The sequence below is a fragment of the Molossus molossus genome, unplaced genomic scaffold (assembly GCF_014108415.1).
Source record: "Molossus molossus isolate mMolMol1 unplaced genomic scaffold, mMolMol1.p scaffold_m16_p_1, whole genome shotgun sequence".
Classification (NCBI taxonomy): Eukaryota; Metazoa; Chordata; class Mammalia; order Chiroptera; family Molossidae; genus Molossus; species Molossus molossus.
The window spans coordinates 30667159-30801344 of record NW_023425344.1 but is presented as its reverse complement, the minus strand read 5'-3'; the positions used below and the strand labels follow the sequence as shown (position 1 = coordinate 30801344).

The following is a 134186-nucleotide window of genomic DNA, read 5'->3' as shown; positions in this document are numbered from 1 at the left end:
TGAATGCTTGATGTTGTAGGTTCATAGATAAACAGTTCCCATAACCTTAAGTCAGGCTTTGTTGACACAATGCCAAAGTGGGGGGTTTAAACAAGGGGAGTTTCGGCCGGTCAATTGTTTGGTGCACTGAAGACCAAACAAGTGGTGTGACCGGCGGTATTGACGGAGTTGACCAGATGTTCCAGGATTGCATACACAGCTTCAAGGCCATTCTGACAACTATGCAATGGGCTTGTCTGTAATTTCTCTGAACTTTGAGGGTCTTTCTGTGTTCAACTGATCTTTAGAATTTGCATAAAACTTCTGTTTCTTGTTGTCACTGATAAAAATGTTTCTTCTCAACTGCGTGTGCCTGCTTCCCCCAATATTCCTGAGCTACCAGCTCTGGTTAACACCCACTTTCCCCAGTTTAATTTGTCCAGTCCCATATGTGAAATTAGTAGTGTCTTTGGAACCACTTCTTACCTATAAATGCTATCGAGATGCTAGAATCTATTTCTGAAGGCTTCAGGTTTGGACGTCAGGGGAGGCCTTTATCAGACAAATGCAGATTGCCATGTCCTTTGTAAGCAGAGGGCTGAGCGGGCATTTATTGAAGGCTGTTAATGTCATCTACCGACATGACTAAGGATTTTGAAAATCGGTTGGAAATTCATTTAAAGTTTATGAGATTTTTTTTGCCACATTTTGTCCAAGTAAAATAATAAATTATCCTTTACTGGCATCAACTATATGCACAGGCCTAGAAATAGGTCCTTCTTTAGCTTTTTCAATGATTATTAGTTTCAACCATTGAAAAGTTTAATGTTTATAGAGGTGGTCATTTGTCAGATCTGTTAAGTGGTGAGGGGGGAACTAATATTTTTATTCTATTTTGGGAAAGTTAGCTAAAATGTTGTTTTTTTGTGTGTCTTTTCTTAAAGAAATGATAAGGGCAAATGCAGTGTTGTTTATAGAAACCACAAGCCTAATATCTTAGGCTATCCAAGGAAAAAAGTACTTAAAGAGTTTCAGAGGTCTAGGAAATCAATCTTTTAAGATTGTTTGGTGACATGAAATCTCAGCCAGAAGAAAAATATCACTTTTTTGTTTGTTTATTTTTAATAGAAAAGCAAGCAAGAATTTATTGGCGCAGCAAGAACACACACAGGACAGTGAAACGAGGAAGGGCACAGAAGCAGCACCAGGCGAGCCTGGCTGGGCTGCCTGGGCTCACGGGGAAGTCGGGGAAAGGGGGCCTTAGCCAGGCCTCACCCTTGTTCCTCATTCCCACCACTGCGTTTAGGTTACTGTCACCATTGGTGTTTCATAGGCTTCACTAGGAATCGAGGATAAGATCAGAGCATCTGCAGAAAATTGCTGTCATCTCCTTTGGTAGAGGAATTGAGAGGTACATGTAGCTATTTCATAGCTGTAGAGCAAGTGGGTTCTTTTATATTGTGGGTCTTTCTGGGCCCTTCCTAAGTCATAGGAACATTGATCTAAGAGATCCTTCATTGGGTGTCGAGGGAGATACAAATTATTACAGTATATTTTACTAACTACTCTGTGCGTCCAATAACAATAGAATGGTTTCTTCAGTCAGTAACTATTCTTCTAATGTCAAATGTTTTCCCAAAATCTGGACAATACTCCAAACTTGGAAATCTACAAGTTCATGATTACTACATTCTTCTACCACCTTTAATGGCTTTTCCTCCCTTCTGTTGCTATCAGAATATGGATGGAGCATCAAATAAGATGAAACGTGTTCTCTTTTCAGAAAAGCAAACATAACATTACCTTAATTTGGATTCTGTCATTTATTATATGCTCTAGAACCTAACCTAGTACCCACTGACTACCTCCTTAGTTTTTTCATAGATTTTAATCATTTAAAAAATCTCATTTTTAAGTAAATTTATTTCCAGAAAAGATTTAAATGTATAACTTTCTTCATTCAGTGCTATGTCATTTCACAGTACAGATCTGTGTGATTTTTGACAGCTCAGATACAAACTTTTAGAAATGTAACAGAAAATGATTTTGCACATATGGTGCAAGTCTGGCTGAAGTCTGTTTAATGTGGCAACACTCAACCAACACTGCATGGCAACACATGTCAGGTAGAATGCTCAAGTCAGAATTCTAACGTGAATGTGTCTAAACAGCAGTGTGTATCATTACGATATACTTTTGTAAACATAGTGATGGCTCCTTTCAGTGGTGTAAGTACTGGATAAAAATAACTACTTTGTTTGGAATAATTAGGAAAATGTCACCCAGCTGATGAAAATGTCAGCCAATGGCATAACTCTTCTATTTGTGTTGTTTTTTAGAGAGTGAAGAATTGGTATCAGACAACATGGAGTGCAAAAATAATAATGCATCAACATTTGCCTCCTAATATGTAAAATTCAGAACTGTAACTGATATATTTACACATGAAAGCCCACTTACCCTCCACATGATATTCAAGTATAAGAAATATCAAGAGGACTGGACTTTGCTCATCCAATGACTAGCTTGGTCAGTATGGCTATTGAACACATTAAATTACCAATATCTGTGGTGAAAGTGACCAGATTAATTATTCTCGTGACCATCCATATAGCTGGCTAAGATAAAGGCTAGATTTCCACTGAATTACAATTCCCCACATTGCAATGAAAATACATCTACTAATGAGACTTGTTGAAAAACCACTTCATTCTCAGAATAATTGCACCAGTACAAGTGGTCACATGGTCTTGGCCGTGCTGGGAAACAGGCCCATCCGAAACCACTGACAACAGTAGTCGCTACAGCTGATGTTTGTTGAGTTCTTGTGCAGCAGGTACTTTGCTAAGCACTTTACAGCCACCCTCTAAGGCCATTACTGTTATCGCCATGTAAGGGATAAGGACGCTGCCCAAGGTACTCAGCTAATAAAAGTATCAGTTGGGCTTATTAAGCAGAATGACTACTTCAGTCTTCCCCATAAAGTTCTCAAAGCTCATCAACACTTTAGAATAGATTTGTTGTTTCATTTATGCCATTGAGGGAAAGTTGATATTGGTGTTATTAGAAACCACCTTTAAAGTATGTTGACGCTCAAATAGGAGCACATAACCACACATCCTCTGGGAACTGCCAAGATTTCTGCATAAGGCTTCACTTAAGAGCCTATGATGAAGAGTAGAAAGTCTTTTTTAAAAGTAGTGAATAAGTTAAAATCATTTATTTTTCAGATTTATTCTCTAGGTTCCAAGTATAAAAATGCAGGGATATAAAAGCAAAAATTCAAACTAAGTGAAGTGATATTTTGGGGGGAACTCCTAGAAGTTAGAAATAGCATCAGTTAGCCAGTGTTCCATTCACTTTTCACATTTGTTGTATCCTTAGATTGATGAGTCTGGTTTGGAAGAGAGGGTTTTAATTTTCGATGTCGCTGTGAAAACTTGTGAAGATTTTGTAGGAAATACGGTAATCTGTTGATTCTTTCCTGTAGTTGTGTCTTTAACATCTCTGGCTGTGTTTAAGTTCAAGAGCATGCCATGGCCTAGCTTGTGTGTCTTGGGAACAGGGCATGTCAAACCAAGAGATGGGTCCTGAAACTTCCACAGTCACTGGTCCAGCCTGGCCCTGCCCAGTTTAAGCATTGCCTCTATGTCTCTCCTCTGGAACTTCATGTAGCAGCCTGACATTGGGGCCAACTTGCCTTTACTCTATTTTCTATGATGAACACTTGTGGAAAACTGTGACAGATCCATTGATCCTAATATTTTTATTGTTGGAGTCTTGTTGATTCTCTATGAATCATTTCTATTTGATTGTACTGTGTAGAGTTAATACCCACTAGGGATATGTTAATAAAACTATAAATGCATAGTGTAATATAGAATAGCAAGATTTTTGTGAACAATTTATATAGAAGAGTAAGTTGTTTTTTAAGTGTTAGGCACATTTCTTTTAGGAACTTAAAACGTTGTAAGAGTTTTTTAAGCATTCAATATTTTTAATTATAAGAAGCATTTGTTACTAGAGCCAATTATTTCAGGTGTTCTAATTGGAGTATTGATTTTATTACCTCATATACCTCTAGAATGCCATATGTTCTGTTGGAGATAAAATTGCACAATAAATGTCAAGTCTCTGATGAGTGTTTTAACTTGCTTTTTTGTGTCTTCCTTCAATTCTTTTAAGACACTTTTCTGGTTTTGTTGAAAAGAGAAACCTTGTCTCTGAATGCCAATAAATGTTAAATGCCTACTACCCAAATAAAAGCTATTCAGTTTTGTCAGGGAACTGACCAAAAATCACCCAAAAAATCCATTTGATCCAGTGAATGAAAGGGACAACCATTGATCTAGGAGTGACACGGAATCCAAGATTTGCATCCAGTATTTTGTACATCCACACTTTAAACACGTGCTTCCTACTCACACCTTTCTGTGGAGAGGGGAGAAAAGCCTGCAGCTGCTACTCATGACCTTTAACAGTGAACAAATGCTCGTTGTTTATGGTTTTTAAACGGGGATCTGAATACAAAAGCAAAGTAGCTATGGCTCAGGCGGCATGATTGTGGCTTCTCATTTTCAGTGATTGCATGCATACGAATCTGACATGTCAACCCCTAAAGAACAACATTGAAGTATCATTCCACGAATTAGACTAAGTGAGCACTAAGACAAAGCACATTTTTCATTTTAGGGAAAATATAAAGATGTTTCATTTTTACACTATGATATGCAGTGTTTTAACTGGTAGTTTTGAATGAGGGCAAAAATTTAGTCCAAATAATCTGGGTTTGAATTGGGATCTCAATTAAAATTATTTTAATCTGAAGCAGTAAAAAGATTAAGTGACTTGGGTTTTTAATGTTTTGTAGCAAGACGCACAAGGTAAGGCCACAGATTTAAAAAATAAGTATTAGGAACAAACTCTGCAAGGTTGCAGGATACAAGATCAATATACAAATATCAATTGTATTTCTAGACACTAGCAATAAATAATCTGAAAATGAAATTAAAAGTTTCATTTTTAATAAGATCGGAAAGAATAAAATACTTAGGAGTAAATTTGAATAAGTGCCAGGCTTATACACTGTTAAAAGTATAACAACGTTAGAAGAATTTTTAAAAGATCTAAAAATAATGGCAAGACATCCTGTGATAATGGAATGGAAGAATTAATATTGTTAAGGTAGTACTACTCCCCCAATTGATCTGTAAGTTTATTGCAGTTCCTATCCAAATCTCCGCTGACTTCTCTGTAGAAATTGGCAGGCTGACCTAAAACTCATAAGAAAATGCAAGGAACTCAGATGGCTGACAAAAATAAATCCTTACATTTGCAGTCAGTTAATTTCTTTTTTATCCTCACCCAAGGACATTTTTTCCATTTTTTTGTTCAGATAGAGTGGGAGGGAGAGAGAGAGAGATATATCAATATGAAAGGTACACATCAAGTGGCTGCCACTCACACAACCCAACCAGGGCTGGGGACAAACTGCAACTGAGATACATGCCCATATCGGGAACCGAACCCGGGTCTCTGGACCACGGGCTGACGCTCCAGTCAGGGCAACAGTCAGTTGATTTTTAACAAGGGTACCAGAATGACTCAAAGGGGAAATAAGAGTCTTTTGAGCAAAGGGTGCTGGGACAGCAGGATGTTCACAAACAAAATAAGGAACTTGGTCCCCTACCTCACACCATGTACAAAAAATAACTCAAAGTAGAGCATAGACCTAAATGAAAGAGCTAGAGTTATAAAACTCCTAGTTAAAAAAAGAGAGAGAGAGAGTATATCGTTGTGGTCTTGGATTAGGCAGCAGTTTTTTTCAATATGACACCCAGAGGCACAAGCGATAAAAGGAAACAACAGATAAATTAAACTTCATCAAAATAAAAATTTTTGTGCTTCAAAGTACACCACAAAAATATAATGTGCAGAATGAGAGAAAATATGAGACCGGAAGCCAGACTATAGAGAGCTTTCACAAATCGCCAAGACAAATAGCCTGATTAAAAGTGGGCAAGGAATCTGAGTATACATTTTCCAAGGAAGACGTACAGATGGCCAATAAGTACGTGAAAAGATGCTCAGCCTCATTAGTCACTAGGGACGTGCAAATCAAATACAGTGAAATACCACTTCACTAGAATGGCTAAAATGAAAAGGACACAATAACAAATGTTGAGTAGAACATGGAGAGATGGAAACTTTCGTACATTGCTGGTAGGAATGTAAACTAGCGCAGTCATTTTGAAAAACAGTTTGGCGGTTCCTTAAAGTGTTAAATACAGAGTTATCATTTGACCCAGCAATTCCACTCATAAGTATGGAACCAAGAGAATTGAAAACATGTCTACACAAAAAAGCGTACACAAATATTCATAACAGCATTATTTATAGTAATCAAGAAGTGGAAATAATCTAAATGTCCATTAGTTGATGAATGAATAGATTGTATATCCACACAATGAAATTTTATTGTTATAAAAAGGAATAAAATACTGATACATGCTACATGGATGAACCTTGAAAACTTGCTAAATGAAAGAAGCCAGAGAAAAAAAGGCCACATATTTCATGGTTCCATTTATATGAATTATCCAGAATAGTCAAAATAGGCCAATTTTAGAGAATACTGCTCAGTACACAGTTTGCATAATTGAGGAACCAAATGTATTATGACATAATCCCTTTTAAGTTGATTTCCCATTTATGCAATATATTTACGGAGCCTGATATGCCTGGCACTGTATAAGGTACCATGTCCCAAGAACCAAAGTAATAGCCAATAGCTTGGTACCTATTTGAACAAATATGACAAAAGACTTACTATAAATTACAGTTGTCCCTCGTTTATCGCGGTTAATCCTTTTCAGACTAGCGGTTGCACGTGGCGTTGAAGGATGCCTAGGGTGCTCGAATACATAGGCCTACAGTCCACACGTACAGTAATTTTAATTTTTAATTTTAATACACGGGTGTATAATTGACTCAGACAATCGAGTGCGTGCCGCACCATTTTCACTGTCTCGATCAACTTTTTAATGAATATATTTGAAAAAAATCGCGATAGAGTGAAGCCACGCGCGAAGTGGCGAGGGATGGCTATATAAGAAAATCCCAACTTCCACTGAGCAACTTATTATGCCAAATAAAGTTGTATTCAAGAACCTGTATCAGGCATAAAATGAGACAGGTAAGTACCACTGAGTGTCTATCACCAAGGCAGTTCAACTTGCACGTCTCAGCCAAAGTCCATGCCAGTTCAGGGAAAGAATTATTCATATATGATTTTGTATACTCCCAAATTCTGGTTGAGTCTTCTTTTTCTCTTCCTTCCCCCCCTCCTCCTAAAGCTGTGGTTCAGACCTCACGTAGACACCATCAGTGATACACAGTCTGTGTTCCAGCCCCTGTCAGGAAACACGGCACAGTTGATTTGAGGCGTTCAGTAACGACACTTGGTACAAAGCCGTGGGCAGGGTGGACTGAAACTACGAGGGGAGTGTAGTAGCATCCAGACCTACACTGGCAGGGTGCTGTCGTCAGCCTGAAGGGTGAGGTGAGGGACTGGTTGGTGGCACTGCGGTTAAAGAGAAAATGTGGTCTGTGGGAAGATCCTGCAGGGAGGAAGCCTGGGGAATCAATACCCTGACCTCCCTCCTCCCTGCCTCCTGATGCTCACCCTAGCTGTGAGCTGCTGGAAACCAGGGGGCAGGAGAACCCATTGATGTCCATACAGGCCAGCCCCCCTGGACATGGAAAAGGTGCAGAAGGCTAAAGAGAATATATTGGGCAAAGTTGCTCATGGAGATGAGTCAGATAGTTCAAAGGTCTCTGGTGTTACTTTGTTGACATCTAGAGAGTTGACTTCTTAATTCTTAGTAATTTGAATGTTAACATTTATTAAGTCAGTAGGTAAATGCTTTACTATCATTATTGCATTGAATCTTCTTAGTGAGCCAATGACAAACTGATGTTACCACCATCCCCCTACACACACACACACACACACACTAAAGATGAGTAAACTGATGCTTAGAGACTTGTGCCCAAGGTCAGGAGCTAGTAGTGGTGAAGTCAAGGTGCTGATCCAGGTAGGCCAGCTCCCGGTGAGAGACCCGAGTTTTAACTCCAGTAACACTAATCTTCAAAGGTAATAGCTATCAGACTTTCAAGACAGAAAAACGGTTGCAACAGTGAGGCTGATAAAACAGTAACTGCCTCTTAAAACTACCCAGCTGTGGCTGAACAAACATAATTCATCTCTCAATCTGGCCTGAGAAGACTGCTGCTCAAAATCCTGAACAAAATGTACGGATGAAGATTGGGGCAGTTCCTGGGTCCCCGGTGAGTCGTGGCTCCGACCCAGTCCACAGGGACAGACTCAGTGCTTCCGCCAAGCGGACTCTTCCCTGGTGCTGGCTTCAAGAAGCACGCTTCTGTGAGTGAACGAACGAACCAATGAGTGGATGATAAGGGGGATAAAATAGAATATCTTGGTCTTTGTACTTCTAATTGTCAATTTTTAATGTATTTTGTTCAACCATGTTTTAAAATACAACTTTAATATAAACATTCTCGTTCCATAAAAATGGTATGTACCAGATGAATTCTGACCTTTTTTTTTTTACCATCTTTACTATCAAATATCAAAACCCATCAAGCCACAAAAATATTTAAGAATATTGCTAAAATGCCTGGCCATTGTGGTTCAGCGTCGACCCATGCACCAAGAGGTCACCGGTTTGATTCCTGGTCAGGGCACATGCCCAGGTTGTGGGCCCAGTCCCCAGTGGGGGCATGCAGGAGGCAGCCAATCGATGTTCTCTCTCATTGATGTTCCTATCTCTCTCCCTCTCCTTTCCTGTCTCTAAAATCAATAAAGAAAAATATCTTTAAAAAAAGAATACTGCTAATGAAAATGAAGTATAATTAATAGTAAGCTGCATCATGGAATAGAAGCAGAGGGACCAAAAATTTAACCATAAATAAAGGTATTTTCTGGTGCTGGCCAGGTAGCTAAGGTAGGTAGAGCGTTGTCCCATTACGCTCAGGTTTCGGGTTCGATCCCTAGTCAGGGCACATACAACAATAACCAATGAATGTATAAATAATGAACAACAAAATTGATGTTCTCTCTCTCTCTCTCTCTCTCTCTCTCAAATCAATAATTACTAATTTCTATTTTCCAACAGTAGGATTTAAAACATCCCCTTTCTGAAGATTCTAGGAAGAAGCAGGCCCTGTCTAGATGCAAGGAACGGGGGTATGAAAACGTCTTCTAGTCTGCCTCTTATTTTGTGCCAATTATTTTTTTTCCTCCTTCCTGGCAACAAAAAAGCATTTCCAATTCAATTGAAAAAACATAATTGTGTTTGTGGCTTTTGTTGTGTTTTCTATTAACACTTGTTGCTAAAGAATTACCCTTTAAGTTTCTGGTGTATTTTTTGATAGACTGTTTTTTCTGCAACTACAGAAGAGGGTCAAAGCCAAAACTAGGCACATGATGTATGCAATATATGATAGCTTTAAAGTTGGTCAAGATCGAAGAATTCCCACATTTCTCTTTAAGGATACTTAATAGGGAAAATCTCATGAATCTACAGGAAAGTATAAACATTTCTTTAATGAAGAAATATGTGATCCTGGTGAAAAGTATAAAGGAAGCCATTTCTTTGAAGCATCATTAATAATTGAGAAGTTATGGATGAAAGGAATTTATAGATCTTCTAATTCAGCAAGCAGTTACCATCACTATGGAAAAGTAAGGCCCAGAAAATGCTAGTAACTTGCTCAAGTTCATGCAGCTATTAATTATCAGTGCCTAAATGAATATCAAACTAACTCAGTCCCCTAGAATCATGAGGTTTTTATAACCACTTGTCCAAATTTCCTATTGGTGTCTCCCTTTTTCCCTTGGTTGCCAGGAAACTCGATGTTAATTAGGTTCTGTCTCCACCACGCTCCCCTTAGCTCAGTTTTTTTGGTGTGCTTACTCTCTACCACCACAGACCATTTTTTTCTGTTCTTGTCTTTGCATTTATCTTTAAAAACTTAGTATAAAAGTTCTTTATTATTATAAGCTGTCTATTTTACCTGGAAGTAGGTGAAATATATTAGAATGCTTCTTGGAACATAAATGGTGTTCCAAAACTAACCTGAGAAACAAGACATCTTCACCCCTCTCTGCCACCTACTCCCCCACATCCCCACACCCACAAAAACATTTAAACCTGTTTGCTCTAAATTATGCATCTGGAGTCTGTCTTCTCCACCTTGCTGTCGCTTGCCCTCCAGGGTTCTGTCCCCTCTTTGTCTACAATGAGGGTACACATCTGAGGGGAGAGGAAAAGTGAGGATCTTGCCCAGAGGTAGGTGCCTGAGAGGCCAGGGCACCTGGTCTCCCCCTTTCTCTCTGGGGTCCCAGGTAGGAGCCCTGGAGCAGAGCAACCTCTGAACATGTATCTGTTGTCTGACCAGAGTTGGAAGAGGAAGTAATTTAAGGAGAAGCCACTATGGTTTTAAATCACGGAGGTCTCAGTGTTAACTTGTTTTACTGCAGCATAACTTCGTGTATCTTGATTCATTACAAGAGTGATTCTCTTGGGTCAAGGCCACTGTGAGAATCTTATAAAAACTAGGGATTCTCTCCTTAGATGAACATACGCTCGGGATTTCCTAGCCTAAACCAGTTTCTCTACTCAGAATCACTTTTTCCCTGACAGTCACACTGTGTTTTTTCTTATAGCACTTATTGGCTGCATTGAAAGGCTTTGGAGTAAACATACTGCTCTAAAATGTTAAAATGGCCCTGGCCGGTTTGGCTCAGTGGTTGGAGTGTTGGCCTGCGGACCAGAGAGTCCCGGGTTCGGTTCCCACTAGGGGCATGTACCAAAAAAAAAAAAAAGTTAAAATTAATTGCTCAAATTATTAGTCTAGAAAGAGGGTATTAGACAAACAGTTGAGCCTGTTCCAAAAATGAAAATTTCACTATTAAAAGAGCATTGCGTTACAATCATTATTGAGACAGCAGCTTTGCTCCCCAAAATACCCTAAACAGTAATGCATGTACTTCTCAAAATTATGCCAAGGATTAATTTGATGGTTTCTTTAATATTAAAAACTTTATGGTATACTGCCCTGGCTGGGTAGCTCAGTTGGTTAGAGTGCTGTCCCGATATGCCAAGGTTGTGGGTTTGATCCCCAATCAGGGCACAAATAATAATCAACCAATGAATGCATAAATAAGTGGAACAACAAACTGATGTTTCTCTCTCTCTCAAATCAATATAACATCTTTTTCCTTAAACTTTATGGTATACTAATAAAAATATGTATAAGGAAACATTTTTAAGGACAATTATTCCATGCTAGAAACAACCCTCCCCATTTTATCAGCCACACAAGCCTGCAGACTTCGGCCCGCACCCCACGCCCTGCTTGTTCCTGCCCCCCCCCTCCCCTTTGCCAGTCAGAAGAGCAGAGGGGACTGTTCAGGGCCTGGGCAGCGTCTGTTCAGCAAGCGGATGCGTGTTGCCTGGGTGCTGAGTGCCTTGCCATGTGCTCGGGGAGAAGACTGGAAATCTAGCCACTTAAACTTCTCTCTGAAATGCAGCTACTTTTATAAACAAGTAACCAGATAAGCATCCAGTGCTTTTGTAAAGAACCTTTAAAATCAACGTTTCTTATCTCTTCCTCTTTTGGTTTGCACCCAACAACTAACAAAAACCAATTTTAGCTCCATCTCTCTTTTGAACTATCAAAGCTAAACACACATTTTATTTTATATTTCTTTTTCCTGTAAAAAAAAGTGTTTTTTAAGTTTTATTTATTGATTTGAGAGAGTGGAAGAGACAGAGAAACATCTATTTTTGTTGTTTCACCCATTCTTTGGTTGATTTTTGTATGTGCCCTGACCAGGGATTGAACCCGAAACCTTGGCATATCAGGGTGACACTCTAACCAGTTGAGCCACCCAGCCAGGGTCTTGGTTTTAGAGTGTGTGTTGAGTGTTTAGTATATGCTAAGCACTGTGCAGGCAGTCGGTCCTGGGCCCTGCCCTTGGTCTCCAGTTTTCTATCACCAGGAAAAAAGATGGGACATGGAGTAAGAGTGTTGTGATCTTTTCAGAAAGACACTGGGGCACCTTTTACACCAGCTGCAGCTGTCACTGGGCTAGGACCAGTGGGCTTTGGTTGGAGAGAATCAGAAATAGCCCCTCCAAGAGCTGGTCTTGTTGAGACAGGAAGTGGGCTCCTCCTGGTCCCATCCCTGGCTCAGTTTCCCCCAGTTTACAATGAATGACTAGGACCAGGGTGCATCCCTTACACCCTTCAGGTCACATGGGTTACAGCTCACCTCACAGCTTTTTTTTAAATCCTCACCCAAGGATATTGTTTCTATTTATTCGCAGGTAGAGTGGGAAGGAGAGAGAGAGAGAGAGAGAGAGAGAGAAACATCCATATGATAGACACACATCAACTGGTTGCCTCCTGCACGACCCCGACCAGGGCTGGGGACAAACTGCAACCAAGGTACATACCTTTGGCCAGAATCGAACCCATGACTCTTTGGTTCGTGGCCCAATGCTCTAACCACTGAGCCAAACCGGCCAGGGCCTCACAGCTTTTTTTAAGTCGTCCACACCGACCAGCCAGTGTGGCCCAGTGGACTGAGTGTCCCATGGACTGAAAGTTCCCGGTTTGATTCCCGGTCAGGGCACGTGCCCAGGTTAAGGGCTCCATCTCCAGTAGAGGGGTCCGGAGGAGATAGATGTTTCTATCTCTCCCTTCTTCTCTAAAAAATAAAAATAAAATTTTAAATAAAATAAAATCGTCCACACCCATTTTTTTTTGTTGTTGTTGTTGTTGTTTTTTATCCTCACCCGAGGACATTTTTTCATTTTTTGTTCAGATAGAGTGGGAGGGAGAGAGAGAGAGAGAGAGAGAGAGAAGCATCGACGTGAAGGGGACACATCGAGTGGTCACCACCCACACAACCCAACCAGGGCCGGGGACAAACTGCAACCGAGGTACGTGCCCTTAGCAGGAACCGAACCTGGGTCTCTCTGGACCGCAGGCCGACGCTCTAACCGCTGAGCCAAACCGGCCAGGTCTCCACACCCATTTTTAAAGGGCCTGCCAAAAGTGAGCAGTTTTCTCCTGAAGTCCTATGGTCAAAGCCTGTGTTATTACCAAAAAAATAAAATCTTAGTTAAATCTGTATTCTTAAAATCCATCATTCTTTTAGTAGAGTGGAAAGAATGAATAACTTTCCAAATAATTGCGACAGCCCTTCCTACTCAAGAGGCTGCACTAGAAATCCCTTGTGAAAAATACATCACCTGGCGCCAAACTTGCGGAAGCTGAGAGATCGTTTTATTACTAAACTATTACCTATCGTCGGCTTCAAGCTCGAGGTTTTGTGATTGTTTCAACGTCTTCCAAGTGGTAGTAGAAGAAGATGGCTCTGCCCATTGAAATGGAGCACCGCAGTGAGTAGCCCGGGAACCCCTGGGGATCTGAAAGGGAAACAGCAGCACCGCCCTGGTGGTGATCCTCGGGGAGGCCGGGCCTGCTTCTCCTCAAATGCTCCCAGTAGGCCATCCATCCGGTCATCTCAGGTACTCTGCTGCTTTCATAGCACTGGGACAATATTATCATTATCCATGTGTGACTTTTTTGTATACAATGTGCATGCCTCATGCCCAGCTGGTGTGGCTCAGTGGTTGAGCACTGACCCAGGCACCAAGAGGTCGCTGGTTCGATTCCCGGTCAGGGCACATGCCCAGGTTGTGGGCCTGATCCCCAGTGGGGGGCATGCAGGAGGCGGCCAATCAATGTTCTCTCTCATCAATGTTTCTCTCTCTCTCTCTCTCTCCTTCTTCTTTCCTCTCTCTCTAAAATCAATAAAAAAAAATTTTTTTTAATATGTGTGCCTCATGAAATTTTTTTGCTCTTTGATGTCAGGGGACAGAATTTCTTCTCCTTTTTATAACTTTTAAAAATGTTTTAATTTTATTTTTCAGTTACAGTTTACATTCAGTATTATTTTGTATTAGTTTCAGGGGTACAGCAGAGTGGTTAGACAATCATATACTTTAGAAACTGGTCCTCCCAACATTTCCAGTACCCACCCGGCACCACACAGTTATTACAATATTGTTGACTATATTCCCTGTGCTGTGCTTTACATCCCTGCCACTATTTGTAACTACCAATGTTCACTTTACTGTATCTTACCTAACACAGAACCTGGCCTATTATATGGAGCTCCAAGATATTTTAACATGTTAGTGCACTGTGCTCATATACTTGTATATACATGGATGACAGGCACAGCAAAAACACAAGATTTGAAGAGATTTGTGGGAAATGGCTTAGGTTGTCCCCACTGGGGTCAGTGCGACACGCCATCCAGCAGTGTTTCTGGTTGCTCACACCATCTCATCCCACTCCCTCAGCTACAGAGAACCCCCTGACCCGTGAGGAACAGTGAACAGATGGGAAAACACTCAAGAAATAATTGTGTGGCTTCTCTATAATTTGAAAAGTGAGACTCTAGTTTAGTTATAAAGGCATGCAGAAATTTAAACATCAATCATATGCACAACTAATGAAGAGTAGGTTTAGTTCTTCAGATTATTCTACACATACAAATAGAATGCACACACACACACACACACACACACACACACACACACTATACTGCAATACTGTGGCATTACATAGAGTACATGGACCTTGGAAGGACATATGGAATCTGAGTTGAAATCCCAGCCCCAGTACATATTGATTGTGTCTCCTTGGGCAGGTTATTTAAAGCTTTCTGAGTCTCAGTTTCCTTATCTGTAAAATGATATTTACCTCTTTAAAGCCCTGGCCAGGTAGCTCAGTTGGTTAGCGCGTCATTCTTATATGCCAAGATTACAGGTTTGATCCCTGGTCAGGGCATATATAAGAACCAACCAATGAATGTATAAATAAGTGGAACAACAAATCGATGTTTCTCTCTATGTTGCTCTATGATTGACAATATACATCTTCAACATGCCGCAGTCTGTCTTGAAATGAAGTCCTGCCACTTCATGAGTAGTGTAAGGACCTTACAACAATGCACTCCATTTCTCCCTCCCTATCCTGTGTGCTATTGCTATCGTATATTTTAATTCTGCATTTTATGGGTTTTTAATTCAATTCCGTTTTGGTCAAAGAACGTATTTTGTGTGACTTAAATCTTTTAAACTTTAAGGACACATATTTTATGGCCAAGCATATGGTCTTTGTTGGTAAATCCACTGAGTACCCTTCAAAAGAAAGTGCACTTCTGTTTGGGGTGGAATGCACTCTCCATGTCAAACAGGTCCAGTTCGTTGATATGTTCACATCTTTTATATTCTCACTGACTTTTCAGTCTACTTCTAGTATTACTGTGAGAGGGCCGCTATGTGGATTTATCTGTTTCTTCTTTCAGTTCTATCAGTTTTTGCTTCATGTATTTTGAAGATCTGTTTTTAGATACATAAATACTTAGGATTGTTTTGACCTCTTGAAGAATTAGCCCCTTGACCTGGAAGAGTATTATCCTAAGCGAAACAAGCCAATCAGAGAAAGACAAGTATCACATGATCTCACTTATTTGTGGAATATAATGAACAAAACAAGCTGATGAATATGAACAAATGCTCAGCATCACTAATCATCAGAGAGATGCAAATTAAAACAACAATGAGATATCACCTCACACCTGTCAGAATGGCCGCCATCAACAAATCATCAAACAACAAGTGCTGGCAAGGGTGTGGAGAAAAGGGGACCCTAGTACACTGCTGGTGGGAATGCAGACTGGCGCAGCCACTATGGAAAACAATATGGTGTTACCTCAAAAAGTTAAAAATTGAACTGCAATTTAACCCAGTGATCCAACTTCTAGGAATAACCCTAAGAAGCCTGAAACCCCAATCAGAAAGAATATATGTACCCCCATGTTCATAGCAGCACTATTTACAATAGCTAAGATCTGGAAACAGCCCAAGTGTCCATTAGTAGATGAGTGGATTAAAAAAGCTGTGGTACATATACACAATGGAAAACAATGCAGCTGTAAGAAAGAAAGATCTCTTATCCTTTGAGACGACATGGAAGGACCTGGAGAGTATTATGCTAAGCTAAACAAGCCAAGCAGAGAAAGACAAATGTCACATGATCTCACTTATTTGTGGAATATAATGAACTAAACAAACTGCTGAACAAAATTAACCCAGAGACATAGAAGTGGGGTACAGACTGACAAGCCTCAGAGGATGGGGGTTTTTGGGGGGAAGAGATAAACACAGAACTTACATGCATGTGTGCATGACCAGTGAACATAGACAACAAAGCTGGGGATGGGGCAGGGATGGAAAGGGGAGGAGGGTGTCAATGGGGAGAAAATGAGAAACATCTGTAACAAAAACAAATTAATAAATAAAAAATTAAAAAAAAATTTTTTTAAATAAAGTTCTGGGGGAAAAACAAACAAACAAAAAACAAGCTGATGAACAAAATAAACCCAGAGACATAGAAGTAGGGTACAGTCGACTCAGAAGAGGGGGTTGGGAGGGAGGGAAGAGATAAACCACAAAACTTATTTATTTATTTATTTATTTGGTACATGCCCCTAGTGGGAACCGAACCCAGGACTCTCTGGTCTGCAAGCCAACACTCCAACCGCTGAGCCAAACCGGCCAGGTCTAAACTGCAGAACTTATATGCATGTATGCGTAACCATGGACATAGACAACAATGCTGGGGACAGGGTGGGGGGAGGGGATCGAGAGGAAGGTGTCAATGGGGAAAACAGGAGAAACATATGTAACAAAAATAAATTAAAAAATTAAAAAGTAAGAAAAAAGAATTAGCATTCTTTATCACTGGTAATACTTTTTATTCTGAAATCTACTTTGTCTAATGTTAATATATCTTCCAGCTTTCTTTCTTTCTTTTTTTTTTTTTTAATTTACCTAAAAAGATAGATTTGCATTTATCTGTAGGTAGAGTGGGGAGAGAGGGAGAAAGAGAAAGACACATCGACTGGTTGCAATCCACACAACCCCAGCTGGGCCTGGGATGAACCAAAACCGAGGTACATGCCCTCAGCAGGAATCGAACTTAGGACTCTCTGGTCCGCGGGCCAAGGCTCTAACCACTGAGCCAAATGGGCCAGGGCATAATTTTTTTTTCTTTATTGATTTTAGAGAGAGAAGGGAGAGGGAGAGAGAAATGGAAACATCAGTGAGAGAGAACATCGATTGGTCGTCTTCTGCATGCCCCCCACTGGGGATTGGGCCCACAACCCGGGCATGTGCCCTGACCAGGAATTGAACTGGCGACTTCTTGGTGCCTGGGTCGACACTCAACCACTAAGCCACACTGGCGGGGCCCAGTTTTCTTTTTTTATCCTCACCCAAGGACATTTTTCCATTTTTTGTTCAGATAGAGTGGGGGGGAGAGAGAGAGAGAGAGAGAGAGAAACATCGACGTGAAGGGGACACATCGAGTGGCTGCCACCCGTACGACCAACCAGGGCCAGGGACAAACTGCAACCGAGGTACATGCCCTTAGTGGGAACTGAACCCAGGTCTCTCCGGACCGCAGGCCGACGCTCCAACCGCTGAGCCAAACCAGCCAGGGGCCAGTTTTTTTTTGAGTAGTGTTGGTATGGTATAGCTCATTTCATCCTACGACACTTGGCCTATGGGAATCTTTATAATCACAGGGGATTTCTTATAGGCATCCTGTGGTCGGTCCTTGCTTTTTTATCTAATCTGACAATCTCTGCCTTTTAATTGAAGCATTTAGACCATTTTACATTTACTTAGATTAATATAGTTTACTTTAAATCTACCATATTGCTATGGGTTTTCTAGTTGTACCATTTCTTATATCTTGTTTACTCCTTTTTGCCCTGTTTTGGTTCTTATATTTTTATGATTCCATTTTATATCTTTTGTAGGCTTATAACTTGTATCTCTTCTTTTTTCTAGTGGTTGCTTTACGAGTCCATATCTTCAACTTATCACAATCCTCCTCCAAGCGTTAGCATAGCCCTGCATTACCAGACCCTATAACAGTGCGCTCTTTCTTCTCTGCTAGTTGTGCTCTTGCTGTCATACATTTCATTCCACATTTCATATCCACCACATAATAATGCAATGTATTATTTTTTGTTTTAAAAAGTAAACCATCCATTAACTTTATCTTTTTTAGTTTCATTTATTTATTTGGATATTATCAGTCTTTATTTTTTAATTGAATTTATTGGGGTGACCTTGGTTCCCAAAACCATACAGGTTTCAAGTATACATCTCAATAAACATCATCTGCACACTGCCTCGTGTACCCATCGCCCCAAGTAAAGCCTCTCTCTGTCCCCATCCCCCCCCTTGCTCACCTTCACCCAGCCCCCAGCCCCCCTTCCCTCTGGCTACCACCACACTCTTCTGTCTACGTGGTATGCATATATGTTTTATAGCTAATCCCTTAACTATTCATTAATTTTAAAATTAAGAAAACATTTTTATATTTAATCACTTATTTGAGTGCTTTTCATTCCTTTGTGCAGGTCCTGATTTCTATCTGGTTTCATTTTCCTTCTGCCTGAAGGACTTACTTTAACATTTCTTGTAGTTGAGGCCTCCTAGTAATTAACTCTTTCAGCTTTGTATGTCTGAAAAATTCTTATTTCACCTTAATTTTTGTAAGATACTGTCACTGAATATAAAATTCTAGGTTGAGCGTTTTTCTCTTCTAGCACTTTATGACATCAGTACATTTTCTTCTGGCTTGCATAGTTTCAAATGCTAAATTTCCTATTTATTTTTTTTCTTATAGAGAGAGAGTTGAGAGGAGGGAGGGAGTGGGGAGAGAGAGGGAGAGAGAAACATTGACTGATTGCCTCCTGCACACACCCTGACCAGGGCTGGGGAGCAAACCCGCAACCCAGGTACGTGCCCTTGACCAGGAATCAAACCCGAGACCCTTTGGTCCACAGGCTAACGCACTAACCACTGAGAAAAACTGGCCAGGGCTAGTTTCCTACGTTTCTTATCTAAGTATCTCTAAATATCTCTGTAGCTGTATGTCTTTCTTTAAGATTCTTTGTTGCTGTTTCAGATTTGACTGTGTTGTGCCTTGGTGTGGTTTTCTTTATTTTTATTCTGCTTGGAGTGTGTTGAACTCCTTGAATCTGTGGATTTATCTTTTTCATCATTTTGGAACAATTTTTAGTCATTTCTTCAAATATATTTTCTGTCCTCACTTCTTTACCCTCTCCTCTGGCACTCCAATGACATGCTGTAGAGAACAGAATAATGGCCCCTGAAAGATGTCCACGTGCTAACCACCAGAATCGGGAATAAGTTAGGTCACATGGCAGAAGGGACAGTAAAACAGGGAGATCATCCAAGATTATCTGGGTGGACCAGGGTAATCATAGGGGTTCTTAAAAGTGAAAGAAAGAAGCATAAGAGACAGTGAGAGTGATGCATGGAGGACCTGCCTCACTGCTGCTGGTTACAGACATGGAGGAGGCCAGGAGCCAAGAATGCAGGTGTCCTCTGGAAGCTGGAAGAGGATCCGTTCCTAAAACTCAAGAAAGAAATGCAGCCCTGTCACAACTGTGAGGCCCTAACTGAGCTTCTAGTCTTCAGAACTATAAGGTAATACATTTGTGTTGTTTCCAGCCATAAATTTGTGGTGATCTGTTAGTGTAAGACAAATACACTCGTATATTAGACTGCTGGATAGTGTCTCACAGGTCACATGGGCTCACTTTTTTACGGTCTGTGCTTTATTTTGGACAGTGTGTATTGCTTCAAGTTTATTCACCTGTCTTTCTCAGTGCCTAATCTGCTATTGATCTCATCTCATATATTTTTCTTTTCAAATATGGCATTACTTATTTCTTGAAGTTCCATCTGTTACAAATATATACATGTAAGTACATATATATATTCATTCACATCTGTCTTCATTATGTTCATATTATCAATGAAAGGAAACATCCAAACCTGTAGAGAATTTTTATGAACTTATTTGAGTCAAACTGATGACATAAGCCAGGGAGCAAGATTTAAATACTCCACAGAATAATAGTTTTTCAGTTTTTTTTAATGCATCTGAAATTAAGGAGGGAACATAAGAAAGATTACGTGAGAGTGGGAGAAAGCAAGGTGGGGATCAGTTACAGGCTAGTTAAGATTCTGTGCTCTCTTGAGGGTGATCCAGGCTTTAGAAGAAAGGATCTGGAAGGAGCATTTCAAAGGAGTGTAAACCTAGATGCACAGAAACAATGGACAGGGCTTGCTTACGGCAAAGATGAGCAGTTATATGCCTGCGACTTGACTGTCCTCTGTAACCTGAACCGTTAGGAATTTAGGATCAGATCACCCAGTGAGGTTACTTTTCATAGAACCCCTTTTCACCCCCAATGTTTTCATTTACAGTCTTGAGCAAATCTATATGTATATAGCTGTATTTAAGTTCCCCTCTGCTATTTCTTCATCTCTGCCCTTTCTAAGTCTACATCTATTGACTGCTTTTTCTCCTAGTTGGGGGTCATCTTCTCCTGCTGGGAATTATTGATTGGATGCTAAATATTGATAATTTTATATTGTGGGCTGATGGATTTTGTTGTTTTAGTTTATAAAGTATTGAATTTTGTTCTAGCATGGAATTACCTGAAGATCAGTTTGATTTTGGGGGGGTTGAATTAAGCTTTGTCAGGGTAGGTCAGAGAAGCCTTTACTCTAAGGCCAATTTAACCCACTAAGGTGTGACCCTTCCAAGGACTCTACCAAATGTTCTATGCATTATAAGGTTTCTCTCCCTCTGACTGATGGGAAAACAAACTACTCCCAGCTTTGTGTGAGCTCTGAGATTGTTAGGGCTACTAACTTCCAGTTGTTTCCCCAGTTTTGAGGAATTTCACCACATGTATGCACTGATAAGTACTTAACCAAAGACTCAAGGGAAGCTCTTTACAGATATGCAGAGTTCTCTCTCTGTGTACCTCCCTCCTCTCTTATAATATGCTCAACACATTCTATCTTCCTTGAACTCCAATTTCATCTCAAAGAGATCTCCAGGCTTTGTTTGGGTTACCTTTATCTGTGCTGCAGCCTAGAAACTGCTTGAGGCAGTAGCTGGGCAATAGTAAGAGTCACTTCTATTTGAATTACTTGAGGGATTGAGCAAAAAAGAAAAAAAGAGAGAGAATTTATCGACATGGACAAGAGTGTGGTGATTGGAGGGGGAAGAAGACATCAAGAGGATACATGGTGCTCTGGCCGGTTTGGCTCAGCGGTTAGAGCGTCTGCCTGTGGTCCAGAGAGACCCGGGTTCGGTTCCCGCTAAGGGCATGTACCTCGGTTGCAGTTTGTCCCCGGGCCCTGGTTGGTCGTGCGGGTGGCAGCCACTCAATGTGTCCCTTTCACATCGATGTTTCCCTCTCTCTCTCTTCCTCTCTCTCCCTCCCACTCTGTCTACAAAAAATGGAAAAATGTCCTCGGATGAGGATAAAAAAAAAAAAAAGAGGATACATGATGATGAAAAAAAAGAATGATAGTAATAATATTAGGTTAATCAGTCTCTTACTAGGCATGAAACAGTATAGTATGTTACATCTGATGTCTCATTTCATCCCTCTGGGGTTGGGTAATTCTGTTATCTCCATTTAACAAGTAAGAAAACTGAAGCAGTGAGTGAAGCAACTTGCCTAAGGCCACATTTGTAATAAGTAGCGGAGTCAGAATTTGAACCCAAATATACCTCCAAAGCACTAGCTATCTGACCTCAAGAATAGTGCTTTTTTTGTTGGGTAAGAATATTTAAAATGGGTCAAGATGACAAAATAATGAGACTAATTTCTTTAACCAAGAAACCAGTACTTATTTATATCTTCAGATAAGTAGTATTCTTCAAATTAACGTAATAATTATTTTGAAAGGACAGGAACTTATTTTAACCATGTTCATAGCATGATTAGGGCTCCTCCTACAAAATGAACTGATGATTTTTTTATAGTGTTCCTTTTTTCAATCCACAATAATAATAACCCAGCTTCATCAGTCTTGGATCCAATAATGTTGACTGCTTCCTAAAAATCAAATTTATTCTTCAAAGATGAAAATAGTGACACCAAACCTATGGGTCACATATACTCTAGTTAAATCCCAAGCAGGCGTTCCCAACATATCCTGAAGATGGAAGCACTGGTAGAATAAAATGATAGACTCACAGCAGATTATTTTTAAAGGAACACTTAGTTGACCTTTAATATTTATTAAAAATACTACTGACATTATTTTATGGTCATATTTTGGATACAATTCTAAATTTAGTCCTCAAAATTAATCAGGTAAAAAAAATTCTTTAATAAAAGAATTTATAGTGATCTTTCTTTAAATTGTACTACCCCAATAACGACCTACCATGTCTTTAGAGCTATATCTGTTATAAAAACTATATTCCTGTGCTAGTAGACTGCAGAGCCACACAAATAGTCTTATCCTTTATAGTTAAAGTGTGGTCGATGGGCCAGCAGCTTCAGAATTAATTACCTATGAGAATGTTAGAAATGCAGAATCTCAGCCCCATTCTAGGCTCCTGAATCAGAAAATCTGCATTTTAGCAAGATTCCCAGGTGATTTGTGCTGCAGATTAAAATTTGAGAAACACGCCCAGCTGGTGTGGCTCAGTGGTTGAGCATAGACCCATGCACCAAGAGGCTGTTGGTTTGATTCCCGGTTGGGGCACATGCTCAAATCCCCAGTGGGGGGCTTGCAGGAAGTAGCCAGTTGATGTTCTCGCTCATCAATGTTTCTCTCTCTCCCTCTCCCTTCCTCTCTCTCTCAAAATCAATACAAGAAAAATAAATAAATAAAAAATTTGAGAAACATTCTCTAGGCTGATCCCATGAAGAGACAATATAATTTACAATATCAGTGAAACAACTAATGAGGGTAAGGAAATTCTTTTCTGATAGACTAGTCAGTGGTGACTACCTTTATTAAGGAGAAAGTTAATTCTACAGTTAAGATTTAAGAATGTAAATCTTCAAGAGGACTTTAGCCAAGATTAGTTGGACCAGAGATGAGTATCAAAAATTAAGTAACTTGAGAGATTCCAAAATGGCAGCAGAGTAAATGGAAGCTACACAGACCATCTCCCAGGACCAAACTGGAATTACAACTAAAATAAAGACAACTCGTCAGGAACAAGCAACAGAAAAGCAGCTGGAGAGGACCTGTATGACCACGGAGAGAAAAAGGACACTGAATTGAACCTGGCAGAATATGCGGAGGCATTTGCAAGAGGGCGGGCTGGGAGCCCACGGACAGCAGCTGTTTTAGCTGTGAGCAGTTCCCTCAGGGTTAAAATCCCAAGCCAGCTCCACAGCACAGAGGTCTGGGACAAACCACTAAATTAGCTACAGCCACTCACCTTGGGCTCTGGCAGAGGGAGGGCAGACTGGACTGGAACAATGTGGACACTCAGGAGCTTAGAGAGCGGGGAGAGCTGGGAGGGCATTGGGAGTTTTTTGCTGAATCACCCCTCACAGGACAGTAGCCATCTTACTCAAAGAGCCCCTTCCCAGAGCCCCAGGGAGAAGCAACAGCCCCTCCCTCAGAAATTTAACTTCACCTAACTGGGCCAGAAAAATGTAAACTGAGGCTCATTAACAGCCAGCATCTGCCCCACCCACTGGAAATCATCCTACCCTGAACACCTGAGGGATTTTTTTATTCAGCTGAGGGCTACTACCCAGAGCTTATCAAGTAACTGAGACTAATAGTCTCCAGGCAAAAAGCTAGAGGATAGCTAAAATCTTTCCTGGGCTTGTAAATCTACCCAGGGAATTAAGACTTGACTGTGGTGTTTAATGTGGGTCCTCCCACACTCATCCAAACCCAGTAGAGGGAGCCACAAACAGTAGAACTCCAACACCCACAGGGAATATTTGGCAGGCTCGAAAACCCATAGAGATAGCCAAAATGGTGAAACAAAGGAACAAATCCCAAATGAAAGAACAAGAGAACTCTACTGAAGATGAGATAAATGAAGTGCAGTAAAGCAAGCTCTCAGAGGTAGAGTTCAGACTGATGATAATGAGGAAGCTCAACAGCATGAGTCAAGAGGTCAGCACCATGAGTAAAGATACAGAAACAATGAAAAACAACAAATTGGAAATGAAGAATGACATAGCAGAAATAAAGAACACATTGGAAGGAATACCAGCAGAATCAAGAAAGCTGAGGACCAGATCAGTAAATTAAAAGAGAGGGTTAAAAAAAAGCAACCAATCAGAAAACCAAAAATTAAAAAACATGAAGACAGCTTAAGAGAACGGTGGGACAACTAGCAACATAACAACATTTGCATCATAGAAGTTCCAGGAGAAGAAGAAAATGAGCAAGGGTTAGAGAATATATTTGAAGAAATAGTGACAGGAAAGTAAGAACATTTCTGACTTAGTGAAGGAAGAAGGCATTCAAGTTCAAGAAGCACAGAGAGCCCCAAGTAAGAAGAACCCAAACAGGCCAACACCAAGACACATAGTAATTAAAATGCCAAAAATTAAACACAAAGAGAGAATCCTAAAGGCAGCAAGGGAAAAGCAACAGGTTACCTACAAAGGAAACTACCATAAGGCTATCAGCTGACTTCTCATCTGAAACACTACATGCCAGAAGGGAATGACATGAAGTATTCAAGGTCATGAAAAACAAGGATCTGAATCCAAGACTACTCTACCCAGCAAGGCAATCATTCAAAATAGAAGATGAAATAAAAAGTCTCCCAGACAAAAAAAGACTAAGGGACTATATTAGCACCAAACCAGCACTGCAAGAAATGTTAAAAGGACTGCTGTAATTAGCAGAAGAAATAGGAAGAAAAATATAACCACAATAAACAAAAATGGGAATAAATCAGTACATATCAATAATAACCTTAAATGTAAATTGATTGAATGCTCTGATCAAAACACAAAGTAGCTGATTAGATAAGAAAGCATGACTCATCTATATGTTGTTTACAAGAGACCCACCTCACAACAAAAGACTCGCATAGGTTAAAAGTAAAGGAATGGAAAAAAATTTTCCAAGCTAATGGGAAGGTAAAAAAAGTTGGGGTAGCAATACTCATATCTGATAAAGTAGATTTCAAAATGAAGGCCATACCTAGAGACAAAGAAGGCCACTACATAATATTGAAATGTCTATCCAACAGGAAGATAAAACCTTGGTAAAAATATATGCACCCAATATAGGAGCACCAACATATATTAAAAATCTTCTGGAGGACTTCAAAGGAGAAATCTACAGCAATACAATCATAGCAGGGGATTTCAACACTCCACTGATATCACTGCATAGATCCTCTAGATTAAAAATTAGCAAGGAAACAAACAGAGACTCTAAACAAAGCACTAGACCGAATGGATTTAATAAATATCTACAGAGAATTACACTCCAAAACTAGAGATTTCACATTCTTCTCAAGTGCACATGGGACATTCTTGAAGATAGACCACATGTTAGGACACAAACTAAGTCTCTACAAGTTCAAGAAGATTGAAATCATATCAAGCATCTTCTCAAATCACAATGGCATGAAACCAAAAATCAATTACAACAAAAATATGCAGACATTTGAACATTTGGAGGCTAAATAGCATGTTACTAAACAATGAATGGGTTACCAAGGAGATCAAGGAAAAAATTAAAAACTTTCTAGAAACCAAAAAAAATGAACACACAACAACATGAAATTTATGGGACACTGCGAAAGCAGTCCTGAGGGGGAAGTTAATAACACTATAGGCCTACCTCAAGAAACAAGAAAATTTCTAATTGACTATCTAACCTCACAACTTAAAGAACTACAAAGCAAACAAAAAGAAAACCCTGAAGCAAGTAGAAGAAAAGAAATAGTAAAGATCAGAGCAGAAATAAATGACATAGAGACCAAAAAAAACAATTCAAAGGATCAATGAAACAAAGAGCTGGTTTTTCGAAAAGATAAACAAGATTGATGGACCCTTAGCTAGACTCACCAAGAAACAGAGAGAGAACCCAAATACACAAAATGAGAAATGAAAGAGGAGAAGTAACAACTGACACCACAGAAATACCACAGATCTTTAACAGCTACTATGAACAATTATATGGCAACAAATTCGACAGTCAAAGCGAAATGGACGGATTTCTAGAAACACACAGTCTCCCAAAACTGGACTGGGAAGAGATAGAAAACTTGAACAGACCAATAACAACTAAGGAAATGGAAGAGGTAATCAAGACTCTCCCAGCAAACAAAAGTCAAGGCCCAGATGACTTCAAGGGGGAGTTTTATCGAACATTCAAAAAAGAACTAACACCCATTCTCCTCAAACTATTTCAAAAAATTCAAGAAGAAGGAAGTCTTCCAAACTCATTTTATGAGGCCAGCATAATTCTAATTCCAAAACCAGAAAAAGACACTAAAAAAAAGAAAGAAAACTACAGGCCAATATCCCTGATGAACATAGATGCCAAAATTTTGAACAAAATACTAGCAAATCAGATCCAGCAATACATCAAAATAATTATTCACCATGACCAAGTGGGATTCATCCCAGGGATGCAAGGCTGGTACAATATTCGCAAATCAATAAATGTGATACACCACATAAACAAAATGAAAGATAAAAATCATATGATCATATCAATAGATGTTGAAAAAGCATTTGACTAAATCCAGCACCGATTTCTGATAAAAACGCTCAGCAATCTGGGAATAGAGGGATCATATCTCGACATAATAAAGGGCATATATGAAAGAACTACAGCCAACATCATACTCAATGGGCAGAAACTAAAAACATTTCCCTTAAGAACAGGAACAAGACAGGGATGTCCACTTTCGCCACTCTTATTTAACATTGTACTGGAAGTCTTAGCCACAGCAATCAGACAGGAAGAAAATATAAAAGAGATCCAAATGGGAAAGGAGGAAGTGAAACTGTCATTATTTGCAGATAACATGATATTGTACACAGAAAACCCTAAAGACTCCATCAAAAATCTATTAGACTTAATAAATGAATTTGGCAAAGTAGCAGGATACAAAATTATTGTCAAGCAATCGAAGGGATTCTTATACACCAATGATGAATTCACAGAAAGAGAAACTGAAAAAACAATCCCATTTATCATTGTGGCAAAAAAAATTAAGATACCTAGGAATAAACATAACCAAAGAAGTAAAGGACCTATTTCTAGAAAACTACAGGACATTGAAAAAAGAAATAGAGGAAGATATAAAAAAGTGGAAGTGCCCTGGCCGGTATGGCTCAGCGGTTAGAGCGTCGGCCTGTGGTCCTGAGAGACCCGGGTTCGGTTCCCGCTAAGGGCGCGTACCTTGGTTGCAGTTTGTCCCCGGCCCTGGTCGGTTGTGCGGTTGGCAGCCACTCGATGTGTCCCTTTCACATCGATGTTTCTCTCTCTCTCTCTCTGTTCCTCTCTCCACCCCCAACTCTACCTGAACAAAAAATGAAAAAATGTCCTCGGGTGAGGATAAAAAAAAAAAAGTGGAAGCACATACCTTGTTCATGGATTGGAAGAATTAACATCATTAAAATGTCCATATTGCCCTGGCGGGTTTGGCTCAGTGGTTAGAGCCTGTGGTCCCGAGAGACCTGAGTTCGGTTCCCGCTAAGGGCACGTACCTTAGTTGTAGTTTGTCCCCGGCCCTGGTTGGGTTGTGAGGGTGGCAACTACTCGATGTGTCCCTTTCAAGTGGATGTTTCTCTCTCCCTCCCATTCTATCTGAACAAAATATCAAAAAATGTCCTTGGGTGAGGGAAAAAAAGATAAAATAAAATGTCCATATTACCCAAAGCAATCTATACAGTCAATGCAATCCCCATCAAAATACCAATGACATATCTCACAGAACTAGAACAAATACTTTGAAAGTTCGTATGGAACCAAAAAAGACCTCAAATAGCCACAGCAATCTTGAAAAAGAAGGACAAAGTAGGTGGGATCACAATACCAGATTTCAGGTTATACTACAAAGTGACTGTAATCAAAACAGCCTGGTACTGGCACAATAACAGGTATATACACCAGTGGAACAGAATAGAGAACCCAGAAATGGACCCAAGGCAATATGCTTAGTTAATATTGGACAAAGGTGGCAAGAGAATACAGTGGAGTAAAGACAGCCTCTTTAATAAATGGTGTTGAGAAAATTGGACAGCTACATGGAAAAAAATGAAACTAGACCATCAACTTACACCATACACAAAAATAAACTCAAAATGGATAAAAGACTTAAATGTGACCCATGAATCCATAAAAATTCTAGAAGAAAGTGTAGGCAACAAAATTTCGGACATCATACGCAGCAGAATTTTCACTGATACATCACCTTAGGCAACAGAAACAAAGGAAAAAATGAACACATGGGACTACATCAAACTCAAAAGCTTCTGCACAGCAAAAGAAACAACCATCAAAATGGATAGGCAACCCACAGTATGAGAGAACATCATTGGCAATGATACATCAGATAAGGGGTTAATTTCCAAAATATATAGAGTACTCATACAACTCAACAAAAGACAAAGAACCCAATTAAAAAATGGGCAGAGAAGCTGAATAGACACCTCTCCAAACAGGACATACAAATGGCCAAGAGACATATGAAGAAATGCTCAACATCACTAATCATCAGAAGATGCAAATTAAAACAACAATGAGGTATCACCTCACACCTGTCAGAATGGCCGCCATCAACAAATCATCAAACAAGTGTTGGCGAGGGTGTGGAGAAAAGGGGACTCTAGTGCACTGCTGGTGGGAATGCAGACTGGTGCAGCCACTATGGAAAACAGTATGGTGCTACCTCAAAAAATTACAAATTGAATTTCCATTTGACCCAGTGATCCCGCTTCTAGGAATATACCCTAAGAAGCCTGAAACACCAATCAGAAAGAATATATGTACCCCCATGATCGTAGCAGCACTATTTACAATAGCTAAGATCTGGAAACAGCCCAAGTGTCCATCAGTAGACGATTGGATAGAAAAGCAGTGGTACATATACACAATGGAGTACTATGCAGCTGTAAGAAAGAAAGATCTCTTATCCTTTGAGACAACATGGAGGGACCTGGAAAGTATTATCCTAAGTGAAACAAGCCAAGCAGAAAAAGACAAATACCACATGATCTCACTTATATATGGAATATAATGAATATAACAGTCTGAGGAATAGGGTAGACCCAGAAACACGGAAATAGGGTACAGACCGACAACCCTCAGAAGGGGGTTGTGGGGGGTGGGAAGAGATAAACCACAGAACCTATATGCATGTATGCATAACCAATGGACATGGACAACAAAGCCGGGGACGGGGCGGGGCAGGGGGATGGGGAGGAGGGTGTCAATGGGGTAAAAAAGGAGAAACATCTGTAACAAAAATAAAAATAAAAAAAGAATATTCACCAAAAAAAAAAAAAAGAGAGAAGGGTTAAATAAAAACAATGAGATACTATGCCCTCTGAAAAAAATGTAAGAAAAATGCTGAAATGTGAAGAATCATTAAAGCAAAAATACAGTGAAAAAAACAAACATTAACTTGAAAAGATATAGGCACCCCTATGTTCATTGCATCATTATTTTCAATAGCCAGGATATGGAAACAACCTAAGTGTTCATTGCAGGATGAACAAATAAAAAAATATGATATAGAAGGAGGGGGGTCAATGGGGGGAAAAGGGAGACATTTGTAATACTTTCAACAATAAAAAAAAGTGCTACACACACACACATCCACAATAGAATATTATTCAGCCATAAAAAAGAAGGAAATCTTTCCCTGGTCGGTTTTGCTCAGCGGTTAGAGCATCGGCCCTCAGACCAAAGAGTTGTGGGTTCAATTTTGGTCAAGGGCACGTACATGGGTAGTGGTTCGTCCCCAACCCTGGTCAGGTCATGCAGGAGGCAACTAGTCTGTGTGTCTCTCTCACATCAATATTTCTCTCTCTCTCTCTCTCTCTCTCTCTCTCTCTCTCTCTCCCCCCCCCCTCTCTCCTCCCCCCTCTCTCTTCTCCCCCCTCTCTCTTTCTCCCTCCCTCCCACTCTGTCTGATGATAAATAGGAAAATATCCTCAAGTGAGGATAAAACAAAAGAAGAAGAAAATCTTGCCATTTGTGACAATATGAAAGGACCTTTGGAGGGCATTATGCTAAGTGAAATAAGTCAGAGAAAGACAAATACCATATGATCTCAAAAACAAAACAAAAGACTAGACTGTTGATGGGAATGTAAATTGGTGTAGCCACTATGGAAAACAGTATGGTTTTCTCAAACAATTGAGGTTTCTCAAACAATTAAGAATGTAACTACCATATGACCCAGCAATCCCTCTTTAGGGTATCTATCTAAAACATTTGAAAACAATTATTTGTAGAGATACAGGGGTGGGCAAAAGTAAGTTTAATACAAAAATTAATAAATAATACAAGAATAAGCTTCTGCACAGCAAAGGAAACCATCAACAAAATTAAAAGGCAACCTAGTAAGTGGGAGAAAATATTTGCATATCATATATTAATAAGGGGTTAATATTCAAAATATATAAAGAACTCATACAATTCATTAGCACAAAACAATTGAGCACATACTCACAACTGTAAACCTACTTTTGCCCACCCCTGTAGATGTGCCCGAATGTTCATTGCAGCATTATTCGCAATAGCCAGGTCACGGAAAAAACCTAGGTGTTCTTTGTGAGGTGAGTGGATCAAGAACATGTAGTGTGTCCAATAGAATACTACTCAGCCATAGAAAAGATGAAATATTGCCATTGGCAACAACATGGATGGATCTTGAAAGTATCATGCTAAGTGAAATGTCACACCGAAAAGGATAAAAACCACATGATTTCACTCATATGTGGGATATAAAACAAAAAGCAGCAAATGAACAAATAAAAGAGCCACAGACTCATAGATGCAGACAGCAGTATGGTGGGTCAGAGGGGCGGGCTGGGGGGAGGATGGAAATGGTAAATGGGATCAAATACATGGTGACAGAAGGAGACTCGGTTTCGGTGGTAAGCACACAATGGAATATAAACAACAGTATTATAAAGCTGTACACCTGAACATTTTATAATGTTAATAATCAATGTTACCCCAATAAATTTAATTTTTAAAAAACTAAGTCGATTTATGCAGAGAACAGGTTGGTGGTTGCCAGAACAGGAGAGGGTGGGGGGCAAAATGGGTGAAAAAGATCAAAGGGTACAAACCTCCAGGCACAACATAATAGGTCATGGGGATGTAATATGCAGCATGACGACTATAATTAATGTACTGTACTGCATGTTTGAAAGTTGCTAAGTGCCTTGGCTCGGTGGCTCAGTTGGTTAGAGCATCATACTGGTATACCAAGGTTGTTGGTTTGATTCCTGGTCAGGGCACATAGAATCAACCAATGAATTTATAAGTGGAACAGCACATTTCTCTCTCTCTCTAAAAAAAAAAAAAAATCAATAAATATATTTTAAAAAGGAAAATTCTAAGAGAGTGGATCTTAAAAGTTCTCATCAAGCCCAGCCAGTATGGCTCAGTGGGTTGAGCATCGTCCTATGGACTGAGAGGTCCTGGTTTGATTCCCAATCAGGGCACGTGCCTGAGTTGCGGGCTGGATCCCCAGTAGAGGCCGTGCAGGAGGTCGCCAATTGAGGTTCCTCTCTCACATTGATGTTTCTCTCTCTCCCTCCCTCTTTCTCTAAAAAATCCATAAAAACGTGTGTTTTTTTTAAAGTTCTTATCAAAAGAGAAAAAATATTATAACTATGTATGGTGTCAGACATTAACTAGACTGATTGTGATCATTGTACTATACATGCAAATATTGAATCATGAACTATATATGTTGTCTGTCCATTATACATCACCCAAATAAATTAAGTAAATATAGTATAAGAAAAATTGAATTCCTTTCATTTGAAAACACTGCCAAGCTCTGAGGGCGGTCCTGTTGCAAGGACCAGCCTGTCTTCAGGACGCGCCAGGCCTGGGCCCGGAGTCGTGCAGGTGCTGAGAGACCCCAGGGCTAACTTGCAGGGCTGGGTGGAAAAGAAGCCCCATGGATCCAGTGAAGTGGGGACAGCTGGGACATACGTTGGTTTCCTTCTGGAGGCCCAAACTTTCCGCATTCAGAATAAACGGAGACGTTCTACATCAAGTGGACACTGCCCATAACACTTTAAGCTGCTCCCATTGAGTTTAACAGTCACTCTCCTTTCCTCTCTCACTAAATCATCTAAGGCTATATCTAGAATTCAATAAGAAAAATTACAATAAAAACAGGTTTTCGAGTTTCCTCAGGTTTATTTAATATTTCTACTGAGAGTGGATAAATCACAATTCAGAACTCCAGCGAGAAATGATACCTTGAAGCTACACTTACGAGGAGACGAGTGAACTATACGGAACCACGGGAGACACCGCAGACACCATTTCAAATAGGCAGGAGACGCTTACCCACTATAACTCTCCAGATCCCGCAGAAATGGAGCCAAGTGCAAGTCCCTCGATGTGGGAAGCTGCAGACAGCCTGTGCTACCCCAATGCACGCTGCAGTTCCTGTTAGAATAGCACTGGGCTGTGCTGATTCGACATAGCTATCCACTGAAGGCAATGGCCATATTTCTGCACGTACTCTGTCCCTCTTGCCTAGAACACGCCCCTCCCCCACTCCCCGTGTGCCTGGCCTGAACGTGTTGGCAAGGGCACTTGCTGGAGGACGCTTTCCTGCCCACACTGCCTGGTCCTTAAGGTTAGTGCAAAGCCTAGTGACACAGGGCACTCAAAATAGATTTGTTGAGTGAATGTAATAAAGGCTCAGGTTTTCAATTTTGTTTCTCAGTCTTCTCTGACAAGCATATTGTTTTTACAATGACCCCCAGTGAGATCTGAGAGCGTTTCAGATTATATAAACAGAGTTCCGCACACGGCCACGTGGACTCCCAAGAGTGTATGTTCCTATTACTAGGGGTGGAAATCCCTGTGGAAAACTTTTGAAGTGTAATGATGTTAACCCCAGTTAAAAAATAAGAAACCAGCTTCTCTTCAGTCTTTTCCCTCTAAAAGTTTTGGTTCTTGCCTCCTTTTGAAAAAAGGTATTAACATTAAAATCCTAAATCCTTATTCAAGGATTCTCACACCCTAGTTTTATGACACAGTAATGTTTTTGGTGATCTCAAGATCAAAGAATTGTTCATCCTCTTTAATTAAATTTTATTTATTGGTTTTTTAGAGAGAGAGAGACAGACATCAATTTGTTGTTCTATTTATGTATTTATTGGTTTATTCTTGTATGTACCCTGATCAGAGATCAAACCCGCCACCTTGGCATATCAGGAGGACACCCTAACCAACTGAACTACCCCACCAGGGCTGTTCATCCTTTTTAATTATCTTACTACAAAGACAAGCTCACTACAGGAAATCTGTAAGTAACGAGAGAAAATAAAAAGTATCCATTTTTGAGCATTGTTAATATTGAGTGTACTTCCTTTCGGTCCTTTTTCTATGTACATAAAATTCTAATTCTTCTCAATATAATCATGCATCCTGTTCTTATTTTTCCCCTAAAGAGTCTTAAGCATTTTCTGAAGTTAACGAAACTAATATCTGTTCATAAAAATGTTTTTAGAGTGCACAATAAAAAGTAAAGGACCTCTCCCACACCAAACCCAAATGCAGCAGTAACAACTTGGAGGCAGTTATATCCTTACATTTCTTCTATTAAAAGCATTTTGTCATAGCGTTAAATATTCTGCACAAAATGCTTCCCAAAACTGCATTATATTCTACCTTATAAGTATGCCGTATTTACTTAATCATTTTCTTAAATGTTTCATACTAAAACAAGTCTATTTCCTTAGATCGTATTCCTAGAAGTAGAACGACTAGGTCAAAAGGTAGGAACATTTTCCCGACGGTCTTTTTTATCTTTATACCCATGGAGACTAGCATCACACACGAAACATTCACTTATCTAACAGATACTTACTGAATGCCAACTGTGTCCGATGCCATTCTTGGTTCTGGAGACCCAGCTCTAATGAATATTATGATGTAGCAGAGACAGGCAGAAATTAAACAAGTGAAATGATCGTATGCCAGGTGCTACGGTCAAAATCAAAGCAGGGAACATTCGGGGCGAGGAGATGGAAGTGAAGAGAGCTTGCCATTCTAAAAGGGGCAAGGAGGAAAGGCCTCACTGACGAGGCGGCTCTGCAGATGTTAAAGAAGCGCCCCGCGCAGGTGTGCGGCGGCTGAGGACCGCAGGCGGTGGGAAGGCCCTGCGCTGGGCATGCTGAGGGTGTTGAGGGCAACTGCCTGGAACAGTGAGGGAGAGGACCCTCCCACCCCAAGCTCAAATGCAGCAGTAACAGCTTGGAGGTGCTCGGTGTACGTCCTTACGTTCCTTCTACTCTAAGCATTTAAGTATTTTGCTCTAGCGTTAAATATCCTGCACACAATGCTCCATCCAAGGCAATGGAGTCGGAGAGGAGGCGGGAAACTCAGGGGGGACTGGTGAGCCTCGTCAGGACTTTGTTATTCTGTGAGATGAAAAGCCATAGGGGGGCTCTGAGAAACGAAATGACACGATCTGACATATTTCCAAAACATGACAAGCTGCTGTGTTGAACTAGAATGTGTGGGCTAGGATTTATGGGGGAACCAGTCAAGAGGCTATTTTGAAAATTCAAGCAAGATATAATGATGGCTGACATTAATAATTGAGATAATGTTAAGGTAATTGAGATGGTGATGAATGGATTCTAATTATATTGTCAGTGGACCTTGCTTGGGTATTGAATGTCCACTGTATAAGAAACGGAGATGAGCCCTGGCCAGTTTGGCTCACCGGTTGAGCGTCGGCCTGCGGACCACAGAGTCCTGGGTTCTGCCCCCGCTAGGGGCACGTAACACATTAAAAAAATGAAAGAAAGAGAGAAAGAGAGAAAGGAAAGAAAGAGAGAAAGGAAAGAAAGAGAGAAAAGAAAGAAAGAGAGAAAGAAAGAGAGAAAGAGAGAAAGAAAGAGAGAAAGAGAGAAAGAAAGAAAGAGAGAAAGAGAGAAAGAGAGAAAGAGAGAAAGAAAGGAAGGAAGGAAGGAAGGAAGGAAGGAAGGAAGGAAGGAAGGAAGGAAGGAAGGAAGGAAGGAAGGAGTTAGGCATAGGCATGGATCCAAGGTTTTGGGCAACTGAAATGATGAAAATACCATTTACCAAGAAGGAAAAGACTACCAGAGAATTTTTTGACAGTGAAGAAATTAGGGGTTTTTGCTTTTGGATATGTTGAGTTTAAGATCAGTCATCTCCCAAATCTCAGTGTTGCTCACATGGCCTTTTTTCTGTTCCATCTAATGAAGGAGGGGGCCAATGGGGGGACAAGGGGGATATCTGTAATCTTTTCAACAATAAAAAATAAACTTAAAAAATAAATAAGTGGGATTACATAAAAAAAGAATCTAATTGAAAATGGTGATAAAAACAGTAATAATAATAATATATATTTAAAGAATCTAGGTTGAAAAACAGTCCCCATTGGAACACACCATTCTCACAGAGGAAGGAAGACAGCTCTGGTGGAACAGTGCGATAGCTCTTAAAACAGCTGCTCCGACCTGGCTAAGCCACTTGCTCACATTGCATTGGCCAAAGCCTGTTGCATAGCGCAGCCTAATGTCAGTGGGAGGTACTGCATGTCATAATGGCAATGGGATCGTTATTCAACTGGGATGTATAAGATTCTTACATAAGGGCAGTGAATAATTGATAACAACCATTAATCTACCACATCAGCCAAGTGGAGATATCAAGTAGTCAACCAGATTCGAGTCTAGGGTTCAAGGTTCAGGTTTCAATAATGATTTTTTAAGTAATGATATTGAACTACTCAGTGAAAGAATGTAGACAAAAAACGGTAGCCCTGGGACACTCCAATGCTTGGAGGTAAGAGAAATGGGGAGGAACTTGCAAAAGGCACTGGGAAAGAGTGAGCAGTGAGGTAGGTGGAGGACTCAGAGAGCGGAGTCCTGGAAGCCAACAAATTCCGTGTCAGATGCTGCTAGCAGGTCAAGTAAGATGAGAAGTTAAGATCAACCACTGTATGAAGCAGTATGGAGGTCAAGGACACGGTGAGTGAAGAGATACTGACAAAAGCCTGACTGGAGTGAGCTTCTGAGAAAATGGAAGGAGAGCTGCAAGTAGAGACAACCCCTTTGAGTTAAGCAGGAAAGGAAAACAAATAAAAAAATCATTGAAGGGCTTTTTGTTTTTAAGATATGTGGATGTGTCTTGTTTTAGTCTGCTTTTCTAAGATGGGAGAAGTAACTGCATGTTTATAGAAATCCAGGAATTTTGTGAAGATCTTATACATTGTAAAACTTAAAAAGCTCAGTAAATCTGGAAAAGCAAACACAAATTAATTATCTATGGGCATTGCTCAGAATACCTCCCATTAAGTGAATTAATATTAGGATTCCAACATCTTCTATACTTGTAATAGCCTGGCCAGCACTGGCCCATAATAACCAATGGCTTGGTTCTGATCTAGGAAGGCCTCAGTGATCCCGAGAAAGCCAGGGGTCATAGCCATGAGCATTTCCTGTTCCGGTTCCTGGAGGAAGGGATGGTCCGGATTACATAACTGCCACCCTGGACCATCAGTAGTGATTCCACTTATCTGGTTGACAACACTGCATTATCTTCCTTCTTCTAGAAGGGTCCCACTGGCATCTAGTACAAAACACACAAACACACACACACACACATAGATGGTGTCCCCCGAAAAATGCATACATTTAACAGCTGATAATTCACTTAATTTTCACTCCTTTTCAGGTTTAACTGATTTGAAATAATGGGTGAAGCCAGACAAAGCTTTGAACAAAGAAAATGTATCCTCTAGACTTTTTTATGGAGATACATAAAAGATAAAGTTCACAGTCCAAAGCCGACAACAGCCGACGAATTGAGGGCAGCTGTTGAAAGAGAATGCAGACACCGAACGAAGCGATTCTGGGTGTCTGCTATTCCACTGCCTCGCTATCGGCAGTGCCTGGAGCAGAACAGACGTCAGTTTGAAAACAGGTGTTGACAAAAAAATTATCCATTTCTGTAGATACTTTTAAAATTTGAAAATAAACTGTATGTTAGTAAACATTGACTTGACAATCATTCAAATTGTGTATACGTTTTTTGGGACACCCTGTATAATCTATATGCAAAATAGTATACATATAGTAAGTGCTCAATAAATTTTGACATGGGTTGTCAATCCATACAAAAAAAGTATCATAAGAAAATTAAACCAATCTGAGTAATTCCTTAGAAATTCCAATACTATTAATATCAGACCATCTATCACCCAATCCCCTAATTTTCTAATCTCAACATGATCTGCCATAGTTCCAAGAGCAAGCTAGTCAATCTCCTTTAACAGAAGTAAACAAAACAGAGACAATAGCGTTCACATTGCAAAAAGATTTAAATCGTGATCTCCTTTAGTGTTTTTAAAAATACAGATTTTAGAATATTTAATTTACACAACTTCCAGGAACTTATTTCTTATATAAAATGTGGTAAACCTGGGTGGCTCCTCCCTTTCTCACCATGTGGGCCCACCAGCCCTCAGTTTCTTCATCATTAGATGATGGTGTGATACTGATTTAGCTTTTTGCTGGAACGACATGTAAACTAACATTAACCTTCGTAATCACATAATAAACCTGGGTAAGAATTTCTAATGACTCAAGAACACATTTTTAGGGTTGACTTGTTACTTAACATTCAGAATGTTGAATTGTGCATTTGAATGAGAGCTAAAATCAAGTTCAAATTATTTTGAAGATGAGAAATTTACTTGTTCTAAGAAACACTAGTGAGTAGCTTTGTTTTAGCCCAAGGGATAATTATATATCAATAGATTTCTAAGTACTGAGCTAGAACTTCTTTTTTTTTTATCTTTACCCGAGGACATTTTTGCATTGATCCTTCCTATAGAGTGGGAGGGAGAGATGGAGGAAAAGAGAGAAACATTGATGTGAGAGAGACACAGTGAGTGGTCGCCACCCACACGACCCCAACCGGGGCTGGGGACAAACTGCAACCAAGGTACCTGCCTTTAGCGGGAACCAAACCCGGGCCTCTCCAGACCGTGGGGCGGACGCTCTAACCGCTGAGCCAAACTGGCCAGGGCTGAGCTTGAACTTCTTACCCTTGTTTCCAACAATAAAAACTAGGCACTATTTTATTGTACATTATAAAGATGCTCTCAAATATTAAAAAGAGATAAGGATGCCTGGCCAGTGTAACTCAGTGGATTTATTTTCAGCCAGAGTGGGAGGGAGGGGAAGAAGGAAAGAGAGAAATATCGATGTGAGACACTGAGGTACGTGCCCTTGGCTGAAATCGAACCCAGAACTCTTTGGTCTGCAAGCCAACGCTCTAACTGCTGAGCCAAACCAGCCAGGGCAGGAACTGAATTTTTAATTTTCTTTAATAAATTAAAAGCAAATAGCCCCATGTCACAATTGGCTACCACATTAAAGCACAGTACTACATTATTATATCCTCTCCATATAAAACTCTCAGTGAACACAAAACTCTGAAAATTGGGTACTTCCTAAATTATAAGATCCATTAATGAATATGTATTTCACCATCTGTGTAGAACAAAGGAAATATGTATTATAAACTTCCATGTATGCATATATGTTTGTGTACATATATACATCAAGTATAAGAATACATCATCACCAGCTTGTAACATTAGTTGCCTCTGGGAAAAATAAATGGGTAACTAAGGATTAAATACAATTTTTAAATGTTTTAAAATTTTGATTGCTGATTTCCACACTTTGTTCTAAATTTCTTTCCTACATGGTTCAAGTCAATGACTGACAGTTGAACTAAATATTATCTTCTGGATATGTCTATTACTCAGCTTCTATAAAACGTCAACACCCTACCCCGATCCCATCCTGCCATCCCATCCCCAGCAGTCCAAGTTAGATCCAGCTCGTTGTTTTGACTACTGAAAATTAATTCATTTGCTTATTTTATAACAAAATGAGTATTTTGTTTTCATTTTCTGTATAGTGTTACTTCTCTTGGGCTCTTCTGCTCAGCGGAGTGATTTTTAGGGCTAGACCATCTGACTTCAAATCCTGACTGCTCCTTACCAGCTGAGTATCCTCAGATGTGTATCGAGTGTATCTCAGTTTCCTCGTCTGCAAAAATGTGAATAATAACCCCTACTTCACTGTCTCTTTGTATGGATTAAATTGATTAATGTACATAAAATGGTACCTGGTATAACTAGCTCAAATTTTAATGTTGTTAGCTATTATAATATAAACAGGTGTATGTTTACTTTAAAAACTAGTTTTAAACCTCTATAAGCCCTTAAAGACAAAGACACAATTCTGTATTGTGCTCTAGTTTATTAAAATGTAATAATATCTATCACTAAAGGGTATAACTTCTTAGATTTGTGAAATCCCCTAAAAGCAGATTAGTAACAGTTCTCTTTATACTGAAAACTGACTTTAACAGGATTGAGTTGTTATGTTCTGGTTTTGTAAAACCGGAAACTTACAATCTAACTATCATACTCAGTGAATAATAAATTCTATACAAAAACATAAACATAATTTTTTACAATTTTTATTTTCTTTATTGATATTAGAGAGAGAGAGAGGAAGGGAGAGAGAGAAAGAGAGATAGAAACATTGATGAGAGAGAACATTGATCGGCCGCCTCCCACATGCCCCCGACTGGGATTGCACCCACAACCTGGGCATGTGCCCGGACCAGGAATCGAACGCAACCTCTTGGTGCATTGGTTGATGCTCAGCCACTGAGTCACACCGGCCAGGCATAAATAAACATGATTTTTAAGGTAAAATGTATCCAATTATACAGTTTAGTTCTTAATTCATGAAATAAAGAAGGATTTATGTTTTAAAAAAAAACATTTATTTATGAAGGAAAAAAATCCCGAACTAATAAGTGAACTGCTCTTATTTACATAAGACATTTATTAAGGAAAAAAGCATCCTGAGAGACCAGGACCATCTTAATTTGCCAGTGAAATCAGACAACTGAAATACAATGTAATAGAAACAAAAATTGTCTTTTTCCATAAAACCAAGTCTAGGAATGCTAGTAAACTTAAATGCAAATATAAAGGCTGCAAGACCAATTTTCCATATAAATACCTTCCAAAGGTCCATTTCAGAGATAGGGATGAGGGACTTAGGATGAGACAACCTTTGAATCAACATTTTACCTTCAGCTCTTTGCTTCACTGACTTCTGACAGTTTGGTAAATTGGGGGGTCATCACATTTTTTTTAAATGCCAAAACTTGACAAATACAATCTGAGAAAGACAGTATAAATTCCAAATGCCTGTACCATTTTCTGTAGTTCCCAGCATTCTACCTCAAAAAGTTAGCAGCCACTTCCTTTAGATGGTGCAATTTTAGCAAAAAGCATTATCCAAATTATAGGAGAGTTAAGGTAGCACTAAAATCATATACCCCAAATTAAGTCTTATGCCATTTTGTTATTCTGGATTATGTAGGGTGTGTGTAGGATGATGTAAGCAAAGATTAACTCTTTGGGGGGGAAATTTTCCAAAATGATCCTAGCTCCCGGTTTCCTCTATATGTTCAGAAATCTTCCTCTTTGGAATTGGATACTACTGACCATCAATATGGTCCACTTAAAAATGGGTCTCCATTCCTCATCCTCCCTCCCTCCGCCATGGTCTAAAAAATGCACCACCTTACCTAGTTTGGGACCTGATTAGAGATCCATTCTCAGCCAAAGCTGAAACAAGGATACTTCGTCTCTGATGGTTCCCAGATTTCAGTTTAGTAGAGAGAGGAGTCGTGGGCCTTGACGGCTCTCTTCTCTGCCAACATTATTTTTGCAACTATTCTACTACAGAAGCTATTTTCCTTAAAAATACTGAGATTTATACGTTTAAATATTCAAATGCTATGGATCAGGACAAGACTTAAAGGAAGAAGTATTAATTTGAAAATAACAAGAAACCTGAATGAGATACTCTTAAGAGAGGCCCAAATTCCTGACTTTCAAACTCCAATTTGACTCTAGGAAAAAGGTCCAGAGATGTCATACAGTTCCTGATTCCACAGAAATATTCAAATAACTTTGCTGTATTTCTTATCAAATTTTGCTTAAATTTTAAAATATCAGTGCACAACAGCAGCACTGAAAGTAAGACAGAAGCATAAGCCTTCCATTATCATTGAAGAGCCTCTCCAATCCGATTAGAAAAGCAGAGGTACCAGGAATTGGCTTCTTTTAGGGAATCCTTAAAAAAAAAAAAAAAAGCCATTTGGAATAAATTCTGCACATCAACTTTGAGATTTTCTTTTTTTTTTAATGAGTTAAATTATTCTTGTCTAGCTAGGTGAAAAATTTCAGAGTAATTTTATTTGGAGGGGATTGGACATAATTTGGTACCTTCCCATATGGCAGTGACATGGAATAACAAATGGTAGGTGGGGAAGAGGAGGGAGGAAGAACATAAAGTACAGAGTGAATTATGAGTAAAAAAGTTTCAGAAAAAAGTATGGGAAAATAATTTGAAACCATAAGAACAGAGAACCAAATCGTGTGTGTGTGTGTGTGTGTGTGTGTGTGTGTATATATATATATAATTTTATATCTTAAAAAAATAAAACTGGAATGTTATTTCACTTAAAATGTACAGCATGCAAAATGCTCCGTAATGGTAAAAAAAAAACAAACAAAAAACCACAATGTAAATTTTCACAATTTTTAGGTAAATGACATTTCTGGATCAAAAATTATCATTATAAACACTGTAATCAAATGTTATCTTTTTGTTTCCAGCATTATAATTTGCTGTAGTTCATAAACTTCAGTCTAAGAAAGCTTTAGACACTGACCTCATACTGGTGGTTAGGTCCTTATGTCAGTCAAGCATTCACTTACCCAGCAAAGAGATCACTGAGCATGGACAATGAGTGCTACCTGAACAATTAACAGTGCATATGAGTTGTTCTGATGACTGGAGACAGAGCTGTAGTTGTACACTAAATTTTTAATTACTGAATTGTATATTTTTTCACTTTGATACCTTATGATCATTAGAAAACTACTGACCTAATGTTATAGCCATGTATTATGCTAAATACCCATATGTAACTGCAAGAAACCCATGTTGCAGACATATCACCATGATAGTATACAAAACCATGGCCACAAGCTTCTGCATCAGAGATTGACTTCTTTCCCTCTCTCTTAAAGCAAGACTTATCCCAGTTCAGATTTACATAAGTAGTGCCTATTTTAAATAAATTAAAAATAAAATGCTAACCTGTCATAAAATTATAAATATTTCTAGCCCATTTTACAGAATGTCAAAATACTTATAAATGCATTATGTCCTAGTAAATACACTTGATGGCACTGAAGCCAGTTAAAAACAAAAAAACTAGTAATTACAATGACCCATGGAAACATCTACGGTTGTTTTATATCTTTTACCATCAGAAAAATTAAGCCAAATAAGAAAAAAAGCAAAGAAGAGATAAGAAACTTGACAAAACGGCAACTACTATGACCCCAAAGGCTGTATTTAAACTCCTTTCTTTAATATTCAGTAACTAAACCAATTCTGGAATGAACATTTATGGATTACTCGGTTAGGAGAGTGTTCCTCTTAGTGCTCAGGGCAAAATTACAAGGTGTGTAGAAATAATTTCCACATTCTATAAAGAAAGACAGACTGAAACGGAGTGACTATTTAAAAACCACAAACCAAGATTTAGCCAGCATGTTTCAGATTGGCAGGTTTTGATGGAGTGAAGTCTTCAGTAGAAACAAAATAAAAAATCATAACTGTACTGATGCTGCTTATTTTACCAATGTGAAGAAAGGAAACATGATTGTAAGGTACAATATACTCTGACAGGCCAAAATGAGAAATTATGATCAACTTAAGTTGACTAAAATGTTTCCTACTAAAACATAAAAACATGATTTCCAAACTGATTCGACTTGCAATGTGTCTCTTAGAAGTAGTTTTAGTTCTGTGGATTGTTGAATTGCCCTTGACATAAAGTATTTCCTTCATCTTCAAAAAAAGGCTTCTGAATGGTGTTGACTCCCTCAGTGTGGGAGAGAAGGCTCAACAAACTTGATTCCAAGGCTCCCTCCAAAGTGATTCATTCCATCAAATCTATAATATCTCCAAATCAACGTGGCGAACTTCGGGATTTCGTTTCTGGAAGGAAAAATCATCACCATGTTATTCAGAGCAAACCAGAATCTTTTGTTTCCTTTTTATTCCTTTTGATCACCAAAGCCACTGAAAACACTTTATCAAACTATATCATAGTAGCATACTCGCAAGAGAAATTTATTGCATAAGGAAAAATCAATAGATGATTAGATCAAACACACTATAAATGATACAGCAAGTAATCTCACCAACTTGAGTTTGTCATATGTTCATTAATACAGTAATGGATTAAGACTCTATTATTATCCTAAGTGAAAGAAGCCAAGCAGAAAAAGACAAATACCACATGATCTCACTTATATACGGAATATAATGAACATAACAGTCTGAGGAATACAGTAGACCCAGACACATGGAAGTAGGGCACAGACTGACATCCCTCAGAAGAGGGGGTGGGGGGGTGGGAAGAGATAAACCACAGAATTTATATGCATGTATGCATGACCAATGGACATGGACAACTAAGCCAGGGATGGGGCGGGAGTAGGGTGGGGAGGGGGGTGCCAATGGGGTAAAAAAGGTAAAATATCTGTAACAAAAAAATAAATAAAAAAAAAGAAAAAAAAAAGAATCTATTATGTGCTAAGCATTGCCAAGCACTGAAAATATGCTCATTTCTGATAAAAAGAAAATCATTGCAAAACAGTAATCAGAAAAAAACACATTGATATTCACTTATTTTAGTAACAACCCATACAGTCTTAGACCAGGCACTGTGCCATAAAGTGGAGCTATGATTATTAAGTAAAACTCTGTTCTGGACCCTGAGGAACTCAATTTAGCCAGGGAGAAAAGTGTAGCAATAACCATCTATGAGCTTAAGCACTATAGTTAATAACAACAGTTAACATTTAATGAGTGCTTACTCTTGTGTCAAGTACTATGCCAAGTAAAGGGCTTCAGGTACATGTACTTTATTTATTTTTTATTATTTAATTAATTTATTTTTGTTACAGATGTTTCTCCTTTCCGCCCCCATTGACACCCTCCTCCCATTCCTGCCCCACCCCCCAGTATTGTTGTCTATGTCCATTGGTTATACTTATAGGCATAAGTTCTTTGGTTTATCTCCCCCCCCCCCCCTTGAAGTTTGTCAGTCTGATCCCTACTTCTATGTCTCTGGGTCTATTTTGTTCATCACCTTATTTTGTTCATTTTATTCTACAAATAAGTGAGGTCATGTGATATTTGTCTTTCTCTGATTGGCTTATTTTGCTTAGCATAATGCTCTCCAGGTCCCTCCATGTCATCTCAAAGGATAAGAGATCTTTCTTTCTTACAGCTGCATAGTATTCCACTGTGTATATATACCACAGCTTTTTTATCCACTCATCTATTGTTGGACACTTGGGCTGTTTCCAGATCTTAGCAATTGTAAATAGTGCTGCTATGAATATAGGGGTGTATATACTCTTTCTGATTGGTGTTTCAGGCTTCTTAGGGTATATTCCTAGAAGTGGGATCACTGGATCAAATGGCAGTTCAACTTGTAATTATTTTGAGAAAACACCGTATTGTTTTCCATAGTGGCTGCAGCAGTCAGCCTTCCCACCGGCAGTGTACTAGAGTCCCCTTTTCTCCACACCCTCGCCAGCACTTGCTGTTTGATGATTTGTTGATGGCAGCCATTCTGGCAGGTGTGAGGTGATATCTCATAGTCTTTTCAATTTGCATCTCTCTGATTAGTGACATTGAGCATTTTTTCATATGTCTCTTGGCCATTTGTAAGTCCTGTTTGGGGAGGTGTCTATTTAGGTCCTCTGCCCATTTTTCAATTGGGTTGTCTTCCATTTGTTGAGTTGTATGAGTACTCTATATATTTTGGAAATTAGCCCCTTATCTGATGTATTGTTGGCAATGATGTTCTCCCATACAGTGGGTTCCCTTTCCATTTTGATGGTTGTTTCTTTTGCTGTGCAGAAGCTTTTTAGTTTGATGTAGTCCCATGTGTTCATTTTTTCCTATTACTCTTGCCTTAGGCATTGTATCAGTGAAAATTCTACTGTGTGTGATGTCTGAAATTTTGTTGCCTACATTTTCTTCTAGGATTTTTATGGATTCACGGGTCACATTTAAGTCTTTTATCCATTTTGAGTTTATTCTTGTGTATGGTGTAAGTTGGTGGTCTAGTTTCATTTTTTTGCATGTAGCTGTCCAATTTTCCCAACACCATTTATTGAAGAGGCTGTCTTTACTCCACTGTATGCTCTTGCCACCTTTGTCAAATATTGAGCATAATGTCTTAGGTCAATTTCTGCATTCTCTATTCTATTCCATTGACCTATATGCCTGTTCTTATGCCAGTACCAGGCTGTTTTGACTACAATGGCTTTGCAATATAACCTGATATCCAATATTGTGGTCCCTCCTACTCTGTTCTTCTTTTTTAAGATTGCTGTGGCTATTTGGGGTCTTTTTTGGTTCCACATACACTTTTGGAGTGTTTGTTCTAGTTCTGTGAAATATGCCCTTGGTAGTTTAATGGGGGTTGCATTGAATCTATAAATTGCTCTGGGTAGTATGAACATTTTAATTATGTTAAGTCTTCCAATCCATGAACAAGGCATATGCTTCCACTTTAAAAAAATTTTTTTTTTCTTTATTGATTTCAGAGAGAGAGAAGGAGAGAAACATCGATGGGCGAGAACACTGACTGGTCGCCTCCTGCATGCTCCACACTGGGGATGGGGCCCACAACCTGGGCATGTGCCCTGACTGAGAATCAAACCAGCGACTTCTTGGTGCATGGGTTGACACTCAACCACTGAGCCACACCAGCTGGGTGCTTCCACTTTTTTATATTTTTCTCTATTTCTTTTTTCAATGTCCTGTACTTTTCTGCGAACAGGTCCTTTACTTGTTTTGTTAAGTTTATTCCTAGGTATCTTAATTTTTTTATTGCAATAATAAAAAGGATTTTTTTTTTTTTAGTTTCTCTTTCTATATATTTATTATTGGTGTATAAAAATGCCAATATTTCTGGATGCTGATTTTGTGTCCTGCTACTTTGATGAATTCATTTATTAAATCTAGCAGTTTTTTTGACGGAGTCTTTAGGGTTTTCTATGTACTATATCATGTCATCTGCGAATAATGACAGTTTAATTTCTTCCTTTCCAATTTGGATCCCTTTATTTTTTCTTCTTGTCTGAATGCTGTAACTAAGAATTCCAGTACTATGTTAAATAAGAGTAGTAAATGTGAATCTCACTGTCTTGTTCCTGTTCTTAAGGGAAATGTTTTTAGTTTTTGCCCACTGAATATGATGGCTGTAGGTTTGCAATAAATGGACTTTATTATGTTGAGATACAATACCTTAATTCCCACTTCACTGAGAGTTTTTATCAAAAATGAATGCTGGATTTTGTCAAATGCCTTCTCAGCGTCTATTGATATAATCATGATTTCTAGCTTTCATTTTGTTTATGTGGTGTATCACATTTATCGATTTAGGAATATACCAGCCTTGCATCCCTTGGGTAAATCCCTCTTGGCTGTGGTGTATAATTTTTTTAAATATATTGCTGGATTTGATTTGCTATAATTTTGTTGAGGATTTTGGCATCTATGTTCATCGGAGATATTGGTCTGCAATTTTCTTTCTTTGTAGTGTCTTTATCTGGTTTTGGGATTAGGATTATGCTGGCCTCATAAAAAAAGCTTGGAAGTCTTCCTTCCTTTTGAATTTTTTGGAATAGTTTGAGAACAGGTGATTGTTCTTCTTTGAATATTTGTGTAGCCATCCGGACCAGGGCTTTTGTTTGCTGGGATTTTATTGATTACTTCTTCTATTTCCTTAACTGTTGTTATTGGTCTGTTTAGGTTTTATGACTCTTCCAAGTTGAGTTCTGGAATAGCATATGATTTTAAGAATTTGTTCATTTCACCTAGGTTGTCGAATTTGTTGACATATAAATTGTTCATAGTATTTTCTTACAATTCTTTGTATTTCTGTGATGTCTGTTGTTTCTTCACCTCTTTCATTTTTGATACTTTTAAATCTTTCATAATAACCCAGTTATTTCCATTTTACATATGGGAAAACTTAAGTTTGAAGAAATAATCTAACCTGTCCAAAGTCACATGGCTAGTAAGTGATGGAGCCACAGAGTAGATTCAGGCCTGACTCCAGACTTTAAGATCCTAACTATTATAATATACTAAGTAATAACTCTGGCCCTGGTTGATTTTGTTCAGCAGTTAGAGCATTGGCCTGTAGACCAAAGAGTCACATGTTCGATTCCAGTAAAGGGGCACGTATCTTGGTTGTGGTTTAGTCCCCGGCCCTGGTTGGGGTCGTGCGGGAGGCAGCCAATTAATGTGTCTCTCTCATACTGATGTCTCTCCCCCCGCCCCTCTTTCTGAAGATAAATGGAAAAATATCCTCGGATGAGGATTTAAAAAAAAAAAGTAATAACTCTGGGAACAAAAATGTGAGCTATATTTCTTATGTTCATGAGATCCAGAAAGACTTCACTGAGTATATAAGTGAGGTTTGAACATGGTGTTTTCCAGATAGACAGGATGAAGAGGGTCTAGACAGATGAAACAGCATGAACAAATCAGCCTGGAAAGGCAGGCAGAAGCCAGGTTATGAAAAATCTTAAATGCTAGCTTAGGAATTTCACTTCGGCAACAAAAAAATATCTTTAAAACATGCCTACCCTGTGCCAGCCACTGAAGTATACAACATTAAACAGAAAACAAATAGTACTTGTCTTTGAAGAACTTATATCTAGTGAGGGAATACAGCTAAGCAAGCAGGCAATTATAATAGTGTGCTACTACAGAGCAAAGTAAAGGTTTTGTCCCCCCCGCCCCATGGGTACATAAAGGAAAGACACCTAACTCAATTTGGGGGGGATTAAAAGTGCAAAACAGCCCTGGCTAGTTTTGCTCAGTGGTTAAAGCCTCGGCCTGCGGTCCAGAGAGACCCGGGTTCGGTTCCCACTAAGGGCATGTACCTCGGTTGCAGTTTGTCCCCAGCCCTGGTTGGTCGTGCGAATGGCAGCCACTCGATGTGTCCCTTTAACGTCGATGCCTCTCTCTCTCTCTCTCTCTCTCTCTCTCTCTCTCTCTCTCTTTCTCTCTTCCTCTCCCTCCCTCCCACTCTATCTGAACAAAAAGTGGAAAAATGTCCTTGGGTGAGGATAAAAAAGAAAATGCAAAACGACCCTGGCCAGGTAAACCAGTTGGTAAGAGCATCATCCTGATACATCAGAACCACAGGTTTGATCCTTGGTCAGAGCACACACAAGAAACAACCAATGAATGCATAAATAAGTGGAACAAATCGATGTTTCTCTCTCTCTTTTCCTTCCTCTCTATAAAATCAATTTAAAAAATTTTTTAAGTGCAATAAAATGTAATATAATGATATCGTAAGAATGGAGAACAGACCCAGCTCGTGTGGTTCAGTGGTTGAACATTGACCTGTGCATCAAAAGGTCGCTGGTTCGATTCCTGGTCAGGGGCACATGCCCAGGTTGTGGGCCTGATCCCCAGTGAGGGGCATGCAGGAGGCGGCCAATTGATGTTTTCTCTCATCGATGTTTCTATCTCTCTCTCCCTCACCCTTCCTCGCTTTAAAATATCAATAAAGAATATATATATATATACATATATATGTATATATATATAAAAAGAGTGGAGAACAGAAGAGAATGTATAAAATAACTAATCTACACCTATCAAAGACAAAATATTTAAATCAGAAGCAGTATAAAATTTTAAGTAAAAATATAACAGTAAATATTTTTAAAAAGTGAGAGAAGTATTAAAAATGATTATCTCTGAAAAAAAGAATTAAGGATTGAGGAGGGTGAGGCAGGTGACACTGTTTCTGTTATTAGCTTGTTGGTTCTGTTTAACTTTATACACTTTGTATACTACTTGAGAAAAATTGTAAAACTAAATCAGAAAAGGAAAAAGAGATCCTCTAAAGTGATTCTGATAACCAGTCAGGATCAATAATTCCTAGCTTAAAAAGTTCTCTAGGGACACTCGCATATTACACATGTTAAAGGAATTCCGTTATAAACACAAAACCTGGAGTTTAGCAGCTAGAGCACTGTACTGAGTGTGACTGGGACTTTTCCTGAAACATGTGTTGTTGAAGTGTCCCTGGGAGTATTTTCTCTTGTATCCTAATGTAAGAGTAGCCAAGGAACCACAACATGGGGGGCACACTTTTCTTCTCAATGTTTTCTTTATCTTAAACCATGTCCTGCATATAGGACTCTTAATTCAATATGGAATTAAAAAAAGATTTCCTCAAACAGCAATGAAACTGAATTTTATTTTCCCACTCCATTCAACCCTTACCCATCCCAAAATGATTTGAAAAGTTTTAGCAGTTCATGGCAAGTTTGAAATTATTCTACCTTAAAGCACTATATAACAGATGTGTACTAAGAAAAATCTGATCTCAAGAAACCAAAATGTTATTTTACTCTGCTCTTTTAAAAATCATTTTCATAGAGAAAACTAATAAAATTCCTAAAATATAATGTGCCCAATACAAAGCAGACACACAAATAAAGATCTGATGAATGAGTGAATAAAAGAAGTAGATCAGTATCCTTAAATTATAAGGTTAAGTGCCTAACAAGTGCTGTCATGTACCTAATAGAAAATGAATAAATATTTGTTAAATAGAATTGAAAACCAATAACTGGTGTCCAACTTATAATTTTCATTCACTTATTCAACAAATGCTTATTGATCTATTATGTTCCAAGCACTGTTCAATGCAAATTGGAATATTTTACATACCACAGATTTTATTCTAACACTCATATTATGGAGAGATAAAAACCAAATTATGTAATTTATTTTGCAACGCTGCAGTCTCAAGTTAAAATGCTATAGGAGGATGCAATTAGAGAAGCAAAAGACAAAGTAAAGGGCAGAGTATTTAACTGGAACATTACTTATAAGGAAAGTGCAAATGCTATGGCATCTTCCCATTTCCAATAGAATTATTTCCTCCCAAACACAAAAAACTTCATGGCGGTATAGAGAAGGGTCTGGTCCATCAACAGATTGGAATATAGAGGTAGAACAACAACAACAAAAATCTTACAAGTTAATAGTTCAAAAAACTTCAAAATAAGAACAAGATACATTTCACATTTGTGAGACTTTATAAATTATCTTCTATCATTTTTTTATATTTTTACATAGAACTATGCAAGTTACAGAGTTTAAGCTAAAAGTACCACCAAATACCTGGATCAATGACATTACTCAACAGAGATCATTATTCTGCTGCAGAATTTCCTCACTGAGTGTGACCTTCCAAAGTAATTTAATAATTGGTAAAATTCAAACTTAGAAGGGAATCATGATAGATATGAAAAAAGGAGGGAATGTGTCAGTGTACAAAGTTTCAGTTTTCAAAGAATATCAGTTCATTTTCATGAGAAGAAAAAAATTATATTCATGCATTCTCTGTTTGGTGACTTAACTATGAAGAACTTTCATTGACTTATGCCTTCTTACCTTAGTCAGACAGAGATGCTTCCACCTGAAAATGTGGGTGGGTTAAACCTGGCTTCCTGGTTTGAAAGGCTTATTTAATTCAAAAACAATTATGAGATAGTTCAAACTATTAATGATTAAATAGTTTCTAAATAAACACAAAGTTAACTTCTTGTTTCTATTAAAGAGTAAAACTAAAATATTGAGTTTAAAACTCCATTAGTTTTCTTGAAACAGATAGAGTGGTAAAGCAGTTTATTTACTCTTGAGTCACCCTGCATAAAAATGATGATCTCACATTTGAGAACAGTGGTTCTCAAAGTGTGCTCCAAGGATCACTGGGGTTTTAAGACCCTTTTAGGGTCTGGTCCATCAAAGTGGAACTATGTTCATAATAACACTAAGACATTATTTGCCTTTTTTACTATGCTGACATTTCCTTTGATGGCACAGAAGCGATGGTGGATAAAACCACTGGCACTTTTGCAAAATTCAAGGCAAATGGTAACAAACTAACTATATTGGCAGTGATTTTGTTCCTTTACTGCCACTCAGTTTAAAAGAAAAAAAGGTAATTTCACTTTAAAATGTTCTTCATGACACAGTAAAAAGTACTGGTTTATTAAGCCTAGACTCCTGAGTACACTTTTAAAAATATTCTGTGACGAAATGAGAAGTATGTATAAAACCCTTCTGCTTCATATTGATGTCTGACGTCACAAGGAGAAGCACTTCAATGACTGCTTGAGTTATGAGCTGAATCAGAAGTTTTTAAAACATGTTTTTATTGATTTTTTAGAGAGAGAGGAAGGGAGAGACAGAAACATTGATGTGAGAGAGAAAGATCGATTGGCTGCCTCCTGCACACCCCCTACTGGGGATAGAGCCCAAAACCCAGGCATGTGCCCTGACCAGGAATCAAACTGGGCCTCTCAGTCCATGGGTGTCAACACTCAATCCACTGAGCCACACTGGCCAGGCAAGAATCAGATGCTTTTTATCTAAATACCATTTTTACTTAAAAGAATTAAAAACTATGGTTATTCAAATTTGGGTATTTGGTAGGCATCTACTAAAAAATAAACAAAATGATTTTGTTACTTCAAAGAAAACAACTAAATATATTTGTTGCTAATGATAATGCAAGCTTTCAAGTGAAAATCAGAATTTTGGAAAACTCATATCCAATACTGTGAGCCTGACAGCTTCTACTTTAAAATGTAACATTTGAAAGATGTGCATAGATTCAGTCAACCAGTTATTTTCCAAATGACCAATTCATAATACTAAAGAATCATGCATGGGTAAAAGATCCATTCAGAGTAGAAAGACAGGCCAACAGATTTTAATACAACAGTATATAGTAGAAAATTAATCATACCCAAAGAGAGGTCTGGCCTTTGCCCTTGGCTACTGGGAGGTGATCTCTACGCTTTTGGAATGTGCTGCCTGATAATCATGTCTTTGTTTATCTTAGGCCACACAGCATGTGCTCTCCTCCAGTAGGAGCTGAAGACAGTCAGCTATGAAGCCCAATAAAATCTCTGGACACTGAGGCTTAGTTGAACTTCCCTAATTGGCAATATTCCCTGCAAACTGTCAAAACATTGCTAGGAAAGTCCATGACTCTGTGGGGAGAGGACAATTGAAGCTCTTGTTGGAACTTGGACCTATGCATCTCTTCCCTTGGCTAGTTTTAATCTGTATCTTTTCAATGGAATAAACCATAACTGTAAGTTTAATAGCATTTAGTGAGTTCTGAAATTTCTGTAACTCTGCAACTGTGTTAGAAATGAGGGTGGTCTTGTGGACTGTGCCCCCTAACTTCACAAACATATAAACAGTTAATTGATATGGTTTCAGATTCCACATGGCTCAGATTCCACATGGCACCTAAGCTTTAAGAGGCTACCAGTTGTCAGGTTTTGGTCAAGAGATCACAATCATTTGAAAAGGTATAAGAATATTTATAAGGGCTCCTCCCTTCATATTCTTCAATCAAAACAACATATGGTAACAGACTGAATGCAGAAACAGATATGGGAATCCAGCTGTCTTTGATTTTTGCAAAACTATGAGAAAAAAACCACTGTTCTCACTAATTTTTCATTTTAAAAAAGTTTTTTTTTTGTTAAAATGTTATTTACATTAACATGTAATAGATTTATGTTTTGTTTTGTTTTTTTATCTTTATTGTTGAAAGTATTACAGGTGTCCTTTTTCCCGTTGACACCCTCTTCCCCACTCCCATCCCCTCTGCCTTCACCACACTGTTATCAGTGTCCATTGGTTATGCATACAGGTTCTTTGGTTCATCTCTTCCCTCCCCCTCAACCCCCTTCTATCTGGTTTGTTAATCTGTTCCCTACTTCCACGTCTCTGGATCTATTTCATTCGTCAGCTTATTTTGTTCATTATATAGGTGAGATCATGCGATTTTTTGTCTTTTTTTAAATAAACATCTTTCAATTTCTCAGTTTTAATTTATGATTTGGTAAAGAGCAGTAACTACACATCAAATAAAAGCTCTTTCAGTCCTCAATAATTTTTAAGAATGTAAAGGGTCCTGTCCTAGTCAGTATGGCTCAGTGGTAGAGCACTGGCCCTTGGACTGAAGGGTCTCGGGTTCGATTCCCAGTCAAGGGCATGTACCTGGGTTGCAGGTTCAATCCCTGGTGCTGGTCAGGGTTTTGTGGGAGGCAACCAATTGATGTGTCTCTCTCACATCGATGTTTCTCTCTCTCTCTCTTGCCCTTCCTCCCTTCCACTCTATCTATAAATCAATAGGGGGAAAAAAAGAATGTAAAGAATCCTAACACCAAAATATTTGAGAACTACTCACGTATAATCTTAAAAAATATTGCCGACAAAGCTTGTGAACTATAATATTAACATTAACAAAATCATCTTACTTAAAGTTATTTCTATTAATCCGCTAAGGTATCTAGATTCTAAAGAAAAGATAGTAAGCAGTGATATGTTTCCTCTCAATTTTTGTTTTTGTTTCCCTTCAATTTTTAACAAAACTAAAGAACAGTCAATTATCAACTAAAGGCATGAATGCATGGCCTTCAACAAGCTATATATGTTAAAGATCATTTACACGTTTTATTCACTGCAAACAAATAGACCTTAAATGTCAATAAATGACATTTTGAGAGCAATGAGAAGTTTTTAAAAACAGTCTGATCAAGTAATATTGAAGTAAAATAACCAATAGGTTGAAATGATCTCCAACTGAACAAAAACAAACAGAAAATATAAAATAACATCAGATGGATTAAAAAGCAAGATGTATGTATAAGTTTAAGGTCATATGCTACTTTATTCCTAACTTTTCAAAATTTTCAAATTTCCCTTTTACCATTCTCTAGAAACTTTCTAAATGATCCTTTTTAAGAACAAAAACACGCCCTGGCTGGTTTGGCTCAGCGGTTAGAGCGTCAGCCCGGGGACCAGAGAGTCCCAGGTTCGGTTCCCACTAAGGGCATGTACCTTGGTTGCAGTTTGTCCCCGGCCCTGGTTGGGGTTGTGGGGGTGGCAACCAATCAATGTGTCTCTCTCACACTGATGGTTCTCTCTCTCTATTCCTCCCTCTCTCCCTCCCACTCTATCTGAAGATGAATGCAAAAATGTCCTCAGGTGAGGATTAAAAAAAACAAAGACACCTGCCTGGCTGGTGTGGCTCAGTGGATTGAGCATCGTCCCATGGACTGAGAGGCCCAGGTTCAATTCCTAATCAGGGCACATGCTGGGATTTTGGGCTCGATCCCTAGTAGGGGGCGTGCGGGAGACAGCCAATCGATGTTTCTCTCTCATATCAATGTTTCTATCTCTCGCTCCCTTTCTAAAATATCAATAAAAAATATTTTTTTAAAAGATACTTGACTGTTTTAGATACTAAACAAGCAGTGTAAAATAGTGACAGAAGTACACAAGTTGGAACTAAACTACATAGGTCTACATAGGTTCAAATCCCAATTCCCCTCCTTTCTTGAATAAATTACCCAATTTCTCTAACCCAATCATTTTCTCACCCAAAGCAACCAATCATACCTTATAGGTTACTGAGAGAATGAGCATATGATGCAAGTAGCTTAGTGTCTGACACAGAGTAAGTACCCCCAAAATAGATATTATATTATTATAATGAATATATCTTACTTTTAGTTCCTTCTCAAGTCTATCTACTTCAGCTCCTAAAGTATCAATAATATTTTCTCCATGTTTAAGCATAAAGGTCTCTAGTTCTTCAGGAGTTTTCACTTCTTGAATTTCCTATTAAAAAAAATATTAGCAGGAAAACAAAACAAAATTTTTAAAAACTCATAGTAGTACATTGATGATTTCCTTTAAAAAATTATAACACCATTAAGCCTAATAAAAAATAAAAAAAATGTTCATGCCAAAGGAAATAAACCACCTATTTCCAAAAACTTAAATTCAAGAGAAAATCGAGTACAATACTACATTAAGGTAGCTTTAGAAATTAGTGGTGAGAGAATAGACTATTCAATAAATAGTGTCAGGGCAATTATTTTTCTATAAGAAAAAAATATTAAACCCCTACACTTCAGACCATTAAACAAAACAATCCTAAATGGATTAAAAATCTAGGGTAAAAAACAAACCATAAAACTTTCAGAAAAAAAAAAACATGTTTACGATAATGGGATAAGGAAGATTACTCAGACAAGATTACAAAACACATAGAGAAAAGATTAAAAATTTGCTTTAAAATTAAAAACCACATTAAATCTTCTGTACAACAAAGTAAAATGGTAAATCCCAAACTAGAAAAAAGTATTTGCACATACACAACCGAGGAAGGATCAGTATTAAGCATATTAAAAATAAAATGTTTATGCCCGGCTTGTGGCTCAGTGATTGAGCATTGATCTGTGCACCAAGAAGTGGCCAGTTCAAATCTCGGTCAGGGCACATGCCCAGGTTGTGGGCCAAATCCCCAGTGCAGGGCATGCAGGAGGCAGCCAATCGATGTTCTCTCTCATGGATGTTTCTGTCTCTCCCTCTCCCCCTCTCTCTCAAATCAATAAAGGGGGAAAAAATTGTTAAATAAATAGTTTACAAATCTGTCAGAATCATAGAAATTAAACAAAGAAAAAAGTAGAGGAAATCCCAATGGTTAAGGAATTTCAATGTTTATTAACCTTACTACTACCAGGAAAATATAAATTAAAACAAGATACCATTTCACACCTATCATAATGACAAAAATTTTAAAACTCTGTCAATACAACCTTGTAAGAATGTGAAGCAACAGAAATTTGATACACTAACGGTGGAAATTAGATTGACCCATTTTGGAGAAAAATTTGCCAATATCTAGAGATGTTGAAGATATGTTGACCCAAAGACCCACCTTTTTAAATCTAACTATTTATTACCCTAAAGAAATTCTTGCACGTGTGAACATGTAAAGAAATTCTTGCACATGTTTGAGAATGCCACTGTGACACTGTTTCTAACAGTTTAACATGTAACATATGTTATATGTTATATAACATATAACATTTAACAATATAAATGTCCACTAATTAGAGACTAGATAAATTACAGATCTTTATATAATGGAATATTATATAGCAGTTAAAGTAAATTAACTAAAGATATATATATTAACATGAGATAATCTCAAAAACATGCCATTAAGAAAATTATAGAGGCAATCATATTGTATGACACCATTTATATAAATTTTTAAACACCCAAAATATTATTATGTATTATGCTAAGAAAAGTATATTGAGAAGTATAAAAACCTAAATAGAAATGATAGGTACTAGCCCGGCCGGTTTGGCTCAGCGGTTACAGCGTCAGCCTGAAGACTGAAGGGTCTCAGGTTCAGTTCCCGGTCAAGGGCATGTACCTAGGTTACAGGTTTGATCCCAGGCCCTGGTTGGGGTCATGCAGGAAGTAACCAATTGATGTGCCTCTCTCACATCAATGTTTTTCTCTCTCTCCATTCCACTCTATCTAAAACAAATAAAATAATCAATAGAAAAATATCCTCAGGTGAGGATTAACAACAACAAAAAAAGAAATGATAGGTACTAAATTCAGGATGATATGTCTGAGATAGAGGAAGGAGAATGGGATCTACAATAAGAACACAAGGATGTCAACTATTTTTGCAACAATTATTTCTTTTTTATTAAGATCTTAAGCAAATACAGAATGGCAAAATATTAAGATTTGACAGCAAGTGGTAACTTTTGCGTTGTTCATTGTATTATCCTCTGTAAATTCTCTTTTAAACCGTTCTTAATAAAAAAAAGCATGGATTTTGGATGCACAGAGATCTAAATTCATATGTGACTCCGTATATGACTGCAATTATAGACTTATTACTTAATCTCTCTGTGTCTCTATTTGCCTATATATGAAAATGAAAATATTTATTTACCTCACAGGGTTGTTGAAAGTAAACCAGATAACATATAATATATATAAAATGCTTGGCAAGCACTTTAATAATAAGTTTGCACTTTTATCTCCTCTAACCCACTCTACATTAAATAAAAGAGTCTGTCAAATTTTGGAACTCTAACAAGCTGAAAGCTAAAGTGACTTTATGAGCAGTAAAAGAAAATTTTATTTTATTTACTTAAAAAGTAAGTTTTCTAACCACTGGCTTAACAAGAAAACAATAAATACATGAACTTACCTGTAGCATTTGGTCAAAATCTTGTTTTTCCAAATATGATCTTGTAACAACTCTTCCATCAAAATCTACTTCTGCCTTAAATCTTACTTTGCCTAGTCCCAAATCTGTGGTTTTAACATCATGAATTGCCCTGTAATCAATAACATCTATAAATGTATATACACACACATATGCATATAAATTTTAATGGCCCAAAGTCTAGAATTTTTTCTTCCCCCAGTGATGGAAATGGATTAAGATGGCTTTTCAGAGTGTTCACCATTAAGTGCCACTTATCATTTTCCAAACAAATGTCCATTCAGCTATTTTTACATAATGACAAAGGTATAAACTTAATAAATATTATTTATAGTAATCTGTATACATATAAATTATAAAGCTGGTAGACTTCTAAATATCAACTCTAAATTACTTTTATACAATCTGATCATTTTATCTCATAATCCCTTTTTCCTTTTTTTAATAGCTTTTTAAAAGTTTTCAAAAAACTCTGTAAAGTACTATATTAGAATAACGTAGTAATAACTACCTAATGAAACTGATATGGGAAATAATAAGCCAACACATATGCCTAATATGTTGCCAGTTACATGGCAGACATTTATTGAACAGCTTTTACAAAGTAGATAAGATGGCATCTTTATACATGATAAACAGTCCCACAGGGGCATAAGTGACTTGCCCAAGGTAACTCAACTAGTCAACAGCAGAGCCAGGACTTACCCCAGACCTTCAGAGAGCCAAACCCAGTGGCCTTTTGTTACTCCATTTTGCCTCCCAAAAAGGGACACGCAAGCATAATTGCTTTTCATCCTTCCTGCCCTAATCCTTTGGAATCAATCTTCCCTAAAAGACCACTGAGAAATTATTTTCTTTCTATGATAATCACTGTAACATCTTTTCTTTACAGGATATATAAAAGAATAAGAAAACACTGTGAATCCTAGAGGCATAGAGAGCTACTGGGAAAAAAGCCTAAATGAGACTCCAAATACTCTTAAAACATTCAACTCTAATTCCTGAGTGATCTTGAGCAAGTTACTAAATACTAAGTCTAAATTCTTTATCCATATACATAAAGAAGCATATTTATTGACTATCATAATAGGGGTGAAAAATAAGAAAAATTTAATATTTATAGTTATATGTGTCCAAGTTGAAATAAAACTTGTCCAGATTAGCAAGAGGCAATATAATTTATTCTTTAAAAAAAAAAAAAAAATCTATCTCAGTCCTCACAAAATATTATGAAATTTGATTATTTGGCTAATGCCTGAATAACAGCTAATGAAAATATTCTAATACATGTTTTCCTTGTGTTCTTATATAATAACAGATAGAAAACTATCACAGCAACTTCTGTCATGGCTCCACGTGATCCCTGCCTCCTGTCTTCAGAGCCCTTACATAGGCCTCTCTCCTTGAATGTGAGCTAGACCTGGTGACTTGTCCTAACCAACATAGCATGGCCAAGTGATGAGATGTTATTTCCAAAATAAAATGACTAATGTGTGACTTTTATCTTGTTTACGCTCAATTTCCATTGCCTTCTGAGTCTGAATACTCTGATTAAACAAGGTGCCATTTTGGAGAGAACCATGTGACAAAGAAACAAACAAAACCTTTTAAAATCATGTCAATAATTGAGTGAGTCCCAGCTAACACCTTGATGACAGTCTGTGAGAAATCCTGACGTAGAGGACCCAGGTAAACCATGGCTGGATTCCTGACCCACGGAAACTGTGAGGTAATAAATGTTTTAAGTCACTGAGTTTGGGGTAATCTGTCACATGGCAAGAGATAACTAATATATTGTCTAAAAAACTATATAAACTTTCCGGATTACTAACATTTATTTTTTCCAACAATTTAACCGACAGATCTTCACTCTTACAGAAAATTTCAAATTTGCCACAGTCTTTTTATTTATAACTTTTTAAGACTTTAATTATAAAAATATGCAAAATTATAAACATATATGTACCTAACAATATGGTACCAAAATGCATAAAGCAAAAATTGACAGAAATAAAAGGAAAAATAGGCAATTCAACAATAATAACTGGAGACTTCCAATATCCTACTTTCTTTTTCTTTTTTTTTAAATCCTCATCCGAGGACATTTTTCCATTTTTTGTACAGACAGAGTGGGAGGGAGAGAGAGGAAGAGAGAGAGAGGGAAACATCGATGTGAAAGGGACACATCGAGTGGCTGCCACCCGCACGACCAACCAGGGCCGGGGACAAACTGCAACCGAGGTACGCGCCCCTAGCGGGAACCGAACCCGGGTCTCTCCGGACTGCAGGCGGACGCTCTAACTGCTGAGCCAAACTGGCCAGGGCCCTACTTTCAGTAATAAATAAAAAACTGGGCAAGAAGATCAACAGGAAAATAGAACATTAAATAGAATAAAACAAATAAACCTAATAGACATCTATACAACACTCGCTATAACAATAGCAGAACATATATTCTTCTCAAGTGCACAAGGAACATTATACAAGATAGATCATATGTTAGATCATAAAACAAATCAGTATATTTAAAAGGGCAGAAATAATACAAAGTATGTTCTCTGACCACAACAGAAAAAAGTAAGAAATCAATAACAAAAAGACATTTGGGAAACTCACAAATGCATGGAAATTAACACACTCCTAAATCACCAATGGAAAAAATCACCAAAGAAAAAAATCAAAAGTGAGGTTAGAAAATTATTTGACATGAATGAAAATGAAGACACAATATACCAAAATTTATAGGATGTAACAAAAGTGGAGCTTGGAGGGAAATTTGTAACTGTAAAAGCCTGTATTAAGAAGAAAGATATCAAATAAAATACTTAACCCACCATCTCAAGGCACTAAAAAGAGTAAACTAAACCTAAAGCAAGCAAAATAATAATAATAATATAGATTAAAGCAGAAATTGATGAAATAGATAACAGAAACACAACAGAAAATGAATTCCACCAAAAGATGGTTCTCTGAAAAGATCAACAAAATTGACAAACCTTTAGTTAGACTGACCAAGAAAATCAAGAGAAGACTCAAATTACTAGAATCAGAATGGAAAGAAGAGACATTACTAACGAACCTAAAGAAATAAAAAGGACTAGAAAGAAATACTATTAACTGTTGTATGCCAACAAATAGAAGTAATGAACAAATTCCTAGAGACACGAAGTACCAACACTCACTCAAGAAGAAAAAGATAATCTGAACAGATGTATAACAAGTAGAGACAGGATTAGTAATAAAAAAGCTAGTTGCACAAAAAAGCCCATGCCCTGATGGCATCACTGCTGAATTCTACCAAACATTTAAAGAAGAAATACACAATTCTTCACAAACTCTTCCAAAAAACAGAAGAGAAAGAAACATTTTCCAACGTATTCTATAAAGTATCACCTTGATACTAAAACTGATTTTGTCAGAAGGAAAATGTATTAATACGGATTATCTTATACTAAGTTTCTAAGCTAATACTTATTTTAAGAATGCTCAACTTCTAATCTTGATTCAGCTAGGTAACTATTTTTCAAGATTAAACATACAGGGCTTATCACTCATTTGTTTTACCGATTCAGACATACATGCCATTCTTGAAAGATTTAGTTAACTTAAACAGTTTAATTATAACACAGAAGAAAAACACATTCTTTTTTTTTTTTAATTTAAAATATATATGTAGTTAGTGGAAAATTGGGATTTCAAAGGACTGTTCCTTCCAGTTCACTCTAAACCACACTGCTGCTGAATTTCACTGAAAAATACTATTAGGACTCTGTACTACTTCTGATTCTCTCCTAAGTCGTCAGTTCTTTATTCTTATATAATTTAAAAGATACAGATTATAACAAAAAACTTTTAAAATAAGCTAAAATAATAAGTTTATTTTCAAAGGGAATATAAATTTTATTTAATTTGGTAATCACTTCCTCATGGATAAAAATCTTCTTAAATATATTCAATTTGTAATTCTAATACAAATATAAGGCAAATATAAATATGAAAGTTCCACCCAAATGGTTCCACATTAAGGAGGCAAATACTTTGCAAACTTCTGTTCCCATTACATCATCTAACTATTCCTTATTCTAAAAATTAAAGATACACAAAATTTAAAAGTAAACTTAAGGTGTTTCCTAAATGCTTTCCCGTAAAGTTGTAATTCTGAAAAGTAAGAGATTAAAAAGTTCTGAAGGCTAGGGATCCAAAACCTCCTCTGGAAGTATTTATAAACCAAGCATATCTATCTCTTCATGATTGTGTAAACCTTAATAGCAACACAGGAATAAGCTGACCTTACTGATGGGTCGTTCTCCAGGAGTTCAGTAAGCCGCTGTACTTGTTCTGGCTGGATGGATCGTCCTAACAGTGCTTCTGTGTTAGTGTAGATGAGGAATGCTGAGACCACACCTAATAAGGTGCCCACACCCAAAGAACCTAGGCTGTCATACAGTGGATTGCCTAAATAAAGCACATAAGAAGTCAGTAATTAACATTTCCTATTATTTCAATGAGTTTTAGTGAGCAAAGAACCAAAATCAGTAAATCGAGGGACTTAAAATTCATTCCGGTTCCTTTAATGAATTTCTCCTAATAGTTTTACCATGCTACAAAATGGGAATGATACAGCTTGCTTCATATTACATAGGAGTATTAGAGGGTTTAATTACTTAAGATCTGTTTCTTGCATTTGGTCATTATATGGGAGGGTTCAGAGCATTTTCAGATTAGAGAATTCATATACATATTAATAATATAATAAAGAGTCCATTTCTGTTAGCAATATCAGTAGCACTTTTCCTATTCCAGGCTGACAAAATAATTGTGAGATCAAAAGCTGAAAGAAATAACCATTTTTGTGTCATTCTTACCAAGGTTCTATGAGAGAATTAAGCCACACAAAATATTATATGGTCACTCCTTTAAGGGTGATACACAGCTACTAACTACTAAAAAGAAAGTCCATTCATTGCATGCTATGGGTACCTGAGAGCAGTGGTTCTCGAAGTGTGGTCCTTTGACCAGCAGCATCTGTATCACTTGAGAACTTAGCAGAAATGCAAATTCTCAGACCTCACCCTAGATCTTCTGAGTCAAAAACTCTGGAGGTGGGGTCTAGGATTCTGTGTCTTCCCAACCCCCAGGCAATTCTCATCCTAAAAACTGTTTTTGATTGTTAGGGCTTAATTTTCTCCCCGAACCAATGAGACGAGCTGATTTATTATTGATAAATGTATAGATTAATATTTATGTAACAGACATCAATAAATATTACAACACAAAGCTTTTATGATTAGAAATCTTTTATTTTAAACATAAAATGTCAATATTAAATTTAAGTCTCTTAATGCTTGATAAAACACATATTTTACTTACAAAAATCTCAATTTACATACTAGTTTTACTAACATTTAGTCAAAAATATAACACTAAAAAGTATACTGGCTTATCTGTACTAAAGTCTTAAAAATGATCCACTTATAAATAAAATATAATCTAGTAGGAGGCTTTCAGAGTTCAAAATCAAATATATTGTCCTTTAGAAACCCAAATTATTTTTTTAAACACTTTTTTTTTTTCTTCATTTATTTTAGAGAGAGGAAAGGAGAGGGAAAGAGAGAAACATCGATGAAGAGAGAACATTGACTGGCTGCCTCCTACATGCCCCCCACTGGGGATCAGGCCCACAACCTGGGCATGTCTTCTGATTGGGAATTGAACCTGCGACCTCTTGGTGCATGGGTCCATGCTCAACCACTAAGCCACATCAGCCAAGCACAAATTTAATTATTTTTATTTTAAAATATATGTATATAAATAATCCTAATGAAATCACAGGAATAATTAACTAGAAAATATTTTGTTTCTTGGCATGTTATTTGAATTTATTTAAATTAATTTAACTAATTAAGATTTAATTCATGTGAAATACTCTTAAAAATTTTATGATTTGACTGGTTGACATTATTATGTAAAGAAAGTAACCTATTAAAAGTTGACTTACTCATCAAGTTTCACTTTTCTTAAGCCTAAATTTTTGCTAAGTAATAATTTATGTCCAAAAGAAGACAATTAAGATAAAGTTAACCAGAAAAACAAGAAACACTTTTAGAAATATTCTGGATTACAGTGAACATCAGAGAATGCTGTTTAGTCTTAAAATGATTATTCAAAATGAGAAAGACCTATCCATATTTTAGAGTACTTTAAGAAACATTGCAGAACTATGAAAGCTCATCACCTCAAATTATTTAAATATGCAAGAACAAATGGGTAAGAATGGAAGTTCTATTCCAAGAGAATTCCAATGTCAGAAATTTGAGTCTTTGCATACTAAATGATTCTTTAGAAAATAAAAATAAAATGATTTTTCTGTCTTCTGATTGATCTGTATTGTATTGGCCTTCAAAACACTTAACTAGCTACCAAAATGAGGGTGGAACCAACTTGAGTCAAGGAAATAGGAAAGCAATAGCACTTATTGGTACTAACAGTGGAAAAGACAAATTAACAAGAGCCACAATATTTATTAATTTATTTAGAGCTTTAGAGTTCATTAGAAATCTCTCTTGTATTTATCTTAATAAACCTGTGAGGTCAATATGACAAATATCAATACTTCTATAGGTAAAGAATAATTGCATAATTTATTAAGTCACAGTTAGAAAGATTTAGAGCATTACAGAAATACTCTATTAATAGCCTTCTTTATTTCCAAGAGAAATTCCTAACTCAGAGAAATATTACACTTTTACTGACCAAATGTTTTATACAAATAAGTTAATAGGTTAGTATAAAATTAGCATCTAACAATCTACTGGTTTAAAATTATTCAATGATATAAAAGAAAATTTTCACATATTAGAGAATTATTTCAGTAGTACAAATCAATCACTTTGTAATATAAGAAATATTTACCTGTCATAGAAGTAAGGCCCATACAAGTGGCTGCTATTGTCACTCCCAAGACTGCTGCAGTATCCTCCAATAATATAACATTTGTACTAGGATCACGACTTTCCATTACTTAATCATTGAGGGAGACACAAGAAAGAAACTTTCTGAAATCTTAAATTGATACTCTCAGGTAACATTTTAATAAATATCCATTTAAAATTAAGATATAAATTATGTTTAAAAATGTATGAGATCCTGATTTTAAAAATACCGCTCAATGCAAACAATTTCTTGGCTTACATGTTCAAATTGCTTTCTTAAGTTATATAAGTATATACAGAAATACTGTAATTTACTTAAGTTAAATCCAAATATAAAGTGTTCATGTTCAAATTACATTACATTTCTCTCTTTAAAAGAACTGATGTAGCCTGGGCCGGTTTGGCTCAGGGGGTAGAGCGTCAGCCCGCAGACCGAGTTGCGGGTTTGATTCCAGTCAAGGGCATGTACCCTGGTCTGGGTCGTGCGGGAGGCAACCAACTGACGTGTCTCTCTCACATCGGTATTTCTCTTTCTCTCTCCCCCCTCCCCCCCATCTGAAAAAATATCCTCAGATGAGGATTTAAAAGAAAAAAGAATTGATATATATGTAAGAGTCACACACAGGAAAGACACTGAGATATATTTTATATAGATAGATCTATAAAGAACAAAGCAACAATACTAGGCAATTTTAAGCAAAAAAAGGAGATGAAATAAGATACCTGGTTTCTAAAATACATACCATACTTGTAAAATGACATTCCCTTGGCCTGAGCACTCCTACGAAGTTCATTTACAGCAACAAGAAGTGTTGCTGAAAGAAAAGCATTCATATCAGCAAGAAAGAAACTTCATGCCTCCAAACTTTAAAGATGGCATCTCAAAAGATAAATATGTATACTACTTTCATGTCAGGGTTGGAAATAAGGAAAAGTTCTGCATTAACTAGTCATTACCAAGGCCCCAATTAATCATCACAACATAATGAATCCCATATTTCTAAACCATAATAATTTAAACATCATTACCACAACAAGAGCTTTAATTGATTGGACAGCTGTTATTTGGCAGGCATCACACTAAGTAAGCACAATCACTTTTGATCCTCCCCGTCTTTGAGGCACGTGGTGTTATCACCATTTTTTAGACGAAGAGGAAGGAAACACTTTGCACAGAAAGTGACAGTGTTTTAGAAGAAAACATACTATGAGTAAGGCAGTGAATCAGGCAGTTTCATACATGACAGTAGAACTCTGTCATAATACCATAACATCTGAAACTTTCAGAAACTCTGAAATATGTGTTGAAAAAAAGACAGCCTTCTCTGATTAACATATTAAAACCTAGTTTTTTTAGAACTCCGTATATAGTTATATTTTTATACTCCATTTCAAATGTTTTGAGTTTTATAATATGATGCTCAAGAAAAAATAGCTTTTCCCTTGCCCTATCCATTATGGGAACAGCCACAGTACATCATTACAAAAAATTTACTCCTTAAAAGTAGACAAAGCTTAGATTCCTATTCCCACAGGTTTTTTTTTTAAACGAACTGCTAAATATATATTACTAAATTAAGAATAAATAAATACTATGACAGTACATACCTCCTTCAGATACCAGTGATCCTGCTAAAATACAATATGCCTAGAAAATAAATATTAAAATAAATCATAAATTAATATTTCACTAAAAAAAAATCACAATTGTTCATACTTTGTAAGGTTTAAAATGGAAACATGAATTTGAATTGAAGCCTTCCCATAAGGATCTTGATGGGAAACAGCTCAAATGAGGAAAATGAAATAGATGGTCTCTTCATATGAGGAAATAAATAAAAGCTTAAAAATGTGATGGCCGCCCTGGCTGATTTGGCTCAGCGGTTGGAGCGTTGCACTGCAGACCAGAGAGTCCTGGGTTTGGTTCCTGCTAGGGGCATGTACCAAAAAAAAAAAAATGTGATGGCCATCTATTTTTTTAATACAGTAATATATATATATTTACACACACACGTGGGCAAAAGTAGGTTTACAGTTGTAAGTACATGAAACATAGAGCTTATTCTTGTATTATTATGTTATTTTCCATACATGCCCACCCCTGGGTATAACATACTATTGTACTAGGTTACAAAGTACCCCACATTCCAAAATGAGGCACTGTACCAGTGTATTACAGAATGTACATCATGACCTAACTTCAATTCATATTATAAAAGATGAAAGAATTTTTAATTAGTATAAAAATTTTTGAAGTTCAAAATTAACACAAATATTTGAAATCTGGGGTTGTGAATACCAGATGCAGGAAGATCCACTCCCATACTCAAATAACTTCTGTATTTGTTTGGATGTCAAGTACAAAGAGAATTCTTTCTGAATTCTGATTCAAAAGGTAAGTATAAACAGTAATCAATTTTTTTCGGTAACACTCCTTTACTTGTAGTCCCAGGACACTCTTAGTATTAAATAAAGATGTCAAGAGTAACTTTAATCCAAGATATATAGAAAGAGTAAACTAGCAACACAAACTTTAAAAAATTTTAAATGCGCACTAGCCAGGTAGTTCAGTTGGTTAGAGTGTCGTCCCATGCACCAAGGTTGTAGGTTTGATCTCTTGTCAGGGCACATATAAGAAGCAACCAATGAATGCATAAATAAGTGAAACAGCAAATCAGTGTTACTCTCCCTCTCTCTCTCCCTCTTCTTCTCTCTCAAATCAATACATACAAAAATTTGTTTTTAATTTTTATATGAAATTCAAACCAATCATCTGTAGAATTTTTTTTTTAAATCCTCACCCGAGGACATTTTTCCATTTTTGCTCAGAGTGGGAGGGAAAAAGAGAAAGAGAGAGAGAGAGAGAGAAACATCGACGTGAAAGGAACACATCAAGTGGCTGCCTCCTGCATAACCCCAACCAGGGCAGGGGACAAACTGCAACCGAGGTTCATGCCCTTAGCGGAAACCGAACCCAGGTCTCTCTGGACCACGGGCCGACACTCTAACCACTGAGCCAAACCGGCCAGGGCTAGAATTTTTAATATTACCTTTCTGGACCCCTAAGCATCCTAAAATAGAGGTTTGAAAATTTTGAACCCTGTCCAACACTTTCATAATTCTGTTGAAGAAGCTGAAATTTCCAAAGGCTACATGATTTGCTTGAAATGCTACCAGAGTAAGAACTACAATATAGGCTTTCCAGTTTCAATTCTAAGCTCTTTTCACTCAGTCAGGCTGCCAATCTGAAACATAGTAACTGAACTTTCTAGTAATTCTTTTTAATCCTGTCTCCTTCCAAAAAGGACTTAAGACACACTTATCACCCAAGGAAATGAGACACCATATATTCACCAAGATTCCAAGATAATACTTAATAAATATAAATTGGTCTATGGTGTGCTGAATCTATTATTTAATAACAGTCATTATCTGATGGAAGGAATGTCATTTAGCTACTGAAAGATAGAAGAGCTTCTAGAAGCTTCAAAACTTCACCCTGGCCGGTTTGGCTCAGAGGTTAGAGCGTCGGCCCGTGGTCCAGAGAGACCTGGTTTCGGTTCCTGCTAGGGGCGCATACCTCGGTTGCAGTTTGTCCCTGGCCCTGGTTGGTCGTGCGGGTGGCAGCCACTCGATGTGTCCTTTTCACATCAATGTTTCTTTCTCTCTGTCTCTTCCTCTCTCTCCCTCCCACTCTATCTGAACAAAATATGGAAAAATGTCCTCAGGTGAGGATTATAAAAAAAACACAAAAAACATATACACAATTGAATATTTAATTAATCAATCCCTAATTCCAGAGTAATTCATTTATTTGCCTCTATAAAGTAACATTGTACAAATTAGATGAATGCTAAGGCAGTGAGATATCTATAACATGGCCAAACCTTTGCAGAATGGAGAAAATATCCTTCTTCATTTTATTTTTTATTTAAAAAATTTTTTTCTTTACTGATTTTAGAGAGAAGGGAGAGAGAAAGATAGAAACATCGATGAGAGAGAACATGGACTAACTGCCTCCTGCATGCCCCCAACTAGGGATTTGGCCCATAACCTGGGCATGTGCCCTGACTGGGAATCAAACTGGAGACCTCTTGGTGCATGAGTCGATGCTCAACCATTGAGCCACAATGGCCAGGCCCTTCTTCATTTTAATTATATAAAATGTATTAGGGTAAACAACCAGTCAATAAAAACTATAGAAAAAGCCTAGTTTCATAGGCGTGTTATTATGTAGGTATATAGGTGTAACAAGAAGTTAAAATGACATTAACTCCAGCTCTGGCCAGTGTGCTCAATGGTTAGAGTGTAGCCCCGTGAACCAAAGGTCAAGGGTTTATTTCCAGTCAAGGGCACATACCTGGATTGCAGGTTTGATCCCTGGCCCCAGTTGGGGCATGTGCAGGAGGCAACCAATCGATGTGTCTCTCGCACACTGATGTCTCTCTCTCTCTCTCTCTCTCTCTCTCTCTCTCTCTCTCTCTCTCTCACCCTTCCTCCCTCCCTTCTACTCTCTCAAAAAAAAAAAAAAAAAAAAATTTAGTGGAAAAAATATCCTTGGGTGAGGATTAACAAAAAAATAACAAAAATTTTAAAAATGAATGAGATTCACTCCAGTTGAGAACAAAGTCGATTACAAGTACCCCACATTCCAAAATGGGGCACTCTCCCATCTATTCAAGCCTTGCACAGGTGGCCCAATCCTGGTTTTACAACTCCTAGTTCCACACCCACTAGCCTACATAAGCACAACTGAGGTCAAAGAAGCCAAAAGTAAAAATTTCTTTGGAGAAAGCTGTTGAGATTGCACAGAAAGCTGGATGTGTGTCCCTAGAGGTTAGTGATCACAGTGAACTGTATCTAATGCACACCCAATTTATAGACAAGTCTACTAACCAATATTATCTGTGTCAGCAGAGCAGATATCTGGGTTTGGGGAAAAAACTGCGCTCCCACAAAGAATGTGTCAAAGATGTGTATTTTAACACACAGGACCCAGACATGGAATTGAGTAGGGCGGTCTTCTGAAAAGACACCAACTGCCCCAAGGCTTCTTGCTAAATGCAAAGCAACCTCAGCAGAAATAGTCTGGAATTTTTTTTTTTATCCTCACCCGAGGACATTTTTCCATTTTTTTGTTCAGATATAGAGTGGGAGGGAGAGAGAGGACGAGAGAGAGAGAGAGAAACATCGATGTGAAAGGGACACATCGAGTGGCTGCCACCAGCACAACCAACCAGGGCTGGGGACAAACTGCAGCTGAGGTACATGCCCTTAGCGGGAACCGAACCCAGGTCTCTCTGGACCGCAGGCTGACGCTCTAACCGCTGAGCCAAACCGGCCAGGGCAGTCTGGACTTTTTATACCAGGAGACGCAGAAGGTAAGAGGGTGTGTGTTCTACATGACCAAACTGTGCTCATCAAGGGAGCTAGCCAAGCAAGGTAATCTCCATTAAGTGCCCGTGACAGAAAAAACAAAAAACAGCTTTAAATCTCTACAAAGGTCAGAGGAAACTGGTGCAAAATGACAATGATGCCAAAAAAGTAGTGCTGTTTGTCCCCTATTCCTGCTTTCAATGTTGCCAGAAGCAACCTAGGGAGTAGGAGAGAAGGGTAGAAACCCTGGGTGGAAAGATATAAGGTGACTATGTTCCCATCTTCCCATTTATCCAGTGTAGGCTTCTTACCAGGGGAGGAAATGAGAAACTTTACCTTAATATACAACTCCAACATATGACTATTACATGGGACTGGATATTTTAATAACTGATGAGAGATTATTCTTGGGGCTAAAAGTGAACAAATGTCTTCAACAGAAACTAAAAAAATTAATGGAACTGCCATCATTAAATTGTATGAATTTAGAGGTCATCACTACAGATACATAACCCTTTATAACAGTCAAGAAGGTGTATGTTAGCCCTGTTCTTTAATATCAATATGACTAAGGCATTCCACCATACTTAAATACTATTTCATGTTACTTCAAAACTGAGGGGGGAAAGTGATTACCCAGAGCAGAGATTCCATTGGTTGAGGATTAAGCAAACCCATAATTCCATGGTACCAAGATAATCCTGCACCCATCATGAAAATACCAACGCCACTTATTAGTGAAGCAATGTAGCGCATATTTGAAAATCCATACCTGAAAAATAAAAACAGTAATATAGTTTACAAGAAATACAAATTGTTTCCTTTCAAAATATATGTTTACTAGGTTAATGAAAACAAAAAAACTTCTTACAATATTAAGATGTTATGGTTTTATATTTAAATAAAGTTGAAGTGCCCAACTCAAATCTAATCAGAAAGTCAACATAAAGGGAGGGAAAACTGCAAGTTCTTTGAAAATACATAAATACAATGAATATAATTTAATACAGGAATATTTTGCTGATTCCTTGTCTATATAGTTTATTTTAATTTAATAGAAGTACTTTAATGTACTACAAATGCTTGTAAAATTAATATTTTTTAAAAATACATTCAAATGTTAATGAACAGGATAACATTTAAATTTCCTTGTAATACAGCTTCTAATTGAATTATTTTGGTCTTCTTGTACAGCCAATCGATGATTTATATTACCTATAATTTGAGGTTGGATACTTGTTGCTGGTTCTATATACTTTAGCACACAGCAACTTAACTTCTAGGACTAAGAGCTCATTTTCTGGGTGTTTTTATGACAATTTTTAAAATCTCAATCATTTTTCAAGTATCTTTGGTCTTTATGTACATTCTTTTGTATTTCTGAATATACCAATAAAATACTGAGTATTAACTTAAGAAATATGACATGCTATAAAAAGAAAAGACTCACTCCTTAATAAAAATATTTCCTAGGAAATTTACTCCCAAACCCAAATTCTATGGCACCCTTCTGGCAGATGAAATTAAATAAGAATGCTTATTAAAAACTGATTTTTATATTTTTTGTAAATATATAATCTTGACATAGGGAATTCTTACTTTATAAATGTATAATGTTCTATGGGCTTGATTTAGAAAAATTTTTCTTCTAAAAGATTTCCCCACCAAATACATGCGCGTGCGCGCACACGTATGTAAAGTAAATGAAGACCTAAATTAAACAGCATTATTTTCATAATGAATTTTCAAGAGACTTGTAGATTCTTACTGAAATTTTTAATTCAGTAGATCTGCACTGTCCAAAATAAATCATTACCACACAAGGCAATTTAAATTTAGCTAAGTAAATTTTCAAATGTTTGCACTAGCCACATTTCAAGTGCTCAATAGTCATATGTTGCTTAGTGACTAATATATTGAATAAATTTTGTAGAAGATTTTGCAGCACTAAAATAGGTTATTGAAAATACTTTGAGAAAAAATCTTCACAACCATGTTTTTAAAATTTTATTTTACCATGTTTTAAAATTTTGGGTGTATAAAACTGCTCAGAAAATCTAATAGGCAGAAAATGTTATTATTTATAAAAAAAACAGTAGTATCTTGCTTTTAAGTAAAGAAAGGCATTTATAAAGCACAGAGGTAGACTCCTTTACAGAAATAAAAGTGTATTTTTTGTCTTAAGATTGATCAAATTCTATTACTGAAGTATGTTTCTAAAAATGATGCTTAAGGAATTCAAAAGTTTTAGCTGGCTATGTTAGAAGCAACAACAAAAAAATCTCTATCAAACAACTGGTAGGAATCAAAATAATATATTATAAAAAGCATACGCATTTTACAAATAAATAATCTAAAATATTAACAGAATGCTATTTCCAAATCACAATAAGAGGATTTAAATAGATTAACTATGGATTTACTAGATGGTATCACTATTTTAGATTGAGTGCTCTATTAGTCTAAGTATGAAATATATGTTTCCTTGGACCAAATAAAACAGAACTCTAGCCTGACCAGTGTGGCTCAGTGGATTGAGTGTCATCCCATGGACTGAGAGATCCCAGTTTGATTCCCAGTCGGGGGCACATGTCCAGATTGTGGGCTCGATCCCTAGTGGGGGACATGCAGGAGGCAGCCAATTGATGTTTCTCTCTCACATGGATGTTTCTATCTCTCTCTACGTTCTTCTCTCTCTAAAAAATCAGTAAAAACGTATTTTTTTTTAAAAAAAAGAACTCTAAAATCAAAATATGTGCTTTATTTTTAATTATCAAATATAAAAGAACAAGATCTCTATGCCATGTTACAAAGCACATAAATAATTTAAACTCTATTTTCAAATTTACTTTGACATAGCAATGAGTATACGTCAGTGGAAGAAATGACCAAGTCTTTAACACAAACTGCAGGTACATAAACAGTAGGTTTCTAAAATTAAGTTGCTTTTATTTCAATGACTTGCCATGAAAAGAAACAGAAAGATAAAGGCAATGTCCTTACGGATGAGTAGGATCTGGTGTTTGAACAGACTTACTGATGCCCAATGCTAGTAAACCCTATGGAGAAGAAGGAAAAAGGTAAATAATCATTAGCGAATGGGGAATAAAATGTGGTAAAGCCAATCTGGAGGATGCAATCTGAAAATGACAAAGAAACACAGATACACATGTCCAACAGCTCAGCAATTCTAGTTTCTAATACTTACCCAAGAGAAAGAAAAATGAACACAAAGGAGTTCAAAACATCATTGTTTATAAAGATGAAAAATCTGAAAGCAACCTAAAGTCCATCGCTGAGGAATGGCAAAATAAATAATGGGATAGCCAAACCATAAACTACTTCTACAACAGTTTAAAAGAATGGAGTCGAGACAGAGCTTTATGTACTGACATGCTCAAAGCTCCTAGACATACCAAGTGTAAGGGTTTTGAAAATGCAAGTTTAGAAACAGTATATATAGTACAGAACTTACGTTGTGTAGTTTTTGTAAACTACATATAATGTAAAGCAAAGGGGAAGGTCTAGAAAAATGCACGTTTAACTATATTTTTACCTCGGAGGAGAAAAGCAGGATTAGGGTGGTCTATAATATCTGTGGTGTTTTTATATATGAAGGATAACATGTATAAGTGTACAAATAAAAGACTGTCAAATTTTAAAACAGTAAATATTGTCTATTGATACATACATTACTAGTAAAACAGCAAAACCATGCACAGGAATTTTACATATCAATTTTACAGAGCAGTGATTTTGAGAGATATGGAAGGAAAAAATAAAGGTGGAGGACTAGGTAAAACTAAGATTTTATTTCTCAAAAAACAAAATACACACACAGCCCTGGCCGGTTTGGCTCAGCGGTTAGAGCGTCGGCCTGTGGTCCAGAGACACCTAAGGGTGCGTACTAAGGGTGCTAAGGGTACGTACCTCAGATGCAGTTTATCCCCGGCCCTGGTTGGGTCATGCAGGAGGCAGCCACTCGATGTGTTCCTTTCACATTGATTTTTCTCTCTCTCTGTCTCTTCCTCTCTCTCCCTCCCACTCTATCTGAACAAAAAATAAAAAAATGTCCTCGGATGAGGATAAAACACACACATACACACACACACACACACACACACACACACATACACACCTCTGAAGTAAATTAGGCAAAAATGAGAACATAAATTTTTAAGTTTTGATACTGGAAGACTATTACAGGTTTGTTTATTTTTCTACTGGACTCCAAAGGAAAAGAGTTAAAACTACCTAAAAACTGATGGCTTTTCAGTGAATTAAACTAAGAGAATCAGGATAAATTAAAAAGAACATATAATTTTTAACCTTGTATATTAAAACTGAAATATTTATTAATTCACGCTATGCATATATATGTGTTTATGTTTATGAAATAGTCAATGAGTATTCAATTTTTATTTTATTTATTTTTAAATTTTTTTCTTCACTGATTTTAGAGATAGAGGAAGGGAGAGGGGGAGAGAGATAGAAACATCGATGAGAGAGAACATTGGCTGGCCACCTCCTACATGCCCCCCACAGGGGAAATGGCCCACAACCTGGGCATGCGCCTTGACCGGGAATCCAACCAGCGACCTCTTGGTGCATGGGTTGACGCTCAACCACTGAGCCACACTGGCTAGGCTAGTATTCAACTTTTAAAATCCTTAATATTAAGGTTGTCTGTGCAATAAAGTGTGGGATATTATCAAGTATTCTATAAACTTAATATGAACCATATTTATTAGTTCTCCTTATAAAAATATCACAGATCCTCTCATCCTGTTCTCCTCCAGAGGTAAGGTAGCATTAGTTATGTTTGATATTCCTTCCAGACCTTTTCCTGCTCATTTACAACACATGTATATATGTGCATATAAATGCTACATATATATACCTACATTTGTTTGGTTTATAGCATTAATGAATATTAACATCTAGTAGTTGAGAAGCATTATTAATGCTCCCCCTTTTGTGATCATCTTTCCTTTTTAAGGTTTTCCTCACACTATCGTGCAACTGCTTAAATGTTGTCTTGGCATATCTTTCTAGATGTTTTGTATGTATGACCTGCTTACAGAAGACGAAGCAAGGACTGTGTCTTCTTCTAAACACTTAATACATAGCAAACTCAAGTGTGCAATAAACTATACCTAATAATGTACTGTGTATTATTAGCAGAAAAGATTTCTCAAATGAACTGTTGCAGAAATTATAAAACAGTATCATTAGAGACACAGGTCTAATTTAAAAATTGGAGGTGCTTTATTCCCTCAAAAGATAAAGAAAAAAATAATACTGTAGCATAAAAATATAATAATGAATTAAAGTTTTAAATGTTATTATAGGTCTCAAAAGGACATGATAGATACAATTCCATCTATTCAGTAAGGCCCAGTTGAAATCTTTTTCATCGAAGTCTTTCTGGCCACTCTAATCAAGACAAACTGCTCACCAAGGAGTTCTCAAAGAACCTGGTATCATGTGATCTAAGCTTTTATTTAACTCTATTACTGTTCAATCTGTTACAAAAATTAATTTGGTTTTCTAGTTACAAAACTAACACATGCTCATTGTAAAGAATTTCAAACAGTAGAGAAGAGGGAACCATTTACGAATTTGGAGTATGTTTCAGACTGTTTTTTTATACAAATGTATATAATTTTTAATATTGTTTTGTATATAAAGACAGTACCAGATTTCAGACAGGTGTATGCGTGTGCATTTTTAAACAATATGATCACATCTACATAACGTCATTTTGCACTTCATTGTATGAACATTTTCTAACATACAGATAGATGGATGAATTAAAAACAAAATAACAAAATAAAAACAAAAAATCCCAATAGAACATTTCAATAAATCCAATTCATCCATCACTCAAGCTCTGACAGTTACAAACACATGATCACATCTGTTTTATCTAATCTATACCTACTCCCCCATGAATACTCTCAAGTAAATTCCAAGCACTATACCATTTAATTTTTAAACATTTTGGATGAATTTCTTAAAAAACTAGGTCTTTTAGAAAATATAGTGACAAGACTATTATCATACTTTTTAAAATCAACACTAATTCCAAAATATTATCAAATATCTACATAGTAATCACATTTCCACACAGGAAAATTTTAAATTTTGAGCTAAACTTCACATACAATGAAATGCACAAATCCTGAATGTACAGTTGAGGTTTGAAAAATATACACACATCTGAAACATATATTCCTATAAAGACACAGAACCTTTTCATCACCTCAAAAAAGTTCTCTTGTGCTGCTTTTCAAGAAGTCCTCCCCATACCAAATGCAACCATTTTCTGAATTTTAAACCAAAGATTAGTAAGTTCTATTTAGAACGTCATATAAATGGAATCACACAGTAAGTACTCCATTGTGTTTGCTTTCTTTTATTCAACATATTGTTGGAGATACATACATACTTCTACTGAATAAGTACCTCATTTTTTATTGCTTGTGTATACCGTACCACAATTTGTTTATCTCTTCCACTTTGATGAATATTTGGGTTAATTCCAGATTTTTGTCCATTATAAGTAATGGTGCTATAAACATTCTTATACAAGTCTTTGTAGACATTCATTCCCATTTTCCTTGGGAAAATACTTAGGAGTAGACTTACTGAATTATATAATAGGCATCTGTTTACAGGAAACTGACAACATTTTCAAGAGTAGTTTAACATTTTACACTCCACCAGCAATGCCTGAGAAGTCTGGTTACTACACATCTTCAGCAACATTTGGTTATGAGGGTTTTTAATTTTAGCTACTATACTAGACATGTAGAGATGTCTTCTTGGGGTTTTAATATACATTTCATGATAACTAATGATGTTAAGCACTTTTTCATGTGTCCATTGGCTACCATTTATGTATCTTTACTTGTGAAGTACCTATTCAAATACTGAGCCTCTTAAAGAAATTGAGTTGTCTTTTAACTGAGTTGTAGAAGTTCTTTACTCATCCTGGATACCAATCCTTTGTCAGATTATATGCTTTGTAAATATTTCCTCCCAATTTGTGGTTTGCCTATTTACCTTCTTAAGAATGTCTTTTCATAAGTAACAGGTTTTAATTTTTATGGTTTAATTTGTAACTTTTTTCTTTCATAGTTTTATTTCTGTGTCCTGTTTTAGAAATCTCTGTCGCCCTGGCCGGTTTGGCTCAGAGGTTAGAGCGTCGGCCCACGGTCCAGAGAGACCCAGGTTCGGTTCCCACTACGAGCATGTACCTCGGCTGCAGTTTGTCTCCGGCCTGATTGGCTCTGTGTGGGTGGCAGCCAGTCGATGTGTCTCTCTCACATTGATATTTCTCTCTCTCTCTTCCTCCCTCTCTCCCTCTCGCTCTATCTGAAGATGAATGCAAAAGTGTCCTCGGGTGAAGATTAAAAAAAAAAAGAAATCTCTGTCTACCTAAAGATCTAGAAGATATTCTCCTAGGTTTTCTTCTAAAATCCTCAGTTTTTGCTATTATGTTTGGGCCTATAACCTACCTCAAATTTGAATATGGTCTGAGGTGGGAGTTAAGGTACTTTGATTTTTTTTCCATAAGGCTATTCAACTTTTCCAGTACCATTTGTTGAAGAGAGTTTTCTTTCTTCATTGAATTGCTTAGATGCCTTTGTCAAAACTCAGCTAACCACGTGTTACTGTGATTCTGTTGCTGGATCCCCTATTCAGTTACATTGGTCTGTTGATCCTTAGGCCAATATCTCACTGTCTTAATTACTGTAGTTTTATAATAAGTTGGAAGTCCCTCAAATTCCTTTTTTTAAAAGATTGCTTTGAATATTCTCAGTTCTTTGCATTTCCATTATAAATTTTATAATTTATTTAGTTTTCAATTTCTAACAAAAAAAACCTGCTGGGATGACTGGAGTTGTATTAAATCTATAGATCAATTTAGGGAGATCTGATATATCAACATCATGTCATCCAATTCATGAACATGGTATATATCTCCATGTTCTTTTTTTTGTTAATCCTCACCCAAGGGTATGTTTTCCCATTGATTTTTAGATAGAGCGGAAGGGAGGGAGGGAGGGAGGGAGAGAAAGAAACATTGATGTGAGAGAGACACAGACTGGTCGCCTCCCACATGACCCTGACTGGGGCTGGGGATTGAATCTGCAACCTAGGCATGCGCCCTGACTGGGAATTGAACCAGCCACCTCTTGGTGCATGGGACAACACCCAACCAAGTGAGTCACAACAGCCTGAGTTAGTTCTTTTCTATGTATTCCATTTCTCTTGTCGATACATTCATGTTTTCCTTTCAGTACATGAATGTAGTTGTAACAGCCATTTAACATCCTTGTCTGCTAATTCTATCATATGTCAATTGAGTCTGTTTCTACTAACTTTTTCTCCTAGTGATAAGTCAAATGTTCTACATTTTTGGCTAATTTTTTTTTCTTTTTTTCATTAAATGCTGAACACTGTGAATGTTATATTGAGTGTCTGGATTTTGTTGCCTTCCTTCTAGAGTGTGGAGCTCTTTTCTGGCAGGTAATTAAGTTGCAGCATGATCCTTTAGAGTTTGATCCTCTGTGGAACTCTGCCTTGTAATTTCTAGCCTCCTCAGACTTGCTACACTCTAATTTCTGCCTTCTCCACTTAATGAGACTGTTATCTCTGCTCCACTACGCCACACGTGCCGCCAAGCAAAAAGCCAGAGAGATCAGAGTTCAGCTCATTTGTTTCCCTTCTCTCAAGGATCATGGTCCTGTTCTGCTATTGTCCAAAGTTCTGAAAAGATTGTTTCATATATTTTATCTAGTTTTCCAGTTGTTTACAGAAAAAGACTAAGTTTTGTCTCCAGCAGTTCATCATGCCTAGAAGCAAAAGTTCTTTACATAATGCCTTACAATTTAATTTTTTTTTTTTTACTCAATTTATCATATTATTATTTCAGGTCAGTACACAGCTATAACTACCACATTCTTTTAAAACCCTGAATAGTACTTCAGAGTATAATCACTGAAAAACCAGCTTCAATGTTTTAATAACAACTACTAATAAATAATAATCTGTACATATCTCCTTATCCTTATGTACAAATATTTTGTTTGTTTGTTTTTATCCTCACCCGAGGACATTTTTTCCATTTTTTGTTCAGATAGAGTGGGAGGGAGAGAGAGAGAGAAACATCGATGTGAAATGGACACATCAAGTGGTTGCCACCTGCATGACCCAACCAGGGCCGGAGACAAACTGCAACCGAGGTGCGTGCCCTTAGCGGAAGCCGAACCCAGGTCTCTCTGGACCACAGGCCGACTCTCTAACCGCTGAGCCAAACCAGCCAGGGCTGTCAAATACTTTTGCATTTCAATTTTCATAAGATCAAATAAGCTTTCAACAAAATAGACATTATGTGATATGTGTCTCTCCCCAAATCCTCTCCCCTTTCTCCATTCCACAGAATGGGAAAATATTATGCTGGTAGTAGTTACTAAGTATTTACTGTACAAAAATGTAATTCAGGGGAAAGACTTGTTAGTACTAATAGCAAATGTGTAATTTCCTTCCTTACTTTTGCAAAGGATTTTAATCTATTTGACAGTGAGTTAGGTGAGTTCTTGGGTTTAATATTTAGTTAAGATGGCTCTCCCTATTTTTTACCATTTAATTATTTTTAACTTTGTGTTAAATATTCTTATTGAACCTGTTGTTTTTTTAAGTTCTCCCAAATTCATTCTTACATAACAGGGGTATAAATAAACACTACAAAGCCATTCTCTTAATACACTACATTCTTTAAAATGTGAAATAATAACACAAGTAGAAATTTTATTGTGTTTTTTAAAAAGGCTTAGGTTTATAATATTCAAAATTTGGATTAAGAAGGTATTTTTATTTTATAAAAATATTTCTTCATTTGCAAATTCAGGAAAGGAATTAAAAATACTAGTCTAGCCCTGGCCGGTTTGGCTCAGCGGTTAGAGCGTCAGCCCGCAGACCAGAGAGTCCCAGGTTCGGTTCCCGCTAAGGGCACGTACCTTGCTTGCAGTTTGTCCCCGGCCCCCCGTTGGGGTTGTGTGGGTGGCAACCAGTCGATATGTCTCTCTCACGTCGATGTTTTTCTCTCTCTCTCTCTTCCCCCCTCTCTCCCTCTCGCTTTGTCTGAAGATAAATGCAAAAATGTCCTCAGGTGAGAATAAAAATAAATAAAAAATACCAGTCTAATGTGAAATTCTAATTCATCCTCAGTAACATGGGATTAATTTATATCATTATTCAAAAAACTTAAATTCAGTGGCTTTTACAGTCATAAGAACTCATATTGAGAGATAAAATCTCCACCTAATGTAAGAATCTTTTCTATAAAAACTTCTGCCCAAACACTTAGTGACTGATAATCTTATACTTCATATTCCACTGTTGGACGTTCTTAAAGCCTAACAACCTTCTTTAAAGTAACATGACCATATTTCTATGTACTTCATCATTCAAAAGTAAAACAATTTTCTTTTTCTTCACATGCCAACTATAGGAATTATTCAGTTTTGAAACAGGTCAACTTTTAGATTAAAGCAGTAAAAAATTACTTTAAAATTAATAAGAAAAAAGCTTTTATCCCTCACCTGATTACAAGTATCAGATAAAGAGTGTATAGCTTCAGAGAACATACTTGCTGAACCCGTATAAATCCAAGCAAGAAATTTAAAGAAGCAATTTAATCCATTGCTAGAAAAAAAAGAGAAAGCATTTTATCATTGGTTTGAACAAAAATTTCACCAAAAGCTTATTTAATTGACCATATAAACCTCTATACTAGACTGTGTTCAAAGTAAATTAAGCCCTGGTCGCTTTGGCTCAGCAGTTAGAGTGTCGGCTCGAGGATCAGAGATTCCTGGGTTTGGTTCCCGCTACGGGCACGTACCTCGGTTGTAGTTTGTCCCCGGCCCCAGTTGGGGTCGTGTGTGTGGTGACCATTCAATGTGTCTCTCTCACATCAATGTTTCTCTCTCTCTCCATTCCTTCCTCTCTCTCTCCCACTCTATCCGAAGATAAATGCAAAACTGTCCTTGGGTGAGGATAAAAAAATAATAAAGTGATGGTTGTCAAATGTTTAAAAAAACAACAACAAAGTAAATTAAAAACATCTCTAGTCTTCAAAAACTTATTACATTTCTGGTTAACGAGTAAAAATTTGAAAAATACAGACTACGGTATCATTAAATATTCAAATGAAGAGGCATGATGTGTGTAAGCAAATTAAGCGCATTTGAGAATTGATGAGAAAAGAGGATGTTTTACATTTAGACAAAATAAAACTGAAAGGAAATTGTGTGCCTCCGGTAAAAGATATGCACTCAATACTGTCCAGGAGATCAGTGTCAAAGATAAGACTTTGGTGAAGGTCTGTTTACTTAAATAGGTGAAGACAATTCTAGACCAAGCAGTCTCTGGGTCATACTAGAGCATAGATGCTAAAATAAATATGATTAGCTTTGAGCAAGCCAACTGCTCAGACCCTAATAGTAATGACTAGCATGATTATCTCAGGCACTATACTAGTTATTTGTCATATTTTAACTCTATTACACAAAGATTAACATTCTCGTTTTATAAATGAGAAGAGTATACATCTCCTCTCCTCCACTTGAAATAATGTAAAGAATCATTCTCAGTTTTCCTCACTCTGTGCAGTGTCCAATGCATTCAATAATGGCTTCTGCCTCCACTACCACCGATCATTTCTTGCTATGAAATTCCTAGAAACATTTTAGTATTTTTCTTAATCTCACAGAAGCATTTGCCACCATTTTCTTTTAATCCTCACCCAAGGATATGTTTTTCATTGATTCTAGAGAGACGAAGGCAGAGAGGGGAGAAAGAGAGAGAGAAATATCAATGTGAAAGAGAAACAATAACTGGTTGCCTCCTGCACATGCCCCAACCAGGGATCGAACCCGTAACCCATGCATGTGTCCTGACCAGGAATCAAACCTGCAACCCACGCATGTACCCTGATCAGGAATCAAACCCACAACCCACTCATGTGCCCTCACCAGGAATCAAACCCACCACCCTTCAGTGTATGGGACAATGCTCCAACCAACTGAGCCACACTGGCCAGGGCTGCCACTATTTTTTTTTTCTTTATTGATTTTTAGAGAGAGAGGAAGGAAGAGGGAGAGAGAGATAGAAACATCAATAAAGAGAACATCAATTGGCCACCTCCTTCATGCCCCCCACTGGGGATCGGGCCCACAACCTGGGCATGTGCTGAACTGGCGACCTTTTGGTGCATGGGTCAACGCTCAACCACTGAGCCACACCAGCCGGGCACTGCCACTATTCTTAAATCACTGTCTTCCTTGACTTCTATGAAACTTCTGGTTTTTCTCCTACCTTGCTCCTTAATCTTCCTCAGTAGGCTCTTTCTCTTCCACCATTTCTTAGATATTAGCATTCATCAAGGTTTTTTCTGAGGGCTTTTTATTCCTCACGTTATACACATTCTTCTATGGCTTTAATTATCATCTATATACCAATAACTCTCAACTCTAAATCTCTAATCCAAATCTCCCTCCTGAGCTTTACACCAATAAATATTAACAATAATTATGAAGTACATATTATGTACCCGGTACTATGCTAAGCAGTTTACATATATTACATACAATCCTCTCATGAAGAAAACTTTAAATGCTAACCCCGTTTTACTGACAAAAAAAAACTAATACTGCCCTGGCCAGTTTGGCTCAGCGGTTGGAGCGTCGGCCTGTGGTTCAGAGAGACTGGGTTCTGTTCCCGCTAAGGGCGCGTACCTCCGTTGCAGTTTGTCCCCGGCCCTGGTTGGGTCGTGCAGGTGGCAGCCACTCGATGTGTCCCTCTCATGTCAATGTTTCTCTCTCTCTCTCTTCCTTCCACTCTATCTGAACAAAAAATAAAAAAATGTCCTCGGGTGAGGATAAAAAAAAAAAAACTAATCCTGTTGACCATCTCCACTTGGGTGTTCTATAAAAACTCCAACTCAAAACTGAACTTAACATTTCCTTGCTGCCACCCTGCCCCTCCTTCCAGTGTTTCTTCTCTCAGTGATGGTACAATATCTCTAACTGTCCAGAAATATGGGCAATGTCTTCTTCAATCCCTCCTAAATACTTTCTGAACCTAAGCATGTCCCTACATCCCTACATTTCTACAACCACTATTTTAGTTTTGTGTACAGTCATCTCTTTTCTGTATAATTGTAAATGACTTCCTTTAGTTGAGTGCCCCTCCAATCCTTAAAGATAAGAATTTTGTATTTCCAGACGCTATCACAATTCCTGATACACATAATATACATGTATTTTAGAAATAAAGGAATAAACTAATGAATTATGGAATTAATGCTTTTAAACATTTTAAAATAGATTATTCAACAAAATGGACAAAAGATAAACAAAACAATAGGAATCAAGAAGACAGAGGAAAAAGATGGAAAAATGTCTATTATGCTCTACAGCAAAGTAGGTGAGAGAAAAGTAAGAGTGCAGATACTCTTCAGCAGCTATAACCCAGGTTGATTTAATTACTCTAAAAATAACCTTGGTTATCCCAAGTTTTAAAATAAAGACTTCTGCCCTGGCCGGTTTGGCTCAGCGGTTAGAGCGTCGGCCTGCGGTCCGGAGAGACCCGGGTTCGGTTCCCGCTAAGGGCACGTACTTCGGTTGCAGTTTGTCCCTGGCCCTGGTTGGTCGTGCGGGTGGCAGCCACTCGATGTGTCCCTTCACGTCGATGTTTCTCTCTCTCTCTCCCTTCCTCTCTCTCCCTCCCACTCTATCTGTACAAAAAAATGGAAAAATATCCTTGGGTGAGGATAAAAAAATAATAATAATAAAATAAAGACTTCTATCAACTTCAATGAAAGTAAGAATTTTCAGATAGCAACTGTTCTTAGATCTTAACCGCATCAAAAATATACATAGCACAAACATGGATATCTAAATGGACTCTTCCCCCATCAATTTACTGACAAAAAAAAGACATTCAACTTCCTCCTAAAACAATATAAACCTCTAAATCTTTATTAAGATACCAACTAATAGTTTGGCTGGTGTGGCTCAGTGGATTGAGTGTTGTCCCATGCACTGGGAGGTCCTGGTTCGATCCTGGTTAGGGCACATGCCAGGGTTGTAGGCTCAATCCCCAGGCAGGGAATGTGCAGGAGGCAGTCAATCGATGTTTCTCTTTCACATCAATGTCTCTATCTCTCTCTCTAAAAAAAATCAATAGCCCTGGCCGGTTTGGCTCAGCGGTTAGAGCACCGGCCTGCGGTCTGGAGAGACCCGGGTTCGGTTCCCGCTAAGGGCACGTACTTCGGTTGCAGTTTGTCCCCGGCCCTGGTTGGTCGTGCGGGTGGCAGCCACTCGATGTGTCCCTTTCACATCAATGTTTCTCTCTCTCTCTCTCTCTTCCTCTCTCTCCCTCCCACTCTATCTGTACAAAAAATGGAAAAAATATCCTTGGGTGAGGATTAAAAAAAAAAAAAAAAATCAATAAAAACATTGAAAAAAGAAAAAGATCCCAACAAATAAATGTATACATTCAAGAATATATACGTAAAATAGTACATTTCTAATTTAAAAGGCTTATTTTTCAGTACTTACATGCAAATGGCAACCATCACCACTTTTCCTGGCCCCTTAAGAAAAACTGATCTCAATCTGGAACGTGGCTATAAATGAAAAACAATTTTAAAATTTTTTAAAATTTCTAGGAGAAGCACTTTAATGCCTATAAGTGATTCTGACACACCAGAAAATACCTTTTGTATCAATATCTCTAAACAACTAGGCTTACTTATTTAATTCTGTTTATCCAGAATTTCTTCTTTAAAAAGTGGGAAAATGGAAATTCAAAGTACATCTGGGTCCTTTTCCAGAACCTTAACTGTTTATTTTGTTTCCTTGTAATTGATTTTCTGCCTACTTCAAGAAAGAATCTGAGTTGGTTACATAAAAACTAGTGATAGCCCTGATAGGGTGGCTCAATTGGTTGGAGCATTATCCTGTACACCAAAACGTTGTGGATTTGATTCCCTGTTAGGGCACATACCTAGGTGGCAGGTTCGATACCCAATCAGGGCATATACAGGAGGCAACCAATCAATGTTTCTGTCTCTCTCTCTCACTCTCTTTCTTTTTTTTTATATCCTCACCCGAGGATATTTTTCCATTTTTTGTACAGAGAGAGTGGGAAGGAGAGAGAGGAAGGGAGAGAGAGAGAGAAACATCGACGTGAAGGGACACATCGAGTGGCTGCCACCCGCACGACCAACCAGGGCCGGGGACAAACTGCAACCGAAGTATGTGCCCTTAGCGGGAACCGAACCCGGGTCTCTCCGGACCGCAGGCGGATGCTCTAACCGCTGAGCCAAACCGGCCAGGGCTCTCTCTCTTTCTTTCTACCCACCCACCCACAACCCTCCCTCCCTCTTTTTCTCAAATGAATTAAAAACAACATGTCCTCGGGTAAGGATAAAGATTTAAAGAATAAAATAAACTTTACAACTATGGATAAAGTATATTGAATGGAAATCAACTCTAAAATTTTTCCATTTCTTGAGCAACTTTCATTATTTTTTATTTATTTTTTGGTATGTGCCCCTAGCGGGAACAGAACCCAGAACTCTCTGGTCCACAGGCCAATGCTCCAACCGATGAGCCAAACCGGCCAGGGTTCAAGCAACTTTTAAACACAGAATAGCCAAAGCCAACAACTTTGCTGCTCTAATTTAACTCCTGACTATTCACTAAAAACCAAAGACCTCAAGTGATAATAATGTGTTTAATTCCAAAACAGACCCAAACGAAAGGAAATCTTATTCTAATGGCAAAAAGAAGCCACTGGATGATTTTAAGCAGATCTTTGACATAGTCTGATTTATGTTTGAAAAAGACATAGTTTATGATGTAGAGAATGAATTATGGGGCAAAGGCAGAGAGATCAATTAGAAGAGCAGTCCAGGTAAGAGATGGTGATGACTAGGGTTTCAATCAGGGACATGGTGAGAGGGAGTCATACTAGGTAACTATGTTGGAGAAAACACCAATAGGACTTGCTAATGGATTTAAACACAGAGGAGCCAATAATGAATCTCCAACATTTAAAGGATGAGTTAAAAAAGCAGGGTCTTTTGCAAAGACAACAGAAGAGGAAGAAGAATTTATGACGAGGAAAACCAGGAGAAAGACTGTCTTAGGCTTCTAGAGATCAAGGTGTTCCAAGAAAAAGGAATACTTGCTGCTGGTGGTAGGCACTTGAACACTTCTTCCTTATTTCTTAGATTTCCATGAAGAAAGATTTACCTCCTTAATGTTGGCCTCTTGCACATAACTCTCCTCTCCCCACCACTGGCCTCTGGAGACTAAGTTTAGTGAGGTAAGTAAACTAGAAACTCTGGAGGAGAATGCTGGGCATGCTTAGCTCCTTCCTTTATTTGGGGATTTGGTACACATTCTCTTCTGTTCTTCGATAGCTCTGTATCTGGGCAAGAGGGGCAGAGTTGGCTACAAATTACTGGGTAAGTCTAAATAAGAAAAATCTTTAATATCTAATGTGTGAGGCTTAGAGTGGAAGATGAGAAAGATTCCTTTAGAAGCGAGTCTGAGAACTTAATGGGCAAATAAGACAGACAGGGAGGGGAAGTGAGACCTTTAAAACCAGAATAGAATGTTATAATAAAGAAAAAGATTTGCTGAATTTAAATTGCTCTGATAAGGAAGGCTGTAGGAAAGGTGAAAATGTGCTGGTGGTAACTAGGTCAGAAATAGTGACAAGGTCTAAGGAAATCTAACGGCAAGAGAAGCAAAATCTAGAAAAGCAAGAGACCCACAAGGAGCCAGGATTCACAGCTCTCTTAGGAAAGCATTCTGTTACAGCCACCCATAAATTCCATAAGAAAAGCAATTGGAGAAATGCCCCTTAAAGATCAGAATGGCCAAAATGTTCAATTATTGAAACTGGATGATGAGTATATTAAATATCCATTTTTTCTATTTTTGTATATACTCAAAAATTTTCACAATAAATAAGATTTTTAAAAATACTGGAACAAAAAGAAAATTTTGACAGATTTCAGAGAGGGCTACTAGGAAAATCAGCATAAAATACTCAAAGCACTATTGGTATATTCCATAGGGATACTATCATTGCAAATAGAGCTAAAGATACTTCCACTGCTCTGAAGAACTATCCCAAGAAGTTCACAGAATTGAGATTCTAAGGGAAGGCACAGGAAAGTATAAACATATTAAAGCGGAAATGCATTAAAGGGACAATGAGAAATTAAATATCAGAGGGCTATATATTGTTCTGATGAGAAAATGCTTTTGGCAGAATATAGTGAGTTCATACATCTCACTACTGGAGTTCCCATAAAACCAAAGAAGAAATATAACAGAAACACAAGTGTTTGAGTCAGAAAGGAAAAAATGAAGTGAAAGTAAAGAAGGTATTTATTCTAGCAAACATGGTTAGCCCCATACATTTTAGAGAAAAAAGCAACCATCTTCAGTAGGAGAGTGAGTGTTCCTAACAGGAATATGGGAACAGTAGAGGGAAATTAAATACTAACATCTTATTACTACAAAAAAGGGTGTAGTAGATAAAAATTCTATTTAAAAGCTGGAACATTTCAAGGCTGACAAGTACTAATCTTCAAAAGACCTCTAGTGCACCGATTTCAGAAGTTAACAGCTACTAGTCAAACATTTGGTGAGGATGATTCTTCATGTGAAACAGATAGGAGGCAAAGAATAAATCTTTCCTAGAGGCAGGTCTACCAGCCTAAGTTACTCCATAGCAATATGCAGTGGCAGCAGCTGGCACGGCACAGAAGGGAAAATGCTGGCTCATAGGCGGCTTTGCGACTGAAGAGAGTCCACATCTTCAGTGCAGCACCGGGGTGCCAGAAACACAGAGCTCAAAGGGGAAATGGAAATTAAGAAGTTCTGGATATAACGATGGGGTAAAATAGCATTTCCTTGTTGACAATTTCTAAATTTTGCAAGAAGGGAGCAATGTCTTGAATATAACTGAGAAGAAAGAAAACAATCTGCACAGTTAGCCTTTCTCCAGATATGACTTTCACTTCTTGATAGGAGGTACTTCCCAGCTAAGTTTCGATGCAAAGTTGACTCTGCACATGACTACTTGGCATTGTGGTGGTGTTGGAAGAGCCATTTCAGTGTGGTGATGATCGTGAAAGCCCAATTGTGAAGGATTCAGGAGAGAATAAGAGGTGGGAGAGTGAAGACAAACTTCCCATACTGGTCCCAATATTACTTTCCTTCTAGTAGGAAAAGAAACAGTATTGTGGCACACATGTAAATGAGTTAATAAATTTGGTGATAGAAACTGAGGCACTTTTATCAAACTACACCTATTTTATCAATGAAATATGAAGCATGGTCATCAGCTGAAGAGTAAAGAGTGAGTCTGTAGGAAGTTTGGAAAGAGAAAAATATTCAGTAGGTATCTCAGAGTGGGAAAGTGAATATATTGTGGAAGTTTAGTAAGACTGTGAAATAATGAGTGCCCACTGATTTTATATACTCATATAATAAAGAAATAGCAATCAAAATAGCTGTGTGGCCCTGACCGGTTTGGCTCAGCGGTTAGAACATCGGCCCTCAGATTGAAGGGTCGTGGGTTCAATTCTGCATCAATGGAATGTACTCGGGCTGCAGGTTCAATCCCCAGCCCCAGCTGGGTTGTGTGGGAGGCAAACAATCAATGTGTCAATGTGTGTGTCTCTCTCTCTCATGTTGATGTTTCTTTCTTTCTCTCCCTCCCTCCCTCCCTTCCACTCCATCTAAAAATCAATGAAAAATATCCTCAAGCGAGGATTAACAACAACAACAACAAAAAGCTATGTGATTTTCTCCTCCAGGGGCTGAATTTCTGGAGTATAAGCAGAGAACTGGCAGTTTAAATGTTTAAATGGGGGGTGGGAATCAGGAGAGGTGAAAGAGGGTATAGAGGAGATAAATGGTGATGAACAGAGACTTGACTTGGGGTGGTGAACACACAATACAGTACATATAGATTGTGTTGTAGAATTGTGCACCTGAAACCTGTATAACTTTGTTAACTAATGTCACCCCAATAAACGCAATAAAAATAAATAAATTACATTAAAGATAATAAATAAATGTTAAACCAGACTTATTAGTAGAAGAGAGGATAAGGAAAATTAAAGGTGGATATGAGAGAGCTAAATCTTGCTAAAAACCTGAGAAAATAAATTCTTCTCGCTTACCTATATCTTAGGTTTACAACACAGTACTGAATTTAAAGAGAACTTATAACCCAACATTTAAAATTTCAATAAAGCAGAGGCAAATAGACTGTAATTCAGTAAATTACAATGTGCTCAAGAAAATCTTGAATTAGGATAAAAGACATGCTAGTATTTCACAATGGACTGACACTAGGATTTCACTGTGCAATGCGTGCACAATGTTATCAGAAAGATAGCCTTACCTTGGTGTTTCCCAAGAAGTCTCTATATTCTCTTAATATTTTTTGGTTTCTAAATAGTCCTGTAAGAATTATAAAACACATTTAGCTCATACATAGTCTTATCTGTCACATTTTAGATTAACACAATTATTCTCAAGACTATGTTATATATGCTCTGTTAGCTACCAGCAAAAATAAAAGATTATAAAAAATTTTGGATTTACAACCAGTTAAAAAATAGGCAAAGGACTTGAATAAACTTTCTTCCAAAGATAATACGCAAATGGCCAACAAGCACATGAAAAGATGCTCATATCACTAATCATCAGAAAAATGCAAATCAAAACCACAATGAAGTATCACTTCATACCTATCCGAATGGCTACTATCCCTAAAAAAGAAAGTAACAAGTGTTGGTGAGGATGTGGAGAAACTGAAAACCTTATGTATGCTGGTGGGACTATAAAATGGTGCAACTGCAATGGAAAACAATATGGAGGTTCCTCAAAAAATTAAAAACAACCATATAATCTAGCAATCCCACTTGTGGATATATATCCAAAAAAATTAAAGCAGGGTCCCAAAGAAATACTTACATTTAATATTTATACATTTATGTTCATATACCTATCTTCATACACCTTTATTACATATTTATACACCTATATTTGATATTTATACACCTATGTTCATACACCTATATTTTACATTTATATTATACAACTATGTTATACACTTATGTTTGATATTTACACACCTATGTTCATAGCAGCACTATTAACAATAGCCAGAAAGTAAAAGCAGCCAAAATGTCTATGGATGAATGAATAGACAAACAAAATGTGGTATATACATACAATGGAATAGTACTCAGACTTAAAAAAGGAAATCTTGTCACATGGATGAACCTTGAGAACATTATGCTATGTGAAGTAACTCAGTCAAAAATACAAATGCTGCCCAGCCGGTGTGGCTCAGTGGTTGAGCGTTGAACCATGCAGCAAGAGGTCGCTGGTTCGATTCCCAGTCAGGGCACATGCCCAAGTTGTGGGCCAAATCCCCAGTGGGGGGCATGGAGAAGGAGGCCAATCGATGTTCTCTCTCATCGATGTTTCTCTCTCTTTCTCTAAAAATCAATAAAGAAAAAAATAAAAATGTTTTTAAAAATATAAATGCTGTATGATTCCATTTATAGCAAGCATCTTTAGTAATCAAATTCACAGAAACAGAAAGTAGAATAGTGGCTACCAAAGGCTAAGGGAAGAAAAAAACGGGAGTTCTTGTTTAATGAGTATAATTTATTTTGTAAAATGAAAAAGTTGTGGGGAAAAAAATTTTCTGGAGATCTGTTTCATAATAATGTGAATATACTCAACATTTTTTCGCTGTACACTTAAAAACTGTTAAAATGCCCCTGGCTGGTTTGGCTCAGCGGTTAGAGCATCAGCCTGTGGTCCTGAGAGACCCGGGTTCGGTTCCCGCTAAGGGCATGTACCTCGGTTGCAGTTTGTCCCCGGCCCTGGTTGGGTCATGCGGATGGCAACCACTCGATGTGTCCCTTTCACGTCGATGCTTCTCTCTCTCTCTCCCCCTCCCACTCTATCTGAACAAAACATGGAAAAATGTCCTCGGGTGAGGATAAAAAAAAAAATTGTTAAAATAATAAAATCTATGTTGATTTTTTTTTTACCACAGTAAAATAAAGGCAGGGAGAAATCCGGATTTGCAATGAGATAAAGGCAGTTTGATAAGATGCTCTTCTCAAAATTACCTAAAATTAACAATTCATTTAAGCTTTATATAAGAACCAATTCTTCATTTAAAAAATGTTTTTTCTTGCCCTGGCCGGTTTGGCTCAGCGGTTAGAGCGTCGGCCTGCGGTCTGGAGAGACCCGGGTTCGGTTCCCGCTAAGGGCACGTACTTCGGTTGCAGTTTGTCCCCGGCCCTGGTTGGTCGTGCGGGTGGCAGCCACTCGATGTGTCCCTTCACGTCGATGTTTCTCACTCTCTCTCCCTTCCTCTCTCTCTCTCCCTTCCTCTCTCTATCTCCCACTCTATCTGTACAAAAAAATGGAAAAATATCCTCGGGTGAGGATAAAAAAAAAAAAAGTTTTTTCTTCATTGATATTAGAGAGAGAAAGGGAGAGGGAGAGAGAGATAGAAACATTGATGAGACATAACATTGGATGTGCCCCCATTGAGGATCAGGCCTACAACCTGGGCATGTGCCCTGAACAGGAATCAAATCGGCGATCTCTTAGTGCATAGGTCAATGCTCAACCACTGAGCCACACCAGTTGGGCCAATTCTTCATTTTTTTTTTTTTTTTTTTTTTATCCTCACCTGAGGACATTTTTCCATTTTTTGTTCAGGTAGAGTGGGAGGGAGAGAGAGGAACAGAGAGAGAGAGAGAAACATCGATGTGAAAGGAACACATCGAGTGGCTGCCACCCACACAACCGACCAGGGCCAGGGACAAACTGCAACTGAGGTACGCGCCCCTAGCGGGAACCGAACCCGGGTCTTTCAGGTCTGCAGGCCGAAGCTCTAACCGCTGAACCAAACCGGCCAGGGCCAATTCTTCATTTTTAACTCAGAATTTAAAAATACAGGATGAAATAAGTTTCTATTACTATGTTTTCTCAAATTTTGTACTTTGAATATTTCTTTTAGTATATGGACAAAGCAATTCATGGTATCATTATTTTAACAGCAAAGGACTGAAAACAACTTATGGGGGAATGATTGAATAAACTACGGTATACCCCCTAAATGATTGAATAAACTACGGTATACCCCCTAAAATGAAGTATTATAAAAGGAACAAAGAAAAGTCTCTATTTCTATAGAATGCTCCCTAGAACATACTCTCAAGTAAAAAAAACAAAGGACAGAAAGTATGTTTAGTATGTCTTATTTATGAAAGCCGGGTGGTATGTTACTTTATTCTATTTTACATGTAATATATGTATGTTATTTCATACATTTTTAAATGGAAAAAGTAACTCTAAAACTAACTTTTTTTAAATTTAAATTGGTTTTAGAGACAGGGAATGAGGGGGAGGGAGAGGGAGGGAGAGAGACAGAAAGAGAGAGAGAAACATGGATTGGGTTGCCTCTCATACACATTCCAACCAGGGACCAAACTTGAAACCTAGGCATATGTCCTGACCAGGAATTGAACCAGCTGCCTTTTAGTGCACTGGACTGTGCTCAACCAACTGAGCCACACCAGCCAGAGCATAAAACTAACTTTTTAAATAGTTACCTATGCGAGAGGAAGGGAACAGGGTGGGGAGGACAGAAATGGAAGCTAAATTTCTCTGAAATATTTTCTAAGATGTGACTTTGGAATCATGTAAATGTTTCGTATCTGTTTGATAGTTTATTCACACAGAGAGACATTTCAACAACAGCTATCTCTAGGAAGAAAAATGAGACAGTATTAGAGGAAATAAAAAGAGACTTATTTATTCTTTTTCTTTTTAATCCTCACCCAAGGATATTTTTCCATTTATCTTCAGATAGAGTTGGAAGGAGGGAGGAAGGGGGAGAGAGAGAGAGAGAGAGAGAGAAACATCAATATGAGAGAGACACATTGATTGGTTGCCTCCTGCACGACCCTGACCAGGGCCAGGGACAAACCGCAACCAAAGTTGCACTTGGCCAGAATCAAACCCATGACTCTTTAGTCTGTGGGCCAACACTCTAACCACTGAGCCAAACTGGCCAGGGCAAGAATTTTTATTCTTTATATTTTTGTACCTTTTGAAAATTACAATTATGTACCACATTTGTCATTAACAAGTACATATATATGTAAATCAAACAATTATCTGAAACCTATTTTATATTATATAAATGCTAATTCTATAAAGGTATCTTTGTCACTAAACAATTGGGTTGTTAAACTCCCTAAGAGTCCTATGTGCATCTAAAACTCAAGTACCAAGCAGTTTCTACTTCACAAATGTTTGATAAGTATCTTCTGAATTAGTTAACTAAGGTAAAAAGTTGGTAGCTGAATTAACAGAGAGAAAAATTTTCTATAAGAAAGCACTATCCGCCCTGGCCAGTTTGGTTCAGCGGTTAGAGCGTCGGCCTGCAGTCCTGAGAGACCCGGGTTCAGTTCCCGCTAGGGGCACGTACCTCGGTGGCAGTTTGTCCCCGGCCCTGTTCGGTTGTGTGGGTGGCAGCCACTCGATGTGTTCCTTTCACATCGATGTTTCTCTCTCTCTCTCTGTTCCTCTCTCTCCCTCCCACTCTACCTGAACAAAAAATGGAAAAATGTCCTCAGGTGAGGATAAAAAAATAAAAAGAAAGAAAGCACTATCCTATCACTTTTAGAACAAGTATAACCTTCAAATCAGATCATCGGTTTTAATATTCATGTCTTACAAAACTCACAAACCAGCTTTACTTACTCTCATCATCTTTAAAAAATTACAGAGAAGAAAACAAAAGAGTAGATACTGTTTCTATAAAATAACTGAATCCCAAGTGGATATTGTTATTTGCTACAACCAACAGAACCAAAGCCAAAGGTACACAACCACCAGGGAGTACATAATTATATGCATTATTCTTTCCTACGAGTTACAGGCACATCTCGTTTTACTGCACTCAGCTTTACTGTGCTTCAAAAATGTAGTGTCTTTTTATAAACTGAAGGTATCCCACTCCCCAGCAAAGAGATTATGGCTCGCTTTATTGCGATACTCCCTTTACCGTGGTGGCCTAGAACTGAATCTGCAGTATCTCCAAATATATCTGTATTTTCCAATTAACTTAGTTTTAAATCGAATATACTTACTTTCTCTATATTCTATTTCTGCTTCCTTACGCAGTTTTTTCTCTCTGGCAAGGGCTTCAGGGCTTCCCCAAACTTCCAAAGATCTATGCATAAACACATGACCAACAACAATGAACAATTTTAATGACTTTACTGTAATCATATTTAAATCTAGAATGAACCATATAAACGATATAAGAATCTTACAACAAAAAGCATAAGGACCTTTAGAAAAAAATATAAAGCACTTAGGAAACTTTTCTAAACTAAATCTAAACAAAATAGTTAATTCAATAACAAATTTTCTTAGAAATTAGGACACATTTTTAGTTAAGTAGTACATATAGTATTAACTCCCGGATAAATTGGCAAATGCAAAAATATTTTACTTTAAAAACAAAATACTGTCGCCCTGGCCAGTTTGGTTCAGCGGTTAGAGCGTCGGCCTGCGGTCCAGAGAGACCCAGGTTCAGTTCCCACTAAGGGCACGTACCTCAGTTGCAGTTTGTCCTGGGCCCTGGTTGGGTCGTGCGGGTGGCAACCACTCGATGTATCCCTTTCACGTCAATGTTTCTCTCTCTCTCTCCCCCCTCCCGCTCTATCTGAATGAAAAATGGAAAAATGTCCTTGGGTGAGGATTAGAAATAATAATAATAATAAAATAAGATAGAAAACTTAAAAATAAATAAAACCAAAATACTGTCATTTTAAAAATTATGGGTTTGTCTGAAATGTGTTTTTATTAATCCCAAATTTGGTTAGAATTTTTATTCTAAAAGAACTATGTTCTTACTTTGCCTCCACATCTGATCTCAAGTACACAGTAAAGGACTCAGTATCTTCATGGGGACTTCGTTGTCTGATTTTTCGAAGTTGTTCCAGATCACTGAAAAAAAGAAACATATTAAATTTATTCAATGTCCATTCAGTTTATGTACTTAAAAGTGTTATTAAGAGCAGATAAAAGCCACTTCACTGATCCTCACCTTAAAAGACTATAGATCTTAAAACAACAATGAGGTATCACTTCACACCTGTCAGAATGGCCGCCATCAAACAACAAGTGTTGGTGAGGGTGTGGAGAAAAGGGGACTCTAGTACACTGCTGGTGGGAATGCAGACTGGTGCAGCCACTATGGAAAACACTATGGTGTCACTTCAAAAAATTACAAATTGAAATGCCATTTGATTCAGTGATCCCACTTCTAGGAATATACCCTAAGAAGCCTGAAACACCAATCAGAAAGAATATATGTACCCCTATGTTCATAGCAGCACTATTTACAATAGCTAAGATCTGGAAACAGCCCAAGTGTTCATCAGTAGATGAATGGATAAAAAAGCTATGGTACATATACACAATGGAGTACTATGCAGCTGTAAGAAAGAAAGATTTCTTATCCTTTGAGACGACATGGAGGGACCTGGAAAGTATTAATTATCCTAAGCTAAACAAGCCAAGCAGAGAAAGACAAATATCACATGATCTCACTTATTTCTGGAATATAATGAACAAACTGATGAACAAAATGGACCCAGAGACACAGAAGTAGGGTACAGACTGACATTCCTCAGAAGGGGAAGTTGGGGGACAGATAAACCATAGAACTTATATGCATGTATGCATGACCAATGGATGTGGACAACAAAGCTGGGGACAGGGCAGGGAGGGAGGGGGAGGAGGGTATCAATGGGGGAAAAAGGAGAAACATCTGTAACAAAAATAAATTAATTAAAAAAAAAAAAGACTGTAGATCTGTATAGCATTTAAAGATCAGTTTATCAAGATTGAATTTTGTTGCCTGGCCAATGTGGCTCAGTGGATTGAGCACCGTTCCATGGACCAAGAGGTCCTGGTTTGATTTCCAGTCAGGGCACATGCCCAAGTTGCAGGCTCGATCCCCAGTAGTGGGTATGCAACGGGCAGCTGATAGATGTTTCTCTCTCACATCGATGTTTCTATTTCTTTCTCCCTTCCTCTCTCTCTAAAACAATCAATAAAAAAATTTTTTTTTTAAACATTAAAAAGAAAAGGCTATTCTAGTTTCTACTCTGTCACTGAACTCACTAAATAAAATGTGTCATCACTAATATCTTTATTACGTTTCCTGGCCTATAATGTGGAGACAGAAATACCTAACCTAGTTAATTCACAAAATTGTTGTGAGAACTAAATAAAATACTCTATGTGAACTAGAATATAGTTTTATATCAATATTATAATTGATTACTGTATTACTAGTTATATAAGTTATAAAACTGATCGTAGGGTTCCTTATTTCTTGATACTATACCTAGAGGATGACCATGAGGGAAAGGAGGGTAAAAAGGGTAGATCACATCTAATATCTCTAAAAAGCCAAGAAATCTTCCACATAAATATGACTTTTCTAGATAGATACACAAAGGAAGAAAAAATTAAAAAATATGTGACAAATATAATTTCAATAAATCTCTATGACGGCAAGAAAATTAGTAACAAAAGATACCAGAAACAGCCCTAGTCAGCTTGGCTCAGTAGTTCAGAGTGTCAGCCCCCGGACTGATGGGTCCAAGGTTCAATTTCTAGTCAAGGGCATGTACCTGGGTTGCAGGTTTGATCCCCAGCTCAGGTCAGGGTCATAAGAGAGGCAACCAGTTGATGTGTCTCTTTCACATTGATGTCTCTGTCTCTCCACCCACCCCTCCATTCTATCTGAAAATCAATGGAAAAATATCCTTGAGTGAGGCTTAATAACAACAAAAAAAGATACCAGAAAGAAGTAAAAATTATTTATATTCAACAGAAACTACATAGGGAATATAATAAACATAAATGTGCTAACTAAATTAAGTACCACTCAATTCTGCTAGCCAAAAGAACAAAACTTTAAAAAGTCAAACATAAGCCCAGCCGGTGTGGCTCAGTGGTTGAGCGTTGACCCATGAACCAAAAGGTCGCCAGTTCAATTCCAGGTCAGGGCACATCCCCACTTTCTGGGCCTGACCCCCAGTGAGGGGCATGCAGGAGGCAGCCAATCGATGTTCTTGCTCATCGATGTTTCTATCTCTCTCCCCCTTTCTTCTCTCTCTAACATCAATAAAGAAAAAAAAAATTTTTTTTAAAAAGTCAAACATAAGCCCAGCTGGTATGGCTCAATGGTTGAGCATCGACCCATGCACCAAGAGGTCGCTGGTTCAATTCCTTCTCCCTTCCTCTCTAAAATCAATAATGAAAAAGAAATTTTAGCCCTGTCCGGTTTGGCTCAGCGATTAGAGCATCAGCCCACGAACCAGTGAGACCAGGGTTCGGTTCCCGCTAAGGGCACAGGCCTCAGTTGCAGTTTGTCCCCGGGGTATCTGAAATGCAAAAATGTCCTTGGGTGAGGAATAAAAAAAATAAATAAATAAAAATAAAAAAATAAGAGAAAGAAAAAGAAATTTTAAAAGTCAACATAAAAATATGCAAATAATATTATAATTGATAATTCTGACATGTGAACATAACAACAAAACTCCTAAGATCTTGCGTAATGCAGGGTTTTGAAAAACTTGCCTTTTTTAATTTAAGAAGCCCAGAAAGAATGAAATAGCTCATGCTGGAGCAGAATTCAATTTGGTAAGCAAATAATTTTAACATTTTTTTCACTGAATAAAAATATTCCTTTATTTTAGGAAGAAGCCATGGGAAGATCTCCACATGGATGGTAGCAGGTAACACATTCTATAAAATAAATGGTTATTCAAATTAGCTAGACCACTTTTAAAAAAATAACTGTACCTGGATTTAAGGCAGAACTCATTAATTGCTCTCACTCCAGTGATGAAATTATTCTGAGTATACTTTGGTCCATACTCCCTCTTCTTAAGGACTGCTTTGACTAAAAACAAAAAAACAAAGGAAAACAAAAATTATGCACAACAAAAGTCATAGCTAAAGACAAACAAATGCTGAGGCTTCACTAATGAATTCCATAAAATATCAATCATTCCCCTGATGCACTGAATGGCATCAGAAAAAAATTCTTCAAGTGCAGAATAGAATGGAATTACATTTGTAGACATCTAGCTTTTATCTCCATAGTTCATCTGTTACTGATGCCAAAATGCCAACGCCTTGTCTAATAAACACCTTGTATAGGTATCACTGATTAGTTTAAACTGTATTAATACAAAATTTAAATCGTTTAGGGTCTAAATAAAAATGAATTTAAGTTTCAGTTAAAAAGTACAGGCTAGCACTGGCCGGTTTTGCTCAGCGGTTGGAGCGTCGGCTTGTGGTCCAGAGAGACCCGGTTCGGTTCCCGCTAAGGGCGCATACCTCGGTTGCAGTTTGTCCCCAGCCTTGGATGGGTCGTGCGGGTGGCAACCACTCGATGTGTCCCTTTCACATCGATGTCTCTCTCTCTCTCTCTTCCTCTCTCTCCCTCCCACTCTATCTGTACAAAAAATGAAAAAATGTCCTCAGGTGAGGGGAAAAAAAAAGTACAGGTTAGTTCAGTGTTTTTAAAACTGTGGAGTAAAATCAGAATTTTATAAGTACTTTTTGTAAAATCTTTTCTTTCATTTAAATATAATAATCTAGCCCGGCCAGTGTGGCTCAGTGGTTGAGCATCAACCCATGCACCAAGAGGTCACCGGTTCGATTCCCCGTCAGGGCACATGCCAGGTTGTGGGCCCGATCCCCAGTGGGGGGCATGCAAGAGGCGGCCATTCGATGTTCTCGCTCATCGATGTTTCTATCTCTCTCTCTCCTTCTCCTTCCTCTCTCTCTAAAATCAATGAAAAAAATTTTTTTTAAATAAATAAATATAATAATCTTATACAAATCAAGTTATTAAACAGTATTTCTTATGTGGATTGCAGTTAAAAAGATTTGAAAACCACTGGACTGTTTCATATAATGCAACAAAGCTGAAGTAAGCAAAAGGAAGATTTTTATCACTTAAAAATTATAGAAAGGGCCCTGGCAGGTTTTTCTCAGTGGTTAGAGCATCAGCCTGTGGACCAAAAAGTCATAGGTTCATTCCGGTCAAGGGCATGACCTCAGCTGTGAGGTTTGATCCCCGGCCCCAGTCAGGATCATGCAGGAGGCAGCCAATTAATGTATCTCTCTCATATCAATGTTTCTCTCTCTCTCCGCCCCCCCTTTCCCTCTACCTGAAGATCAATGGGAAAATATCCCTAGGTAAGGATTAACAGCAACAAAAATTATAGGAAGTTTATTATAGATTATAGGTGAAATACTATCTCCTATTAAATTATTTACCTATTATTAATTATCAAACTGTTCATAAAAAAGCCAGAGACATCAATAACATTGGTCTACGTTTATAAGTCATATTATAAAGTGAGACTGGTCACAACACAGATAAATAACATAAGTAACTATCTGAAGAGCAAAACAACAGAAGAAACTCGTGTGTTCTGTTACAACTTGTCACCTAGTTACTACACATTCTGTTCTTGTATCTATTAATTCATAAATTTTCTGTTCTACATTCAAGTTTAAAGAGCAAATTAAGACTAAAATTATCTAGCACTGCAGTAAGTAAAAAGACTCTTAAAACAACACATGAACTATTAATATCAAATGTACAAATAATACTTAAGAAGAACATTTCAAAAGTAAAGTTCAATATAAAAATCAAAACCTTATTTGGAAAAAACAGTATATAAAGAAGTTCAGGTTTCTTTTTAAATAAGTTTGGGTCTCTGAACTGCTTTTCTCCAATAACCCTAAAACTCAAAATCCAGAATCCAGATAAGGTCCTCTGGAACAGAGTGGGGAAGTAACTTTCTCTTTTAAAAGATTAGTTTTTTTTAATTACTTTTTAAAAATTTCTTCAAAGTAGCTAGAAATCCCTGTTGGCCTGTCCTGGCCCAGATTATTAATGACAATGACTGCTATCACAATATTAATTATTCTTAATTATAACTGCACATTATGTATTATCTTCAAAATTGTCCTACAAAAAAGTTCTATTTTTAGCATCATATTATAGAGGAAAAAACTATGGCTCAGAGAAGTCAGGTACACTGCCCAGAGCCATATAGCTGGTACATACTGAGGTCACAAATTGAATCCAGTTTTGTATGACTCCAAAGCCACAATTCTCCTAACCACTGACTTACTGCCTCCGTGAAACATACTGATTTGGAAATGGGAGTCATAGCTCATCGGGAGCCATAGTTCGTTTTAAAGAATAGAGCTGCAAACAAGAATTCCTTAATCATGAAATTACTCCTAGAAAAGAAAGTCAAAAAAGAATATCCAATCTCTATCTAGGTTTGAAAAAGTTGTAGCTGAAAGGTGTTGACCTCTTGTTCTTTAATCACACTATTTTTATAAAATGATAAAGTAACTGATGATTTTTATTTGCCATTACTCCTTTCCCTGGGCTTTTGAGAAAAACAATTACCACAAAATCTGTGACCAAACTGCAAAGTGAACTTCAGCATAAAATTAGCTTATAAAGCCATGGCCAGTCTGGCTCAGCAGTTAGAGTGTTGGCCCACAGACCAGAGAGTCCCGGGTTCAGTTCCTGCTCAGGGCACGTACCTCGGTCACAGTTTGTCCCTGGCCCCACTGGGGTCATGTGGGTGGCAACCACTTGATCTGTCTCTTTCATGTCAAGTTTCTCTCTCTCTCTTCCACCCTCTATCCCTCCTGCTCTATCTGAAGATAAATGCAAAAAGTGTCGAGTGAGGATAAGAAAAAATTAGCTTATAAATAGAGGAGAATAAATCCTTATGGTCAATAACCCTCACTCTAATCCTTATAATAATGTAACTATAAAGAGCTCTATGTAAACTAATTTTATATATTTAATTCAAAACATCACTATAAAAAGAAAATAGAATAAAATATATTTACCTCTTACTTGGAGAGTCTCTTGCTTAGTAAGTGGAGCTTTGAATTCTGCACCCATATTTTCTGCTGTAAAGTTTATTTTTAAAAATTTACATTAAGCAATGGCTTTCATACAAACCTATAAACTTATTTAGCTAACAATCTGGCAATGTGTTAAAAAGATAATATATCACAGACAAGTTGGATTTATTCTAGGAATGTTAAGAGTAGTCAAACATTAGAAAAGCTACTGATTCCCCTCACTAAGAGATTAAAAGAGAAAAACTTTAGAATCATTTCAGGAGCTAAAAAAAAACATTTAATAAAATTCAACACCCATGAAATTTCAAACCCTTTAGAAAATTAGGACAAAAAGAGATTTCCTTAAAGAGTAAAACAAACCTAAACACTGTATTCAATGGAGAAACTTTAAATGCATTCCTTTATTTATTTATTTATTTTATCCTCACCTGAGGACATTTTTTGTTCAGATAGAGTAAGAGGAAGAGAGAGAGAGAGAGAGAGATTGACGTGAAAGTGACACATCGAGTGGCTGCCACCTGCACGACCCAACCAGGGCCGGGGACAAACTGCAACTGAAATACGTGCCCTTAGCGGGAACCAAACCCGGGTCTCTCCGGACCGCAGGTCGAGGCTCCAACCGCTGAGCAAAACCGGCCAGGGCGTTGTTCCTTATTTTAAAGGCATGCATTTAGCCCTGGCCAGTTTGGCTCAGCGTTAGAGCGTTGGCTGAGGTCCAGAGAGACCGGGGTTCGGTTCCTGCTAGGGTCACGTACCAAAAAAATTAATAAATAAAATAAGGAACAAAACAAGGGGAGATACACTTGATTCTTCTATTTAAAACTGTTCTAGAAATACTATTCAATGAAGAATGACTACTCAGTAATTACTGAAACTACTATACAACTCCCCCACCCCCACCCCCCGCAAAAAATAAATAAAAGGAAATTGGAATCCACCTCACATCAACAACCAATTCCAGATTGGTTAATGAAATGACTTTAGTGTTACAACATTTATGCCGAACAGAAAACAATACAGCCTATTTTTATGGTAGAGTCAGATTTCTCAACAAGATATAAACAATACACGGAAAAATGGACAAATTCTGCTAAATTAAAATTCAGAACATCTGTTCATCAAAATATCCCATTTAAAAAAGAAAAGCCTCAAACTAGAAGATATTTTTGACAACTAGAACCAACAAAGAGTATCATAAATATTTAAGAATTCCTCCAGATCAATAAAAGACAAACAACCCACTAGAAAGCAAAAAAAGGGGGGCAGATGAAAACAAACTTGCACAGAAAAGGAAATACAAATGGCCAGTAAACATATGAAGACATGATTGCCTCATTATAAACAGAATCCAAATGAAACCATAAGGTACCATTTTACAACCTCCAGATTAGGAAAAATAAAAAACTATAACAACATCTAATATTGGCAAGGGTGTGGAGCAATAGGAATTCATACACTGCTGGTGGAAACATGAAAAAGCACAAGGTAAAAAAAAAATTGCCTTGGTAAACAAGTTGACATAATCTAATATAGTTGAACATTAGTATAATTTATGACCTAGCAATTCTACTTCTAGGTCTATATACTTAGCTTATAGAAACTAGCCAAGGGAACAAGAAGAGAGGTATATGAATGTGCAAAGAAGCACTATGTTCTGTCGTTTCAAACTGTAAATAACCCAAATGTCCATAATAAACTAACCATGTTCTATTCATATAACATTTCACAAAGCAGTGAAGAATAATAAATATAATAATGACTATCTTTCTTTAAGCCCTTACTAGTGCCAAGCACTGTTCCAAGTACTTTACATGTACCAACTCATTTAATTCACACAGCCCTGAAAAGTACATGCTATAATTATCTCCATGAAAATTAATCAACCAGACACATATACCACTAGGATAAATCTTAGCAACAAAATTTAATGAAAAAAGTAAATCACAAAAGAATACATACAATAAGCTATGACAATAAAAGTACCAACAAAAGCTAAGCTAACAATTAGGGATATATACAAATGTCTACATCTATTTCTTTTTTTTTTATCAAGAGACAAACACAATTCAGGATAGTCACATTGGATACATAGGATGAACAACAATTTGATAAAGAATGTAAGGTTGTTAGGTTGGCGGTAAATTCCCAAGTGTTGATTTTATTGTTTTCTAACTTACATATATACTACATATATTATTTTATAAGTATCAAGATTTTATTTTATTTTATTTTTTTGGTACGTGCCCCTAACGGGAACCGAATTCAGAACTCTGGTCCACAGACCGATGCTCCAACCGCTGAGCAAAACCGGCCAGGGCTCAAGTATTTTATAATAAAAATCTCATCCTTAAAATATTTTCCATTATATTTATATCCTCATTCAATAACAAAATAGAATTTCAGCTTATTAATAATAGCTAACATTTACTAAGCATTTGCCACGTGCCACATACCATACTATGTGCTTTGTGTGCATTTCATTTAATCCTCACAGCAATGCTCTAAGTACTGTTATCTTCATCTTACAGATGAGGAAATGGAGCCACAGAGAAGTTTTATAACTTCTCCCTAAGTCACACAGCTAGTATTTTAAACATGGAGTCACTGTAAGGATTGAAACCTAAGACATTTTGATTAGTTTATGTCTTAACCACTTTCCTTTACTGCCTCTATATTTAAAGTAATATTTGAGGGGGTCAATAGGGAAAAATGGGGGAACATCTGTAAGACATTCAACAATAAAGATGAGTTTAAAAAATAAAGTAATATTTGATTTATGAGTAGAGGTTTGTGTAATTTTCATGGGGGGAAAGGACAGAAGTAAATAATGGATTAGCAAACATGGAGTTCACTGGTAACCTTTGACAACAGCAATTTCAGCAAGAAGAGTACAGATGGAGGCAAAAGGTTGAGGTGAGAATGGGAGATGATAAAGTAAAAGCAATATTTGCACTTTTAGCAAGAGCCGGCACGGAGAATGAAATCAAGGAAAGATCAACAGTATTTTATACAGAAACGGGAATGATGAAGGCAAGGGAGAAATTGCTGGTGTAGTAGATTAAGAGAACTATCACAAGAGCAAAGTCCTTGAGCAGACGAGATAGTACAGGATCCAGAACACACATCTCTGAAAACATGTAATGAAATAGAAATAAACTGTTTCCACTTATTTAGAATATGGTTGTATTTAAAAGATATGCAACACCATGAAATCTGACTACTTAATTGGTGGTAAATTGGACTTCTGCCATCTTATTGTTTGTTTTCATTTTACCATTCTTCTTTCTTTGTTTATATTTTTGTTGTTGTTGTTTTTTTATCCTCACCCGAGGACATTTTTCCATTTTTTGTTCAGGTAGAGTGGGAGGGAGAGAGAGGAACAGAGAGAGAGAGAGAGTGAGAAACATCGACGTGAAAGGGACACATCGAGTGGCTGCCACCTGCACGACCGACCAGGGCCGGGGACAAACTGCAACCGAGGTACGTGCCCTCAGCGGGAACCGAACCCGGGTCTCTCAGGACCGCAGGCCGACACTCTAACCGCTGAGCCAAACCGGCCAGGGCTTTGTTTATATTTTTATTTTGCCTTTCCTGCCACCTGTTAGATTGAAAAAGTTTTCTATATCCTCCTCCAACCCCAACCCCTATGCTGGTTTGGAATTTATATCCTATTTCTGTTTTAATTATTGCATTTAAAATTTAACATATATACTTCTCTGTTAATCTTTCTTACAATCTATAAAATTATTCAGTATCTCTACCTTCCTCTAGATAGAACAAGAAATAAACCTTCAGCCCTGGCCAGTTTGGCTCAGCGGTTGGAGCGTCGGCCTGCGAACCAGAGAGTCCCGGGTTCGGTTCCTAACATACATACATACATACATACATACATACATACATAAATAAATAATGCCCTGGCCGGTTTGGCTCAGCGGTTAGAGCATCAGCCTGCAGTCCAGAGAGACCCGGGTTCGGTTCCCGCTAAGGGCATGGTGCAGTTTGTCCCCGGCCCTGGTTGGTCGTGCGGGTGGCAGCCACTCGATGTGTCCCTTTCACATCGATGTTTCTCTCTCTCTCTCTCTCTTCCTCTCTCTCCCTCCCACTCTACCTGAACAAAAAATGTCCTTGGGTGAGGATAAAAAAAAAAACAGAAATAAACCTTCAACCATCAGAAACAGAAACCTCTATCTTACTAATCTTGACTACAATTTTAGCATTTAATACAAAGATGTTTATTATTTTACTATCAATAGTTACTTCTACCAACACATTTTAACCATTTCTGGCTCTTTATTATCTTTTACATTTCAACACTTCTGACTTCTGGGTTTATTCTTCATCTTATAGAAATATATACTTTAATAGTTTTTTGAAATATATACTTTAATAGGTGGGTTAGCAATAAATGACATTCATCTTTATATATGTGAAAATGTTTTTATTATACCATCACTCTAGAATGATTATTTAGGCCAGTGAAAATTCTAGGTTAACATTTATTTTTCCTTGACTCTTTCATGGATATTATTCCGAATCACTTCTCCCTTTGTTCTCTGCATACTGTTTCAGATAAAAAGTCTACTTCAAGCCCCACTGGTGTGGCTCAGTGGCTGAGTATCAACCCACGCACCAAGAGGCCGCCAGTTTGATTCCTGGTCAGGGAACTTGCCCAGGTTGTGGGCCCAATCCCCAGTGGGGAGCTTGCGGGGGGGAGCCAATCCATGTTCTCTCTCACTGATGTTTCTATCTCTCTCTCCCTCTCTCTTCTCCTCTCTCTAAAAATCAATAAAGAAAAAAACATTTAAAAAAAAATCTACTTCAAAAGAGCAACAACTGGATTGATAGCATTCTGACTTTTCTCTTTGGAAGCTTTTAAGTTGGTTGTTTCTTCTTCTCATTTTTAAATTTGTGGATTTCTTCTCACTTACCCTGCTTAATACTCAAAGCGTACGTTTGATCTGAAGATCCTTGTTTTTCTCAAATGCTGAAAATTGTTATCCATTATCTCTCATATACTTCTCCACCATTTCTCTGTTCACTCTTTCTGTCTTTCTCTCTCTCTGAAATGCCTATTAAATGTAGGCTAGAGCTTCATAACTCTTAAAATGCTTTTTTATTTTTTTTGAAAATCTTTTGCTTTCCTTTGCTCATTCAGGGCGAATTTTAATTTACAAACTCTCTACTTGAGTATGACTATTAAATTTTTATTTTAGTGACTACATTTTCATTTTTAAGATTTCTAGTTGGCTCTTTTTCAGATTTGTTCTAATTTTAATTCTTCTAGTTTGTGATTTAAAATATACAAGTACTTCATTTATTCTTTTGAAGAAATGAAACTTATTTTAAAGCAATTCAGGTTATTTTAATATCATCTGGAGTTAATTCATATTTGATAGTTGATTTTTTTGGCTTTCTCCCTTCCACGTACTAACCAGGCCCAACCCTGCTTAGCTTCCAAGATCAGATGAGATCAGGCACATTCAAGGTGATATGGCCATAAACAATATTTTTGGATTTATCATTAGGGTTCTTTGTGTATTTTTTATTTTTATTTTTATTGAGATATAATTGACATATAACATAGTGTAAATTTATGGCACATAATGTATTGATTTGATATATTTATATATTGCAATATGAACTTTCCTGTATTTTTAAATTTTGGAATTTGCAATGTTATTTTGAATAGACTATATCCTTTCACTCTCCTCATGCTTGAGTGCTCAGAACTCAATCTGATCCTTCTGTCCTGAACCAGATCTTGGGTTGGCAGTCTGAAATTCCTACCGCTCAATCCGGTTTCCAAGCCAGCAAATAGCAGGTTTTAGTTCATTCTTCCTCTTACCTCCCTACCCTACTACAGCCTTCTACAAGACATAGCCTCAGGTAACAAATACAAGAGACTATTCCCAGTTTCCTGCATGGGAGTAGGTGATTAAGTTCTAACAGTGAGTCTGCCTCCACTACCTGGCTATGAAAGTAGCAGTTGAAAATCCATTACCCCAAACAAGCCAAACTCCTGGATGCCTGTGCCTACTTACCAACCCAGACTCTGGCACTTTCTGTTCCATTTCTTGGACATAGCATGTCTTTTCCTCAGTCAAACTGTTTCTTTAATTTTCTCTTTTTATATTTAATCTATCACTTCAATGAGTGAGAAAATGGGTACCATAAAGCATCTATTTATAATGCCATCTTGATCAGAATTTCTGATTTATCTTCTTTCAAGGATTTTATGGATAAATTAAATGTCAATAGACTAGGCACTAACAAAGGCAAAGCTCCCTTTGAAATTTAAGCAAAAAAAATATTTTATGTGCCCTGGCCGGTTTGGCTCAGCGGTTAGAGCGTCGGCCTGCGGTCCGGAGAGACCCGGGTTCGGTTCCCGCTAAGGGCACGTACTTCGGTTGCAGTTTGTCCCCGGCCCTGGTTGGTCGTGCGCGTGGCAGCCACTCGATGTGTCCCTTCACGTCGATGTTTCTCTCTCTCTCTCCCTTTCTCTCTCTCCCTCCCTCTCTATCTGTACAAAAAATGGAAAAATATCCTCGGGTGAGGATAAAAAAAAAAAAAAAAAATATTTTATGTAACTTTTAGTAATTTCTTAATATACTAAGAAAAACACTATAAAATGACTTAATATAGCATATTATGTTTTGATAACCAAAACATTTACAGAAAATTCCAAAAGTATTTTTTTAACTATTCACCAAATCCTAAGTAGGTTATAATGGCATACTGATAAATTAAAATAGGCTTAAAAACACTTCTACTTAAATAGGAACTATAGCTTGTAACATATGACATTTAACAATAAAATGATTATTATGATTTTATTATTGTCTACCTACACAGCAAGCAAATTCTAAAGCATCTTCATAGAATCTATATATCAATTTCTTAAAAATTTTCTTTGGTGAACAAAGAGTAGGACAGAGGAAAGTGAAAGGAAAGGGGTGGAGGAATAATAAGCTTCCAACACTCACCTAGTGTCTGAACAAATCTACTGTCAAAAATTTCAGACAGCCCTCCTTTCTACAATGATCAAAATCATTCACACACAGAAAATACGTTGCTCTAAGATTGGTATTTCTGGATATTCTCATCACAAACTGTCTAAATGTTACTAATTATATAGTGCTAAGAATTACAAACAAGAAATGTTAGCAAATGGCTCAAATACATGTATGAATACCCTATTTTACACACTGCCATCTTAATAAACTTACATGTATCACTGGAGTAGAATCTTTACGATTTCAACAAGTAACCAGACATTTTATACATGAATATCTTTCAGACAGTTTATACATGAATATCTTTAGACATTTTGTTTTAAGCTGAAGTCCTGGCTGTTTGCCACACATCTGCTGTCATTAGCAAAATTAAAACTAATTTTACTAAAATTTAAAACATCTGAATGCTCTTTAAAAACTTAAGGATTCCTTAGCAAATCTTTGACTCTTAATGAGCTGTTCCTTACTTTATCATGCAATCTGAATTATTCAAAAGTCAATCTCAAACTCTTAAATATACAAATTATCTTTCAATCAAGCAATTACTTGCTGTCTATCTGATGGCTAACAAGGTCTAATCTGGCCTAAGCTAATTCTGACAAATTGAGTCCAAAATAAAACCATCATAAACAATGTATTTCTAATATAAAAAAACTAACATTTTTATTCCAGCCAGTGTTAAAAAAAAAAGAAATCTACCCATGGATTTCAATTTCAAGCATTTTGTATAGAGGAACCAACATTAAGTATTTTTTGCCTGAGTCTGTGTTCACCTCGGAAGAGCATTATAACATAATCTACCTTTAATTATATTTCATCACTTGTTTGTTTTCCCATTTTGATGATCTAATAAATATGCTTATTTCTGGAACTTAGGGACTCACTACACTCTCCATTCCTTCATCCTCTATAATCAAAACTCTCAATCAATATTTACCCCAGTAGTTCTCTATCACCACAATAAAAAGGAAAGAAATTGGCTAAGATTACACAGTAAGCCCAAAGGGGAGGTGAGACTTAAGGGAAACAAAGAAAAACAGGTGTCATTACATGAGCACAGGTTTCTCAATGAGTCTGTAAAATCTTCCCCTGTGAAAGACATCCAACTAAAGGAAAGATGGCCTTGAAATGTTTATTATTCTTCACTCTCATCTCCTGACACTGTACTCTCCTTGGATTTTCTCCTATATCTCTGGGCTGCTCCTCCTAAAGTATTCTTTGCAGGGTCCTCTTCTCCATCTGTCCCTACTCATTAGGGGTTTTGTCCTAGATTTTACCTCCTCACTCTACACACTCTCCCTACACTGTCTCAAACATACCCATCACTTCAGTTACCATTTGGGTGTAGCTAACATCTCCTAAATCTATATATCTCTAGGTTAGGACTCTACACGTTCATTGTTTACAAATATTTATTAAACCCCTACTGTGTGCAAACCACTACTCTAGGCACTGAGGTTCCTGCTGTCATTGGGCTTGTAAACAAGTGGAAAATAAAGAAGAAAATAAATATTGAAAATACGAGTTAGTAATAAGTACAATCTACACAGAGAATTAAAAGTAAGGTAATACTAAAGATTGGGTAGCTACTTTAGATTGAATGACTAAAGAATGACTGTGCAAATGGCAATAAATACATATCTGTCAACAATTGAATCTACAAACAAAATGAACAATACAGAGAACTTTTTGTTGGTTGCCAGATGGGAGAGGGGTTGGGGAATGGGTGAAAAAGGTGAAGGAATTAAGAAGTACAAATTGGTTGTTAGATTGACAAACCTCAAAGGGAAGGGAGTTGTGGGGGGGGGCAGGAAGAGATAAACCAAAGAACTTACATGCATATATGCATAACCAATGGACACAAACAATAGTGTGGGGAAGGCAGTGGGGGGCAGGAGTGGGGAGGAGGGGGTCAATAGGGGGAAAAGGAGGGACATCTGTAATACATTCAACAACAAAGATAAGTTTCATTTGTTTGGTTTTTTTTGGTACGTGCCCCTAGCGGAAACCGAACCCAGGACTCTGCTCCACAGGCCGACGCTCCAACCCCTGAGCCAAACCGGCCAGGGCCAAAGATAAACTTAAAAAGTTAAAAAAAAGAACGCCTGTGCAGAGCTGACATTTGAACTACAATGTAATGACCAGCAGAGGTCAGACATGTGAAAAAGTACACCTTGGAAAGAGAAAGCAAATAGAGCAAAGGCCCTATAAATGAGAACAAGCTTGGTATTCTAAGAACTAAAAGATTCGTTTGGCTGAAACATAATGAGCAAGTAAGAGAGTGAAAGCAGGAAGCCCAGGGAGAAAGTTATTGCAGTAATCCAGCCAAGAGATGATGTCTCACAGTGGAATAGTACAGGTACAGCTCATTTTATTGCACCTTGCTTTATTGCACTTCAGAGATAAATTGCGTTCTCGTCAACATCAATGCAAGATCTTCCATTAACAAAAATATTATAACTCACGCCCTGGCCAGTTTTGCTCAGCGGTTAGAGCATCGGCCTGAGGTCCAGAGAGACCCAGGTTCGGTTCCCACTAAGGGCACGTACCTCGGTTGCAGTTTTTCCCCAGCCCTGGCTCGGTCGGTCGTGCGGGAGGCAGCCACTCGATGTGTCCCTTTCACATCGATGTTTCTCTCTCTCTCCCTCTCTCCCTCCCACTCTATCTGAACAAAAAAATGTCCTCAGGTGAGGATAAAAATATATATATATATATATATAATAACTTACTGAATGTTCTGATGATGCTTAGCACTGTTTAGCATCATTAATTTTTTAATTGAGATACGTACTTTTTTTTAGACATAAAACCATTACACACTTAATAGACTACATATAGTGTATACACATCTTTTATATGCACTGAGAAACCAAATATTTGGGACTCGCTTTATTGCAGTGGTCTGAACTGAACACACAACATCTCTGAGGTTTGCCTGTAGTATACTCAACTGTCTACTAGTCATCTGTTAAGATGTCTCAGAGGCACCTACAATTTAGATGCCCAAAACTTGAATTATCATCTTCTCAAAGTATACTCTATCTAGCTTTGGTATTCCTAATTTTAGAAACCAATGAAATCACTACATAATTCCCCACTCCAGTAACAAAACACTGACCTTTTACTTGACCCTCTCCTTCATTCCCCCAAATTCAATCACCAAGCCCTACATATTCAGCTCCTAAATCTCCTGAGTTCAACTACTCTTAAAAAAGCAATCATGCCCTGGCCGGTTTGCTCAGCGGTTAGAGCGTTGACCTGCAGTCCAGAGAGATCCGGGGTTCGGTTCCCGCTAAGGGCGTGTACTTCGGCTGCAGTTTGTCCCTAGCTCTGGTTGGTAGTGTGGGTAGCAGCCACTCAATGTGTCCCTTTCATGTCACTGTTTCTCTCTCTCTCTCTCTCTCTCTTCCTCTCTCTCCCTCCCACTCTAATGGAAAAATGTCCTCAGGTGAGGATAAAAAAAACAAAACAATCATTGCCATTAGCCTGGTCTAGACTATCATTTGTATACTGCCTCCTTTGCAATCTGTTTTCCAGTCTGCAACTAGTGATAGTTCTAAAATCTTAAATCTGATCAAGTATTTTCCTTCTAAAAATACTCCAATAGATTCCCACTGCCTACAAGTCCAAACTCCTAAACAAAACCCTGATCTAACTACTGTTTACCTCCCGAGTTTCATCCCTTGGACTTTTCAGAACTAACAACCCCACCACCAGGTCCTCTACTAACTAGTTCAATCGTGCTATATTACTTGCAATTTTACATTCTTTCTCCACCATTTGTCACACCAATACCTACTTTTCTTTTAGGTCCCTAATTAGGTATCATTTGCTTACAAAAACCTTCGTAACCACCCACGCCTGGGAGTTCCCTCCCATATGTTGCTGCAGCACACACTATTCCTCCTATCACAGGACTTACTCTACAATATTATATTTGTTTGCTTAATTTTCTGTTTTAGCAATAGAGACTATAAACTCAGAGTCATTCTCAACTTGCTGCCATATAAAAAGTACTCAATAAATACTTCTTAAATAGAATAATGAATAAAGGACTTATTTTTTTATTCCTCACCTGAAGATATTTTTTCTACTTATAAGTAGAGAGGGAGTGAGGGAGAGAGAGACAGAGAGAAATATCGATGTGATAGAGCCACATCGACTGGTGGCCTCCCGCACGACCTGACCAGGGCCAGGGACAAACCGCAACCAAGGTACGTGCCCTTGAATGGAATCGAACCCACAACTCATTGGTCTGCGGGCCAATGCTCTAACCGCTAAGCCAAACAGGCCAGGGCTAAAAGACTTCTTTCTAATGCTGCACAGCAAACTAGATAGCCTGAACAAAATATTTTCAAATGCATTGCTAAAGTAGCAAAAAATGTTCTGAAGAGGGCAAAACGAAGGACAAGCCAGACTGCTATGGAATAAGTGAGCACACCAAAGCCAGTTTTTGCCTTCATGATTTCTGTTGAAGCTCATATTCTTTGAGCTTCTACAGAACTTCTTGGCTATAAGGGGCATGGGAAATTAGAGAAGGCTAGTTCTGCTCAAGATGGAGACACGCAGAAAACGAGTGTCTGCTAAGAGAAGACACGGAGGGAAAAAGCCAAACACATGGTCTAACCGTGAACCAGAAAATATACCACAGAAGGGAAGAGCAGGGAAGGATGCCTGCCTTTCCTTTCCTGTTACACAGTGGGTGAAAAATTCCCCTAAATATTCTAAGAACAGCCCTGGCCAGTTTGGGTCAGCCGTTAGAGCATTGGCCCACAGACCAGAGAGACCCGGGTTCAGTTCTCACTAAGGGCACGTACCTTGGTTGCGGTTTGTCCCAGCCCCAGTTGGGGTCATGTGGGAGGCAGCCAGTCGATGTGGCTCTCTCACATGGATATTTCTCTTCCTCTCTTCCCCCCTCTCTATCTGAAGATAAAGGCAAAAAATATCCTCAGGTGAGGATAAAAACAAAACAAAACAAAACAAAACAAAACAACAAAAAAATTCTAAGAACAAACCAGCCCTCTGAATTCATGCTACCAATGTGGTCTAAAAAATGTAAAGCAGAGGGTTTAATATGGCCCCAAGCTGTATTCCCAGCAGCTCACAGGCTACACAGGACTATATCTTCAATCCAGAGAAATAGCAAATAGTTCCAAGATATAAAACTGCATAGAAAATGAACAACTCTTGGTTAAAAAAACACAAATACGGTATCATGAATAAGAGCAAGAAACAGAGAAAAAAAGATAATATAGTGGGAACCAAAAGATTTCAGATAGCATAATTTTCAGTCAGGATATAAAATAGCTATGTTTAATATGGCTAAGTTATAAAAGAAAAGTTTGAAAATATAAGCCAGGAACACAAGACCAACCAAGCAAGGTAAAAAACAAATAGTTTCTAGAAATAAAAAATATAATCATTAAAATTAAAAGCCCAACATATGAATTAATCAGTAGATTAGAAGTAACTAAAGAGGTTATTAGTGAACAAGACAGGCCTAAAGAAATAATACAGAATCCAGGCCAGAATAGAAATATAAAAATGACAGAAATAAAAACATAAAATTCAGCAATAAAAAATATGACAGTTTTAGAGACATGGAAAATAAAGCAAGATGTAACATATTTCTAATGAGAATTCCAAAAGGAGATAATAGAGAGAGGGAAAGAGATAATATCTGAAGAGACAGTGACAGAGAATTACTGACTTCTAGAACTGTATAAAAATATCAATAAGTTAGTTTTACACGTAAGTTCTAGCAAATATTCAAGGAACAAATATTCTTACAAAAACTATTCCAGTATACAGAAAAATTGATTTTAAAAGACTTATACATACCTGCTTCATCAAATGATGGTATTTTGTCCACTGTGAGAGGTTTTGATCCCTGCGCTTCTTTCTGAACATTTGTTGAGTACAGCTTTACTTGACTCGGTGCACAAAAGTATGAGTGACTACAGGGAACTATTTTTGAGAAGCTTCCAAATGTCACTAAATTCTGCCATTCTAAAAGAAAAAAAAAAGTATTTTAATTTAAAATAAACACAAGAATATCCATGCCCTATAAAATATGCCTACTATAACTAGAAAGAGAATAGTTTTACACAATAATAGTAAAACTTTCCTACTGCAAGATACCCAAATGTACAATACCAAACCACCCTCTCCATTGGTGGCGTTTCACTGACCTAGGGATAAAATTGTGTAAATAAAAACATAAAGGATAATACTCCTATCTTCCCTCATTTGTAAACTTATTCACATTAAAATTTTAAAAATTTATATTATTCAGTTATTCTAAAAGGTATCTGGCATATAACAGATACTCTTTATTTTGTATGCTGGTTACATGCTCCCACACACACCACCACCCCCGGCCCCCCACAAAAATACTGGCATAATGTACTTTTCAAGATTCACAAATCTTGAGTTGGGAGGTCAGGAGAGCTTCCTATTTAAAATTCTCATATAGCGAACGATTCAAAATTACACTGTATCCACATTCTTTTTTATTATTATTATTATTTTGTTAATCCTCACCCAAGGATATTTTTCCATTGATTTTTTTAAAATAGACTAGAAGGGAGGGAAGGGGGTGGTGGGAGAGAGAGAGAGAGAAAGAAGAAAAACATTGATGTGAGAGAGACACATCGATTGGTTGCCTCCAGCATGACCCTCACCAGGGCCGGGGATCAAACCTACAACCTAGGTACATGCCCTTGACTAGGAATCAAAACCTCGATCCTTCTGTCTGAATGCCAATGCTCTAACCAAATGCTGAGCCAAACTGACCAGGGCTGTGTCCTCTTTCTACTAGCTCAGATTTGTTCCTTTCATGTCATAATCAATAAGTGAATTATATTAATCAGTCATTCATATAGTCACTTAAAAAAAAAGACAATTAGCAACATCTGATGAAATGTTGGTAAAATTCTCAGTATAAGGGGATTTAAACTGAGGGCAGATAATATTAATTATGACGCACTTCAGCTGCTGCATCTGGATTGGCTAAGGGCTTTAGAGGACTGAAATACAGGAAAAAAAACCATATTCCACACTTACACAAAGTGTCAGAAAAACAAATCTGTCTGTCTCCATGCTCGTGTGACCCTCCTTCTCTTTTATTTTTATATGAGTACTTATAATTCTTTTTAAAAGAACGCTCAAGCCCTGGCCGGTTTGGCTCAGCAGTTAGAGCGCTGGCCTGTGGTCCAGAGAGACCTGGGTTCGGTTCCCGCTAAGGGCATGTACCTCGGTTGCAGTTTGTCCCCAGCCCTGGTTGAGTGGTGCAGGTGGCAACCACTCGATGTGTTCCTTTCACATCGATGTTTCAATGTTTCTCTCTCTCTCTCTCTCTCTCTCTCTCTCTTTCTCTCTCTCCCTCGCACTGTATCTGAACAAAAAACAAAAAAATGTCCTTGGGTGAGGATTAAAAATAAATAAATAAATAAAATAAAAGAACTCTCAAAACCCTGTCCAGATATAATTTATATATTTCTAAAGTTTTAGGTATATTAATGAAATTATATCTTTAGACAGTTGTTTTTCCAAGAGTGGCAGGTTAAGCATTTAAGAATTAAGACTTTTCTAAATGTTTAATGATGATCTTACAAAAATGTTATTTCATGTATGTGTATGTGCAGATACATGCCTTCTGAAATGAAAACATAAATCTTTTCTTACTGGCGCAGTGAATTCATCAGGAAAAAACTTACTGTAAATGTTGAAAATAATTTGAAAAGCATGAAGGACAAAGGCAACATAAGTATTCACTCAAGTTTCAGGCTTGGAACTTGTCTGCTTTAAAAATTTCCTGATGTCAATTTACTCTTTCATTTATTTGGCAAATAATTGTTGAAGACCCAGTATAATTTTGGTCATTTGCAAATATAACAGCATTATCTTCTTGCACACTAAAGTATGTAGGCTACTAGCAAAATTAACTTGTGAAGCATTATAACAAGATAAAAATATTAAACAAACTTACAGAATGCAATACCCCCTTTAACATTTTATACTCTAAGAAATATACAGGACCACATTTGAGTCAATAAAGCAAATATAATACCTAAAACATAGTAGTAGAAACACAAACATCTGTGAAATAAATTACTGGATTCATTAATTAATTCTAGGAGGCAGAAAGATAGTAAAAAATATTACCCACCATTATTAATACCCTTTCTTCAAGATGACTTCTAAAATAAGCTACAGATCAATCTTAAGTTTGGTGTTCACTGTTCTACAGGCCTAGACAAGGACCTCCTTTTTGGTGTAAATACAAGGGTGGTTTCTTCATCAAGAATGCAAGCTACTGGTATCTTTATCTTTATCTTTATCTTTAACTTTATCTTTATCTAGTCACAACAATTACTATTCTCTGCTTCTATTTTATTTTATATTTATTTATTTATTTATTTATTTATTATAACCCTCGCCCAAGGATACTTTTCCATTGCTTTTTAGATAGAATGGAAGGGAGGGAGAGGAAGAGAAACATCAATGTGAGAGAGACACATAGAATGGTTGCCCCCTCCAAAAGACCCCGACCGGGGCTGGTGATGGAACCTGCAACCCAGGTAACATGCCCTTAACTGGAAATTGAACCCAAGACCCTTCTGTCTGTGGGCTAACAGAGCCAAACCGGCCACGGCTCTACTTTTATTTTACTGTGAGTACCTCTGTAGCTCCTAATGATCTCTATTACTGATCACTTAGTAGTGATCTTCTCTTTCTAATCTGGATTGTCATCTACCACTCACTCTGGCTTTCAGAGGAAATTTGGTCTTCTTTTTCAGACTACATCTAACAAACAACACAAGGAACACTTTTTCTCCCATGTAAACTGACATACTACTATATGTTGCTTAGGTAGTTAACAACTAAAAACAAACAGGACCAGACTCAAACATGTATCCTAAGTCTTTCAGAGGTCAGTTTTATTATTTAAGAATCTATTTTAATAGTTTTTTCCCAAAATTTATAAAGCACTGACATATTAAAAACTAAATTATTGTTACTAAATCACTTATTTTAAAAAAGGTTAGTAACTGTATTTAAAATGTACAATAAGCAGAGTAGCACAGCAGAAGCTTGCTAGGTCCACAAAATATACTGTATAATATGGAATGCAAAAACTATTCTTCATGGTATTATCACAGTAAAACCTAGAAACAAGTTAAATGTTCCCCAACAGAATGATTAAGTTATGAGATGACCCTATAATTACATTGTGTATTCATTAAACATTTTTAGTAATGTAAAAATACTCATTTTATAATGTATTTTACAGGACACAAAATAATACAGTATGAATTCAACTATTACAAATGTTACTGGTAAACCATCTGGAGTCTGCATAATTTTTTCTCTATACTTTATACTTTTCTGTACTTTCAAAAAAAAAAGTCTAAATTCTAAAAACTAAAACTATGTCCACTGCTAAATAAGTAATATTATTACTGCTAATATTAACACACTGATTATCTCTAGTTTACTTTTATGCTTTCAGCTAGGCAAAAATGCAGAAAAATCCCTTTTATGCCTAATCTGCTAGCAAGCAAAAGTGTGACCTAGACCAGGTAGCTCAACCTAAAAGACTATTGCTAACGTGATTTTTTTATCAGAACAGAGTAAGCAATAGGAACTTTTTTTTTAAGTAAAGAATGTGAGATCCTGGCAACTTCCTACACTGCCTCTTGGCACACATCTTTATTGCCTTGCTTAATTATTGTTAATATTTGCTTTAAAAAGGTAAAAACAGCAACAGAAAAGCTGGAGTCCCAGGCCAGCATATGTAACTAAGCAATCCCTGCTGGCTACTTTCTAGCCCAGCACTCTGCATATTTCTTGTATAGTACTTATGTTTTCTCATTCCTAATGTCTGCCCAATGGAGGTGAAAACTGTCTTGTTCACCACTACACCATCAGTAACTACAATGCCTAGCACCTCTTTACTGAATGATCCTCACTCACAAAGACTATGAGAAACATACTAAGGTTACTCTCATTTTACAGTTATAAATTCTATTATTAACTTGAACTACATAAAACCATGCTGTCAGTCTCCCAAATGGTCTTTTATAATTGTCAATGCTCCTCTTAGTTATTTAAGGGAGGGGGTCCTGGGGACAAAAGTTAAATTGTTAAAATCCCCACTTTACTTTTTTTATGGTAATAAATATGAGTACATTAGAGCCGACTGGTGTGGCTCAGGGGATTGAGCATAGTCCCATGGACTGAGAGGTCCTGGTTTGATTCCTGGTTAGGGCTCATGGCCGGGTTTCAGACTTAGTTCCCAGTAGGTGGCATGCAGGAGGCAGCCAATCAATGTCTCTCACATTGATGTTTCTATCTCGCTCTCTCTCTTCAAATAAATAAATAAATAAACAAACATATATATATATATAGGCACATTAGAGACAGGAATAAACTACAAACCCTTAATTTCTATGTGTTTTTTTGTTTTGTTTTGTTTTTGGTTAATCCTCACCAGAGGATATTTTTCCATTGATTTTTAGTTAGAGTGGGAGGAAAGGAGGAGGGGAGGTAGTGAGGGAGGGTGAGAGAGAAATAAAGAGTGAGAGAGAGAAACATGGATGTAAGAGAAGACACATCGATTGGTTGCCTCCTGTATGATCCAGACCAGGGCTGGGGATCCAACCTGCACCCCAGGTATGTGCCCTTGACTGGGAATCGAAGCCAAGACCCTTCGGTCCACAGGCTGGCATTCTAACCACTGAGCAAAACTGGCCAGGTCACTAACATTTTATTTAAAAATTACACTTTCATCAATCTCAGATTTAAGCAAAAGCATGTGTCTCTTAATTTAATATGTAGTAAGTGCTTAAAGGAGCATCCTCTGACCTCAAATTTTTGTCAAAGTGCTCTATGCAAAACCAAAGAAAAATAAAACAAAAAGGATATATTTACTATAGAAACTAAGTAACATTTTTATTATTTAAAAGTATATGTTTATTGTAGATCATTTGAAAAAGCTAAAAAAAAATCTTTCTCTAGAGAAACTCATTGTTATTATCACACATACTGTTATTAATTTTTTTTCTAGTTTTACCTAATATCAAGAGCATTTTCCCATGTCACTAAATATCCTGAATTATGATTCTTTAAAAAGAAATGGTTGCATATATCACCAGCCTATAAATATACTATAATATTGTCCGGCCAGTGTGGCTCAGTGGTTGAAGGTCGACCCATGCACCAACAGGTCACTGGTTCAATTCCCGGTCACGACACATGCCCAGGATGTGGGCCCGATCTCCAGTGAGGAGCATGCAGAAGGTGGCCAATCGATGTTATCTCTCATTGATGTTTCTATCTCTCTCTCCCTCTCACTTCCTCTTTCTCTAAAATCAGTAAAGGCGCCCTGGCCGGTTTGGCTCAGCGGTTAGAGCGTCAGCCTGCGGTCCAGAGAGACCCGGGTTCGGTTCCCGCTAAGGGCACGTACCTCGGTTGCAGTTTGTCCCCGGCCCTGGTCGGTCGTGCGGGTGGCAGCCACTCGATGTGTTCCTTTCACATCGATGTTTCTCTCTCTCTCTCTCTGTTCCTCTCTCTCCCTCCCACTCTACCTGAACAAAAAATGGAAAAATGTCCTCGGGTGAGGATAAAAAAAATAATAATAAAAATTAAAAATAAATAAATAAATAAATAAATAAAAATAAAATCAGTAAAGGCAAAAAAAAATTTTTTAAATAAATGAAATAAAATAAAATGTGGTTGTACTGAAATATATATATACTATTATTATTTCAGTTTCCAACTCTTTGTAACTATGTTACCAATTTATTTATATGAATAATAAACTCATGCACACATTTTATTAAATACCTGATTATTCCATTAAAATAAATCCCTTTAAGCAGTATGGCTGGGTCAAAAAGCATAAATTTTTAAAGTTCTTTTAATACAAAGAATAACAGACCTATAAAACACTATTCAACCATATGTCCCAATCAGTAGTAAGAGAGTTACTGCTTTCTTGCACCCTCAGTATGAGGTATTATTAAAAAATTAGCCAATACAGGCAGGCAGTGAGTAGCAAATCCTTTAAACTTATATTTCTATGTTTATTAGTGAGTATAAAACACTTTTGCATTTTTACTGGCCACTTGAACTCCTTATTCATTTCCTTTGCCCACGTTTCTAGTGAAATGTATACTGGTCTGTAAAATGTTTTTATAAATTAGGGATACTAACTCTGTAACTGCACTAGTGGTACAGTACAATAGTCACTGTTTATTGAGCACTTGAAATGTGGCCACTCTGAACTAAGATGTGCTTTAAGTGTAAAATAAACACTGGACTGCAAACATTTAGTAAAAATAGATAATGTAAAATATCTCAATAATTTTTGTATTGATTACGTGTTGAAATATTTTTAATATACTGGATAAAATATAGTATTAAAATTAATTTCATGTTCTTATTTAACATATGGCTATCAGATAACTAAAAATTACATACATGGCTCACATATTTCTTTTGGAAAGTGCTGCTCTAAAATATTGTTTTCCTCTTCACCTTGAAATATTTTCAGTGTCAGTTTGACAAACAGGCATTTTCCATTTTAAGTATGCAAATGAAGCAACTGTTTCCCTCAAGGTTTCCTCCTCCCCTTATTCTTCATAAATTTTTCCCAACTTCATATTCTCCCACACAAGAATTTTAGAAGTATAAACTAAACTTCACTTCCTAACAAAAAAAATTAAATGTTTTTAGAATTTTTTCCCCAAAATTTCTTCAAATATTCTTTTCTTCTCACTTGCATCCAACTTAAACAGTACCCTTTTTCTAAATGATTTTTTAATTTTACCATATATGGTAGCCCTTTTCAAAAACAGTTTCTGTATTACTAAAACTAAATTTTCACAAACAAGGTTATTTTTTAAAACCTACTAAGCGTTTTTAAGAGTGAAAACATATCTTAATTTTTTTGTAATAAACATTCCAAAGAACTCTGCAAGGTCATTCTGACTGTGAGATAGGTAATTATTATCTATGGCTCACAGATGAGACAAAGAGCACATAATTTTCGACATAATGACAGAGAATAGGGATTACAAATTACACTATTTCAACTCCTTTTAACCAACACCTAGAGGGCAGTTTGGTCTAAATTCAACGGCCACTACACCTAATTTAAGTGTAAAATGCAGAAACTGCGTGGTCAATACAAGCAATGCTATAAAGTTTACTTGGGTATTTTGAAGTTAGTATAACCAAAGGATTCATTTTGTTCCTAAGAGAACCAGGTATATTGCCACTACAAAAAAAACCCTCAACAATTATACTTTTCCATCACCACCAAAAAGTCCCAAGAACATTTCTGAAATGTTAAAAGCCAGCTTTTACATTTATTGCAAATAAAAACTGCAAATATATTATAGCATAGGCCTTACCATAGCTTATATTACAAACTTGTATGACTTGACTACAATTTCCAACTTCTATTGCGAGATCACAAACATGCTACAAGTTTTTCAAACATAAATTTTTGAGAAATGTTTCTGTAAATACTCCTTGCATCCCCAAGAGTCTGAGGGACTAGATTAGGGGTGGGTTTGGTTCTGTCTTCTCCCTTACTGTTCCTATCATTGTTCTCAAGTGTCAAGTTATGGTGGCAAAAACGGAGGTAAGCCTGATTAAAACTTACAAGTTCAATGCTATTTTTTGATAACTATGGGACAATTTGAATCCGAAAAGAATGGTGAAATAGAAGGATAAAAATTCTCGTCCATCACCTTTTTCTGGGTTACAGCTCCGGTAGATACTTTTTCACCAAAAAGGCTGTTCAACGGAACTGAAGAGGGCTTTTGTTTTTCAGCCCAATACTGAGCTCGTTCAATGACTGTGGGATGGTCATACGCTCATACTTAACAACGATTCGTAAATGTTGAATAGCAACCTCCCGCGCCTTCCTCCTTTTAGGACGTTTAAGAAAACAAGCTGGGAATATGGGAAAGGCGCAGGGCAAGAAAATCTACACGGCTACAGGTACTCAGTGAAGGTGAGTCGGTGAGCTCAAGAGCCCCTGGAGCCTGAGGAGTCAGTCATCTCCCACTGCCCAGCGGGTGAGGGGAGCGGGTGCCACCGCCAGACACCGCGATTCGCGTGTAGTTGTATCTGGTACAAAGTGGTCGGCTTCATGGTTGTGACCCTGCCCGCGAGCTGACGGCAAGTTTCTGCGGGACCTGCGTTAGGATCGTAGGTGAGATCAGGGTCACGGAGGCCCGTCAGGAGCCCCTGGGGCGGGTGGCCGAACTGCAAAGGCGGAGACCCGAAAGGGGCTAAGGTTGGGGAAGGGCTAGCGGGCGCACTGCCCCAGGCAAGGTGCAGAGCGCTGAGCTCGGCCTGGTCCTTCAGTCCGGCTTCCGCGAGTCAGCGGCCGGGGCTGGACACTCACCCTGGAGCTCGCGGGAGCCGCGGGCCGCCGCCCTGCAGCGCAGACGGAGCCGGCACAGGGAGGACCAACTACATCTGTGGGCCGCAGTGGCGGCGGCCAAGCCCGGTAACATCCTGGTGGGGCAGAGGCCCCTACTCGGACACCGTCTCCTGCCTCCACGCCGCCACCAGCACCAACTGGCTCCATAGACCGTCTACAAGCGAGTAACGACGCCTGCGCCGCCACGGGCGGCATCAGTCACCCGGAAATGGTAACGTCATTAATCGACGGAGGCGTCGGAAGTGACGTCATCGAGGAGCGCCAATCGCGAGGCTTGTGTCCGGGGATCCGGACCTGGGCGGTGTGGGGAGGGCGTGGCTGCAGATGAATTTTGGTGTGTATTCATCTTATCTTCCTCCAGTCCTGCACGTCTATGCCTTGGTTTGAAATCATTGTGTAAATTGCATCTTAACAGCGAAGAAAGCCTTGAGAGAAGTGACAGCCTTTGGGGCCTTTGCTTGCTCTTTTTCTTTTTTCCGGGCTGGAAACCTGGGCCATGTGTTGGACGTGGGAGGAAAGGTGGGAGAGAATGACGAACGCTGGTCTGATTCTCTCCAGAGCCTTCCGAGATAAGCCCAGACAGGAACCAACCTGTCTTCAGTACTGTCCGAACCTTTACCAAAGTACATCCTTCTTCGCCTGTAATTCCATTTTGTACCCGGTACCATGAAGGCATGTACCCACTTCGGAATCAGTTACTTGCCCTACTAACCTCTGAACCCCAGATTCTAGTCTAATACAACAAAATAAGACTTTTATGAATTCAAGGTTTGTCTGCATAATCGGAGATGTGCAAACATTGAAACAGGGATCAGTCTGGTCCCGGAGAGAAAGAGACCGGAACAATATTCACCTCCGCGTTAATATGACCTTTTCCCTTCAGGTCGCATCTTAAACTCGAGAGAGGCCTTCCTTGACCACCCTTGCTGTAGTTATTCTCTGCCTTGTTGCCCTGTATACATTTATACAAGATGCTTATCACTATGTGAAATTATTTTATTTTCAGAATAGAAAAGACAGTATCATGATGCTGGAATCTTGTGTTTTGTACATTGCTGTTTACCAGGAGTTAAAACAATGTCTGACACAAATAAATTAATTGAATGGAGTACACAATAGTTTTCTGTGTTGTTTTTTTTTTTTAAGTTAATTTGAGTTACTTAACTATATTACTACATTATAACTCTTTCAAGGGAAAAGAAATTGGCATGTTCCCAATTGTAAAAGAATCAATGGTCTTTTATACTAATTGAGATAAGTACAAACAAATTAGTGAAGTCATGGTGATTACATTATCACAAAATTGGTAAGCAAATTTAACTTCCTAGGGCTAACAGTTTAAACATTAAGTGCTCAAACATTTATTTATTTATTATCCTCACCTGAGGACATTTTTGCATTTCAGATAGAGCAGGAGAGAGAGAGTGGGGAAGAGAGAGAAAAACATCGACATGAGAGAGACACCAAGTGGTTGCCACCCACAGGACCCCAACCGGGACAGGGACAGACTGCAATCCAAGGTATGTGCCCTTAGCGGGAACCGAACCAGAACTCTCTGGTCCGCAGGCGGATGCTCTAACCACTGAGAAAACCAGCCAGGTCAAGTGGTCAAACATTTAAAAATGCTATTCCACCACCATCTGTTCTTCCAGTTCAGTATCTCCTATACTCCCTCACTCTACCCATTCAGCTGGTCTCACCCACACCTGCCTGCCTGAGGTCAGGCAAACTCAGCTATAGATTATAAAACTAAATGCAGTGTACTTGGCATCGTGGCCAGGTCCAACTGGATGGACTGCCTGGGCCACCGCAGTGTGGCTGACTTCCCCCAGACATGTGTGGGTCCCACTTTTGTTTCTGGCTCCCTAGGGAGGGCCTTTTCTGTCTGACTCTCAGAGACCCTGAGACTGGCTCCTGTTATGAGCTGAAATGTGCCAACCCCCCACTTATTTTATTTATTTATTTATTTTATCCTCACCCAAGGACATTTTTGCATTTATCTTCAGATAGAGTGGGAGGGAGAGAGAGAGAGAGAAAAACATTGATGTGAGAGAGACATCAACTGGCTGCCACCCACACAACCCCAACCAGGGAGGGGACAAACTGCAACGGAGGTACATGCCCTCAGCGGGAAGGGAACCGGGACTCTCTGGTCCCAGCGCCGACGCTCTAACTGCTGAGCCAAACCAGCCAGGGCTACCCCCCACTTCTTATGTTGAAGCTCTACTATCACAACAGAATGTGACTTTATTTGGAAATAAGGCCTTAAAAGTGGCGATTAAGTTAAAATGAGGTCTTTAGAGTGGGTCCTAATCCAATCTGACTGGTATCCTTTTAAGAGGAGGAAATTTGGACATCCAAAGAAACACCAGGGATGTGCACCCACAGAAGGAAGACTATGCAAGGACACAGTGAGAAGGCAGCCATCTGCAAGCCAAGGAGAGAGGCTTCATCAAAACCAAACCTGCCACACATTGATCTTGGACTTCCAGCCTACAGAACTGTGAGAAAATATATTTTCTGTTGTTGAAGACACCCGGTCTGTAGTATTTTGTTTTGGTAGCCCAAGCAAATTAATATAGATGTCACCACTGGCCTTCGCTGTTTTCTGTTACTACTACTACTAATAAAGATAAAGGTTAACCTTTATTACATATCAAAAAATGTCCCATAAATATTCATAACTTCAAGTTTACTAAAAAATTTTATTACTATTAAAAGAAATTTTAACAGTAATTCAATGTTATAAAATACCTAAGGGCTTAACTCTAATTTTATGGTAACTGTATGTAAATATCATTAACCTTTGCTTTAATGCTACTTAAATGCTTTAAATTCTTAAAAATAGCCCCTGGTTTCAACTATCATTTTAATCAAAACTGTTCAAAGCTAATGCACCATACCATTTAAATTTTCTTTTTGTTTATATGCATTTTTAAATCACTTTTAGAGGATATTCATTCTTTCTGTGATAAAAAACAAACAAACGCTTTTTACATACATTTTTTGTGTGGGGGGGGGTTGTTAAAATAACACAGCTGTGTGATATGTAGAACATAATAATGCTGGTGCATAGTAAACTTTCACCAGCATTATTTCCTACTCTCCTTTCCCCTGATATAGTTGGGGTATAACTTGACTTAAACACTATTAATTTTGATAAACGTCTGGAAACCTTGTCTTGCCAAATAAGTTTGAAGAATAAAGTGCATTATGCTGTGCTATCTTGTTTCACCCTCACAATGCTGTATCACATAATAAGGTCTCCATGGACTTGAATTAAAATATTTCTGCAGTTGTCGTTTTTTTCACCTATATTGTCAGCATATACTTTTTCTGCTGGCTAGTCTTCAAAATTTCCCTAAATGCTGCAAATTAAGGCAATGTGAATTTTAGAATTCTTGAGAGGAATTTCCTTTGACCCTAAATTCTTTGAGAAATCCCATCCTTACCAAGAGAATGCTTTAATGCTCCACTTGAGACACATTCAGAAGCTGCCTATATGTACTAAATAGGAAGATTCCAGCATCATGGAGCTTATTTTCTATAAGAGGAGACAGAAAATTTTACAATAAACCCATAGATCCTTTTAAAATAGTAATAGTAGAATTGATCATTTACTAATTGCCACGTGCTCCATGTGCACTATCACATTCACAATACCTTAGCAAGTTATAGATGAAGATACTAAGGCAAAAGATCTTGTTCTTAACCGCCATGCTTCTAAGTCGGTGGGTTTTGTCCTTTGGAAGAAAATATGAGGTATTTCAAAAGATGTGAATGACAGTGTGGTCTTTTATTGTTTTCTGAAATGTAGGTCAAGGAAGAGCATTGCCCCAGATTTTTCTTTCTTTTTATTTTTTTTATTTTTTTGTGGTACATGCTCATAGCGGGAACGGAACCCGGGACTCTCTGGTCCACAAGCTGGCGCTCAACTGCTGAGCCACACTGGCCAGGGGGCTCCCCAGATTTTTTTACACCATTTATGTATGATCAACATATTACACTGTCTGAGTTTCATGAGGATCTGCGATATAAATAGATGCCTAAATATAGGTAAGTATTAAGTCAGAATAGATGGAAATAGAAGTAGGAGAGAGGTGAAGTGTCATTTGATTATTACCATTCACCAGAATGCCTGCAAAGTTTTCCACTAACTCTGAAGAAGTTCTAGCATCTTTCAAAAATTTGCTTCTATACCTAAGCTGACAATTCTTTGGTTTCGTCTTGTCTATAGCTTTGGGAAAATAATGATTGTGAACATGAGACAAATTTGACTGTATAGCTGGCTTAGATAATCCATTATAAAGTAAAATGAGTGGCTCTATCATGATGCTTACCAGATTTACTTTTTTTTTATCCTCACCCAAGGACATTTTTTGATATTTTGTTCAGATAGAGTGGGAGAAGAGAGAGAGAGAGAAACATCGACGTGAAAGGGACACATTGAGTGGTCACCACCCACATGACCCAACCAGGGCCAGGGACAAACTGCAACCGAGGTACATGCCCCTAGCGGGAACCAAACAGGGGTCTCTCTGGACCACAGGCCATGCTCTAACCGCTGAGCCAAACCGGCCAGGGCACCAGATTTACTTTTGAACACAAATGTATTAGTTGGCATCATGTTGTTTTGCCTGCGGGATTGAGGGAGGAGGGAGCTTGCCCATCTGAAAACTTCAAAAAGAACATGGCTTACACATGGATAAAGGGGAGAATATCTAGCCACCCCCGAGGGTGTCATTCCCTGCTGTACAACCATGGTTAGAAGCAATGTGGGTCTGCACAGACACATTTTGTATAAATAAGCAAATCTCTCCTTATGTGGAGTTGATAGGGTTCTGACCAGGTCACTAATCCTCACCTCTGTCAGAGAAGTTGAACAGTTTTTCCAAGATCACTCAGCAAACTCCACATTCCCCTGGAATTAGACTCAGGTCCTCTTACTCCAAATCTGTGTATGTGCTTTAGTGAGGCGGGGGTTGGTTGTTCTAATGAGTTTTCCATCCACATTAGTCTATGAAGTTACTTGGGATTTTATCACTATTATGTGAAATAATACTCTATTACCATTAAATTAGGTTCACTCTTTGCCACTTCCAGTCAGGAATAAAAAGAATTATTTCTCCAGTGATGACCATATTTCTGAGTCCTAGCTATCTTATTTAACTCTTCTTAGCTTCTCCAACAATACCCCGTCCTGAAATTCATCCAGTAAAGTGCAGAATGTATCTATAAATGTATTCCACCACGCCCCCACCCCTTTCCTCAGAATACAGTGAACAAGATTGGGATTACAGTTATTATAGCTTGGAAAAACAAGTTATTAACTACTACTGGTGGCAAGAGAGACTGAACTGTTTGATAACCTTTGTCCTTGAGAGAAGTAAGCCAGGGACTGACAGCATGTAGATTTGGTGCTTTGGGAAAGAGCAGCATTTCTTCCCCAAAGCCACAGGTGCGGGCACCAAGAGAAGTTCTCATTCACTTTTTCAAAACTTAACTCTTTATAGACATATAATACACAGAAGAAGGCACAAATCTTCAGGGCACAGCTCTAAGAATTTTAACTAGTGAACAAAACTGTAACCAGCATTACCAGATTCCCAGGAGCCTCTCCTCCAGTCACTACCCTCCCACCCCTCAAGTATACCACCACTCCTGCTTCTAACAACAGATTAATTTTGCCTGTTTGGGACTTTATATTCATGAATAGTATATTATGTACTCTTTCTCAGTACCTATGAAAAAGCATGGCTCATTTTTCTCAAAATTATGTTTGTAGGTTTCATCCATATTGCTGTGTTCCTTCTCATTGCTGTAAAGGATCCCATTGTGTGAAGATATCACAATTTATCCATTCCATCGGTGATAAGCATTTAGGTAGTTCCAGTTTGGGGCAATTACAATTTTTTTTCTTTTTATTTTCTTTTATGATTTTAGAGAGAGAGAAAGTGAGAAGGAGAGAGAGAGAAAAAAATTGATGAGAGAGAACATCGACTGGCTGCCTCCTATGTGCCCTGCACTGGAGATGGGGCCCACAACCTGGGCATGTGTCCTGACCTGGAATCGAACCGGCGGACTCTTGGTGCATGGGTCAACGCTCAACCACTGAGCCACACCGGCCAGATGCAATTACAAATTTTCATGGACATGTGTATTCATTTCTGATGGATATATTCCTAGGACTGAAATGACTGGGTCATAGGGTATGCAGTTACTAGCAGTTTTCCAGAGTAGTTATACCAATATACACAGCAGCAGTACGTGAAAGCTTTGTTTGCTCACAACTGTACCAACATTTGCTACTATCTTCTTTTCTTATTATTTTAGCCATTATGGTTTTAATTTGTGATTTTAATTTGTATTTCCTTGATGACAAATGAAATTGGATGCCTTTTCAAATGTATATTGGCCATTTGGAGATCCTGTTCATACCCTACTCAAGGCTACTGCTCACCCTTCTTTTAGGCTGTTTTTCTTATTGACTTTTATTGGCTCCTAATGCATTCTGGAAACAAGTCTTTGTTGTATATATGTATTACAAACATTGTCTTCCACACTGTGGGTTGTCTTATCTTAGTAGTGTCTTTTGATGAAAGGAAGTTCATAATCTTAATATCAAATTACCAATTTGTGCAAATTATCAATTTGTTTCACTATTAGTTAATAGCTTTTGTATTTTTGTTGTTGTTAATCCTCACCAGAGGATCTTTTTCCATTAATTTTTACTTTTTATTTTTATTTTTTTTATCCTCACCTGAGGACATTTTTCCATTTTTTGTTCAGATAGAGTGGGAGAGAGGGAGAGAAAGAGAAAAAGAGAAGCATTGATGTGAGAGAGACACATTGGTTGGTTGCCTCCTGCATGACCCTGATGGGAGCCGGGGATCTAAGAACATGCAATCCAGGCATGTGTTCTTGGCTGGGAATCAAACCCGAGACCCTTTGATCTCGTTCTAACCACTGAGCAAAAGGGGCCAGGGCAGCTTTTGTATTTTATTTAGGAAATTTGTGCCTAATCCATGGTACTTGTAAAGTTGTGGGGTGTCTTCAGGAAGAGGAGACTAATGTCTCATACCCATTTGGATGTCTGGTTAACCACCAAGCTTGCTGACTTGTCGCCATGCTGTGAATTTGGAGGAACTTTTGAGTGCTGGGGAGAATTTTTGAGCGTCGGGTGAGGATAAGAATAAATAAATAAAATATCCAGGCCTTTCCTGTTTGTTTGTTTGTTTGTTTATCCTCACCAAAGAATATTTTTACACATTTATCTTCAGATACAGTGGGAGAGAGAGAAGGAGGAAGAGACAGAGAAACATCAACACGATAGAGCCACATCAACTGGTTGCCACCTACACAACCCCAACTGGGGCTGGGGACTAACCGCAACCAAGGTACCTGCCCTTGGCCGGAATAGAACCCGGGACTCTTTGGTCTGCAGGCCGACACTCTAACTGCTGAGCCAAACGAGCCAGGGCAAGGCCTTTACTTTTTAAGATTTTTTAAAAATAGGTTGAATTGAGTCGATTCTGGTATTAATTTTTGACTATGCTATATTTACTTCTGGACGCAATCAACTATAGAGAAATTGAAATGGGGAAAAGAACCCTGTCCCTGCCCTGTTCCCTGGTTAAGCAGGAGCCAGCTTGGGAGAAGGGAGGCCAAAGCATGGTTTGTAACAAGCTGAAACTGTGCCTTTGAGAGCTGAGGCCTGCATAGTGCCCAGGAAATAGTAAACAAGCTTGCCTGTGGCTTTGGCTTATTGACAATAATGAATAAATCAGTTGAAGAATTTCACATTTCTCTTTATACTTAAACAGAAGTAGACCATTAAGAGCCATGAGACTTTTCAAAGAAGTGGGATAAACAGAAGAATTTAATAAACATAAAAGAACTAAACAAACAAGAGAAAAAAATTTAAATAAGCAGCAAAAGAAGAATCACTAAACCCACATGGCTGTGACAAATGAAAGGCCAGAGTACAAAAAAATAATTATTCATTAACTTGCACTGTAGCATCTGCTACATGGTATTTCAGCCATTGAATTATGCAGTAGTGACAGTGAATTCTACACTTAAATACCTAATAATTTAACAGTCATTCCTGTTCCATACTTGCAAAGAAGAAAAATAAAATTTATTGAAAAAGTGGTTAAACGATGTCAAGACTAGTCATAGAATCTAAGACTAGTCATAGCATACTGTCTGAACTGGGCAGCAGGCTGCTCACTGACCTAGCTGTTAAACACGGTGGTTGTTTTGGTAACAGGAGAAGCACTGAGACAGCCCAATATTTTACACCTTTGCTATTTTTTTTCTGATAATGGGCCCATACTCTTAATCCTTTTCCATAAGTAAAGAAAATATCAAATTGTTTAGTCACTGTACCCCCTAGACAAGAAGTCCAAGACTGGGATGGAAACCATACAATGGGTTTTGGCTATTTATGAGGATGTCAGAGAGAATATATGCAACAGATAAAGCTTAGAACCAAGATCAGGAACGAAGACATAAATTTGAAAGCAAACAGTTTAGCAGTTGCAATTAAAAACAAATTTTGGATTAAATAAAGTTTTTAACTAAATTCAGATCCCCTGATCTGGAACTTATTTATTTTAAAGATTTTTTAAAATTGATTTTAGAGGGAAAGGGAGAGGGAGAGAGAGAAACATCAATGTGAGAGAGAAAAACCACTGCTACCTCCTACATACCCGCCGCCCCCCACCAGGGACTGAGCCCACAACCAGGGTATGGGCCCTGACCTGGAATAGAACCAGCAACGTTTCGGTGCATGGGAGGACACCCAACCAACTGAGCCACACCAGCCAGAGCTGGAATTTGTTGTTGTTGTTAATCCTACCTGAGGATATTTTTCCACTGATTTTTTTTAGATATAGAGGAAGGGAGGGAGAAAGAGAGGGAGGAAGGGAGAGATATACATTGATGTGATGTGAGAGAGACACATTGACTAGCTGCCTTCTCCATGACCCTCCACTGGCTGGGGAATCAAACCTGCAACCCAGGTACATGCCTTTGACTGAGAATCAAACCTGAGACCCTTCAGTCTGAGGGCCAATGCTCAAACCACTGAGCCAAATCAGCCAGGGCTGGAATTTTTTTTTTTTTTTTTTTTTTTTAATGATAGAACTCAGTGCCAAGGAAGGGTGTTTATATTTTGTGGCTGCCTGGCATATTTGAACATACTTCCAATATTGTATACATACTGAGGGAAAAGGAAAAAAAATTTCTCTTAAGAGGTCCAAAGTTTCTTCTTTGGCCAGAAATTCACCACCTGTGGGGTTACCTCCCCAAGGTAGATGTTTAGAACTTGCTTTCCTAGGCTCCTTTGCAGCTAGGGCCCACAGATGCGACAGAGGCTCTAACCAAACATCACAAAGGCTTCAAATTGAAAGGAAAAAAATGGGAAAAGCATTTCATGGAATATATTTTGGTGAGGGAAGAGATGTAAGGCAAAGATACATCCAGTTTTCAGAGGTAACAGGGACAGAAGTCCAGGAGAGTGTCCCAGCAAGAGTGATGACTGTCTCCGATGGAAACTATGTAGTAAGAAACTGCATCCTGCCCGGCCAGTATGGCTCAGTGGTTGGGCATCGACCCATGCACCAAGAACTGGCTTTTAGCAATGAAAAAAACAGATAATGATTCATGTCCTAATGAGGCTTATACTCTGGTGGGGAGACATGATAAAATAAACAAATATAAGGTAAGTCTGTGTGTTATATGTTAAGTACAATAAGACAGCAATAAGCACTATAGAGAAAATAAAGCAAGGAAAGAGAAGGAATGCTCCAACTGGTCTTGCTACTGATTGTGGGCAGGTTTCGAACTTGATTATACATGAAATGGGGAGCGAAGTCCTCACGAGGGTCACACTCCCAGATAAAATATCTAATGCAATTAGATCTTTCCTCATTACACTGACACTTTTTCTACTTCACTGACTTAGGTAACATTCCTTAAAAAACACCCTTCTGTTTAAAAAAAGCCACCCTTCTATTAGTGTAGCCTCTAGAATTCAGCATTCTAGAAAATAGGAAGGAATGGCAGGGAAGAAAACCCCATCCTATCAAACATACATTAATAATTTTGATCCTATATTACTCTATTTTTCAGAAGAATGAACAGACATGAAGAATGGTTCATTGCATTATCCATGGTCACAGATCTGAATGAAGTAGTTACTACTGAATCCTGGTTCTGACCCTTATACTATGCTCTTACCATTATATCACAATATCCTATAATCTCCAAAATTTAAACTTTCTTTGACAATTAAAAAATTTATAGTATCTGAATAGGGGAGAAAATTGGATGTGGTCATCACTACAAATATCAATTATTACTAAAATAGTACCTGGAAAATAATTTGTTGTTTTCTGATTGTTTGGGATATGGATAAATGGGAAATTATGATAAAGACTCAATTTATCCAATAAAGCACTCCACAGAATTGTTCTAAATTAGATAATAAGTTAAAATGTTTTGAGCCATTTTATCTGAAGCACTATGCTAAAAACTCCATGTAGTTAGCTCATTTTGTCATCAACCAATATATGGGGTCTTATCCCCATTTTACAGGAGAAATAGAGATTACATGGCTAAGAAGTGACTGCAGCCAGGTCTGTCAGACTTCCAAACCCTAGAGCTTGGCCAAGCTCTACTGCCTTCCTGTGATAATGGTCTGATTTCCTCTACTCCTAGGTGTCTCACTTAGGATAGGATTGAAGTCACTCCCAATTTTTGGCAGATTCCCTAAAGAAGACAGAATTGTAATTCTGGGCCTCATTCTCTCCACATTATAACTTTAGTTTTGAGCATTTTATTGACTATTTTGCATCTTTTTTATGCATTCATTTGGGAACGTTTACAAAGAGCATCTATTGGAGGGGACTTTTAATCAGTTGCTGATTTTGAAGATGTACTTCTGGAGAGAGCTCTTACAGTTACAGAAGCTGATCTGATTTTGCTAAGTAATAACACTTTTGCTTTCTGTCCCTGTAATTTACCCAAGAGTAAAAAAATCCAACTGTCAACATAAGGTTGTGTACTTTACTGAGGGAAGAGGGGGAAAAAAATCTAACTGGTCCAAAGTTTCTTTGTGCTCAGAAAGGTGTTACATAAAACATAGCAAATAAATTTTAACCAACACTGACTCATCAAGTAGGATCTTGAGGAAAGTTCTTTAAATTTCAAGAGTCTCAGAATCTCCTAAGGTAAAATGAGAAGTATAATATAAAATGTAGCTATTTGTTTGTACAAACTTTTATAGGTTTCTACAAATATATTCACCTTGAACAATCCTCAATATAATTCTTTGCTGGCCACATTCTACAAATTAAGAAATTGAGGCCCAATGAAACAAAGCGAATGTCTACAGGTAGGAAGCACCATTTGTGGACTTTCTGACATTATCCTGATGTTATATGTATTTGTAACTCCTTGATCTAGTTTTAACAGTATGTCAGTTGAATCCATCACCAAAAAGGAAACTGGAGACATCCTGAATTTTTTTAAAAGGCCCAGAGAATGTGGTGAAACATTTATTTACTTTTCCCATGGAGTCTCTTATCAGATCACAGAGTCTACCTCAAATAGACAGTAGTCCCCTTTCTCTCTTGGCTCCTTGCC

The 134186-nt window shown here is 37.7% G+C and overlaps 1 protein-coding gene across 2 annotated transcripts; it reads right to left on the bottom strand.

Moving 5' to 3' along the window:
- Positions 1 to 41913: 41913 nt before the first annotated feature.
- SLC30A9 (solute carrier family 30 member 9) lies at positions 41914 to 122690 on the bottom strand. 2 transcript variants are annotated; one of them, XM_036267614.1, is made up of 18 exons: positions 122496 to 122690; positions 113912 to 114079; positions 101040 to 101102; positions 97944 to 98043; positions 94977 to 95069; positions 94205 to 94287; positions 89413 to 89471; positions 84534 to 84601; positions 80514 to 80616; positions 72904 to 72959; positions 70537 to 70672; positions 66133 to 66172; positions 65268 to 65339; positions 64505 to 64612; positions 61882 to 62047; positions 57575 to 57704; positions 55051 to 55164; positions 41915 to 43386 (listed from the first exon to the last, which is right to left on the bottom strand). In XM_036267614.1, exons 1-18 carry the CDS (start codon positions 122605 to 122607, stop codon positions 43342 to 43344), a joined length of 1716 nt encoding a protein of 571 aa, XP_036123507.1. In that variant the 5' UTR covers positions 122608 to 122690; the 3' UTR covers positions 41915 to 43341. The 2 variants fall into 2 exon arrangements, with proteins under 2 accessions (XP_036123508.1, XP_036123507.1); XM_036267615.1 differs by lacking the exon at positions 101040 to 101102 and having other exon boundaries at positions 41914 to 43386.
- Positions 122691 to 134186: the final 11496 nt, after the last annotated feature.

Coding starts and splice junctions, on each gene's coding strand:
- SLC30A9 (XM_036267614.1), bottom strand. CDS start 122,607: ATGTTACCGGGCTTGGCCGCCGCCACTGCGGCCCACAGATGTAGTTGG. Junction 101,103..113,911: donor ACCATCATTTGATGAAGCAG/GTATGTATAAGT, acceptor TAAACTTTACAG/CAGAAAATATGGGTGCAGAA. Junction 70,673..72,903: donor ACACCAGATCCTACTCATCC/GTAAGGACATTG, acceptor TTTATTTTTCAG/GTATGGATTTTCAAATATGC.